General features: G+C 49.7%; 2 protein-coding genes across 6 annotated transcripts; one reads left to right on the top strand and one right to left on the bottom strand.

Moving 5' to 3' along the window:
* Positions 1 to 18545: 18545 nt before the first annotated feature.
* PALD1 (phosphatase domain containing paladin 1) lies at positions 18546 to 101590 on the top strand. Of its 5 annotated transcripts, none has more exons than XM_020877405.2 (20): positions 18546 to 18824; positions 60371 to 60584; positions 62842 to 62944; positions 64198 to 64377; positions 65407 to 65571; positions 66427 to 66587; positions 66789 to 66864; positions 67562 to 67713; positions 68058 to 68157; positions 68366 to 68458; positions 70373 to 70468; positions 70904 to 71032; positions 71509 to 71625; positions 71706 to 71861; positions 72171 to 72353; positions 73164 to 73304; positions 73544 to 73615; positions 78125 to 78265; positions 97801 to 97956; positions 99787 to 101590. In XM_020877405.2, the coding sequence occupies exons 2-20, from the start codon at positions 60400 to 60402 to the stop codon at positions 99937 to 99939; spliced, it is 2559 nt and encodes an 852-aa protein (XP_020733064.2). In that variant the 5' UTR covers positions 18546 to 18824; positions 60371 to 60399; the 3' UTR covers positions 99940 to 101590. The 5 variants fall into 5 exon arrangements, with proteins under 5 accessions (XP_020733064.2, XP_020733068.2, XP_020733066.2 ...); XM_020877409.2 differs by lacking the exon at positions 18546 to 18824 and adding an exon at positions 18891 to 19224; XM_020877407.2 differs by lacking the exon at positions 18546 to 18824 and adding an exon at positions 19333 to 19507.
* A 22947-nt stretch (positions 101591 to 124537) lies between these two features.
* On the bottom strand, positions 124538 to 129152 carry PRF1 (perforin 1). Its single transcript, XM_020877397.2, has 3 exons — positions 129020 to 129152; positions 126929 to 127468; positions 124538 to 126163 (listed from the first exon to the last, which is right to left on the bottom strand). Exons 2-3 carry the CDS (start codon positions 127462 to 127464, stop codon positions 125035 to 125037), a joined length of 1665 nt encoding a protein of 554 aa, XP_020733056.2. The 5' UTR covers positions 127465 to 127468; positions 129020 to 129152; the 3' UTR covers positions 124538 to 125034.
* Positions 129153 to 141539: the final 12387 nt, after the last annotated feature.

The raw sequence follows: 141539 nt of genomic DNA on the forward strand, positions 1-141539 counted from the left end.
GTCAGCTATGGTTACCCTTTCCTCGGGGGGCTCTTGGTTCCTGTCTGCCTCTCCCGGAAGACTGAAAGCGCCACCAAGGGTGTTGGGTTTAACATCTGAGTTATTCTGCATCCCTGCACTTAGCGTGGTGGTAGAACACCCGGGAAATAACTGTCGTGAAGAGACGAGGCCAGCCGCCGAGGCCGCCCTGCTGCCATTTGTCCAGCAGGTGGCGTTCCAGGGCCGAACTTCATCAGTCCCCTGCCTCCAGGAGCTCCCAACTCCATTCTCCAATCTCACTTGGCCCCGCCCGGCCAGAGCCCTCTGCGCTCTGCTCACTTCTTTGAGTCTTGGGGTTGCGCATTGTGGTTAGGTTTACCCTCCTGCAGGGAGCTAGTGGCAACTCTCCTGCTAGAGGCCTCTCCTACAGAGGCCAGATCAGACCCCTTTTCCCTTGATGCCTGCGCAGAACTCAGAAAACTGAATGACCAGTGGGAAAAGCAAATGACTCAATCCCAGGGAGCGAGGGTGCCCCGGCGGTGAACATTGCTGTTTGGAGCCTGATTGCCGTTCCAAGTTGCTTCGGTCGACCCTGTGGGCTGTATAACCTGCCAGGCTCCTCTGTCCGTGGGATTCTCCAGGCAAGAATAATGGGGTGGGTTGCCGTGCTTTCCTCCAGGGGATCTTCCCGACTTAGGAAACGAACCCACGTCTCTTATGCCCCCTGCATCGGCAGGCTGGTTCTTTACCACTAGTGCCACATAGGAAGTTAAGGTTTTGGCCCCTGATTTCTGGGTTCCAATGCTTGCTCTGCTGCTTACTAGTGTGAGACTTTGGGTGGATTACTTAACCACTTTGTGCCTTCTTTTCTTCCTCTGTAAAATGGGAATAGTTCCTGCTTCATAGGGTGTTTTGAGGCTAGAATGAGGAAATACATGGCAAGTATTTAGGATGGTACCTGTGTGTAGTAAATGCTCAGTGAGTGACAGTTTTTACTATTGAACAATTCTTTATCCACTGTGGAATCCCCATTCCAGATGTGGGAGAGACCGCCCGTGCTTGTGCATAGCGCACGTGCACGCGCGCACACACACACACACACACACACACACACACATGCAGGGAAAAACGCAGCAACAACGCACACCTCTTCCGGCTGTGGGCTCAGGCAGGCCATGGTGCCTCCTTTGCCTGGACAGGGGAGCCCAGCAGATGCCCTGTCGCCTTCCTGGCACTCTGCCTCCCTCATTCAGTGCCAGTGGATTGGCAGGACAGTTGCCATGGCAGCAGGTGACCAGGCCTGCAGGCAGGGACAGAGGCTGGGCTTTGGCTGAGCTCTCTGGCTCTTTAAGGGGGTGGCTTCCTGCCAAAGCACAGGCTCTCCTGCTGCTCAGACGTCCAGCTGGCATGAGCAGCCATGGCCACACCCAGAGCCCACCAGTCTCCTTGTCCTGGGAACTGGGAGGCTGAGCCAGCCGCTCACCCTGGGTCTTCCCTCAGAAGCCCTGGAGGGTCGTGCCGGCTCCTTGCTGGCTTCTCTCTGTTTGTGGGGTGAATGAAAACACACAAAAATGAATTCTCTCTCACCACCTTGAAGGGGAAATTTTTGAGACATAATCTGACCTTCTCTAAAAATGGCCTGGTCATCCCACAAATTTTCGTATCTACTGTGTGCCAGCCATTGCTCTGGATGGAACCAAGATTTGAACCCAGATAGACACGTTCTTGTTGTCAGGTGCTGCCATCCTAGTAGGGACAGAAAGCCAGTGAACAAACAGCCAGAAGAAGGAAAGTGTCAGTGATGGATACTGGGCTGAGAATTTTAACAGGAGGACAAAATAGCAAGAGAATGAGAGGCTGCTCTAGGTGCAGACAACAGGGGCGGCCTTTCCAAAGAGATGACAGGTGAGCAAAGACCTACGTGGAAGGAAGGAAGATCGGGACGAAGAGCATCCTAGCAAGAGGGATCAGTGAGTGCAAAGACCCGAAGGAGGGACCACAGCTGGCCAGTTTGAGGAACTGAAAGAAGTTAGGCTGGAACTTAGTGGATGAAGAGGATGATGAAACATAATGCATAAAGTGCACTGATTTGAAGTCATAACTGGATGAGTCTTCACAGATGTATACATCTGTGTAACCCCTATCCAGAGCAAGACATAGAACATTCCCAGCACCCCAGAAGGTGCCCGCAGGCCCCCGCCCAGTCACTGTTGACATTTACCCAGAGGTGGCCACCCTTCTGCCCTCGATCATCATAGGCTAGTTTTGCCTGTCTTAGGAGTTTGTCCAAACAATGGAATCTTATGCTACCTTTTTCATTTGATCTAGCTTTTTTAACTCTCAAGTCTGATGTTTGTCCACGGTACTGGTGTATCAGTCTGTAGGTCATTCATTTTATTTGTTAGGAAGTCTTCCTTATGCCATCACACCACAATTCATCCACTGTTCTCTTGATGGACATTGGAGTTGTTTACATATGAATATTTGGGGCTATCCTGAATAATGCTGCTAGGAACATTCTTGTGAATGGCATGCCCAACCAGGTATATACATCCTTTCGGGATGTTATATACACTGGTGAAGAGTCAGTGAGCTCTTTCATTTTGCAGGTGGAGAAACAGGCCCAGAGAAGGGAATGGACTCACCAGGCAATCAGTGGGAGGGTGGGTGAGTGGGGAATGCTGCTGACCACTTTTTTTTTTTTAAAGGGTAGCTTTGTTTATTTTTAAAATATTTATTTGGCTGCACTGGATCTTTTTTTTTTTTTTTTTTTGCACTGAATCTTAGTTGCAGCAAGTAAACTCTTAGTTGCAGCATGTGGAATCTAGTTCCTTAACCAGGGATTGAACTCAGGCTCCCTGCAGTGACAGCACAGAGTCTTAGCCACTGGACCACCAGGGAAGTCCTCCTGCTGACCACTCACCTCTCATGCTAGACAGAAGGCTCTGGACCCCCGGTGGGGAAGAGGACAGAAAAAATACTTTTAAAGCACCCACTATGTTTTAGGCCCTTCAAATGTATTATATCATCTATGCTAATCCTCAAAAGAATCTTACAAATTAGATGTTATTGTGCCCATTTTACAGATGAGGGGCCTAGTCTAGAAGCATATATATAGAGGCAGAATCAGGACTCAGGCAGGCTTGGCTGATGCTGAAGCCCTATTCCTCCATGGCATGCCACCACCCAGGGTGGTGAAAGCTCCATGTGCCAGGCAGGACTGCAAAGGCCAAGTGCAGAACCTACAGAAATGAGAAACTTGGGGAGCTCCTCGCATCAGCAGGATGTGCCAGGCAGGATGGGAAGCAGTGGGGAGAAATAGCCCAGGGCCTTCTGTTTTAAACCCCCTCCAGACCCCAAGTGGCCTGCACTTCCCTGCTGAGGACAGCTCAGGGTTAGGTCAGATCACCAGACCTCAAGCCCCAACTCCATGGTTATCTTCCCTGTGATTTTGGGCCAGTCACTGCCTCTTGGTGCTTCGGGTAACTTCCTACCCTGCCCAGGGATTGGGACTCAGGATTTCCAGGCTTTCACTGGCCTGACCGGTGCCCTTTTTCCCAGGGGTCTCTATCTCCCACACAGTGGTCTTCCTACTCAGATCATGACCTCGAGCTTCTTGGGAAGCCCTTTTGTGTGTGTGTGGTGGGGGGGAAGGGGTGGGATGGAGCAATTATTTTCCCCATTCTGTGTTTATTATTATTGTGGTAAAGTATACATAACATAAAATTAACCATTTTAGCCACTGTTTTTTTGGCCACGCTGCATGTGGGATCTTAGTTCCCTGACCAGGGATGGAACACAACATTTCTTTTATATTGATATGGCAGGAGAAATGTTCATTTCACAGAAGCATGGAGTCTGATGGGCTATAGTTCATGGAGTCGCAAAGAATCAGACATAACAGATCAACTAATACCTCACTTTCAAGTGAAATTCCATACTCGTTAAACACTAACATTTTGAATAGTGGTTTCTGGAGGGAAGTTGGGAGGTCGGCGTCTCTGAGTGACCAGGGAGAAGCTGTGAGAGGAAGAAAGAGAATGTGGAACAAACGAGTGAGGGAGGCAGGGATTTGTGGCAGAAACTGGGGCGCCTGAGCAGACCCTGCCCTGTCCTGATCCTGCTGTCCTGATCTCCTGCCCTGGGAGCAGGGAGGGTGGTGCTTTATTTCTTTCCCACCAGCCTCTAACTGCCTGCACCACCCCCATCCTGGCCTCTCCCTCCCTCTCTACAGATAGTGGGCATTTTTAACTGCTTCACTGCCTCCTGCTAGCAGCAGTTCAGGCTGCACCCCCTTCAGAGAGTTGAAGGAGGGGGCGGTCACAGGCTGGGAAGTGTGGGGAAGGGGAGGCTCCAGAAGGAGACTTGTTTGCAGGTTTCTGACCTCAGATATCAGCTAGGTGTGAAGTCAGAGCCAGGAGACCAGCTTGGGAGTGGGGGAGTGGGAGGTGCTGAGTGGGTTTCATTCTCTTCTGGACTCCCTTGGGAAAAAGCCCTGGGGTGGGGGTTGGAGGTAGAATAATAGTCAAGGCCTTTTTGGGTCTTGGAAGTTCCCACGGACCTTTGAAAGCCCTAGAGTTGTTTAGCTGGAGAAGTCTGTGGTCAGGGTCTGAGATGGCATTTCTCAAATATTTGAAAGGAAGAATACCTGTGTACTGGTGTCCCAGGGTTGGGGAGACAGGACCAGTTGGGGACTGGCTGGGAGGTGGAGGTCAGATTCATGTTAGGAGGAGGAGGAGGAGAAGGAGGAGGAGGGATGCTCTAAGGCCAGCATAGCTCTTCAGAGAAGTCTCCCTAGAGAATGAGCTCCCATTCCTGGGACAGTTAAGTCAGGCAGCACTTGGGAGGCTGAATTCAAGGGCTCTGGAGTCAGAGATGGCTGGGGGGACACTGGGCAAGTTCCTCAGCCTCTCTGTGCCTCAGTTGCTACACTCAAAAAATGAGGATGGTGGTGGAATATGCTTTTCCACAGTGAGGCCTGGGATTGTGGATCTGAAGTCCAATATAGTACCTAGCTCTTAGCACCCAGTGAAGGACTGGAGTATTGTGGGAGCACTTGTGGGTGAGGTGGGGAGTTGGGTTAATCCCTACGACGAGCCCATTAGCCCTGTTTTTCTGTGGAAGGAGAACCATGGGGTTCATTCTGTCAGCGCCCCAGAGCTGTCTGAAGTTTGTCACTTGCTAATAAATGGGCAATTTGTCTCACCACAGATGGGGTCTGAGAAGAGAACCTGTGTTTATGTGCAAGGAAGAATTATTTATCTCACTTTACAGATGAGGAGACTGAGGTCCAGAGAGGCCCCTTGACTTGCCCAGTATAGACATGGTACAGCAGTATCTCGATGAGGGCGTGAATCTCCAGAAGCCTGGTCAGGGGCCCTGTCCACCCCACCTGCCTGCTCACGGCCCTTACCAAGCCTGGCCTCTAGGCGTTCCGCTCAGTTGGAGGGAAAGAAGGTGGGGTGAGGGGTACCAGGCAAGGTTAAGGAACTTCTTTTCCCCAAGGCCCAAGTGTGGACCCCCCTCTTCCTGCTCTTGCCCACAGAGGGGTCCCTGCCCAGGGCGTCTTGTGGACTTGTTACAGGGGACGGGGCACAGCAGGCTTTGGGGTCAGGAGAGCCACCCTGGGAGGGCGTGACATCACCACTCTGAGCTTCAGTGCCTGGGGAGATGGGAGGGACACCTACCTCTCAGGGTGGCTGAAAATGGCCAGCACCATGATTCTGAGCATGCCGTTTGTAACCCAGAGCAGACTTGAGTCCAAGCGTAGTATGGTGCAGAGGACTGGACTTTCTTGCTTCCTCTGCAAGAAAGGAAGCACCTTTCTTGGTGGGACCACCTCTCACAGTAGAAGCAGCTGTCCTGAAGTGTTTGGAGGGTTGGCCTGGCCAATTATACAAGCACTTATTAAGCTCCCAGCATATGCCGTGCTCTGGGCTGGGACACAGTGATGAACAGTAGGAGTTCCTCTGCCTTCTGGAAGCTCACTGCCTAGTGGTGGAGGGGAGAGGCAGGCTGATGGTCCACGCAGGTGTGGCAGCCTCGAGGTGCGCCGCTCTGAGCTCCTTGCAGAGAACTTGCTGCGGGATGCAGTTAGCTGACTGCCCTCAGCTCACTCCCCGACCCCCACCCTTGGGATCCACTGCTGCACTCACACGGAGGCTGCCACCTCCTGGGCTCCTGGTCAGTGGCTGAACCCAGTGGGGTCCCGGAGCTTTTGTTGTAGAAAGGAAAGGGGAACTTCATTTTTAAAAATTTTTATGGGAGTGTATGTGTGTGTGTTAGTCACTCAGTCATGTCCAGCTCTTTGCAACCCCGTGGACTGTGTGACGCTAGTGGTAGAGAACTTGCCTGCCAGTGCAGGAGACACAGGAGATGCGGGTTCAGTCCCTGGGTCAGGAGATCTCCTGGAGGAGGAAATGACAACCCACCCCAGTATTCTTGCTTGGAGAATTCCATGGACAGAGGAGCCTAGCGGGCTACAGTCCATTGGATCACAAGGAGTTGGACACGACTGAAGGGGCTTAGCAATCGTTGATGTACAATGTTGCATTAGTTTCTGCTGCTGCTGCTGCTAAGTCGCTTCAGTCGTGTCCGACTCTGTGCGACCCCATAGATGGCAGCCCCCCAGGCTCCCCCGTCCCTGGGATTCTCCAAGCAAGAACACTGGAGTGGTTGCCATTTCCTTCTCCAGCGTTAGTTCCTGCTATACAGAAAAGTAGATCAGTTGGTCATAGACACATCTCCACTTGGAAAGGAGAGCTTTGAAGTCGGGTTGCCTGTTGTGAATCCCAGCTCGGTCCCTTACCGGCCATGTGCCCCGGGGGCAGATCATTGCCCCTCTCGAGCCTCCATTTCCTTACCTGCTAAGGAGGAGGTAAGGAAGGAGGAGGAGAAGACGCCTCCTGCCTCTTGGGCCGGGGTGAGGCTGCAGTGGGTTCGCGCATGTGAACTGTGGCACGAAGTGACACTCAGTGTCTCCCTTCCCCTGTAGGGGAAAGACCATGCAGGGACGGTGGCCAACTGCCATCTCTGAATCTGTGCTCCTGGATTCAGAAAACACCCTGGATTGGGGGGATTGTCTATGCCCCTCTGAGCCTTGGTCAGCACACTCTTGAGAATGGATGGCATCACCTGTTCCCCTGCCATATGCAGGTGGGAACACTACACCCTGGCTTGATCAGGGGGCAGGCCAGAACCTCAGTACAAAGGCAGGCTGCTAAGAGTTGGACTGGCCCATGGAAGTGGAAGAAGGCCTAGGAGTCATTTGCCCCAGTGGTTCCCAGACGCCAGACAGTTGACTGTTGCCTTAGAACCACCTGGGGGGCTTTCCCAGGCCCCAGGCCTGGACGCACTGGCTTAGGAGGGCGGGAGTGGTGCCTGGGAATCTGTGGTCAAGCCCCTCCCGCGGGTGTTTCAAACGCACACGTAGGCTGGCTGGGAACAAGTGCCTAGTTCTGGTCCCAGCTTTACCCCTGACTGCCCAGACAGTGAATGTCTGTCTCAGATGGCCTGGTGGGGGCGGTTGTGGAGGGCGGGGGTGTCTGGAGAGGCCTTCTAAACCAGCAGGTCTTCAGTGGCTCCAGTTAACGGGACTGTGTGTAGCGTGCCATTATGCTTCTGCGTTTGTTTTGGAAAGGAAGGGACTCTAATGAGCTGGGCTATTACTCTGTGGCTTCGAGTTGCTCCTGCTCATGGCCGGGTGCCTCCACGACAACAGAGGGAGTGTGGAGGGGGAGGTGTCTGCCACTTCTGAGAAGCCTAACTCTAGGCCATTAGGACAAAGAAGGAAACTGGGTCAGGAGTGAGCTCCTCTTCTCTGGGGACAGTCAAGCAGAGACAGGGACCACTAGCCCTCAGAGATCTTGTATGGGGCGGTGGGGGGGGGGGTCCCTCTAGGTCTGGTCTCAGAGACTTCATGTCTTTAAGATATATTTATTACATCCATCATATTCCGATGGAGGATGGAGTGAAATTATGTGATATCTGGGGGTTGCTTTAAAATACTCCAGAAGGAAAACCAAAAGAGAAAAAAAAAAAAAGATAATGGTAAATGAAGAAAGTGTGGCAAAATCTTGATAATTGTCATATGTGATAGTGGGTATATAGGGTCGATTGTGCTGTTTTCTACTTTTGTGCATATATAAAGTGTTCAAAATGAAAATTTTAAATGACATTTATGAGGAAATTCCCTGGTGATCTAATGGTTAGAACTCTGCACTCTCACTGCTAAGGTCCCAGGTTTGATCCCTGGTCTTGGAACTAAGATCCCACTAGCTGCATGGCACATACAAAAAAGATATATGAAATTGACAATTATTAGACTTTATCATAGATGCCCAGGGTTAAAAAAAAAAAACAACAACTGTACCAAAGGATAGTGAGTGGAGGGCAGGGCTGCATCTCCTACCCAAGACTCCTGCTTCCCTTTCCCAGGCCTCGACTATCCTACAAGGCCTGAGCCCTCTTCCCAGCATCTTTGGTAGCCTTCCAGAGATTAACCCCATGTACACAAGATTATCAGCTGAGAATGGTTGTCATTATTTAAAAGTAGGATAACACATCCATGTGGAACAAAATTCAAATGCACAAGAAGGTATGCAGTCAAAAGTTTCCCTCCAGCTACCCAGTTCCCTGGAAAGAAAGTGAAAGTTGCTCAGTTATGTCTGACTCTTTGCAACTCATGGACTACACAATCCATTAAATTCCCTAGGCCAAAATACTGCAGTGGGTAGCCTTTCCCTTCTTCAGGGGATCTTCCCAACCCAGGGATTGAACCCAGGTTTCCTGCACTGCAGGCAGATTCTTTACCAGCTGAGCCACAAGGGAAGCCCTGCAATACTGGAGTGGGTAGCCTATCCCTTCAGCGGATCTTCCCTACCCAGGAATTGAACTGGGGTCTCCTACATTGCAGGCTGATTCTTTACCAACTGAGCTATCTGGGAAGCCCCAGATCCCTGGAGGTGACTAAAATCACCAATTTCTTATCTGTCCTTCAGAGACATTTAATGTACAGTTGACTCTTGAACATTGCAGAGGTTAGGAGTGTCCACCTACATGCAGTCAAAAATCGTAGTGTCATTTAATTTATAGCTGGCCCCTAGTGGTATCCCCTATTCTCCATCTCCAGATTCAACCAACCATGAATCTTGTAGTATGTATTCATGGAAAAAAAATCTGCATATAAGTGGTGCCCTGCAGTTCAGACCCCTGTTTCAATGGTCAACTGTAGTTTATGTGTGTAGGTACATATAGGCTGCTGCTGCTAAGTCACTTCAGTCGTGTCCGACTCTGTGCGACCCCATAGACGGCAGCCCACCAGGCTCTCCCTTCCCTGAGATTCTCCAGGCAAGAATACTGGAGTGGGTTGCCATTTCCTTCTCCAATGCATGAAAGTGAAAAGTGACAGTGAAGTCGCTCAGTCGTGTCCAACTCTTAGCGACCCCATGGACTGCAGCCCACCAGGCTCATCCATCCATGGGATTTTCCAGGCAAGAGTACTGGAGTGGGTTGCCATTGCCTTCTCTGGTGTATATAGACAACCCTCCATATCCACATGAGCTGATACTACTGTATATACAGCTGATATGGCTGTTACTATATAAGGGACTTGAGCATCTGCAGATTTTGATACCCAGTGGGTCCTGGAACCAATCCCCTTGAAGGACCATATCTATGCAGCTCCTTAAGTGCTAGAATATGAGACTCTGTCCTGCAAGTTTCTCTCCTCCCTCACCCCGTCTCTCCTTCCTTCTCACCTCAGCTGCAGAGTTGAGTAAATAATTTTCCTTAAAATATCATCATCAGTACATGCAAGGCCTTTCTCTTACATTGTCCTCTTTGTTTCATTTCCCCTTCATCGCATTCCTTTATCTCATAGGCACCCGTGGTAGCATGTCTGATAAACGTTTTTGCATAACGCACACATTCTCATTTAAAAAAAACAAACTGTGGTGATTTTTCTGTGTATGACTGTGGTTACTTTACATCAATGGGTATTGCATGGCTAATCCAGCTCTATTATTTTATCACAGGATACTGTGTTTTCAAGCTCATTTCACATTTCTCTGGGTGCACCTGGATTGTTGGGTGTTTCTGTTGAACGGGATTCTGTGGTTGGAATCTGCGTGACTTATCTATTCCCCTAGAGATGGATGCCAGGGCTGGCTCCAGCACCTGTCCAGACCACAGCACCCCCACTGTCTCTGTCAGTGTCCACTCCTGAACTTTGCTCCCAGCTCTAAAGATTATTTTCTGTAAGCCCACATACATCTGCCTCGTGTTTTCAAATATCCGTATGGCATTTCCAGTTTCCTGGATGTTCTAGAGTTTTTCTAGCCTGTCATCTCTTTGTCCACAGACTTTTCCTTGTTTCCAATCTTGCAGCATCTCAAACGAGGAATAACCTCTGTGGTTGTTAATCTGCCAGTAGTGTGGGCACATCTCTAGGCTAAATTCCTAGAAATGGAATTGCTGAGGTGCAGAGTCTGTGCATGTGACATGTGGACAGACGCTATCAAAAAGTGAGCGCATCCCTTTCCTATCCTCTTTTGGCAGGAAGATTTCTTTGAGGCTCAGAGAGGGTGGGTGACCTGGTTGGAAAAACAGCCTGTGAATTTTGGCATCAAGACTAGATCTCAGAAGGCTGGTTCTGGGCCAATTATCTTGCCAAGGCCAATTATCTAACCAGACTTCACTGGTTCCCATGTGTCCCAGGCTTTGGGGAGACTGGGATCTTCCCTGTAAGTCTGGGAGGTCTTGGCCTCTTCTGGAATGTTTCTGGTAAGCAAGACACCTCCCTGCCCACCAATCTGGTGAGGGGTCAGCCCAGGAGCTCTGTTCCTGGGGACCAGGATCTCGTCACCATACGAAGGCCTTGGGAAGACGCTGTCTGGCCGCTGTGGCTCCCTTGACCCCTGCCCCTCCCGCCCTCCCCTGCAGCATCTTCATAAATGGTTCTGTCAGAGTGAGACATCCTTGGGAGCCTGAGTGGTGTTGCTTGGATACAACTGGGCAACAGATCTGGGTTATTTAAGGGAGAGGAAGAGTGGGAGGGAAGGGGTGACAGCCTGTTTATTCAGGGATGGATGGTCTTCCTGCTGCAAGGTTTGGCAGACCCCCTTGCGCCCCCCCCATCCCACCCCGCCTCATTAGTTTCAGTGTCCAGGGCCTGGGATTCTGCAGTGAGACCCAGCACAAGGCCACTGGGCACTTCTTACTGATAGCAGTGGGGGAGGGGCTTCTCCGCGTTTGGGAGGCTCTAGAAGCAGCAGCAGCATGCAAGTAGGGGAGGGGGAGAAGGGAGGAGGTGAAGGCAGAGGGAGACACCTCGGAGGGGTCTTCTCTCCCTCTCTTTTTTAATATTTATTTTTTATTTACTTGGCTACGCTAGGTTTTAGTTGCGGCATATGAGATCTAGTTTCCTGACCAGGGATCAAACCTGGGCTGCCTGCCTTGGGAGCTCGGAGTCTTAACCACTGGACCATCAGGGAAGTCCTTGGAGGGGATCTTCTGATGATGCTAGCAGCCAAAACTACTGTTATGTTACTGAGCTTCTTCTTGGACAGCTAGTAAGGGCTTTAAATTTGTTAGTTCACCTAATCTTCTCTCTCTCTCTACCTAATCTTCTCTCTCTCTCTTTTTTTTTTTTAGCTCTACCACTTTATTGCTACCAACCCATCTCCCTCCACCCTCATGCACACATGCTCAGTCATGTAACCCCATGGACTGCAGCCCCCCAGGCTCCTCTGTCCGTGGACTTTTCCAGGCAAGAATACTGGAGTGGGTTGCCATTTCCTTCTCCATAGTTCACCTAATCTTAAGTGAAGTTGCTTAGTTGTGTCTGACTCTTTGTGACCCCATGGACTGTAATCTACCAGAGGAAACTGGTGTGGGATTTTCCAGGCAAGAGTACTGGAGTGGGTTGCCATTTCCTTCTCTAGAGGATCTTCCTAACAGAGGGATCTAACCCGAGTCTCCTGTGGTGGATGTGCGGAGTCTCAACCATTGGACTGCCAGCGAAGTCCCAATCCTCATTTTCTAGATATGGAAACAGAGGTTCAGAAAAGCTCAGAAACTTTCCTGAGTTCATATAGCTCAGAAGTGGCAGAACTGGAATTCAAACTCAAGTCTGATGCCAAAGTCAAAACAGAGCTCTTTACATCACTGAGGTGGTAGGACATCCACTTCCACTCTGAACTAACCCAGTACCCCAGTTCCCACTCCACCCTGCAGGAAACACATCATTTTGAAATATCAGTTTACTGGTCTGCCTGCCCTACAGACCTGTGAGCACCTCTGGCAAAGTGGGGTCTTCTCCCTGAGCCCAGGTTCAGGCACATAGTAGGTACTCAACATTGCTGCTTGGAGCTCAGATGCTTGAGCAGCTCACCTGAGGCAAATCCTCACTCTCTCCCTGATAGCCTTTGGGGGACCAGAAGACAGTGTCCTGTCACTGAGCCTTCTCTACTCCCACTGAACAGACCCAGAGCCTTCAGCATTTCCTGGGGCTGGGCTCCAGATCTCTACTGTGTGGTCTTGCTGGGAGTCAGCACCCATGTTCCCCGGGCAGGTGTGACCTGATCAGCAGGCATCTACAGAGGTGTAGGGTAGGGTGGTGAAGGCTGCTAGGTATCTGTCCCTGTGTGACTTGGGAAGGAAAGAAGTTAACTCTTTCCAGTGCCCCAACTTTTCAAGGTTACAGCTTCAACTGGGCTGGGCTGAACTGTGCGGGGAGGTGGAAGTAGGGAGCTGTGGCTTGGGAAACGGGGAAAGACAAGCCAGCTGAGCTGTGCAGGGGGACAGGTCAACACATGCGTGGGTCCTGGGCTTGCGCTGTAGTCAGCACTGTCCCCTCATCCTCCTCTGAACCCCAGTGCAACCTTACACTTTGTGGAACATTATCACAGCCTGCCTTCAACCACGGTTATCCATCTAATAACGATGAGTACAAAAGCTACTCTGTACCAGGCCAGTGCTAAGTACTTTGAAGTTGTCATCCCATTTAGGTTCCTCAACCAACCACTAGCTCAGGTGATCGAGGAATACATCATGGGCTACCTGAGGGTTAGAGATTCCCATCATTTCCAAAGCGGCCCCACCAGTACACTTTTCTTTACTATTCTATTGTATTATCTTCTTCCTAGCTAAGTCACTTAGGAATGATCTTGCTTCTGTTGTTATTAATATTTGTTTCTTTATTGTATCCCCTATCCCCACTCTACTAAAATGTCAGCCTCATGAAGGCAGAACCTTGTCTGCCTCATTCACTGCTCAAGGCCGAGGTTTTGGAATATAGAAGGGGCTCTGTATATGTTTGTTGATTGACAGTGAATGAATGGGATATCTGTTGAATGGATGAACCAGGATTCTTTCTCCCTTTTCTCTCTTTTTCTTCTGATGGAGCACTCTCCTTGTAATACTTGAGAGGAATGTTCTGGAGATAGAATCACCCTCCTTCCACTTGTCCTGGGCTCTCTTTAGTCAGGCTCTGAGTGGTGCTGGGGTAGGCCTCCAGGTTCTCTTGCCCTTGGGACCTTATTGTTCTCTGAAGCGTTTTCGAACTGCAGGTCAGAGATAACATCTGTTTTGTACACTGTAATCAGTAAAAATGGAAAGAAATAGGATAGGATAGATTAGAAAGTATCAGCATGCATCACATATAGTAAAGCTAAGCATTTTTAATATATTTATGTCTCTGTGTAGCTGACTGTCCCAAAGTAAAAAAAAAAAAAAAATATATATATATATAGTACATAGATATGTGTATATATATTTGTATGTATATATATATGTATAATTGATTTACAATATTGTGTTGGTTATAGGCCATGATAATCTTGTGTTAATACAGCAAAGTGATTCAGCTATATATATGTTTTTTTTTTCAGATTCTATCCCACTATAGGTTATAAGATGTTGAATATAGTAGATCCTTGCTGCTCATTTATTGTATGTAGTTTGAATTTGTTAAGCCCATATTCTTAACTTGTCCCTCTCTCCCCACCACTCCCCACCATAGTTTGTTTTCAATGTCTGTGAGTCTGTTTCTGTTTTGTATATAGGTTCATTTGTATCATGTTTCAGATTCCATGTATAAATGGTTTGTCTTTTTCTGACCTAAGTATAACATTCCATCCACATGGCTGCAAGTGGCAATTGTTCATTCTGTTTTATGGCTGAATAATACTCCATTGTATAAGTGTACATCTTCTTAAGCCAAATGTTTTTTTTTTTTTTTAATTTTTTGAGTTTATATTATGATGGTGCTAGGTCTTTGTCGAGCTCCCCAGGTGGCTCGATGATAAAGAATCCGCCTACCCAAACAAGAAATGCAGGAGACTCTGGTTCAATCCCTGAGTCGGGAAGAGGGATTCCTCTAGAGGAGGAAATGGCAACCCACTCCAGGATTCTTGCCTGAAAAATTCCATGGACAGAGGAGACTCATGGGTTACAGTCTACGGGGTCGCAAAAAGTCAAGCACGACTGAGTGACAGCACGCACGTACGGGTCTTCATTGTTGTAGTGACCGGGACTTCTCTACTCGTGGTGCAAGGGTTTAGTTGCTCCACAAGTTGTGGGATCTTCCTGTACCAGGGATTGAACCCGTGTCCTCATACTGGCAGGAAGATTCTTAATCTCTGGACCATGAGGGAAGTCCCTAAGTGTGTGTTGATGGGCACTTGAGTTGTTTCCATGTCTTGGCTATTGTAAACTGTGCTGCTGTGGACACTGGGGTGTGTGTATCTCTTCAAATTAGAGTTTTCATTTTTCTGGATTTATACCCTAAAATGTATTTCTTACATTGAATCCCTGTCAAAAAAGTTTGAACCTAGTGTGTGAATTTGGGAGGTAGGCGATGCTATCCTTGGACCTAGACCCAAAGGAAAGCCAACCAATGAAATTAATAATCCTGCTGATAATTATTAATATAATGTCAATTATTGGCCATGTATCCTGTGCCAAGCAGGAGTGCTCAGGTCCCAGCTTCCTGCACGGAGGTGAGGGGGAAGGAGTCTGGAGCAAACCAAGATCCTGGGAACAAGGAAGGCTGTCTGGAGGAGGAAGAACCTGAACTCAGCCTCGAAGAACCCCTTGGTTCTGGCAGGTTTGGGACTGGGTCAGAGTGTGAGTTCAGGTGGCAATAATAATAATGATAACAATAGATTCAGTCAGTGAGCTCCGGCCGAGTGCGAGCTCCGCCTGAGTGCCAGGCACTCCTTTAATCTTCCAGACATTTTCTGGAGGCATGAATAGCTCTTCATACCATTTTACAAACAAGGAAAGGAAGACTTGGAGAAATATGGTGACTTTTACGGTAGGGGTCTCATGGTGGTAAAACTGCCAAGGTTAGGTCCAGGGCAAGTCAGCTCTCCTTAGAGCCTAGGTCTTTCAGCCTTGCACTGCAGAGGGAAGGGCCTGAACAACTGAGGACTGCTGGATGCTGGTGGTTAGACAGTGGGCCTGGAGGGGCAGCCAGGGCAAATGGGAATGGTTCTGTGTTGGGGCTCAGAGACTTCCTGGCTCTCAGGGAAGAATGCAGGTTCCAAGACACCTGTCCTGGACGGCCCATGTGGGTCCCAGTCTTGGCAACAAGGGGGAGCAGAGCCAGAACAGCACCGTCCCTGACTTTGTCCATTCCCTGGGCCGAGTGTACTCCAGCCTGTGGCGGGCTTGGCGCGCAGGGAGGAACAGAAAGAGCAGTAGGGCCTGTTTCTTATCTTTTGTCAAGTCTCATCTCTGTTGATTTGAACTCAGCTCCTCTGCTTTCCGGCGAATTGTTTCTGCCTGTCAGGAAATAATTCTTGGCTTGAGTGTTCCCACAAGGGAACTGGATGTTTGCACAGCTTATGGTTCTTTGCAGGGACTGAACTTGGGACTTGCTTGCTTGGGCAGAGGGGCTGTGGATGGCCACTGGTGATTCTCTTGGAAGCGTGAGTAATGGGGTGGCTTACTATCCTCTGCAGTTGCAGCTTGCCTGCTTTCGGATGGCGGTGAGTCTGTGTGTGTGCTACACTTGCCCACATACACACTCACGCTCACTTGGACATCCACACTCACGCCCACTAGACATACCCACACAAACATGCACATTCTCATTCACATCTCTGCAAACATACATGAGCAACACAAGTATGTATGTGTGGATACACGTGTTCACATGCAAGCACACAGTTATTGCAGGGCTACCACTTTAGATGATAAGGGGGTGTTCTGGGTGTTTGTGCATCTGGGGGTGGGTGGTGACAGTGATGGTGGGGGTGCCAGGTGAGTAAAGGTGGGTCTTGAGCCATCTAGTTTCTGAGATACTGTTCTGGGACCACTGATCCTTTATCAGGGGACATTTGGGCTTCTGCTCTGAGCGTCCAGACCACTCGGGGGGCTTCTGTGGCAGTTTGCACTGAGAGTGCTGGCTCAATTGATGCTTCCCTTCTGCCTGGGGTTGGAGAGCGAAGTCAGAGTGGCTCCTTGTGGGTATGCCTAGGGCTGCCATGTCCTTTTCCTTTTTCTCTTCTTCAACATTCAGTCCCCGTCCCCCTCCCAGGTGCCAGGGGTAGGAGGTGGGGAAGGAAGAAAGCCTGCAGACTCTCTTGTGGCTGGGGGGAACCCCTAGGATGCTGCTCTGAGCAGGGACTTGGCAGAACCTTAGAGGCTGAGGGTGGATTGGTGAGGCTGGACACTGTGGTCTGGACACCATCTGTACTTGACTCTGAGATAATCTCGAAACCCTCATCCTTTTACTTCTGGGGTCTATCAGCTGAGCCCGGAGGCTCTCTATAGGAGCCAGAAGGGCTATAGTTCTGGCTCTTCTGGGGACATCTCTGTCCTGGGCTTTTTGTTTGATTCAACAAGAACACCTACTGTGTGCATGGTGAACACGAATGAATGACCAATGTGCCAGGCACTGTGCTAGGGACCAAAAGACAGTTCAGAGATGGACTTTTATCCTCCAGGAGCCCAGTCTAGAGAGGCAGCCAGCCACAGATCCCAGCACCTGAGGGAGGAGGAGGGATGTGTGTGCATGTGTGTATGTGTATAGGTGTGCACTGAAGCACAGCCTTAGTACACAAGCGCACCCCTACCAAGGTCCTTGCTGCAAGGGGACATTATCCTGGAACTCAGCACCCTCCACCTGATGCAAAGTCTGGAAAAGATTTTGATGCTGAGAAAGACTGAAGGCAGGAGGAGAAGTGGGCAACAGAGGATGAGATAGTTGGATGGCATCACCTACTCAATGGACATGAGTTTGATCAAACTTCAGGAGACAGTGAAGGACAGGGAAGCCTGGCGTGCTGCAGTCCATGGGGTTGCAACATGGACTTACATGTTTAGTTGGTCGCAACAACTTTGTACATGACTTAGCGACTGAACAACAGCAGCAGCACCCTCAGAATGGCAGGGCATCAGCTGGGGAATCTGCGGGGGGGGGGGGGGGGTGGAGGCGGGGGTTGGGCAGAAGAGGAAGGAAGGGAGCAGTGCCTAAGGATGGAGTTATGGTGTGCCACGCGCCACACCAGGTTATCACACACGCCAGCTCCCTGACTTGTCAACACTTCTTTGAAGGAGGATGGGCTGTGTCCTCTGGCTGAGGAACTTGAAGACAGATTACGTCACAGACCACAGAGGCACTAAGGTATGTACCAGCCCGAGCCTTGCTCTACTGGTCTCTGAAGGTAGGTCTGCTTCCTAAGGCCACTCGTGGGCTTCCTCTGCTCCTCTCCACTTCACACACCTTGCATGGGACAGGAGGAAGCCTACGCATTAAAAGAGGGGTAATAAAAGTGGTCATCTCATAGAATCATCCAGTGAAGTGCTTGAGACCTAGGTGCTGGAGGCCTGGTAAGAGCACCATAAATAACAGCCATTCCTCGTGTCTTTGTTCTTAGGGCTCACAGGGGCTGCATGTCCCTCTCCTAGCCCGTGCCTTCTGGCCTGACTTTGGAGAGAGGGCAGGCCTGCACTGCCTTCATCACTGGGCAGACCTGGACTTCACTGACTCCCGCTCCATCCCTGATTGTGGGCCAGGCAGGTAGCGACAGGTGAGGAAGGCCCAGGTCCCCAGTGCAGGCCAGAAAGAAGGGGGAAGTGACTCACTAACCACAACAAATTTCGTCTCCCTCAGAAAAACAGCGGTGAGAGAGTGAACGCACGTGGGTGCCCTTGGGGGCGCGCACCAGCGGAGGGCTGGCAGGGACTGCTGGGGCGTTCGGATGGGCTGGGCTGGACTGCCTCCCCCTGTCAGCAGAGGCGGAGACAGGCCCTCCTGGGGGTTAGGATTGTGCCTGTCACTGCGGGGACAAAGGGACCTCTCCCCTTGCGAAGTTTCTGCCGGGTTCTTCCCTTTTTGTCTCCGGGTACTGAGGGTGTCCAAGGTTTGGGAGAAGCCCAGCCCTGAGCGGACAGTCTGCTCTTTAACGGCTCAGCCGTAGACTCCAGTGGCGGCGAGGTCCAGAGAGAGCAGTCGCCTAGCTCAGGTTGCACAGCACCGCGAGGATTCTTCCGGCGCCCGCCGAGGCTTGGCTCGGCTTTAAAAAGCAGAAAGCGGCGAGGGCCCGCCGATCTCCCGGGGAGCTGGAGTCTGGGCGGGGGTGTGGCGCCGAGAGCTTTTGCTTCTTTCTCCTGCCAGGGAGGCTGGATGGAGGGTTTGGGCTTCTTCCAGAAAGAGCCGAACTCTTGACAAGGGAAGCGGAACTGGTTTCCCAGGCAGTCTCCCCCGCCCCAAACTTTTCCTCCGAAGCGGAGGGTGGGCTGACGGAGGGAGGAAGCCGGGCCGAAAAAGGTGGGGCCAGCCGTTCCCTCTCCGCCAGGCAGCAGCGGCTCTGGAATGCCAATCCGGACGCTGCTTGGTGAGTGTGTCTTTAAATCCGAGACCCCCGCCCCCTCGGCGGCTGGGGCCGGGGCTCTGGCTGGCTGGGCGACGGCGGGCGCGGTGATTGGCGGCCCCGCCGGGTCCGCCCTCGGCGTGGGGGTCGCGGGGCACCCGGAGCCGAGCTGCGCGCTCCGGCTGGGGTGCGCGGCTGTCTACCGGGCGAGCGCGGCCTCCTGCGCTTGTGCCCTCGCCTCGTCGCGCCCGGCCTGCCGGCCTCCGGAGCCGCCTCTACCCACGGATGGGCTGGGGAAGTTGGGAGGAGCGAGCCGGAGCCAGTACCCGGCGCGAGCCGCCGCTGCCTAACTCGGCGCCCGCAGTTCGGGAGCCGCGCGCCTGCCGCAGGAGCGCGGATGCCCCCCGGAGCCACGGGCTGGCAGGTACCGACGCGTCCGGACCCGCGGCGGGCGAGGGAGGTCTGATGAGGGACTCTTCTGGGCACCCCCGGGCCAGGGCTGCTCCGACCACCCACTCCCCATTCCCTAGATCACAAGCCTCCCTGGGCTCTGTGGAGAGGAGAGATCCTGGCCCCTCCCACCGAAACCCGCACGGGATCGGTGCATGGGAGAGAAGCGGAACCACACATATCAAACAGGTTATTGAGTCGTTCTGTCTGTCCGGCTGGGCTACGCACTTTGTCCAGGAGCTTTCTCTCCGACTGCGGTTAGTGGGATGGCGACACCTCCACCCTTGATGGCTGGTCCTCGGGCGAGACCTGAAAGCTGGGCTTCCCGTGCAGCTGCGGCGAGGCGAGCCGTCTCATGTTCCACACCTGAGGTCCCTGGGCTCCTCTTTAGGCATTTGAGGTCTATGGAACCGGGAAGAGTCCAGAGATCCCAATGGGTGCAAGCTTTGATGTTGGGCCCCATCTAGTTCTTTCCTTCTGTAGGCCTGAGTCTCCCAGGGGAGCCCCTTTTTCATCTTCAAAGGTTTTTCTTGAAGGGGCAGGAGGCCTGTCAGAAAGCAGAGTGCAGTGTCAGGATGACTGCTGCCCTGGACTCTTAAAAGCAGCCAGGACGGTTGGAACATGTTATTACCTCTTAGGGAGTCAGAAATGGGAAGAAAAGCTCCCCTGACTTCAGGAAGCTTCCAGCTTCTTGCTCTCTCCACCAGAGTTCCAAGCAACAACTCCTTGGCTTCCTGCAGAGCAACCTGGACCCAGTGACTGAGCATCTCTTAAATGCCAGGCACTGGGCTCTGCCAAGAAGGATGGGGTGGTGGAGGGAGTTGGAGGGTTCTCCCCTTAGGTGGCTTTGCCCCACGGGTTTGGCCAGGTGGGGGGCGGTGAGGGAGGTGGGACACAAGGCATAAACACAGAGAAATTTCGTTACTATAGGGTTTCCATACCAGTCCTGGACTAATAGTAACAGTGGAAATACCAAGAGAATACACATGATTAATTGCTGAATGAGTGACACAGGCTGTAATTGCCAGGGAAGCTGGGATGCAATTCTCATGCAGCCATGCAAATATGTTAGAAATATTCTTGTTCTGCCTCCATACCCCTCCTTTCTGATTACCCTGCTGCTTAGGACCTCTCACCACCTCCAGGGACTGGGAGCAACAGGAGTGTGTCCCAGCCCCACTCCCAGTTTTTTTTTTTTTTTCTGCTGACTGAAGCTATTCCGGACTTCAGGAGAAGTATGTTTGGTTTCTGGAGTCAGGCTGACCATAGGACCTTCTTAGCTTCCTTGGGGCTTTTGAGGTTTGGGGTCTAGATCCAGTCTTACAGGAGGAAGTCCTCACTTCCTTTCTGAAGAGCCTCTGTCTCTGGGGGCTGGGATGAGCTTGGCAGGCTGGAGCCAGACACTGTTTCCTGTGAGTGCAGACGGACAGTCTTCCTCTCACTGGCCATTGGGGTTGGAATTGGGGTGTTGGAAGTGGACAGGCCCGGCAGAACTGGCTTGAGGTTAGTGGTACCTGGGGCATCTCTGACCTCACCTCTGAGGTTCTCCTGTGCCTTGGGCTCTGCTCCCTCCCCCATCATGCCTGGCGAGATGTCCTGGAACACTTTGCAGAGGTGGCAGTGAACTCGTGCCTGTGGCCTTGGACACTGTTCTGGGAGTGGGAGTTGCTGAGCTTACCCTTTAGCCCTTGGCCGGCACTGTGAGTACTTGGGTGAATACATACCCACCTGCCTCCAAACAGGTGGCGCCCACGGGGTCACCCAGGAACAGGTGGGGAATGCTGGCGTGGCAGAGATGTGTGTGAACATGCTCAGGTTTATAGCTACGTGGGCTGGGATGGTGAGGAACTGATACAGTGGACATGAGAGCAGACAAAGGAAGACAGTGGAGGTGGGCAAGCAACTCAGGGCACAGACACGTGCAGGGGCAGACAGTGTGAACACATAAGCGGGGACAACGAATGGGCTGCAGATACTGCATGGACAGATCTATGCCATCATGGAGACTTGCCTGGCACAAGTGGACAGATGTATTGGTGGGCTCAGAGGAGCACAGACAGGGATGTGAGCTGACATTCACTGACGAGAGACATGGAGCCACATGGATGTGACTTGCTCCCTGGGCACACATGGAGTTGGCTGTGAGCACTTGGAACTCAGACACTTAGACCTGCTGAGTCACCTGGCAGCAGAAGGCAGAACACAATTAGAGGTGGGTACCAAGAACTGTGGTGCTGGAGAAGACTCTTGAGGGTCTCTTGGACAGCAGGGAGATCAAACCAGCTAATCCTAAAAGAAATCAACTGATACTGAAGCTGAAACTCCACTACTTTGGCCCCCTGATTTGAAGAGCTGACTCATTGGAAAAGACCCTGATGTTGGAAAAGACTGAGGTCGGGGGGAGAAGGGAGTGACAGAGGATGAGATGGTTAATGGCATCGTCGATTCAATGGACATGAGTTAGAGCAAACTCCAGGAGATAGTGAAGGACAGGGAAGCCTGGCGTGCTGCAATCCATGGGGTCACAAAGAGTTGAACACAACTTAGTGACCAAACAGCAACAACCAAGGTGTAGTCCAAGGCAGGCACTGTTGAGTCATTCCTGTGATTCTGTGAAAGTTGACTTTGGGTTAGTGGCAGTGCAGGAGCTGAGTGGTGTGGCTTCATTTCTAGACTCCTGCTTTGGGGTTTGGAGATCCCAAAGGGCTCAGTATCCTCTGTTTAACCCTGAGAATTCTTTGACCTCCCTATTCCCTAAGTTGCGGGGCAGGGTGCATGCCTTAAGCACTGGCAAGGGCTCCTTGAACTTTGAGGTTCATCTCCTCTGGGTCTGCAGAACTTCTGAAGTTAGACCGTGCGGCCAGGGTAGGGGAGCAACCTGCTGGGGACTGTCCTTCTTGGCCCAAACCTGAGGGTTTCTTGCAGGGAAGGGACAGTCCCAGCAGGGGAGAGAAAGAGTAGACTTGCAGTTGGATCTTTGGTGAGACCTTTGCTACTAGTGTGGACTCCCCCTCCCCCAAACCCGGGACTTGTTCAGGGAAGGGCCCCGCCCCACCATTTGGCTATGGCCCAACCTGGAGATGGGAGATACAGCTGACACTAACTCACTGTGTTACCTGGGCGAGTTACTCAATGTCTTAACTAACTCATCTTTAAAGTGCAACCCCTCATCTTTAAATGGGGCCAGTAACCCCTCACCCTTGGGGTGCGGTGAGGATTCAGTGTGAGTGGAAAGTGTGTGGCCGAGGGTCTGGCACAGAGAGAGCACTGTTGGTGGAACTTTGGTGACTGGACTTGCTTTGTGGCCAGGACTCCCCAGGGCTGGTCAGCAGCCAGGTGGCCAAGCCCTGGGAGGGTGAGCAGACCAGCACCTCTGATTTGCTCCCAGCCCTGTGGGACCGCTCCACGCTTGCAGGAGGCAAGCTCTATGAAGCTTGGGCCTGGCCTGCTGGCCTCTGGGAGGGGAGCCAGTGGTTTGCTAAGAATAGCCCCAAATTATGCCTCCCAGTGGACAATTGTGTACCTCCTCAGTCTGGGCCAAGGGGCTGGCAGATGGGCCTTTTGTGTTTCTTGTAACTGGCACTCATCTCAGGGATGAGCCTGGGAGCAGCAGGCTGGATCTGGGCAGAGGCCTTGCTGTTCTTCCTGTCTTCTGCTGGGACCGGGGAAAGAGAAGGCCCAGGGAGAACTAGCTTTTAAAATCCCTGAGTTCCTCCTCCACTCAGAGCTTGTCCTGACAACTGACTGTCTTCATACCTCCAATACATCTTAGTGATTAAGATTACTAGGTCCGGAACCAGACCACTAGGGTCTGAATTTTGGCTTCCTCTCTCACTGGCTCTGTGGCATTGGGCAACTCACTTAACTTCCCTATGCCTGATTCCCTTGTGTAACAGGATTAATAATAGTAATGCCCTTAGAAGAATGCCACAAAGATGAAAGGAGGTAGCATATGGAGTGCCCTCGCGGTAATGTGTGGCTCATAGTAAGTGCTCCGTAAACATTCGGTGCTGCTATTACCATGATTACAGTGATCTCAGCAGAGCGACAGGCCTGTGAAGCCACAGAGGCCGGGCTGTTTGCACAGTGCCTCAAGGTGGGAGGGCGCTGGGATGCTATCTTGGTTCCAATTCCTGGCCTTTCATGCCCCAGGTTCAGTGTGAGGTGCAGGGGACCAAACTTGAGTGAGACTCGGTCCCTGCCAGATGAGAGAGGCACCTGGGTACCTTCTACCACTGGTACCTTCTGGGGCCCTGTCTGCTGTGGTTGGAGCTGGAGGGAGGGAAGGGCTTGCCTGGGTGCGAGGTAATGCTTCAGGTGGGCTTTGAAGGGTGGCCAAGGGTTTGCAAGGATGAGCAGGGCTTCCCAAACAGAATGAGCAGCCCCTGCAGAGATGTGGCATCGTGGCATTTTTAGGGAACTTGAGCAGATCCACAGACCTGGGGTGGGGCCCAGGCTCAGCATTCCTGGCCTGTGATCTGCTGTCCCTCCCACACTGGGCTCAGAGGCAGTCCTGGCCTCCCTTTTAGTACAAGAGAGGCCTCGAGGCCCCTCGTTTTACTTTAAGGAATTGCTTTTGCTGTCTGTCTCCCCATTCTCCAGGGGACCTCCCTGGCCTCTAATGAATGCCTGCCAGCCCTCCTTGTGTGTGCGTTGGTTGTTCAGTCATGTCCTACTCTTTGCGACCTCAGGGACTGTAGCCTGCCAGGCTCCTCGGTCCATGGGATTCTCCAGGTGAGAATACTGGCGTGTGTAGCCCTTCCCTTCTCCAGGAGATCTTCCCCACCCAGGGGTTGAACCCCAGTCTCCTGCATTGCAGGTGGATTCTTTACCATTTAAGCCACCTGGGAAGCCCTGCCAGCTCTCCCTGGGGCCCCTCATTTTTGAGCTGGGGGCTCCAGACTGCCCCCATTGCAGCATCAACATGCCTGTTTTTGCTCTTAGCTGAGATGCCTTTAGGTTAACAGATCCCCTTTCTCAGGAATAACTGAGGCCTTTGAAACCTCTCCTAAGGAGTGAATGTCTAATAGTGGAATTCCTGGACCTTGGAAGTTGTTTTATTTTCTGTACCTGACGTGTGTACTGGATTTTCAGCCCCTGCTTGGGCTGGAGCTGAAGCACGCTGATGAAGGAGAGACATGGGGCATCTGGGGTTACCTCCATGCCCATGGCAGGCAGTAGGGAGCATCTGGGAACTGGGTGTGCCGCTCCTGACCCTGTGGGCTCCCAGGGAGCAGGGCTTTTGGAAATTCCAAGCGGAGGGAGGGTGTGGTGCTAGGACGGCTGTGGGTCCATGGCTGGGCTTCCCGCCCTTGCCCATGAGAAACAGGCCCCACTGCCAAGAGGCTGGTGCAGGGGCATTTAGGGGGGAGAGAAGTGGGTGCCCTCAGACGACCCTGGGCTTTGCCGGCCTCTGCATGCTGCTGGGCCCTAGGCTCTGCATGTCTGCAGGCAGTGGCCTCTCTCCGGGCCCTCCCTAGAGTGGAGGACAGGACCTCTGGGTGTTTTTGAAGATTCTGTTTAGAAAGCATAGAGGGGAACCTCTCCTCCTCTTTTCTTTTCCTGCAGAGCTCAGGAAGGCGTGAATCCCTCTCCTGCCAGTCACAAAGAGGCTGGTGGATATGTCTGCTCTGACTGCTGTCCTGTAGTTGCTGAGTCCTTTTCCTGGGTCCCTGAGGTTGGTGCTGACCCCTCATCTCCCTAGGGCCCTGATTGGCAGGGCCCAGAAGACCTCATCCAGCCTGGATCTGATTGGGCCCATCCCCACCCCCATCCTGGCTTCAGCCTTGGTTTGACCACTTTCTTGCTGATGCTCGGTCCCTGCCATAGCTGCAGCCCTGTCTGTTGAAGTTCACAGCCTTTGAGAGTCCCTGCAGGTGCCCCTGGCTCACTCCGGGGCCTGTGGAGACGCTCTGGTTTTCAAATGCCCCAGAGAAAAAGACCCAGAGCCCTCCCTGGAGGTAGAGGCCCAGCATGGCCTTCTGGGGAAGTCCGGAGCAGCTCTCTCATCTCTCCTGGGCTCTCAATCAGGTCTGAGGTGCAGGCGGATAAACCCAGGACTAGCAGTTGACTGCTTCCTCTGAGCCCAGTTTTTCCATCTTCAAAATGGGCATAATAATTTTCCTTGTCTACTTAAAAATGGAAAAAAAAATTGAGGTATAATTCACTTGATGTACAATTAACCATTTTGAAGTACAGCTTACAGTGGCATTGAGTTTATTCACAATGTTGTGGCACCACCTCCATCAAGTTCCAGGACATTTTCATCACCCCAAGGGAGACCCCTTCCCCATTAAGTGCTGACTCCTTTCCTCCTGCCTCACTGAAGTTTTATTGAGGTGTGCATACCATACATTCACCCACCCTACAGGTGCAGCTGGCTTGAGTGTTGGTGAATGTCATGGGCATGCAGCCCCCACCCCAGTCAAGTGTGGGAATGCTTCCATCACCCAGAAGTTTTCTGGGGCTCCCCTGCAGCCAGTAGTTACTCCCATGCCTGGTCCCAGGCCACTTATCTCCTGTCACTCTGGTTTTGCTTTTTTCTAGATTTTCATGTAAGTGGACTCATCTAGTTAATAGATATTTTTAAAAATTCTGCCTATTTTATTCAACATGATTTTTTTTTTTTTCAATTTATTTTTGGCTGCACGGGGTCTCTGTGTGGGCTTTCTCTAGTTGCAGTAAGTGCGGCCTTCTCTGTATCATCTGTGGTGCCTGGGCTTCTCATCGCAGTGACTTCTTTTATTGTGGAACAGGGCCTCAAGGTTCGAGGGCTTCAGTAGTTGTGATGCTGGAGCCTAGGTGCCCCAAGGCATATGGGATCTTCCCAGACGGGGATTGAATCCTTATCCCTTACACTGGCAGGCAGATTCTTTTTGTTTTTAATTAATTTATTTTTTATTGAAGGATATTTGCTTTACAGAATTTTGTTGTTTTCTGTCAAACATCAACATGAATTAGCCGTAGGTATACATATATCCCCTCCCTTTTTTATCTCCCTCCCAATCCCACCTCTCTAGGTTGATACAGAGCCCCTGTTTGAGTTTCCTGAGCCATACAGCAAATTCCTGTGGGCTATCTATTTTACACATGGTAATGTAAGTTTCCATGTTACTCTTTCCACACATCTCACCCTCTCCTCCCCTCTCCCCATGTCCGTAAGTCTGTTCTCTATGGCAGGCAGATTCTTAATCAGTGGACCGCCAGAGAAGTCCTCAACGTGATGTTCTCAAGTGTCATGTCATGTGTTCTGGGAGTGTAGTCCTTTTTTCGCTGCTGGAGATGTATCCCAGTGTGTGTAGGGCCCATAGCTTGCTTACCGAGTTCCCGGCGGATGGATGTCTACCCTGCTTTTGAAAATGTTTTCGGTAAAAAAAAAAATTAAGTAGTTATCTTTACAAAGGATTCGGGCAGTAGCTTCCTAGAGAGAGGGAGTGAAATGTGAAAGCCCTTCCCTTCCTTCCTTCCTCTCTTGGCCCGAGGCATCTCTGTCAGCAGTTTGTGGGGATCCCCCAGTCATCTTTTCCGTGCCTCTGTGTGCATTTGTGTAGTTTTTATTTGGGGACACAGACAGAATTGCACTTGGTCCATGGCTCTGGGGCCCACTTCTTCACTTAGCGCTTTGTCTTGGGAGTGTTGCCAGCACAGTTATCCAAGTCCTACACCTTCCCTGGGAGCCATCCCTGAGCTGAGGGCCCAGAGCTGGGGGTCCTGGGCCAGGCAAACAGGTGTCTACTCCTCCCCCTCTTCTGGCTCCAAGCTGGGGCTCGATCAGCCTTTGGGGGAGACAGAATGAAGGCTTTGTGGAGGTGGTCGATTCCAGGCAGGTTTCTAGAGGAGGAAGGCATTGGGACAAAAGGGGTCAGCCTGTTATGGGTAGACGTGCACTCCCGCTGGCTTCACCAGGCCTCCTACGCAGCAGCTGCCAGCAGGGGCTTCCTCTTCCTTCTCTGTGAAGTGTCGCTGGAAGGGATAGGCCGAAGGAGAGGGAGGTTTGCCGGGTGGACAGAAGATGGACTGAGGCCTCTTCTTGTTGCAGCAGAGTCGCCCTTGCTGAGGCTGGCTGCAGGCAGCATGCTCGGACAGGGACGCTCTACTGCGCTGCTGGCTCTGCTGGGCGTGTGTGGGTGGAGGGCGGGGATGGCAGCTGCCTCCCCAGGAAGGGGGGCTGCCTGTGCTCCTGCCTCCGCCCAAATCCCAGCCAGTTGGGTCACTGAGGTGCTGAATCTTTATTCTCATGCATCCTCCCTTGACGCTGCCTTTGATGTATACAAGAATCACATTCCCTGCATACTTAGGGACTTTGGTTGTATTCATTGTTTTTCAGTTTTTCGCAGTTTAGTAATTCAAAACAGTGCCTTTAAACTGTTCAGGAGGTAGGAATCCTGAGTTTTGGTGTCCTAGGGCAGCCACCTGCTCACCCAGGGAGGGCTTAGCTTGTGACTTAGGGTTCCCTCTTAGCCTCTTCTGGCTCCAGAGCCCTTGGGGACAGTATAGGGGGAGGGAGATGTGGAGTGGGCCAGGCAAGGAAGCCATGAATAGGTGGATTTGTTCGTTTCTCTGTGATTTCTCCAGCTTAATGCTGTTCAAACCTGGGTAATAGGTCGACTCCCCTTCCCCCACTCTTAAAAATAGCTTTATGGAGATTTAACTCACATGCTATACAGTTCAGGCATTTAAGGTTTACAGTTCAGTAGCTTTGAATGTATTCACAGAGTTGTACATATGTCACTACAGTCTCATTTTACAATATTTTCATCAGCTCAGAAAGATACCTTGTACCCATTAGTCATCACTCCCCACCCTACAAGTTTACTTTTTCTGTCTATAGATTTGCTTATTCTGGACATTTCATATAAATGGAATCATAAGTATTTGTTTTTTTTGTGGCTTTTTAAAGGAAAAAAAGCCTCACTGTTTATTTGAATTTTCTTAGAATATAACTTAAAGGTATAAATATAAGACTAGGTGTAAGTGCCTTAGACATGTTTACATGGTTTTTACATAACTATAAAGCCAGCATGAAATAAAACCAGAGTGAAACTAATAAAACCAGAAAGCCAACCCATTTCAAATGAACATTGTTAATTTAATTGGAAGGATGTGAACTGAAACGAAATTGCCATTGTTGTGTTGATGGCAGAGAGCTGGCGCCTTCTGTTTCCCCTGCTTCTGTCTCTTGTGCCTGCTGTGCAGAGGGGCCTTAGAAAAGGGGCTGGCTGGCTGGTTTGGGGTAATTCTGATTACAGTTGTCCCTCCGCAGCATCTTAGGCAGTGGGATTGGTTTCAGGATCCCCACTGATTCCAAAGTTGGATTCTGAAGTCCAAGGAGCTGAAGTCCCTTATGTAAAATGGCATAGTATTTGCATATGACCTATACATATGCTCCCCTAGCTTTTAAATCATCTCTAGATTACTCATAATACCTACTATAATGTAAATGTTATGTAAATAGTTGTAAATACAATGTAAATACTATGTAAAAGTTGCCAGCACACAGCAAATTCAAGTTTTGTTTCTTGTAACTTTCAGGAGTTTTTTTTTCCCAAATATTTTCCGAGGATGGAGAACCCAAAGATGTGGCTGGCTGACTGTACTAACATCTGAGCCTGAACTGCCAATGAGTAATCCCCAACTGTCTGTTTTAGTAGAGCGTCACTTGATAACCTGGAATGCTGGCTCACTTGATCAAAGATAAGGCTGAAATAATGGTGTTATCGAAATCTACGCATTATGGCTCTTCAACCCACTTCTTGTGGGAATTTGGCACAGAGGTGGGCTTTGCTCTGTTCATGTGGATGAGCCTAGTCCTGACTGCTAAGAGACCAGGCTTTTGCACTGGGCATGTCCAGGCTGCTATGGGCTAGAGGTGGCTCGGTTCTCCACTCTACCCCCCTTCTCTTATTTGAACCACAACCTTTGTTTGTGCAGTGATGTCATTTGGCATTCACAAAGAAGGAACTGAATCGTGAACACTGGAGCAGGCTCGAGCCCTGCACCGAAGCACTTGCTTGGGAGAGATAGTCATTTGGATTCATGGACATTCTCTCAGTACTTTTTCTATGAGGTGAAATTCATATAACATAAAGTTAACTATTTCATAGTGTGCAGTTCAGTGGTATTTTATGTATTCACAAAATTGTGCAAATGTCACGTCTACCTAATTCCAAAACGTTGAAAAAATTTCTTACTTTATTGTGGTAAGAATACTTAACATGAGAACTACCCTCTTAACAAATTTTTCAGTGTATAATATCATTTTTGACTATAAAGACAGTGCTGTGTAGCAGATCTCTAGAGCTTATTCTCCTTGCTTAACCGGAACTTCGTGCCTGTTGATTACTGACTTCCCATTTCCGCCTCTGTCCAGCGCCTGGCAACCCCCATTCCACTCTGAATTCATGAGTTTGGCCATTTAAAAACAGTTTTATTTTATTTATTTATTTTTGGCGGGGCTGAGAGTTGGTTGCTGTGCGGGGCTTTCTCCAGTTGAGGTGAGCAGGGACTATTCTTTCTCTTGTTGTGGAGCACGGGCTCAGTAGTTGTGGCTCAAGGGCTTAGTTGCCCCACGGCATGTGGAATCTTCCCTGACCAGGGATCGAACCCATGTCCTCTGCATTGACAGGCAGGTTCTCATCCACTGTACCACCCCTGGAAGTCCCGAGTTTGACTATTTTAGATACCTCACATAAGTGAATTCATGTAGTGTTTGTCTTTCTATGACTCGCTCATTTTACTTAGCATAACAACCTCAAGTTTCATCCACGTAGCATACTGCAGAATCTCCTTCATTTTAAAGATTGAATAATATTCCCCTGGGAAGCACCAGCTGGCTTTGGTGGTAAAGCCAGTGGTAAAGAACTGGTGGTTTAGTGGTAAAGAATTCGCCTACCAATGCAGGAGACGTAAGAGATGCAGGTTCGATCCCAGGATCGGGAAGATCCCCTGGAGCAGGGCATGGCAATGCACCCCAGTATTCTAGCCTGGAGAATCCTATCGACAGAGGAGCCTTGAAGGCTACAGTCCATGGGGTCGCAAAGAGTCGGACACGACTGAAGTGACTTGGCACGCCCGCATGATATTCTCTTGTGTGTATGTACCACATTTTCTTTATCTGTTCCTACATCAATGGACATTTGGGTTGTTTCCACCTCTTGGCTGTTGTGTCTAGTGCTGAAGTGAGCATGGGTGTTGTGCTGATACCTCTTTTGAGATTCTGATTCAGTTCTTTTGGATAAATACCCAGAAGTGGGATTGCTGGATCGTCTGGAAGTTCCATTAATATTTTTAATTTTTAGGAACCTCTGTGCTATTTTCCATTCCCACCGACAGTGTGCAAGGGTTCCAATTTCTCCACATCCTTGCCAACATTTTGTTGTCTCTTTTTTTGATAATAGCCATCCTAACAGGTGTGAGGTGATATCTCATTGTGCTTTTGATCTGCATTTCCTGGATGATTAGTAATGTTCAACATCTGAAACATATTCATCACCTCAAAGGAAACTCTGTATCTATAAAGCAGTCACTCCTGATTACCCGCTTCCCCCAGCCCCTGGCACCACTAATCTGCATTCTCTATGGATTTACCTATTTTGGACTTTTCATACAAGTGGAATCATACAGTATGTGACTCTTTGTGTTTGGATTGTATTGTATGAATATGCCATGCTTTGTTTATCAGTTTATTATTCGATGGACTTTGGATTGCTCCTACCTTTCAGCTGTTGTACGTAGAACATTTGTGTACCAGTATTTGTTTGGATACCTGTTTTCAGTTCTTTTGGGTATGTGCCTAGGAATGGAATTACTGGATCATATGATAATTGTATGTTTAACTTGTTGGGTTTGATATTCCTGAATTGGGGCTTCCTTGCTTGCTCAGACGATAAAGAATCTGCCTGCAGTGCGGGAGACCTGGGTTCAATTCCTGGGTCAGGAAGGGACCCTGGAGAAGGGAATGGCAGTCCACTCCAGTATTCTTGCCTGGAGAATCCTGTAGACAGAAGAGCCTGGCAGGTCCGTGGGGTCATAAAGAGTCAGACACCACTGAGCGACTAACACTCACACTGTTCTGCGATTAGGTAGCTGTGATGGCTGCACAATAATGTGAATGTATTAAATACCACTGAGTGGTATAATTTGTTTGTTTTAATATTTTTATTTATTTATTTGGCTATGCCAGGGCTTCCCTGGTGGCTCAGTGGTAAAGAATCCGCCTGCAATGCTGGAGACCTGAGTTTGATCCCTGGGTTGGGAAGATCCCCTGGAGGAGGGCATGTCAATCCATTCCAGTATTCTTGCCTGGAGAATCCTGATGGACAGAGGAGCCAGGTGGGCTACAGTCCATGGGGTCTGAAAGAGCCCACGACTGAGCGGCTGAGCGCATGCTAGGTCTCAGCTGTGGCACGTGGGATCTTTGGTCATCATTGCAGCTTGTGGGATCTTTCAGTTGTGTCCTGTGAACTCTTAGCTGTGGTGTGTGGGATCTAGTTCCCGGATCAGGAACATAACCCCTGCATTGTGAGCAGAGTCTTAGCTACTACCACCGGGACACTTCCTGAGTTGTATATTTTATAAGGGTGAATTTTGGGGGGCATGAATTAAATTCCGATGAGGGAATGGGTGAAGAAGCGAAGAGCTCCTGGGTCCCAAAGCAGATATCCTTGGAATCTGGATTTGAGTCATAGTCTCAACTCTGAGAAACCCGGAGTCCTCATCACCTCTTGGGATCCTGCAGACTTCCTGGTTGGTGGGGACAGTGGTTTCAGCCCCCTGGTCCCTCATTGGAATGGTGGGTGTGAGCTGCCTACCACCCCACCTTACCTCATCCTGGTGCTTTCCAGCTTCTAAAAGAGAGGTGCTCACTGTGAAACTCAGTTCCCTCAGTTTCTCCACCTGTGAAATGGGTCTGTGAGCAGCCAGTCATGGCCGTGGCCTGGGCTCTATGGGCAGCAAGGCCTGTAGCGGGCCATACATGCTGCCGTGACTTCCCTCTGGCCCCCCTTCCCCTCTCTGGCTTTCACACTGCTTCCTAGAGGGAGCTACTCAGGCCTCTGGATCAGCTCTTCTTTCTTTTCAGGTCCCCAGGCCCTGTGGCTTCCATCTGAGATTGAAGTAGAGACTGCGGCCCCACACCCCTATCCGTCCGCTCACTCCTTGCTGCCCGTGGCTTCCCTGTGTCTCATCTCAGGGAGCGGCGGGCCCGTCCTCTAGTTGTTCAGGCCAAACCTGAAGTTGCCCATGGTTCCTCTGTTTCTGTCACACCTCAGTAAGTCCTCTTGGCTTCACCTTCAGAATGGATCCAGAGCCACACTCCAGGTCCGAGCCATCAGATCAGGATCACCTGTGTGGTTGTGGTGGACTCCTAACAGGCTGTTGGGTTCTGCCCTTCTCTTTTGCCCTGTCTGCTGAAAAGACTGTTTTAACACAACGGCAGGGTGACCTTGTTGGAATGTCAAAGTCAGATCAGGACAGTTCCCTGCCCCAGGAACCCCAGCAGTTCCTCATTTACCTGCAGTGAAGGCCAGTGTTCTTACTGTGGCCTCCATCTGGTACTCACCTGCTCGCTCCCACCTGGCTCCAGCCAGTGGCTGCCGCCTGGATCCTTCACCACAGTGGGAACCCCAACCGCGGGGCGTTTGCATGGCTGACCCTGAGCAGGGATGCTTGTCCTCCCCAGAGTCACAAAGCTTGCCTTGTCACTTCCTTCTCCTCTTTACTCAAATATGAAGCCTGCCCTAGATACACTAAAGTTTCATACCTCATCCCCAGAGCCTTTTTTTTAATCATTCATCACCCCCTGATATACCATATATTTTACTAACTTATAGTTTATTTCTGTGTGTCCAGCTAGCATGTATGAAGCAGAAATTTTATTCTGTGTTGTTAACTCCTAGAACAATGCCCTTTATATAGTAGTTGTTGTTGTTCAGTCAGTCCTGTCTGACTCTTTGAGACCCCATGGACTGCAGCGCGCCAGGCTTCCCTGTCCTTTACCTTCTTCTGGAGCTTGCTCAAACTCATGTCCATTGAGTTGGTTATACCCTCATCCTCTGTTGTCCCCTTCTCCTCCCGCCTTTGGTCTTTCCCAGCATCAGGGTCTTTTCCAGTGAGTCAGCTCTTTGCTTCAGCTGGCCAAAGTTTTGGATCTTCAGCTTCAGCCTCAATCCTTCAGTGAATATTCAGATTGATTTTCTTTAGGATTGACTGGTTTGATCTCCTTGCAGTTTAAGGGACTCTCAAGAGTCTTCTCCAGTATCACAGTTCAGAAGCATCAATTCTTCAGCATTCAGCCTTCTTTATGGTCCCCCTCTCACATCCATATATGACTACTGGAAAAACCATAGCTTTGACTATAATATGAACCTTTGTTGACAAAGTAATGTCTTTGCTTTTATAATATACTGTCTAGGTTTGTCATAGTTTTCTTTCTCGGAGCAAGCGTCTTTTAATTTCATGGCTGTAGTCACCATCTGCAGTGATTCTGGAGCCCAAGAAAATAAAGTCTCTCACTATTTCCATTATTTCCCCATTTATTTGCCATGAAGTGATGGGACTGGATGCCATGATCTTCGTTTTTTGAATGTTGAGTTTTAAGCCAGCTTTTTCACTCTCCTCTTTCAGTTTCATCAAGAGGCTCTTTAGTTCCACTTACCTTTCTGCCATTAGGGTGGTGTCGTCTGCATATCTCAGGTTATAGATATTTCTCCCAACAATCTTGATTCCAGCCTGTGATTCATCCAGTGTGGCATTTTGCATATTGTACTCTGCATATAAGTTAAATAAGCAGGGTGACAATATACAGCCTTGACATACTCCTTTCCCAGTTTTGAACCAGTCTGTTGTTCTGTGTCCATTTCTAACTGTTGCTTCTTGACCTGCATACAGGTTTCTCAGGAGGCAGGTAAGGTGGCCTGGTATTCCCACTTCTTCAAGAATTTTCCATAGTTCGTTGTGATCCACACAGTCAAAGGCTTATAGCGTAGTCAGTAAAGCAGAAGTAGATGTTTTTCTGGAACTCTCTTGCTTTTTCGATGATCCAGCAGATGCTGGCAGTTTGATCTCTGGTTCATCAGCCTTTTCTGAATCCAGCTTGAGCATCTGGAAGTTCTCCGTTCACATACTATTAAAGCCTAGCTTGGAGAATTTTAAGCATTACTTTGCTAGTGTGTGAGATGAGTGCAATTGTGTGGTAGTTTGAACATTCTTTGGCATCGCCTTTCTTTGGGATTGGAATGAAAACGGACCTTTTCTAGTCCTGTGGCCACCACTGAGTTTTCCAAATTTGCTGGCATATTGAGTGCAGCACTTTCACAGCATCATCTTTTAGGATTTGAAATAGCTCAGCTGGAATTCCAGCACCTCCACTAGCTTTGTTCATAGTGATGCTTCCTAAGGCTCCCTTGACTTCACATTCCAGGTTGTCTGTCTGGCTCTGGGTGAGTGATCACATCATGGTGGTTATCTGGGTCATGAAGATCTTTTTTGTACAGTTCTTCTGTGCATTCTTGCTACCTTTTCTTGACATCTTCTGCTTCTGTTAGGTCCCTACCATTTCTGTCCTTTATTGAGCCCATCTTTGCATGAAATGTTCCCTTGGTATCTCTAATTTTCTTGAAGAGATCTCTAGTCTTTCCCATTCTGTTGTTTTCCTCTATTTCTTTGCATTGATCACTTAGAAAGGCTTTCTTATCTCTCCTTGCCATTCTTTGGAACTCTGCATTTAGATGGGTATATCTTTCCTTTGCCTTTCGCTTCTCTTCTTTCCTCAGCTATTTATAAGGCCTCTTCAGACAACCATTTTGCCTTTCTTTTTCTTGGGGATGGTTTTGACCACCACCTCCTGTACAGTGTTACGAATCTCCGTCCATAGTTCTTCAGGCACTCTGTCTATCCTGTCTAATCCCTTGAATCTATTTGTCACTTCCACTGTAAAGGGTTTGATTTAGGTCATACCTGAATGGTCTAATGGTTTTCCCTACTTTCTTCAATTTAAGTCTGAATTTGGTAATAAGGATTTCATGATCTGAGCCACAGTCAGCTCCCAGTCTTGTTTTTGCTGACTGTATAGAACTTCTCCATCTTTGGCTGCAAAGAATATAATCAGCCTGATTTTGGTATTGACTGTCTGGTGATGTCCATGTGTAGAGTCATCTCTTGTAGATGCCCCAGAAACATTGGTAGAATGGGTGCATCAAGAGGGAGTGATAAGGCCCATTTTATAGATGAGGAAACTGAGTCTCAGAAAGGTTGACTTGAACCTAGTCTCTTAACTCCCAGCCCACTGCTCTGTTGCTGAGCCATAATTCCACCTCCTTCTCCCTGTAGCCCTATTTCCAGGGACAGCCATGCTAAGCCTCTTGGGTTTGAGGCTTCCAGGCTCTCCATAGAAGCTCCCTGTGTTAGCATGGTGACTGTGGAGTTGGCATTCGTGTAGGTGATGGAACAGCAGGCCCCATTTGTTGAGTACTCAGTCTGTGCTAGGCCCTGGGCTCAGCAGGTTGGATGGATTTATTTCTCAGTTAAACCTCACAGCATCCTGAGGAGGAGGATTTGTCATTTACCTTCTTGTGAGTTGGGCCTGGAGTTTTCCTGTGGAAGTAGAGAGCTTTCATGTGGCCAAAAATGAAGAGGATCTGTAACTTTCTGAACCAGTGAGGCAGTGGGGAAACTGGCCCTCTTAAATGATGCTGGTTGCTGTATGGATTCCTACAACCTTGTGGAAAAGTAATATGGCAGGATCTACTCTAGTTTTTAAAATGCACATGCCTTTTCATCAAAGGAGTCCAAATTTCAGTAGCCTATCCTAAAGAAGTAGAACTATCAGGATATAAGACTTTGCTCCAGAGACCACACTGTCTCCTTTCACTTCTGTGTCCTCACGGCACAACCCTGGCACGGGCTGCATCCTCTGCCTGGCCTGCTTTTCACGTGGCTTGAACCTCCCTGTTCTTTGGATGCCAGTGACCATCATATCTCTGTGACCATCATATCTCAAATATAGATGGTCCCCAACTACGGTGGCTTGACTTAGGTTTTTTTGACTTTCTAATGGCGTGAAAGCGATGCATCCATGGAGAACTGTATTTGGAATTTTGAGTTCGGATTGTTTTCCTGGGCCAGCGATGTGCCGTGCACTCTTCTCGTGATGTTGAGCAGCGGCAGGTCCATCAGCCACACTCTCAGGAGGGTGAATAATCAATACATATGTTACCTGCATGTAACAGCTGTTCTGCATCCACACAACCCTTTTGCTTTTCACATTCAGTGCCCTATTGAATAAATTACATGAGGGATTTGGGATTCGACACTGTTATAAAATATATAGGCTTTGTGTTAGATGATTTTGCCCAACTGTGGAAGTGAAGTGAAAGTAAAGTCGCTTAGTCATGTCCGACTCTTCGCGACCCCATGGACTGCAGCCCACCAGGCTCCTCTGCCCATGGGATTTTCCAGGCAAGAGTACTGGAGTGGGTTGCCATTGCCTTCTCCCAACTGTAGGCTGATGTAAGTGTTCTGAGTATATTTAAGGTAGGCTAGGCTGAGCTACAGTGTGTAGTGGCTAGGTATGTTAAGTGCATTTTTGATTTGTGATATTTTAAACTTTTGATGGGCTTATTGGGACATAATCCTGTTGTAAGTTGAAGCTCTATATGTCTTTTCCTGTCTTATTTTCTAGCTGAGCGTCTCAGCCTTCGGAGCCCTCATCATAGTATACACAGCGTGTCATAGTGTATTTATTTGTTGATTTCCTCCCTCCCATTCTTTTTCTCTGTTGTGGGAATGTCTGTTCTCAGATGCCTCTCTGGTTGACAGGGTCAATAGTTAGTAACTATCTGTTAAATGAGTAGTGATACAATGAAATGGCACGTCACCATTAAACAGACAGAGTTGGAGATCTGTGTAATTAACTGTAGGGGTTTTTGTGTTGTGATGTTAAGGGAAAAAGTCTTGTTATAGAAGGATGCTTAAGTGCTGGGCTTAGAGGGGGAGGGGAAGGGCATAGACTTTTTCTTTATGTGTTCTTGTTTGACTTGTGGCATTAATTACACATTTCATGATGAAAAGTTTAGTCACCAACAACAAAATCACAAAAGAAAAAAATCATATTCAGTCAGAGGGAGCTTCAGGACTTGAGCCCTGGTCTTTCTGACTCCCAGCCCATGTTCTTATGCACCACGCAACATGTCTATAACCTTTCCACATCTGGCTTCTCAGAGTCACCTCACTGCCGTTCTCAAGACAGAGTATGAGTTACTGGCTGTTTGTATTTTATGTAAATTGAGATATAATTTTCAGACAGTAAATCAGGGTGCAGTTTGATGAACTTTTGCAGGTGTATCACTTGTGCAAGATCCAGATCAAGATGCGGAACATTGTCAGTGGCCTGGAAGGTTCCTGGAGTCCTTTCCCAGCCAGTTCCTGGACCCTCCCATTCTATCAAATGGCCATGCTTCCGAGTGCCTTTCAAGGACTAGTCTTGTTTGTTCTTGAACTTTATGTGAATGGAATCAGACAGTATGAAGTATTTTTATCTGGCTTCTCCTGACTTCTTCCTTTCAACGTGAGCCCTGCGATTCATCAGTGATGCTGCAGCCTGTTCCTTTTCACTGCTGTGTGGTATTCCATTGTGTGGATGTATCACTATATATATATGTATATATTTTTTTTTTTTTTTTCTTCTGTAGCTGGGTTTTTGCCGTGTTTCCAGTTTCAGAGGGATTCTGAGAAAAACCGCTGAACACTCTTGCCATCTCTTGGTGGACACAAACACTCGCTTCTCTAGGATGTAGATTTAGGGGTGCTTGCTGGGTGATGGGGTAGAATCCTGGTTTTACAAGGAAGGCAATGAAGGAGGTTTCAGAAGATCCAGAAGGGGAAATGACTTGCTCAAGGTCACATGGTGACTCACGGGGGAAGTTTCAGTGTATCCACCCACCCCGCCAAGGCCTCTCTCCCATGGTCTTACCCACTTTCCACCCCTGGCCTGCTTCTTCCCAGCCTTGGTGGGTGTTGGTCAGACCCCAACTCATACGGAAGGAGCCCGGCTGAGGCTGCCTGCTCTCAGCCCTCCAGGCAGCCTTCTATCTTTTTGTTTAGCTTCCTCCGCTCAGGTCCATGCTACCAACTTCCTGGCAGGTGGTGCCTTTAGCTTTTCACGTACCTGTTCCAGCTCTCGATCCTGAGCTCGCCAAGGAATATGAACACTCACAAAAAATTTTCTTAATGGGTCTTAAATTTTTTATTGAGGTAAAATATACAGACCATAAAATGTACCCTTCTAACCATTTCAAAGTGTACAATTCACATTGTTGTGTAACGCTCATCACCATCCAGAACTTCTTAGGCTCCAGAACTTCTTAATTTTCCCAAACAGAAACTCTGTGCTTATTAAACACTAACTTCCCATCCCCTGCAGCTCCTTTCTGTTTTCTGTCTCAGCGAATTTGACTTCTCTAGGTACCTCATATAAGTGGAATCATATAAGTGGAATCTTTTGTGTCTGGCTTTTTACACACTTAGCGTGTCTTCAAGGTTCATCCAGGTTGGAGCATGTGTCAAAATTTCATTCCTTTTGAAGGCCTTAATTATTCTTTTGAGCACATTTTAAAGGCACCTTGGATCTTCAGGATTGAGTCAGGGGATCAACTTGACAGTGTGAGTGAGAAATAAATAACATTTATTCGTATCTACTAGGCGCCAGCCCTTCCCTTATGTTGTCTCATGTAATCCTCACCACATCCTTATGGAATAGGTACTAATATTATCCTCAATTTACAGATAAGGGTATCAGGCTCAGGGAAGCTCAGTAACTTGGCCAAGGTCACGCAGCAGGTCATTGGTTAGCTGGGATTGGATGCTGAGTCTGCCTTCCTGCACAGCCTGTGATCTGAGTCCCCATCACCACCCAGGGCAGTGCCCAGCCCAGGCTCAGAGTCCTTCCCTGAATCCTTCTCATCAGCTGGTGGGAGCTGAGTATGGAGCCGACGGGGGCCAGCCTGCGCTGAGGAGGCAGTGGCAGCGGCCCCTCCTCCCTGGCCTGGGTCCCCCTTCCTGGGCCCTGGCTTCTGCTGAAAGTCCCTTTGTGAAGCAGCGTTCTTGGGCCAGACAGGGAGCTGCAGGGGTGGGTGTGGGCCTCAGTGTCCCCTGCACTTCATCCGGCACAAGCCTGGCCGGGCAGTCACCAGCAGGATGTCTCTCTTGGCAGATCTTGCTCTGGACAAATAGCTACCAGGAGTTCTGGGTTTGAGAGGATAGATAAACAGGAAGAGGGAGAAGCTTAGAAATATTTTTCTTCCCCTTCTGTGCCTTGGTGTTTGCTCCCTGCTCTTTCCTTGGCCACTGGAAATTTGAGGTGGTGGAACTCTTCACCTCTCAGAAACCACACTGAGGCTGGGGAGCAGAGGCTGGCAAGCTTTAGGTCTTAGGGTTTCAGGTTTTGTTTGGCCTCATGGGCTGGGCTAAGCCTGGGTCTGGCCTGGGTTTGAATCTTGGCTCTGCTATGTCTTTGGCATGTGATCTAAGCTAACTCACTCCACCTCACTGTAGGTCAGAATGCAGAGATAACAAAGTGAATATGCATTGAACACGGGCTGTGGGTGCTCAAGTAGTGTGTACAAGGATTATCATCTCAGTTAATCCTCATAGTCCTCACAGTGGGGCAGGGGTTTGTCTTTATGTGACAGCTGTTGAAGCAGAGAGGTCAAGTGTTTCTGTCAAGGTCACACAGGTGGGGGTGGTGGAGCTCACAGGAACCTAAATGGCTATGTACATGAAAGGAAAGTGAAGTCGCTTAGTCGCGTCTGACTCTTTGCGACCCCCTGGACTGTAGCCTACTAGGCTCCTCTGTCCATGGGATTCTCCAGGCAAGAATATTGGAGTGGGTTGCCATTTCCCCTGCTATTTTATCAGTTTGGCATCTGGTGCAGACCCAGGCACACTGTACTATAGGTAGTATGAATACCTTTCCCTTCTCTTTTACAGAGAAATCAAGTTGAACTGGGTGTGATGGCATGGTGGAGTAAAGCCTGCTGAGTTCTTAGGCCCCAGACATCCCTTTGCTAAGTTGGCTCCCCTTAGGTTGCCTCCTCCATGCAGCCATCTTGGGTTGACACAGGGCATTGTCATGGCTCTCTCCTATTGCCTTGGCCTGGACAACTCATCTCACCCCACAGAACAATATTCTAACTCTCTGGTGTGGTCCCCAAGACACTGGGGACTTAAATCAACCTTACTCTATCCTGTATTCTGGCCTCACAAGGCCAGAATGATATTACTTCCTAGGAGGCTCTGCACAGTGCCAAGCATCTCTCTCTCTATGCTGTTCCCTCTGTGCTGAATGACTTTCTTATCTGTTATATGTTGCTCATCATTCAAGGCCCAGCTCAGTGGCCTCCTCTTCCAAGAAGTCTTCCCGGAGTTCCCAACTCTGAATTAGCGTCTCCCTCCTCTGTGCAGCTCAGAGCAATGGGAAAGGTCTCAGAGCCCCTCCTCTGTTGTCAGCCTCTCCGAGCCTCACTTTTCATCTGTAGGTTGGGGAGCAAAGGACAGAAGGAGAGGAGAAAGCCTTCATTCTCATGCCCTGGCCTGTGTAAAGGTGGCCGGGGTCAGTGAAGCTTGGCCGCCTCAGGGTTAACTCCCTGCCGAGCCAGGGGCGGAAGCGAGGAGGACTGAGTGTGACATGAAGTCACTTCCCCGCCTGGGGGTCTGCGTGTGCCTGGCCTTCCGCAGTAAATCCTGTTTCCTCCTGGGCTTCTGTGTGCCCACCCACTCCTGGCTCCCATGACCCTGAAGGTCATCAGCAGGTGGGGCTCCCCATGGAATGTTTGGCCTGTCATTCATCCGGCGAGGTCACTTCCTGTCTGGATAAGCCGGCCACTTTTCCTGCCACAGCTTTCCATGTGGGGGTTTCACAGGAATCATGAGTGTGGGGCCCAAGGGAGGCTACCTGAGGTCAAGTTCAGTGCCCAGCTGATGCCTTTTATTCTGGGGGCACTGAGACCCAGGGAGGGCAGGGCACTTCCTGAGGTCAGGACTCTGGACCACACTGCAATTGTAGGGCCTCTGTGGGTTTCCCCTGGGGTCGCAGGCCTACAGGGTAAAGGGAGGCCCAGCCTCCCTGGGCCTCCTTTTCTTCTGTGGAACCTGTGAGCCTGTTGTCAGATCTGCCTCGAGAACTGATCTGGTCAGCCCCAGACATCCTTGACCTCGTTTAGCCCTCACTTCGCTGCAGAGACCCTGAGTCTCATAGAGGTTCAGGAACTGACCTGGGTCTCTGTTGGGAATGGTGCTGAGGGTCTAGCCAGGTCTTTCTGACTCTAAAATCCTGGTTTCTCCCATCTTCCAGGGAAGGTATTTATCTTGTCCTCAGTGACAACTCAGGAACAACCTCATTCTTCTGACCTTTTCCTGTGGATCATGGTCTTCTTGGACTGTAGAGTTGACACAGAACCCTGGTTCCTGGTATCAGTTTGCGTACTGTGAATGTTCTTTTATCCCCCCTCTTTTTTTTTTTCTGTAAATAGTCTATGTTCACATAGGAAAATCAGAGAAATAAAAGATATGCAGAAAGGTTAGGAAAATCATCTGTGGTCCCACTTCCCAGTTGATAACCACAGTTGACCATTCATGTTTGGAGATTTGTTCTTCCAGACATTTTTCTTTGTGTATTGTGAGTGCGTGTGCTGTGTACAGGATCCCTCTCTCCTTTTCAATGGGACGAAGCTCTAAATTGCTGTTTAGTGTCTCCCCCCCCACCCCAAACTAAACATACAGTAGATATTTTCCTATCAGTAAATAAGGGGCTCCTTCTTTCTTTTGAAACTCTTAAGCTGGAGTTTAACAACACATCACAGATGGACAGCTTGATGGTCATATGAATTGAGCACAGCCTTCAGAGCTTTACCAGGTCAAAGAACATAATTCCTGCAACACCCTGGCCCCGAACCCCATCGCCACCCCCTCTTTCCTGCTCCAGACGTGACTTCCAGCACCATGCACCAGTTTGGCTTGATTTTGAGTTTTAGACAAATGGAATCATATAGTGTTTGCTTAGTTTGGCTTCTTTGGCTCCACAGTCTGTTAGCGATGGTCATCTGAGGCTCCATCTGTTTGAATGATGATGTGATGACGTCTGTGGTATGTTCAACTTCGACCACTGTTGATGTGAGAGATGTTTCCAGTCTTTGACTAATGTAAACAAAGCTGTACTGAACACCTTTGTGGCCATATCTTTGAGTATTTCCTGTGACTCAATTGAAAAATTGCTGAAGGGTTGTACATTTTTAAGGTACTTTAGCATTATTATTGCCAGTTTGTCCTCCAGGGAGCCATGCCAGTTTACACCTTGCCCCGTCCTTAGGAGGGCACCCATCCCTGGCACCCTTGCAGAGACCAGGTGTTTTCACCCTGCTGAACCTGTGAGGCCGTGAAAGGCAACATGTGGCAGCCACTCCCAGTTTTAAAATTACAGCTTAGTGTGAATATCTTTTCTCACATTTATCAGTCATTTGTATTTCTTCTTTGTTGTCTCTCTTTCTCTTTTTTTTTTGGTATGCTTTACTTTTAAGATATACTTGTCTCATTTAAAAAAATCCCTCTATATAAGATGATAAATAATAAAAGTATGTTGAAAATATTTTTATCCAATTTGTCAGCTGTCATATAACTCTGTGGTTTTTCTGTGTTAGATGGAGCCTGACCATTTTTTTAAAAATTTATTTTTAACTGGAGGATAATTGCTTTACAGTGTTGTGTAGTTTCTGCTTTGCAGCAGTGTAAATCAGTCAGTATACGTATATAATCCCTCCCCCTGAGTCTCCCTCCCTACCCCCAATCCCACCCCTGTGGGTCATCACAGAGCACCAGGCTGAGCTCCCCGTGTTACACAGCCACCTCCCACTAGTTACCTGTTTTACACTAGTAATATATCCCTCAAGTCGTCCCAGTCCCACCCTCTCCTCTGTTGTGTCCACAAGCCCCTTCTCTATGTCTCCGTTTCTATTCCTCCCCTGCAGATAGGTTCATCAGTACCATTTTTCTAGATTCCATATATATGCATTAACATATGATATTTGTTTTTCTCTTTCTGACTTACTTCACTCTGTATAACAGGCTCTAGGTTTGTCCACCTCAGTTCAACTGACTCAAATTTGTTAATAAGCTGACTATTTTATAATATAGTCTGCTCTGTCAATATTTTACGATATTTATCCCCTAGCATTTTGCATAGGAAGTTCTTTGCTGCCCCAAGATTATATAAATATTTACTTATGTTTTCTTTTTTCACTTCTTTGGTTCCCGTTGTAATGTGTCATTGTTCATCCTTCTCTGCTTACCTTGGGAGCGTGATGTTAGGTGACGGACAGCTGAGTGGTTAAGAGCATGCATGCGCTTGGAGGCTTTTGGCCACCCATGTACCCTTGAGCAGATTGCGCAGTCTCCCTGTGCCTCAGTGTCTGTACCTGCAAAAAATGGGATGCTAGGCCACAATAACCACTGGGTTACGGTGGAGGTGAAACCATGGCTATTTGGAAACTTTTTTGTTTCAATACTGCTTCCTTTATACTCTTTATACCCATCTTTTATACCCTTTTTATAACTCTTAAAAATTGAAGCCTCAAAGAGCTCTTGTTTATGTGGGTGATATATTTATAAATTGATATTGGCCATGTTAGGAATTAAAACAGTATATTTAAAGACATATTTATACACTCATTTCAAAATAACAATAGCAAACCCATTATATGTTACACATAAATTTTTTTTTTCTGAAAAATAACTATGTTTTAAATACAGTGGGATAAGTGGCATTGTTTGGCAATCTATAAATCTCTTTAATGTCTTATTGATTAGAAGACAGCTGGATTCTGATATCTGTTCCTGCATTTGGTCTGTCATGATATCTCGATCAGTTGAAGTATAGGAAGAAAATCTAGTTTCACACAGGTAAGTCATTGGAAAAGGCAGGAGTATTTTGTTAGCCTGAGGATATTTTCCTTTGATGCTACATAAAAGTAATAATTTCTTAAAGGGAATATAGAATCTGAAAACACATTGATGAACTTTTCATATTTTGTTACGTTGAAATTCATTGGACTCTCTGGTACTGTGAATGGCTCTTTGACCAGGTGTGGTTTGGTAACATATATCAGTGATTGGGAAAATACTGGTTCATTGAGTTGGATCTTCCAAATGTGGGACAGTTCATTTCATCATATCCCACAATTGCATGTGTTAGCATCATTGCAAAATCTTTTTGTTTTAGGAAGCTTTCAGATTTACAGTGACTGATTCAGGTTTTCCAGAATTCTAATTTTTCCTTAAATGTTCAAACTTATCACTGGCAACAAATGCTATCAGTTATTTTCCTTGAAGGGATAGGCTCACTTTGTTCGTTCTGGATAAAATGTCTACCAGATACCCAGTTCTGAATACATTTTTTTGTCTGTCAGCCTTCTTTTGCGTAAAAGGGATGCTCCACGGACAAAGGGGCTGCTTCAGCCGACAGTGCAGACCAGTTCATGAGGGTCTATCTTGCAGACAGCTGTCCTGTGCTGGTAACCAGCCCACGTGCTTCTTCCCAGGTCGTTACCAGCATTATTGAAAAGACACGTACTTCACTGCTCTATCAAGGACATCCTTAAGTGACACGCTGGTGTATTTTGTCATCACAATTGACAACCAGCCCAGTCTGGGGCCACTGCTGAGTCTCCTGCTGAGCGTCTAGCACTTTCACCCACTGTGGCCTTTGCTCCTCATGGTGAGACAGGCAATGATGTCTTAGTACCTGAGAACACTTTGACCTTGTGCTTCATTCATTGGAACAGAAGAGCTCTTCCTGGTCAGGGTCTTCCCTGCTCAGAAAAGTGAGGCAGATGCACAGGGAGGTGAGGGAGAAGGCTAGGAGGCCCCCGGTCCTGGCTCTTTCTTCCACTGTCTCCGTGACCGGGCAGGTCTCTGGACCTCAGCTGGCTCTTCTGTAAAATGAGAGGGACAGACTGGAGTCTCAGAGGTGGGTGTGACTCTAACTTAAGATACATGTTGGTGCTTAAGGGGAATTTAGACCCTGTCCCGTGTCTGCATGTGTGTGTGTGTGCTGGACGTTGGGGAATGAGACCCAGGGTTGGGGGTGGGCTGGTGTGAGCCCCTGCCCTGGGCCCAGGCTGAAAATCTGAAACCCCCCTCTCTCCCCTCCTCCCCAGTTCTCCCCTGGCCCCATAGTAGGGGAATCCTGGAGCATGGTGACTTCCTCTGTGTTTGTTCTGTGGCTGAGACAGATGTTTCCTGCAGCTGGCCACTCAGCCTCCTGCCCTATTTTTAGCTCCATTGTTACCCGCCCCAGGCATCTGGCTGCCAGGGGTCCGTGAGAGGCTGTGGCCCTGGAAGGGGCACTCTTCCCTGGGTCCAGCTTGTTCTCTGCCTGCTGCCAGGTCCCTGGGTTAAGCTTCCCAGTGTCTTTTGGGAAAGTGAGGCTGGCTTCAGGGGAAATGGGAGCGTGATGGGTGGACGGTGCAGCGGAAACGGCCCAGGCTGCGGAACCAGAGGCCTGGCTCTGTTATGTCATGTAGTGAACTCTCTGAGCCTCAGTTTTTCCATCTGTTAAATGGCACAAAAGCTTGTGTGTCTGCCTTTCTCATAGGGTTGTTCTGAAGCTGAAATGATAGTAGATGTGCAATTCGTTTAGCACAGTGACATTCGGAACCTACAACTATTGTGGATTCTACCCTGGGTGGGGGGTTGTGGGGGCGTGGCACGGAGGAGCATCAGATCCAGAGTGGGGAGATGAGGCTTGTACTTACCAAACACCAGTCCAATGGGTTCAAGGTCAGGGTCATTTGGGGTCCAGGCTGTGTGTTGAAAGGTTTGGAGGGGAAGAGGACATTTCCGCTGCATGGTCTTGGATGGCATTCCTGGTTGTAGGACCAGGAGGGCAGAGGCATGGAGGCAGGGAAGGGCCAGATGCATCCTGGGAGATTCCAGCAGTCAAGGGCCTTGAGCATCTCTGGCCATCAGCTCTGGTGGTGCTCCTCCCTAGGAGGGGCCCCACAGTGGGTCTGGGGACCAAAAGCTTGGCAGCCTTCTTCCTGGGCTGGCGGTCAGCACAACAGCTCTGCTTCTAGCTGTTTTATACATTGAACTTCTGTGAAAGATTGATTTTGCACAGAGGGTTGAGCTGCTAAAATCTCGTCCTGCCAATCTTGACAAGCCCTCCTACTTCCTAGGTGGACTTCAAGTGTAACCCACAGAGGGCTAGGTGGAACTTGAGGCTTCTCAGAGAACCTGTGCTGGAGGGGAACATCTCTTGCGGCTTGACCTGCTCCTTCCCATGGGGCAGCTGAGACCTTGGCTTTGCCTGGAGTGTCAGAGGTGTGGAGGGTAAATAGGGGATGGTGAGGGTGGGAACGGGAGGCTGGAAGGCCAGGCAAGGGAGTCTAGACTGGAGGCCACAGGGCTGGGACGGGTGGGGACAAACCCCAGAATTGGGTCATCATTCTTCCCAGCTCCTCAAAATGATGCTTCAGGTCCCTGTGGCATTGCTGGAGGTCAGAAATGGGGTTCAAGTGTAAGTTCCCATTGGCCCTTTGGAGCCCAGTCCCTGCAAGCAGCCAGGAGAGTGTTGGCAGGGTCAGGGCCCTCGGTGTGGTGTCAGGAGACTGTAGGTTCTGCTGACCTTGAAAAGCCCAAATGGCCAGCTTCTTGGAGCACCATTACTGAGCATGTGAGGGTATCCAGGTACTTCTAACTCTGCTCTCTCCAGGGCCCTCCCACTACTCCTAATCCTAGATGGAGAGGAGCTTCAGCCCTTTCAGGCACAGAAGGAATGTGCCTGAAGGAATGTCCTTCCCAGGGTTTACTGATGCCTCCCCGGGGATGTCTATACTCCCCTCCTACTCGAGAGAACCTATAGGCAGGGTCCGTCCCAGCCAGATAATACCTGCTTGTTTTCTGCAGAGTTCTCCTCATCAGAAAGGCCTCGAGAGGGACTCGGAGAGACTCCAGATGGGGACACTTATAGTCTCTGTCTTCCTTTTTGGAGGAGTGGAGCCCAAGCCTCTATCTATAGGATGGAACAAACATCTAGCAGCTTGGAACCTTCTAGATTTCTTCAGATGACTTGGAGAAGGCTTCTGCATCACATGGTCTGTCAGTCAATGGTGGCGTGACATTTGTGCATATCCTCAGCTACCCCATGGGCCCTGGTGGCCATGGACAGCGTCTTCTGTATTCTTTGAGCTGCTGTGGCCCCAACATGGGCTGGACTCATGGGATCCTGGTGTTGTTGACCTGCCTGAGCACGACCAGAGGGAACTTGATGTTCTCCTGAGAAAGGAGGAGGAAGGAAGTTGTGCCTTGCGGCTTGTGGTCATTGAGGGCCATCCCTAAAAATAACAGAGTGCATTAGTCAGGATTAGATTTGGCTGCGAGTAATAGGAAAAGCCAAATGACAGTGGTTTACACAAGATGGAAGTTTATTTCTGTGTCCTGTCTGAGCTCGGAGCTCTGCGCTCTGCGGTCCAGGCCATGATGTGGTGATTCTGCTACACAGATTCCCGGGGTGTGGCTTCATGTGCTCACAGCTCAAGACGGCTGCAAAATGTCAGCCATCGTGCCTGTGTTCCAGGCAGCAGGCTGGAGGAAAGGAGTAAATGGGGCTTATAGGGAAGGATCCGGAATTTGCCAAGGACACTGCCCCTCATGTTTCATTAGCTAGGATTAGTCACCTGGCCCAAGTAGCTGTGGGGGAGATTAGGAGTGTGGCCCTTGCTGTAGGCAGCCACACGCTCAGCTAGCTGCCCTGTCCCTCATCTGGTTTGTTTTAATACAGATGAAGGGAGGGAGAGGGGCTGAAGGCAGTGTGGGCATTCCTTTTTTTTTTTTTGGGCTGTGTATCTTGTGGGATCTTAGTTCCCCAACCTGGAATTGAACCTGTGTCCCTTGCAGTGAAAGCACAGAATCTTAACCACGGAACCACCGGGGAAAGTCCCCACTGTGGGCATTTACTGGAGGTTTTTCCCAGGCTGAGAAGCTGGGCCAGTGGTTCAAGGGTGGCAGAATATCCACCAGGGAGATTTCTTTGGAGGAGGCCAGTCCTGCCTTGGGACTAGAAAGCCACATACATGCTCCAGGACAGGAAGGGAAGCAGGGGCTGAGCCCAAGAGAGAAAGGCTTTCCAGGGGCTGGAGCCAGCCCCATGGAGTGGTCACAATGAGGGAGGTGGGCCACCCTGTTCTCAGAGGGTCGGTGCATGCTGAGACAATGTGGCCCTGTCTGGGCTGCTGGGGCCTGGGGGAAGAGGACACGCTTGGGAAAGATGGAAGACCCACAGGTGCAAGGACACAAGTGGACCGGATACGGCGCTTGTGGGGCTGACCCAGGACGAGGGCTCAACCTGGAGCACTGTCCCCACGTGGCCCACAGGCCTGGAGGGTAGCAGGGGCCCCTCCAGGGACATCGCGCAGCACCCTCCTGTTGGGCATACTTGGGTTCTCTGGAGATCTGCAGTTGGATTGGAAATTCCTTGACTTTCAGGTCCTATCAGCTAATGAGAATGGAAAGAAAGAAAACCATAGGGCTCAAGCACTTTGCATGTGCGGACTGAAGACTTTCTCCCTCCAGATGAGATGCCTTCTCTGAGGCTTCAGGGAGGGGAATGTGTGGAAAAGTAGCTTCTTATAAGGTAGCTAAATATTTAAACATGTTTTAATTTTAAAAATGCTTTAAATACCAATTTTTTATTTTGAAAAATTTCAAACCTACTGAAAAGTTGAAAGAAGAGAACGGAAGTCCCTCCTCACCAGTTGCTAGTATTTGTTCCCTCTCCCCCTACTTCTTAAACCATATGAAATTCATAGATGTCAGGATCTTGCACCTGTAAACCCTTCAGCTTGTGTCTCCTCAGAATGAGGACATCCTCCTCGTTTCCACATTTTTGACATCCAAGGAAGTGAGCTTATTTATCCAACAAAATATAATCTTTGTTCAGATTTTCTGACTTCTCCTCAGGATGCCCATTGTAGTCCCCTGCTCCATCTCCAATCTAAGGTCCCACCACATCGGCAGAGCATCCTCTCAGGACAGCTGGCCCACCATGGGGAACCCCTGAGGTAGGGGTTCCCTAAACCTGGAGGCAGACAACTGGGCTGCTGGAAAGGGCCCTTTTCCTTCCTGAGCGTCCCAGATTCCAGGAGCCTGCAGGCCCTACTGGAGCATCTGGTGATACGTGCCAGGGTCTTTGCTGGCCGCAGAGCAGGCAGGAGCCCCCTCTCTGTTCTCCACCTGTCAGGTGAGCTGAGAGGGAGGCTCGCTTGCCCCTCATTGAGAGTGGGGGCCTGCGGTTCACCTGCAGTTTCCCCCAACCCAGGGGTCCACCGGCAGGGTGATCCCCTTCCTCTGACCTTGGCCCCTACTCACTGCAGGTCCTCAGCTGGCTGCCCAGTTGCTCTGCCCCGCCTGCCCTTGTCCCACTTCGAGTTCCATCTCGGGGGGCTCCCCATCATTTGCAGGCAGAAGTCTGGAACTCAAGGCCCGCCTCGCAGAGGCAGCCCACTGCTGAACACATGGCATTATTTCCAAACATTCATTCACCTTCTGCTTTTAACTTTTAATCATTTTTTTCAGTTTAGAAAAAATGGAAACATGTCAGAAAGATATTCAGCTGGTGAAGGTCTCCTGTGATTTCAGATCCCAGATAGCTTCATTTAATTTTATTAAAATATTTATTTCTTTATTTGGCTGCACTGGGTCCTAGTTGCAGCAGTGGGATCTTTAGTTGGGGCATGCAGGAACTAGTTTCCTGATTAGGGATTGAATCCAGGCCCCTTGCATTGGGAGTGCGGAGTCTTAGTCACTGGATCAGGGAAGCCCCATTTAATTTTTTTAAATTGACCTCATCCTAGTTTTAAAGAGCCTAAGGAGCAGAGATTGTGTGAAGGGATGGGTCTGGGTGACCCGCGAAAGACATGAGGTGATGGGTCATGCAGCAGAAACTAGATTTCTGCCTCTGCTAAGCCATATGAAAGTGAAAGAAAAGAAAGTGAAGTCGCTCAGTCATGTCCAACTCTTTGCGACCCCATGGACTGTAGCCTACCCGGCTTCTCCGTCCATGGGACTTTCCAGGCAAGAATACTGGAGTGGGGTGCCATTTCTTTGTCCAGGAGATCTTCCCAACCCAGAGATTGAACCTGGGTCTCCCGCATTGTAGGCAGCCTGGGGAAGTTCACATAGCCTGCCCTGCTTAGCGGTTTTCTTTTGGCAAAGTGAGAGCCATAAACCCTGTCCACCTCCCTCGAGGGGTGTTGTCAGGAGCAAAGACAGAGAAACAACAAAGACACAGAAAACCCCGCCAGGCTGTAGGAATGGAGTGATTTTCATGGGAACATGAATGACCACAGGCAGAGGGCATGCAGGTGGCAAAGGCATCGAGCTGAGGGTGTGCAGGGGGACTAGGCGTGGGTGAGCTGGGAGCTACACTGGGTGGGGAGCTGTGACCTTTGTCCAGCTTTGAAACTACTGCAAGTAAACGTACTTAAAAACATTCCCAAAGTAATGATGTTTGTTGTAGGAGATTTAGAAGTGGTGAATAAGCAAAAAAGAAGATAGATAACTATATTCAGTCCCCCAGCTCAGAAATAAATACTATAATGTTTAGACATCTTTCCACCTTGTGTGCCTGCTTGTTGAGTACCATCCTTGGTCCCATCAACAAGGAGCTGGCCAGGGTGAGAGGGTGAAGTGATGAAGCTGATTTGTTCCCTTAGCAAGTATGTGTCTGGCTCTTCCCTGGAGCCAGGCAGTAGGACCCAGGACATAGGATAGCCACTGCTGGGAACAGCATGCCGTGGAAGAGAATGGAGAGTCCCATTTTGTGATGCTCACAATGGGCAGTGGGAGCTGAGAGATGGGGGTGGGTGTGTAGTCAGGGAGAGCTTCCTGGAGGAGCTGGCAGGTAGGATGTGGAAGGGTGGGGAGGAGGACCGTCCTGGTGAGAGTGCAGTGTGGGAGCATCTTTCCTCACACCCTCTTATGTGGGCTGAGACCTGGTCCTTGATGCCAGGCGCTCTTCTGTGGTCCTGAAACATGCCCCCAAGTTGTCACGTGTTCATCTCAGAAATGTTTCCTGAGCATCTGCTGGGACCCATGTGCAGTTTGGTGCTGGGGCCAAACCGTGGACACATCAGGCACCAACCAGCTCTTGGGAAGTTGGGGAGGCTGCTGCTGTAGACATAATCCCATCAGTGAGGCAACTGAGAAGTAAAGGTCATGAGCAGGAGAAGTGCTGAGGGGGTGGGGTGTGGACAGCCAGTATTGCCAGGACCCCAGAGAGGCTTCTGAGGCGGGGCATTGGAGCCAAGACCAGGGGAAGGGGCAGCCACGTGAACAAGCTAGAGAGTGTTCCAGGCAGAGGAGTGGTGGTTGCCATGAGGAGGAGGGCCTGTGGTGTTGGAAGGAGGAGGTGGACATGGCCTGCGGCTGGAGCATCAGAGCTGGGGGAGGGGGTGGGGGCCTGGCCGTGGGGGTGAGGGCTTTGCATGTCATTGCATGATGGACGGAAGTGACACGACCTCCGCCTGAGTGCCCTCTGCCTGTGGCCTTCCGTGTTCCCGTGGTAATCATTCCATTCCTGCAGCCTACTGGGGCCTTTCTGTGTCTTTGTGGCTTTTCTATCTGTGCTACTGACAACAACCCTTAAGGGAGGTGAGGCAGGGTTTATGACTCCCACTTTACAGAAGAGGAAGCAGCTAAGTAGGGCGGACGACATGATTTAGGGCTTTAAAGATCCTTCTGGCTGCTGCTCGGAGGATGGGTGGCAGGGGGACAGAGAGAAGGAGGAAGCCTTCTTTCCTGGAGGCTGCTATCGTTGGACTTGTCAGGGGCCAGTGACCAGCAGTGGCAGAGCAGTTGGACCGACTAAGGATGTGGGTGGGTTTTCAGAGCAAAGAGAGGACTTGCCCAAGCTTCCAGAGAAGAGCTAGACTCTCGGTTCTTTCCTTTTTTTAAAAATAATTTTATTTTAAAAAATTTAAAAATTTTATTGGTTGTGCTGGGTCCTCATTGCTGCACATGGGCTTTCTCTAGTTGCACTGAGTGAGGGCTGCTCTGTAGACGTGGTGTGCAGGCTTCTCGTTGCAGTAGCTTCTCTTGTTGCAGAGCACAGGCTCTCGGACGTGTGGGCTCAGTAGTTGCAGCGCCTGGGCTCTAGAATAATGGCTCAGGAGTTGTGGTGCACAGGCTTAGCTGCCCCACAGCGTGTGGAATATTCCTGCACCAGGGATCAAACCCGTGTCTCCTGTGTTGGCAGGCAGATTCTTAACAACGAAGCCACCAGGGAATCCCCTCTCTTGGTTTTTGATTAAGACCAGAAGCAGATTGAAGCTTTCCTAGGTGGCTTACCAAAACAGAGTGAAATGGGGAGACTTAACGATTGTGTGTTTCTACAGCAGGGCAGGTGCTGTGGCCCAACCCCGCTTGGCCCTGTTGTTTGCCCAGAATGAGAGCCAGGGTACTACTGAGCCCACTTATTCCCCCAGACTTTCCTATAATAGGCAGTGTCTGGATGGGGCCCTGGTCCTGGCTGGGGAGGTTTAGACCTGGTACCAGTCTGTGGTTACAGGGAGGGGACATGGAGAAGGTAGGGAGAGAGTGCAGGGAGCCTGGGGTCTGGGGTGATGTGAAGGGCAGCTAGTGAGCTGTGCCCTTGCTGTGTGTTGGGCTGGGTAGGTGTCACCTTAAACACATTCACTTACTTCATCCCCAGATCATCCAGTTAGGGAGGCAGAGTTATAGTTGGGGTTATAGAATAGTTTATGGTTGGGGAAACTGAGTCTCAGAGAAGTTAAGCCATGTGCCACATGACTAGTATGTGGTAGGGATGGGAATTTCGGCCCCAGAGTCCAGCTTTCACGTTAAGTTTTCTGTCTGTGTCTGTGCTTAGTTGCTCAGTTGTGTCCGACTCTTTGCGACCCCAAGGACCGTAGCCCGCCAGGCTCCTCTGTCCATGAAATTCTCCAGGCAAGAATACTGGAGTGGGTTGCCATGCCCTCCTCCAGGGGATCTTCCCAACCCAGGGAGCAAACCCAGGTCTCCCACCTTGCAAGTGGATTCTTTTTTTTTTTTAATATTTATTTATTTAATTTATTTATTTGGCTGTTCCCGGCCTTAGCTGCAGCATGTGGGATCAAGTTCCCTGACCAGGGATTGAACCCTGGCCCCCTGCATTGAGAGCACAGAGTCTTAGCCGCTGGACCACCAGGGAAGTCCTGCAAGCGGATTCTTTACTGTCTGAGCCGTCACACTGAGTTGAAATCACTGTGTCTCCAACTAGGTGTGAGGATATTGGGGAGTTCTCACTTTTCTGTCTGTTGAATGGAGATGCTAGCACTGCCTTCCTGGGGTTTCCTCATGCCCCACACAGAAGGTTATGAGTTCATACCTGCCGCAGTCACTGGGCTCAACTCTGAGGAATCTGAGCTGTCCGGGGGGGCCCCTCAGGGACCATGGAGGACTTGAGACTCAGCGGCATTGTCCAACAGGAGTATGGGTTTCCCTGCTATCCGAAAGTAGAGTGTTCCTTTGGAAGTTTTGTTAGCTGAAATGACGTTAAGCGGAGACAAAATTACCTTAGGACACCTCTTGCTAATGGATGCGCAAGATGAATGGATATAAAGCACAGATGCTCACCCTGTAGATCAGAGCTCTGGGGCTTGAGGCTGAGATGCAGAGAGTGGTGCCGGGAAGGAGTTTGGCGGGGTCACTCTTCCTGCATGGTGTGCACTGCCTCTGTTGTGTCTCCTGCAAGACAAGTGCTCAATGCTATTTTTATCTTCCACTTTTTTTGTGTGTGTGCGAAAGCAAAATCCTCTTTGGATTTCTTATGGTTAGTGAAAACAATTATTAATATAGGTCTTTGGGAAGAGCAAAGTGGCATAAAGCAAACTTTCAAAAAGATGGGGGATACCTGTATAAAGTCAGCCACATGTTTTTTCAATTAATGGTTTACAATGTTGTGATAGTTTCATCATATGTGTCATTTTTTTAAATTGATTAAGTTTTTGGCTGTGCCTTACATCATATGAGGGTCTTAGTTCCCTGACCAGGGATCAAACCCATGCCCCTTGCAGTGAAAGCACGGAGTTATAACCATTGAACCACCAGGGATATCCCACATGTCATTTTAAATAGCCACATAAAAAAGTAAAACTAAATAGATGAACTTAATTTTAGTAACATATGTTATTTAATCCCAATAATGTAAAACTACTATAATTTTGACATATAATCAACTGAACTAAACATATAATCAATAATACTAAATTGTTAATGAGATGTTTCACTTTTTTTGGTACTAAGTCTTTGAACTCTATATTTTACACGTGCAGTGCATCCCAGTTGGCAGTTACTGTATTGCACAGCGCAGCTCCAGAGTCTGATTGATGAGTGTTAGTCTGACCTGCATGCTAACAGCTGATTTTTATGGAGCACGCACTGACTAAGCCCTGTTCTGCAGGCTTGTCTAATTACACGGTGGACCCTTGAACCCCACAGGTTTGAACTGCGTGGGTTCACTTATGTGTGAGTTTTTTTCATAGATACCTGCTGTGCAGTCTGTGGTTGGTTGGATCCATATACTTGGAATGGTACATACCTTAGGTTGCATGGAGGGTCAGCGTCTCTAACCTTCATGTTGTTCAGGGATCAACTCTATTATTTATCCTCCATGGCAACCCCACAGCGGAGGAACTACTACTGTCCCCATTTCACAGATGTGGCAACTGAGGTCCAGAGAGGTAGCTTTGAGGTTTCATAGTGGGTGAGTTCTGAAGCTAAGGAGGAAGAGGTGATGGGAAGGAGTGAGCTCCTCTTGTTTTTAACAGATTTATTTAGATAAACTTCATACAACAGAATTCACCCATGTGAAGTGTACAGTTCAGCACTGGCTAATGTATGTAGTTTTATAACCACCACATTCAATATATGGAGCAATTCCATCTCCCAAAGGTGCCCTCAAGCCCCTGTGTATTAGACTCCCCTGTCCCTGACAACTATCCATCTGCTTTCTGCCCCTGGAGTTTTACCTTTGCTTGATGTGATACAAATGGAACTATGTAGTTTGAAGTCTCTGAGGCTTGGTGTGTTTCTCTTAGTGTGATGTTTTCAAGGTTCATCCCATGTCATGTGTATATCGATTACTTTTTCCTTTTTAAAAATTGCTGCGTAGTATTCCATTGTGGGCTTCCCTGGTGGCTCAGTGGTAAAGAATCTGCCTACCAATGCAGGAGATGTGGGTTCAGTCCATGGGTTGAGAAGATACCCTGGAGAAGGAAATGGCACCCCACTCAAGTATTCTTGCCTGGGAAATCCTGTGGACAGAGGAGCCTGGTGAGCTACAGTCTATGGGGTTACAAAAGTGTCACACACAACTTAACGACTAAACAACAACAATTTCATTCTATGGACGTGCACAGTTTTTTCATCTGTTCATCAGTTGATGGACTTGTGGGTTGATTTCTGTTGGGGCTGTAATGAATAATGCTGACATGGTTTCATTTCTCTTGGGTAGTTATCCACCTGAGAGTATAAGTGCTGAGTCACGTGGTAAGTGTCTGTTTAAATTTGTAAGAAACTACACAGCTGTCTTGCAAAGTGGCTGTGAGATGTTACACTTAAGCACCATGTCTCCAGTTCCTCCACAGCTTTACTAACCCGTGATGTTGTCAGTCTTTTCAGGTTTGTCATTCTAGTGCATTTTGCTAATGATGTAAGATGCTGAACAACGTATATATGTTTCTTTGGCATCCGTATAGACCTTCAGATCCTTTGCCATTTTACATTGGGTATTTTGTTGGCTTAACATTGAGCTGTAAGAGTCGACACCTCTTTTTTGTTGCCGCTGTTGTTCAGTTGCTAAGTCATGTCCGACTCTTTGCGACTCCATGGACTGCGGCATGTCAGGCCTCCCTGTCCTTCACTGTCACCTGGACTTTGCTAAAGCATCCAACCATCTCATCCTCTGTTGTCCCCTTCTTTCCCTGCTTTCAATCTTTCCCGGCATCAGGGTCTTTTCCAATGAGTTGGCTCTTCGTATCGGGTTGATATGTTAGATGCTTTGCCCTCAGAGGCCACCCATTGGTCCTCCTGGCATGCCCCTGGGTCAGTACTCAAGATCACTGGCTATCTCAGGTACCTGCTAAACCCTCCCCTTTCTGCTCACCGCAGGTAGGCTTGGGAATCACATACTTACCAACAACCCCTGACTTGGCCAGCAGTATAGTGTCTGCTCAGTACAGTCTCCCTGTGCTCACAACAAAGGCTCCCCTTTGCCTCAGGCTGGAGTCAGCACGCCCAGCCAGGGGACTTGGGATGGGGGCTGGGAGCCTTGGGTCCCCCTTCTGTCCTTATGACCTCTTCCTTTATGATTTGGAGCTCATCACTTTTCCTCTCTGGACCTCAGTTTCCTCATCTGTAGAAAGAGAAGGTTGGACTAGTTGACTCCAGGGATATAGATACTCTGAATCTCTGCTCTTGGTGGCTTTGGTAATGGCCATTTGTGGAGGTTCCTGTAGTCACTTAAGGCAGGACTTGGGATTTTGCAAGAGGGTCTGGTGGGCAGGAAATGCAAAGAAAGGAATGGGGCAGGATGATGCCTGGCTCAGGAGCAGATGTCCAGCTTTCTGCTTCAGTTGGAAGAGCCAGACTCTGCTTTGGAATAGCCACCATTCATCTTGTCCAAGCTCACAGGGTTTGACAAGCTGGAGATCATGGTTTCTGTATCATGTCCAGGACAAAGGATAGAGGGGAGGTGGTGGTTTGAATCAGAGATGGAGAGACTGAGACCAGAGTGGTCCCTGGTCTGATAATTATGTGGTGGTATGAAGGGAGTGATGAGTGCAAGCCACGTTTCTAGATACTTGCAGAGCCGCTGTGTGATGTGAAAACATCTCTGAGCTCAGTGGTGACCATGTCCTGGGCTCTGAGACATGACACGGGCAGTCTTCACTCGTGATTGAGGGAAATGCTTGCTTTTAGTCAGAAGTTAGGAAAATAAGGCATAAATGTTTGCAAACTGTCCAGGCTCATAGACCCTCCTATCTTACTGTCTAGTCTTATCCTAGTCTACCCCCGATTCTCCTTCTAGCAGAGAATTGAGCAGTAGGGACCTCCCCCACATCTGCCCTTGCTGGCTCCTGGTCCTGGCCGTGGACAGCAGTGGTGTCACTGCTAGGACTGCTAATCTTAGGAGCCAGACCCTTGTGGAAGCGGCCTTCAGACTATCTCATTCTTCACTGTCACTTTATGATGGGGACACTGAGGCCCAGAGGGGAGAAGTAAGTTGCTGAAGGTCCCAGAGCATGGGGCCTGCAGGGTGAAGGGCCCTGTACTGGCGAGGCTCACTCTAGCCCGAGTTGAAAGAGATTTTGGGGGAGAGTTGCAGAGTGATAAACCTGGGAAGCCCGGGGTTTCCCCCTCTTGTAGACATTTTGGAGACAGGTCAGCTTTCAGAGGCTGCGGTGTCCCCCACTCCTGCAGCCTACGGCTGTGCACACCTGTACTGTGTCTGGGCTGTCCTTTCAGGGACCGGCTGGGGCCTGTCGTCGCCTCTGAAGCCTGTGAGACACTAGAGCTGGAGCTGTGGGGGCGGCGAGGTGGGTGTCAGGCCCGGCCTCACCCGCGGGAGCAGGGCCCGCCTTTGGCCTGGCAGCTGAAGCCAGCTGTTGCCTCCTGCGGTTCTTTCCCATGTCCATCCGTCACTCCCTCCTTTGGGACAGCCACTGAGCCCATTCTTGGAGGCGGCTCTTCCCACCCCCCCGCCCAATGCCTCTTTGACCCAGGCTGCTGTGAGGGGTCTGGGGAAAGTTGGGGAGCCTTGGAGAGAAGGTTCTGGCTCTGCTGACAGTCAGCAGGGGATCCACTGTGGAGCCCCTCACCTTCTCTGAGACCCTGAGTTTCTGTTTGGAAATAGAGCCTTAGTCCTTCCACCTTCTACCAAGAAAAAAAGGAAAAGAGAGAAAAAAGAGAGAGAGAGATTGGCCCGGGTGTGGAGAGCTGTGACGAGGCTCTTATAAACACAAGGTGTGCATGTTAGCAGGGCTGTCACACGCCTGCTGGGAGTTGTCAAGGATGACACGGCTGGGCTGGAGAGAGAGGGGACCCTTTCCAAACTGGAGAAGGAGAGGTGGTGGTTTGGGGTGCTGGGAGGGACGGAATGACTAGTCATTCTGTCTGGGTGACTCTGGGAAGGGGGAGTCTGAGGGCATGGCCCTGGAAGGCTGGGGGAGCACTGCCTTGGAACCAGGAACTCTGACCCCTGGAGGAGTGAGGCTGTGGTGAGCTCAGCCTTCAGAGTGACCTGCTTCCCGGGCTTCGTGCTGACTCCTGACCCCACCATCCCCTTCCTGAGGTGCTGCTGCTGCTTATGAGGGGGCAGGACTGGGGGTGTGTGGATGGTGGGGAGCAGGTGGTCCCACTGATGGGGAGCAGCTCATGCCCAGATTAGGACAGCTTGGGGAGGGGAGCAGAGGGGAGCCATCAGGTTCTAAGGACTGTATTGTCCCTGTGCTTTCAGAATGGAGGGCTTCCTTAGAGGCTCAGATGGTAAAGAATTTGCCTGTCAATGCAGGAGACCCAGGCTCAATCTCTAGGTTGGGAAGATCCCCTAGAGAAGGGAATGGCTACCCACTCCAGTATTCTTGCCTGGAGAATCCCATGGACAGAGGAGCCTGGCGGGCTACAGTCCATGGGGTTGCAAAGAGTTGCACCCAACTGAGTGACTGGCACTCAGGGTGCAGGTGGGAGTGGGAACCAGCAGGGCAGGGAACTGCCTCCCCTCCCCGATCCTGGGCCATCAGTGCCATGGGGACCAGCTGCTGCTGGGCTCTGAGAAAGTTCTGTGAGCCTCTGTCTCCCGTGTCTGTCACCTTCTTCGTGAGTCTGTGTGGAATTGCCAGCCCCTTCCCTCCCAGCAGCCCTGGTTCTCAGATCCCTGAGCCAGTCTCCCCCACACCCTCTGCCAGCTGCTAGTGGCTCTCCTGGCCTGCTTCTCCAGCCTTTCTTTTGTTTTAAGTAGGTTTTACTACCCAGTGTTCAGAAAATGCAGATAAGGAAAAAGGAGAAAGTAAAAACTGTCTATAATGTCATCACCAGCTGATGCCCTAGGTTAGCGTCTTGGTGTGTGCCCTCCCAGACTTTTCTCCTGATCTGTGCTCACATATTAAAATGGATTATATCCTGTGCTTGCTTTGCAGCCTGTTCCTCTTCCCTTCTGGTTGCCTAGCTATATTTCCACATCAGTCAATATATTTTTAAGGCTGTTTAACATTCCACCTTAGAGATGCCCCATAATTTATTTGACAAATCCCCTGTTGCAGGCCGTTTCCAGTGTTTTGTTACTATAAATAACATTGCGATCAACAAAACACCCTTGTAGCCCACTCTTTGCACACATCCTTCACTACTTCCCTAGGAGAGAGCCCTGCAGTGGGAATTGTCAGACCACAAGGATGGCCCGGCATGCCGGATGTTGGGCAAAAGCTTTGGCTGTTGGGATGTTGTTGGTGATGTAGACGTTGTTGATGCTGAGGTTGTTGATGTTGAGGTTGTTGATGTAGAGTTCAGGGGCCTTGATCTGCTGAGAACTCACCCAGTCTGGACTTCCCTGGCCTCTTTTGTGGCATTCACAGCTATGTTCTGTTCCCATCCAAACCCTTCAAAGCCATCTCCAGGCTTCCCTCTGGCTCTGGTGACAGCCTTCCCTGTCTCCCGGTCTGGAAGGCCTGGTCTCCATGTGGCCTGACCCAGGTACTTGGAGCCTTGGGTCCTGACTTGGTGGGGATGGTTAACTCCTTTCTAACTGTCTTATCTTCACTAGGGAGGGGTAAACTATAAGGGGTCAGGGCTGTGTCTTCTTGTCTATCCATGTCCATAACTCTCCCCAAAGCAGTAGCAGAGGGCCAGGCACAATGGTAGGCCTCAGCCAACACGTGCTTTGCTGAGTGACAGCTGCGGGGTGAGTGGGCCCTCTGGGCCTCAGACTTTGTTCACAGGGCAGAGGTGAGGGGTGGGCTGGGTCCCTTCCTGCTGTGACTTTTCCCATCCCCTCCTTGATCACACCTCCTCTTACCCCACAGGTCTTGGGTCCTGAGGCTGCCAGCAGACTATGGGTACAACGGCCAGCACAGCCCAGCAGACGGTCTCGGCAAGCGCCCCCTTTGAGGGCCTCCAGGACGGTGGCTCGATGGATGGTCGGCACTCACTCAGCGTCCACTCCTTCCAGACCGCGGGCTTGCACAACAGTAAGGCCAAGTCCATCATCCCCAACAAGGTGGCCCCCGTCGTGATCACGTGAGTGGCAGGACAAGTATGACCCTGTTCCCAGAAGACCTGGCCGGGGGGAGCTGCCTGGAGGGGTGGTGGCATACAGCACTTAACGTCTCCAATCTGCTTCCACTGAGGAAGGCACTGAGGCCCAGAGAGGTTAAGCGGTTTGTCTGGAGTCACACAGCAAGTGGGTGGCAGAGCTGCTGTCCTTTGGGGTTCTCTTAGCCCGTATTACTTATCGTGTCGTGGTTGCCAAGGAATGTAGGAAAGGGAAGAGTGGCTGGCTGGGGTGAGGTTGGGATGCTTTTTTGAGAGTAATTTTTCACTGAACTTTTTAAAAGGAAGTTTATGTACTTAGATGCATAAAATTTAGATATTTTCCCCCCCACAGTCTGTAATTATGGTTCAAACTGAGGTTGACACCAGGCTGTTAAAGGGCCTTGGGCTGAAAAAGCTGGAAGCTGTTGTTGGTCAACTTTCCTAACTAGGCCTTTTAGGGACGTTCCCGGAGGCGACTGAGGGTTTGTTCTGGCCCCATACTTTGGGAGACCTGGACACCCTGCGTATGTCCTGTGGGCCCAGAGAAGGCGCGGGTGCCGAGAGCCTGAGGCCAGGGAGCCGGAGGGACATTGGCTCTGTCTCCTGGTGAGTTGGGAAGCCTTGTCTTTCCTCGCATCCTCCCACTGAGCGCCCTGCCTTTGGACCCCTCCAGGATGGAGGAAGGTAGACATGATTAGCTAAGAACTGGATGTGTTCCATGTAGTGACGTTTGGTGGAGGCCTAGCAGATGGGGCCTTCTGTGTAAGGAAACCTGAAGGAGTGATAAATCCGGCCTGCTGGCTTTGGGGCCTGACAGGAAAGCTGTAATCATAATACGTTACTTTGCTCATGATAAGGGGAGGAAGGAGATGTTAAATAAAAGGGACTTGATATGGAGTCTTTTGACTAGCACAGGGCATAACTTGGTTTGGGTCTTGAGCACATGTGTTGGAAATCCTGGGCCCAGCTCTGCCTCTCTCCTGCTCTGTGACCTTGGGCAAATCCTTTTCCTTCTCATAAAGGCTTAGTTTCCTTATCAGGATATGTGGGGATGACATTCAAAAATTTAAGCATGGTATGGCTCAACATTCTCTGGCCTGCTGTAAAAACCCACTTCAGTGGTATTGTGCATGCCTCCTAGAGCCAACTGTGACCTAGTGATCCTTGCGTTGTAGCTTGTTTGTGGTAGAAGGGACCTTAGAAGATCATCCAAAACTGGGGCTGTCAAACTATATCCTTCAGCCAAATCAGGTCACTGCTCATTTTGATAAATAAGTCTTTGTTGGGACACAGCCATGCCCACTTATTTGCATATCATCAAAGGATGCTTAAGGCTGCAGTGGTAGAGTTGAGTAGTTGTAGCAGACTGCGGGGGACCCACAAAGCCTAAAGTGTTTACTATCTGGCCCTTAATAGAAAAGGTTTTCTGACTCCTGATCTAATCAACAGCTTTTTTAGATCAGATATGAAAACTGACCTAGATATGGAAACTGAGTTTTGGGAAGGCAGGATTTGCCCGCCATGGGTCGTGTGTGAGAGGGAGACAGAGCTGGCTGAGGGAACCCAGGTCTCACGACTCCTGTCTACTGCTCCCCACCCCACTCATTCCATCACCCTGCCTATCCTTTTGTAAAGAGATGTCAGACCCCAGATCATGAGCCCTGGGAGGCTGTGTCTGATTCGTTGTTATAATCAGCACAGAAGCTTTTTTGGGTCTGGAATGCACAGCCCTCCCTCAGTGTTAGCATCTTCAGAAATCTGTATATTTTGTTTGAAATGGCCCTGGCTGGAGGTAGAACTCTTGCTTGTAATAGTAATTAGATTACTAGATGATTAGAGTCCCTGAGGCACTTACTTCATTAGTGCTTTGTCTTCTCACAGCAGCCCTTAGGAGGTGGGAATTACTGGAGCTGCTACAGACCTAGTAACTTCAAAGCCGTGGAGCTGAAGTCATACCCAGGCCCCAAGGCCTCTGTCCTGAACCACTGCACTGTGCTGTGGGATTGTCAGTGTGGGGTCTCTTCTCAGAGACAATCTGATGGAGGGACCATCTGGGGCCAAAGTAAGCCTTGTTTAAGGAGGCTTTAACCAAGACGGAAAGGGTGGATATTGAGGGACAGTAGACAGCATCTGTCATAAATGCGTGTGTGGGACGGGGTGGTCCTGCTGTGGGCCTGGTGAGGGTGGAGTGTATTCTGGCCACCGTGCTTGCCTGACACCGTCTGCATCCTGCCCCTGACAGGTACAACTGCAAGGAGGAGTTCCAGATCCACGATGAGCTACTCAAAGCCCATTACACACTGGGCCGGCTCTCAGATGCCACTCCCGAGCACTACCTGGTACAGGTGAGGTCAGGCCTGCCCCTCTCTCTCCCTTCCTGCCTCCCACCTCTCCAGCCCTCCTTCCTCACAGGCTCCCTCCCTAATCTCCCCCTGCTTTCCCCATGGCCTCCTTCTCTGCCTCACCCCATCCTCTGGGACCCTGATCCCACTTGATCTCACTCTCTGATACCCTAGGGCCTGTTCTTGCTGCCCCGTGGAGACCCTGCTCTTCTGTCCCCATGTGTCCCCTGCCTGGCCCCAGCCTGGCCACACCCCTCCCTCTGAGGACCAAGGAAGACACACATGGAAACCTGAAGGGCTTGGGGCCCCAGACTGCTCTTCTCAGGCTGAGAATCGTCATCCCATTGTCTTTTGAAGTTTTAGGACTTCTTTGGTGCATAGATAGAGATGTAGACATAGATGTACATCTATCTAGATCTATCTTTTTTTTTTTTTTAACCTGGAAAGTAAAGTCTCCAAGGGCAGATGAGTTTTCATGTGTCTTGTTGACTGCTGTAGTCCCAGGTTCTAGAACAGTGCTTGGGTAATCATGTAGGTGCTCAAAAACAGTCAGGGAATGAATTAATGGTAGTCATGATGATTAGACTGTATTTGTTGAGAGAGGGTCTGGTTGGGAGGTAGTGGTGGATGGGTAGGTGGGTGAACGGGTGGATGAGATGACTTCACGGTTGCTTTTTGCCCGGGAATGAATCTCCTGATTCCTCCTGCTCTCACCTGATCGCTTTTTTCTCTGTGGTCTCTGTCCCCAGCTGGGGAAGGGAGAGACCTGCCCATACTCAGAACGGCAGGCCCCTGGGAAGTGGCTCCCACCTTTCTCCTAGTTGGTTACTGGTGCCCCAGCTGTGTGGTTCCCTACTTTGACCCCTTTTCCATGAGCTTCCTCTTTGGGTGAGAGATGGCTGTTTTCTGCCCTGGGAGCTGCGGGCACACCCTACAGGCAGCTTTGGTCTTCGTTTCCTGTCCCTGCAAGTGCTTCTCCCTGCTCTCCTTCAAGTCCTGACTCAGATGCCACCTCCTGCATGAAGGCTTCTTTGATTCTCCTTCAGGAAGACTTGTCTTCTCTGTTCCCACACTATATGACACCCTTCCTGGCATCACAAGTATTTTGTCTACTTTTCCCACGAGTCTGCAGACAACCTGAGGACCATGTCCCCCACCCCGTTTCCCTGCTCCCCATCCTCTGGGGCCTGGGATAGAGCCTTGTCTGTAGCTGTCCCTGCGTCATCTGAGTGACCCCTGTGGCTCTCCCCCGCCAGGGCCGCTACTTCCTGGTGCGGGATGTGACTGAGAAGATGGACATGCTGGGCACCCTGCAGAGCTGTGGGGCCCCCAACTTCCGGCAGGTGCGGGGCGGGCTCGCTGTGTTCGGCATGGGACAGCCCAGCCTCTCGGGGTTCAGGCAGGTCCTCCAGAAACTCCAGAAGGATGGACACCGGGTAAGCATGGCCATTTCCCAGGCAGGAACCAGTCCCCAAATCTGGGGAAATGGGTTTCCCGGAGGGGCAACTGCAGAGGCTCCGGAGGGCCCTGGCCATATTATGGGGGAGGTGGTGAATGGTGACCAGGGCCAGGCCCTGCCAGGCCCTGAAAGTCGATGGTCATTGTGCTCAGCATGACTGTAAAATTCTGGGCAAATGTTTATTGCATTGTCCTGTATGGACATGGGAGCCCCGAGGTCAGAAGCCCCTCTGTACACCCACAGAATGATGATTACAGTCAAGACTTACATCCTCATGTTGACCTACATGGGTGGGGAGCTATTGTCCCATTTTACAGAGGAGAAAACTGAGGCCAGAGAGGATAAGAAACACAGCCCCTGAGTGGTGTCCCAAGACCCAAACCCAGACCTCTGGACTCCACGTGTCTGCTTTACATGACTCCTTTCTCTGCCTGCTGTAGAGACGGGGTTTTGAGTGTCTCCAGGACAGAGGTGGAGGGTCCACTGGCATTGCAGGCTCGTAATGGGCAGTCTGATTTAACGTGGGTGAAGGTGGAGAGGCTCTAGTGAACCAGAGTGAAGAGGGGGTGTTAGCTGAGCGTGGATCCCATTCCATCATCCCAGCAAGTTCTCTAGGGTGGAGCCTGCCCACCTAGCTCCCCCCGTCTGTATGGTGCTCAGTGGCTGAGCGATCGCATGCTGCTGGTGGGCATTCATGTCTTCAGCTGATGTTTATCAGCACCTGATTTACTCAGGGCTCTATGCTAGGCTTTGTGGGGACATGAAAATCACCAGGACATGATTCTACCTGCAAGGGCCCTGTAGTCCACAAAGGGAGAAAGATGTAGAGAGGAGGGAGGGTCAGGAGCAGGTGGCATTTGGCCTGAGTTTTGTTTCTGGGGTAAGATTCAGGTTGCAGGGGCAGAGTGGGGTGATGGGCCCTCGAGGAGGTCCGGGGAAGGGGCGGTGGAGCGGGTGTCCACGCCGGATAGTGGTGATGGCTCCTTCCTCCTTGGGCGCCCGGCAGGAGTGCGTCATCTTCTGTGTGCGGGAGGAGCCCGTGCTGTTTCTGCGAGCTGCTGAGGACTTCGTACCCTACACGCCTCGAGACAAGCAGAATCTTCACGAGAACCTCCAGGGCCTTGGACCCGGGGTCCCGGCGGAGCGCTTGGAGCTGGCCATCCGGAAGGAGGTGAGGGCCACCTGTGTGGGTGGGAGGCCGCCCTCCTGGTGGCCTTGACACCTGAGCTGAGCCCCAGCCTGCCTGCTCTTACTGGCTCGTGCTCGCCCCCTCGGCTGGCCCACTTGGGCCAGTGGCTGCTGCAAGGCCAGCTCACGGGGCACCAGGGTAAGAGCTCCTCTTCTCAGCTCTGTTTGCCTCCGCTCTTTCCCCACCCCACTTTTCTCCTCCAAACTCAGCGTTCTTATTTAGAAAAGGGTCTGGTGGAGGGTAGAGAGCACTAGACTGGAAGTCCCAAGACAGGTTCAGCCTTCCGTGAGCTGTGAGGCCTGGGCGGGGCCGCCTCTCTCCCTGGGCCTCTGTTTCTGAGGTTCCTCTGACCTCCTCCTTCACAGTGTGGGGACTTGTCCAGGTCTCTGAGGCTGTTCACACGCCACAGAGCTGTGTAAATAGTGTGTCGGGGTCATGTGTCGCCCCTTCTCCGAGACCTCCCCAGTCAGGCGCAGAGGTCGCGCTGGCTGTGGTCGTCTCCCCATCTCCTTCTCAGGCCTCGTCCCCTTCAGCTCCCAGCTGACCAGCGTCCTCCTGTCCTTCAGTCTGGTGGTTTGGCCTATTCCTGCTGCCCACTGGGCAGAGCCCTTCCAGCCTGACTGCGGTGTGGGACGCATCAGCTGAGGCGTAGGTGGCTGCCCTCGGGCCAGCGGTCACCCTGGTCCCTCCAGCGCTGCCAGGGCACAGAAAGCACCTCTGGCTGTAGTTCTCCCTGGAGGGCAAGCAGCCTGTCCATGGCCTCCGTGTGGCTTAGGTGCCTCCAGAGCTGAGCCAGCAAGGTCCATCATGGCCCTCTGGCCCCTGGCCTCCATCTAGATCCACGACTTTGCCCAGCTGAGTGAGAACAAGTACTACGTGTATCACAACACCGGGGACCTGCGGGGGGAGCCCCACGCCGTGGCCATCCGGGGCGAGGACGATGTGCATGTGACTGAGGAGGTGTTTAAGAGGCCCCTCTTCCTGCAGCCCTCCTACAGGTACTGGGGGCCAGGCCTGCGTGGAGGCCCCAGCGTGCTGGGCGTGGGTGCTTGCTGGGCCTGCTCTCCTGGTGCGGCCTCAGTCTCACCGTCTGCAGGTTGGGCTGAGTCCGCCATGCCTGTGTCTCCCCCGGGAATGGTGGATGTCCGGGGTGTGGGGTGTGTGGCTTACCTGATGGGCTGTTCCCTGTCACCCGGCAGGTACCACCGTCTGCCCCTGCCAGAGCAAGGGGCCCCCCTGGAAGCCCAGTTCGATGCCTTTGTCGGTGTCCTCCGGGTAAGTGGGGGCTGGAGGAGTGGTGGGAGCTTGGTGGGGTGCGCAGGTGCTTGGAGAGGGGGTCTGTGTCAAGGCCCTGTCTCCTTGGAGATGCTTGGGTAGCCGTGTCTCCTGGAGGAAGGCCGAGGGGGTTGTGTGTGTCTGTGTGGGTGTGCACTTGTGTGCTGTCTAATGGCAGAGCCCAGCACGGAGTATCTGGAGGACTGGGCGCTCTGGCTGTGGCTCGGCTCCTCCCTTTGTTGTGTGATCCTGGATGACTCTCCTAACTTTTCTAGGTCTCAGGTTCCTCATTTCTTTATTAGAACTAAAATTTTTTACCCTCAGGTCTTCAGCTGATATTTCCTGAGTACCAGTGTTTCGGTCTGTACTCCCCTGGGAGGTGGCCTTATTGAATTTGCAGTGTAAACTGCATAGCAGTGTAGCTGTGGCCCTGTGTCCCCTCTGAGTAGGTCTCACCTCCAGGGCCTCGCTGAGCCCCCTGGAGCCTGGAAAGGGGGCAGAGTCTGCGCTCCTGGGGCAGGTGGAGCAGACCGAGCTGTGGGATTTGGCAGAAGTGGCTGCTGGTCTGTCCCCATCTTGCCACAGACTAGGGGAGAGGCATTGATGTCATGATGCCCCTCCACCTGCATCCCAGCTTCGCCCTCAGCTGAGGGATTTCCGGTCACACCGTTCCCTGCTCTTCGTGGTCCTTTCCCAGGAGACTCCCAGCTTGCTGCTGCTCCAAGATGCCCACGGGCCTCCTCCTGCTCTCCTCTTCAGCTGCCAGACGGGCGTGGGCAGGGCCAGCCTGGGCATGGTTCTGGGCACACTCCTCCTGTTTCACCGTGGTGGGACCGCCTTGAGGCCAGAGTGAGTGGCGTGGGAGCCAGTGCCCCAAGGGGCTGCGGGGATGGGGGGAGGTGGGGGCGGGCCGCCGCAGGATGCTGGGGACACATCAGAAACCCAGAGCTACAGCTGGATATTGGGCATCGGCAGCTCCTTTCCTGGTTCGCATAGACTTCCCTGGGTGACCTGGAGAAAGTCACTTGACCTTTCTGGGCCTCAGTTTCCCCAGTGGGGCAAAGGCCTGTTGTTTCCCCTACCTGATTTGGAAGGGAAACTTGAGCGTGTAGTCCAGTGCAGTCCCGGTGAATGGGAGGGTGTTGACGGCAGCCTTCGGGACTGCTGATTATGCTGTTGTCCCTGCCTGTCAGGGCTGCCCCTGTGAAGACCAAGCCGCTGTCCATGGAGCAGCTCGAGGTGGTCCAGAACTTTCTCCACACAGTGCCCGAAGGGAGGAGGATGGTGGAGGAGGTGAGCGAGGGGACTGGATGAAGAGCTGGGGGTGGGGTGGTGGGGGAGCACTCACTGCCCTTGCTGGCGATCGCTCCCCCTCAGCCCTCCCTTCCTGACCGGTCATTCTCTTTGCCCCTCTGTTCTTTTCTGCCTCCTGCCGTCTTTCCTTGGCTCTGCTCCCTCCCTGCCTCTGTCCCCTCTCCCCTGCCCCGGTCCCTGGCACCAGGTGGACAGAGCCATCGCCGCCTGTGCAGAGCTGCACGACCTGAAGGAAGTAGTCCTGGGAAACCAGAGGGAGCTGGAAGGCAGCCGGGCCCAGGTGAGGTGCGGAGAGCTGCTGCTTTCGCTGAAGCTCGGCAGCCTCGTTGGGTGAGGCCTGTTGACCGGACCCTTTCAGCCTGGCTTTTCCTGATTGCTGCTGCTGCTTCCACGAGTAGAGAGCAGTTTTCAGAGGAAGGGGAGATGGGGAGCTGGGCCTGCAGGAAGAGAGGAAGTTTACTTTTCCTGATTGGGACCCCTCGCTGCAGAATAAACAGGATGGAGGAAGGGGCTGCTGGCGAGGTGCTGGAGACTTCTGACTGCAGATGCTTTCCAGGCTGCTCCAGGCCCCCTCTGCAGATGAAACGCTTGCTGTTTCGTTGGGAAGACTGGGGTTAGGTCTAGCCCATCTTCTAGAAGAGCGATGCGCTCTGGGCTGTCTCAGCAGGCCTGTCCTGGTACTATAGAGAGAGGAGGCTGGCTTGACAGTGTTTGCACACAGCTCATGGAAAGAAACTAAAACCCACAGAGCCTTTTTCTTCTTTCATGCTTAAAGAAATATCTTTTAAAAGCAATACAATGGAGAATTGAGAAATTAGAGAAGAAGTAAAACTGCCCATCATCCAAGCACAGCTACTCTGAGCGTTTTGAGCTGGCTTCCTTCAGTTTTCATATTTCTGATGTTCTTTTGTAGCTTGTCTAGGGCACGTTTGCATCGTCTTTGTTTCATGTAGCCCTGTCTTTTCCATGTCATACCTGCTTGTCGTCGTTGAGATTTATTGCTGCGGAACCAAAGCCATTGCGAGGCCCAGCCTTCCTTGGCCTGGAGGTTAGGAGAAGGGCTCTGGCCTGATTACCGGGCTTCTGTTTCCGGCTTGGCCACCTGCAGGCACGTGGGCCTGGCCAACCTCCTTCACTGCTCTGTGCCTCAGTTTCCCCACACATAAAGTGGGGCCACGAACAATAACTGCTGCATAGGGTTGTTGTGAGTTAGGTGAGCTCAGGCCATAAAGTCTCAGAAGGGAGCCCGACAGAGCAGCTGTTCCTGGGCATTCCCCTGCTGTGATGTGCAGGCCCCTTCCCGTTGCACAGTGGGGTCACCAATGTACCTACTTTGCATTGAACTGCTTCATGCAAATGAGGCTTTTTTGTATTTAGGATTTTTCCCCTTATAAGGTCTGGATTAGGGCTTGACAGACTATGGCCCACAGGCCAAATCCAGCCCACCACCTGTTTTGATAAATGAGTTTGGTTGACATGAGGTCTCGCCAATCCATTTATGTACAGTCTGCGGTGGTCGTGTGCTGCCTTGGCAGCATCGAGCTGTCGCAACACGGATCTGGTGGCCTGCAAGCCTAGAATATTTACTGTCTGGCCTTTTATAGAAATAAAAGTTTGCTGAACTCAGGCCTAGATTCCCAGAGGTGGGATTAATCTTCATCCAAGGGCATGGCCTCTTTTTTCGGGCCTATACGAATCTCACTTGCCCTCCAGAAGGTGGTGCCGACCCAGCAGGAGAAGCCTGAGATCCACAGGTGGAGAGAAGGACCCTTGGAATTCGCCGTGACAGCCCCCCTGCCCAGTAAATGCTGGGGCGGGGAGGGTCACAGTTCTTAGGCGGGGCCTTTGGCTCAGGGAAGGGTGCTTATACACTTGATGCTTCAGCACGGATTGTGTGGGTGGTGCTGGGACCATGCAGCGAGGCCCAGCCTCTCTGGGCACAGCCTCATCAAGAACTGGAATGCTTGGTCCTGCAGCAGCTGTGGTCACCAGCAGCTCTCTCTGAACACGGATAAACCACAGCAAATGGGCTAGAGTTAGATGCTTGCAGGAACTTCCAGCCTGGCAAAAGTGTCATGAAGGGCAGGATAGATTGCCCTCTAGGGATTTCTGAGGCTTAACTTCCAGAGATGGGGTTGGATGGCCTGAGCCGCCCCATCTTTACCGCTGGCCCTTCCGGGTCCCTCCCTCTCAGGGAAGCAGCAGCCAGCACGGTGTCCAGCAGAGGGCGCTTCAGAGCCTGGAGCGGTACTTCTACCTGATCCTGTTTAACTACTATCTCCATGAGCAGGTGGGGCTGGGGGATGAGCGGACACAAGCCCCCTTCTCCTGGGGCCCCTCCAGTCTCCCCACTCGGTGACTGGCACGGGGTCGGTGGGGAGCTCTGTGGGGCTGGGGAGGGGAGTGGGGACGTTCGTTGCTTTCAGAGAAAGGTGGGAATGGGGGAAGCAAAGAGGGACCCAGATAAAGGGACAATCCCTGAGTAGGTCAGCCCAGGAGAGGCCCCATCTCTCTTTTCTCTGGGTCCATCTCTGTGTCCTTAGCCAGGGCATCAGGGCCTGGAGGGCTCTCACTCCGGACATCCTGTTCCTCTCTCCCCATCCCCTTGCCCCTGCTCTGGGCCGTGATGGTTGTCTCCTGGGTTCCCCCACCACGGGGTAGGCAGGAAGAGTTTGGGATGGCCCCGTGCCCCTGAACTCCCATCTCTCTCCGCCTCGGGCTGCAGTACCCGCTGGCTTTTTCCCTCAGTTTCAGCCGCTGGCTGTGTGTCCATCCTGAACTGTACCGCCTGCCTGTGACGCTAAGCTCAGTGGGGCCTGTGGCCCCCAGGGATCTCATTGCCTTGGGCTCCTTGGTGAGTGTACCTGACCGCTGGGGAAGTGGGAGTGGTGTGGGCTGGCCCTGGGGCTGGTTACACCCCTGATTCCTGTGGGGTCAGGCTAAGCATTGCCCTCAATGATGATGGGTGATGGGATCTGCCTGGGAACAAAACGGGACCATTCTCAGGCCTTAAGAAGTGCTTGCAGCTCTGGTTACTGTTCAGTACCTGCTCTTCATTCTCAAACCCAAGTGCTCTGGGCAGGGAGTGAGGAGAGCTGATTCTGGTAGCTTTGCCGCCAGTGTCGCATTTTTGAGTCTCAGCTTCCTTATCCGGAGAGTGGGCACCATCGTTCTTGTCCATGCCGGGGTGGTCATAAGGCTCCAAGCGTGCAAAAGTGCTTTGTAAACTGTCAAGTGCTGATCTTATCCCCCCTGCCCCACTCCCACCTGGGGCCAGGCTCTGAGCCTCAGTGGCTGCTGTGGGTCCCAGGCTTGCTGCTGTTCCGACAGGGGGCAGATGACCTCGTCTCCCCGGATGCACTCAGCACCGTCAGAGAGATGGACGTGGCCAACTTCCGTCGGGTGCCCCGTTTGCCCATCTACGGCACGGCCCAGCCCAGTGCCAAGGTGACTGCCCTGGGGGGCACACTTGTGGGGATGGGGGAAGGTGATTGAGCCCTTTCACTGATGGCCCCCCTGTCCCCCAGGCCCTGGGGAGTATCCTGGCCTACCTGACTGACTCCAAGAGGAAGCTGCAACAGGTTGTGTGGGTCAACCTGAGGGAGGAGGCCGTGCTGGAGTGTGACGGGCGAACCCACAGTCTGCGGTGGCCTGGGCCCCCCATGGCCCCCGAACAGCTGGAGGTGGGGCTCTCCTGCCTTCTACCACCCCTCCGTTGGAGGCCTTCTAGGGAGCTGGCCTGAAAGGGTCTTCAGAAGCTTGTATGCTTCTATTGTACAGTTGGAGAAAACGCCCCGAGAGAAGTGTCTCAGGGAGTGACTGACTCAAGACTGTCATGCTAGCCCTGGGTCTGGTTATGAACCTGGAGGCTTGAGAAGGGGCAGTGATAGGCCCAAAAGCCAGGACTGACCTGGCTGTAGCCGGCTCTGGTCTTTCAGGGCTGGCCTGGGGATTGCCTTGTGGCCTGAGCCCGTTGTCCCACCCTCCCCTAGAACCTGGAGACCCAGCTGAAGGCCCACCTGACCAGGCCTCCTGCAGATGCTGAGGGCCCGCGGACCCACAGGTTCCAGACGTGCCTTACGATGCAGGAGGTCTTCAGCCAGCACCGCGGGGCCTGCCCCGGCCTCACCTACCACCGCATCCCCGTGCCAGACTTTTGCGCCCCTCGCGAGGAGGTGAGAGGTCCAAGCGGCTGAGGCCTCTGGGGCGGGGAGGACACCCTCGCAGTCTCCCTCTGGGCTGGGTGTTGGCTGTGGGCACAGCTCCCTGGAGGGGCGAAGAGCTTGATCTGCACGGTTTCAGAGCGGCCTCCGTGGTTTATTCATGCCTTCCAGGCTTTGCGTTTATGTGTGTGCGCACACATGTTTGTGTGTGTTTTCTGTGATATAAATAAGTGTTGTGGGGTGGGTGAGCATGTCTGTGCTGTTGGTGGAGTCTGTGTGTGTTCAGAGTGGTTGTGAGTGTGGTTGTGGGCTGTGTATGTATGTGTGTGTGGTGGGTCTGTGTCTATGATGGGCTTGTGTTTCCCCCTCGCTGGGCTCTGTGGTCTGGTTGCCTGTAGTTTGTTGCCCCCTAGTGGTCATGTGCTGCAGTGCTTGGCTGAGGTCCAAACTGCCCTGAAGCTGGGACCTGGGTTGGGTCCACCTCCGGTGGGCAGTAGGGCTGGGGGTCCACATGTAGGCTGGGGGCACAGCACTTGGGAATATGTACGTCCTCCCTGGCGGGTGGTAGCACCTGGAGCCTCAGGTGTGTGCTTGTGTGCGCTCACCTGTCCAGTGCCAGGTCACATGGGGGTGTGGCTGTTTACACGCACAAGGTGCTTCAGTGAGCTGAGTGTGTGCATACCAGGTTATGAGCCTGACACGACCAGGCACTGGACGGGCACTCCCAGGGCAGCTGCCGGGGTTGCCATTGGGAGGGACAGGCCACCTTGGGAATCTGCAGCAGGAGCACCCACTGACTCCAACCTCGGTTTCCCTGTGCAGGGTTTTGACCGGCTGCTGGGGGCCCTGCAGGCTGCCCTTGCCAAGGACCCGGGTACTGGCTTCGTGTTCAGCTGCCTCAGCGGCCAGGGCCGGACCACGACCGCCATGGTGGTGGCTGTGCTTGCCTTCTGGCACATCAGAGTATGTGAGGACAGGGGTCTGCTCCGGCAGCAGGGGCCAGTTGGTCCCTGGGGACCTCGGCGAGGGCAGGGGGGTCTGGGGCTGAGCTGGTGCCTGGTGTGGTCCCAGAGGCCCCTCCCGTTAGCCCTGGGCAGACGACATGTGGGCTGGCAGACCCCCAGCGTGGGCTCTGGGCACGGGGCTGTGGGAGGGTGCAGTCTGGTAGCTGGCTCCCAGTCCCAGCGGCTGTTCTCTCTCAGGGCTTCCCCGAGGTGGGCGAGGAAGAGCTCGTGAGCGTGCCTGATGCCAAGTTCACCAAGGGCGAGTTTGAGGTGAGTGTGCCCCCTAGGGTCCCCGGGGGACACCTGCAGAAGGAGAGAGGGTGAGTCTCTCTGGCAGGTCTGGAGGGATGTTCAAAGCTCCTCCCGAGGCCATCACCTTCTTCCACCTCCTCGTGTCTGTACTTTCCTGTCTCCATTTCACAGATGAGCAAACCAGGGCACAGGGTAGCTTGGCTCTGGGCCCTGGCAGATGGCTGTGCGAAGTGGGGGCTGGCCCCCTTCCCTTTCTTCCTGGCCCTGCTGCTGGGTGGCTGTGTGCGCTGGGGAGGCCACTGGCCACTATCTTGTCTGGGTAACATTGACAACTGCCTCACAGGCATCTGGGGCCCGTCTGTGGCTGGTGACCTTGTGCACGGCCATACTCCACCCCGCCCCGTTTCAGTTTGGGGTCCTGGGTAGACGCACTGACCTTGCACATTTAGCCACCCGGGTACTTACCCCTGCCACGTGTCGTCCCTCCTGACACCCTGCAGGCAGGTGGCAATGTCCCTCCCTCCTTGCAGATGGGGCATATGGGACTCAGGTGGGCACGGGGCCGCCCAGTGTCAGCGTGGTGCTCAGCGCCTGCCTGCCTGGCCAGCCTCGCCAGTGCCCCCTCCCGCCCTGCCCCGCCCTGCGTTCTGACGCCCGGGCCTCCGTGCAGCTCCTCAAACTCACCAGGGGCTGTCAGCCTCTGGGCCTTTGCATATGCTTTTCTCTTGCCCTGGACCACTTCTCTCTTCTTCTGGCTGATTCACAGATTCTTTTCCTTTTATTTTTTTATTGTGGTAAAATATGCATAACATAGAATCTGTCTTCTTAACTGTTTTTCAGTATACGGTTCTCTGGCATTGAGTACATTCACGTTATTGTATGGCCTTCACCACCATCTCCAGAACTTTTTTTTTTCCATTTATTTTTATTAGTTGGAGGCTAGTTACTTTACAATATTGTAGTGGTTTTTTGTCATACATTGACATGACTCAGCCATGGATTTACAAGAACTTTTTCCTCAGGCCAGATTCACCATATCCCCTAACTCCCCATCATCCCTCCCCTAGCCCCTGGGAGCCACCATTCTACTTTCTCTCTCCATGAATTTGACTATTTTATGTACTTTCTATAAGGAGAATCATGCAGCTTTTGTTCTTTTGTGACTGGCTTATCTCACTCTACATAATACCTGCGAAGTTCATTCACGTTGTAGCATGTGTCACGATTTCCTTTTTTAAAATGCTGCCTAACATTCCATTGTAAGTACTGACCGCATTTCATTTATACATTTATCTGTCTCTGGAGACCTAGGTTGTCTTCTCCTTTTGGTTATTGTGAGTAATGCTGCCATGAACATGGGTGTACACTTATCTGTTTGAGTCTCTGCTTTCAATTCCAGAAGAGGAACGGCTGAGTCAGTTGGTAACTCACTGCTTAAGTTTTGGGGATATTATTTTCCACAGCAACTGCACCGTGTACATCCCCACCAGCAAAGTAGAAGGGTTCCAATTTGCTTCTCCACATTCTTCCCAACACTTGTTGTTTTCTGTGTTTTTTTTTAATAGCCTTCCAAGGAGGTGTGAAGTGATACTTCGCTGTCCTGTTGATTTGTATTTCCCCAATGACTAGTGATGTTGAACATTGTTTCATTTGTCTTAAGGCCATTTGTTTATCTTCTTCAGAGAAATGTCTGTTCTGCTCATTTTTTATTTAAGTTGTTTTGTTGTTGTTGAGTTGTAGGAATTCTTTATATATTCTGGATATCGATTCCTTATTAGATATGTGATAGTTTGCTGGGTTGCCTTTTTACTCTGTTGATAGTGTCCTTTCATGCAAAAGTTTTCAATTTTTTTTTTTTTAACTACACCATGCAGCATGAGGCATCCTAGTTCCCCAACCAGGGATCAAATCTGCACCCTCCTGCAGTGGAAGTGTAGAGCCTTAACCACTGGACCGCCAAGGAAGTCCCAAAAGTCAAATTAGATTTTTTTTCTTGCTTTCTGTGCTTTTGATGTCACGTCCAAAAAGTCATTGCTAAGTGCAGTATTATGAAGCTTTTCTTCTAAGAATTTTATGGCTTTAGCTCTTAAGTTTAGGCCTTTGATCTATTTTGAATTAATTTTTGTATATAGTATAAGGTTAAGGGTCCAAGTTTATTCTTTTGCATGTGGATATCCAGTATTTTCAGCACCATTTGTTGAATAGAATGTCCTTTCCCCATCTAATGGTTTGGCAAAAATCTTTTGACTATATACATGACGGTTAATTTCCAAGTCTGCCAGTCCTTCAGATGTGATAGTTAGAACTCTCTCCATTCACATCCAGTCCTGTGCCAGGAGCTGTTTGTGCTTCCTTCTCCACCCTTCACAGCCCCCAAGGGTTAGGTGCCCTGACTACTCCCAGTTGATGCAGGGAGCCAAGCTCATCACCCTAGAACCACATCAGAGATGGGATGGGACCAGAGCATAGCCAGGAAGTCAGCCTCTGAATCTGTGTTCTAAAGTTACATCCTGTGATCCAAGGATACTCTGTCCCCACCCTCATCCATCTCTAGCATCCTCATGTCTAGACTGCTTCCTCTGTGATTAATTCAGGTCTGTCAAGCCCACAGTCCAATGGGGAGCATTTAATAGAGTGTGAAGAGGGCTGAAATAGACATTGGTGCTGAGGACTGAGGGTATAGCTTGGGGGAGTCCAGGAGGGCTTGTGGAGAAGGTGCTATTTGAGTGCATTTTAGAAGGACGCATGAGTCTGCCTGGGGCTATGGGGAGGGATAGTATGCAGAGAGGATCAAGTGTGCAGAGGAGGGCGTCTGAAAAGGGCAGGACTATGGGAGGCTGCGGTTGGGCAGAATGGCAGGGTTTGAGGTGGGAGCCACTGATTGTGAGGACCTTGGAAGGCCATAATGTGTGTTTTATCTTAACCTTGAGGCCGACAGGGAAGTAGGGGAGGTCGGGATCAGAGTCTTATGCTGGAGGGCGTGTGTGTGGAGGAAGGCACGGGGAGGGGAAGCTGGGGCCTAAGTGAGGATGGGCCTGCCCAGTGAAACAGGAGCCCCGTTCCCACTGGTCGGTCTTGGGGACCAGTAGTGATGGGGCAAAGAGGGCGGCAGCAGGATGACCTTGGGTTTCCGGCTGGAGCTGGTGACAGCCAAGGAGAGGAAGGGGAGGAACGATTTACCAGGAGAGGCTAAGAGTTTGGTGCCTTGCATTTGAAAAAGCTGCAGCCCTCTGCTGGGGAGCTGCCCCTGGGTCATGCTGGGGGCCTGCCTGTGGTCCATACTCGTCTCCAGTGAGGTGTCCCACCCAGAGCTCAGAATCCAGGCATGGATTAACCCAGGGTCCTCCCAGGTGATGAGTCCTCTCCTCCCACTGGGCTGTAGCTTCATCCCCCCTGGTGTGCCAGCTCAGGGCCAGTCCCTCTGAGAAACACAGGGGTGAGGGAGATCTACCCCCACATCCCAGCCCAACCACCACCGTGATCCCAGTAGGATGCAGCTGTGGAGATGAGTCAGATTAAGAGAAGAGCTGAAGAGCTGAGTTAGTTGGGTTTTGGTCTTTTGTTCATTTAGCATCATCCACGGAACACCTCCTAGGTGGAAAATCTCTTGTTCTTGGGGGTCAGGGAGCTTCTCGTCTCTGGGGGAGTGGATGTGAGCAAGTGAGCACGTGGGTGCATGAGATGGATGAGTAGGTGGCGGTCGACTTCGGGGCTGTGAAAGGACTATGTGGGCTTTTGGGGTGGGTAGACTCAGAGGGCTCCAGGAAGGCATTGGGCCCATAGGAGGAGTTCTGAGTGAGGCTGGGAGGCAGGTGGGGTCAGACACTGGTGGACCTTGTAAGATGTGGGGAAGCTTTCAGTTTTTATGTTTAGTGTAAGGGATCCAGGAAGAGATTGAAGGTACCCAAATAGGAAGCGCTCACATTTATACTTTTGTAAGGCCTCTCTGGCTACCAGTGAGGGGGAGGAGGCGGGGCTCCTGCAGTGGGTTGGGGGTGCTGGAGGCCTGGATCGCTGCTGGCGCAGGGTATGGGGGTGCAGGGTAGACAGAGCAAGATCCACAGCAAGTGACTGGGAGGGTAGCTGGGAGGAGCCCTGTACCGCAGAGCGTCCTTAACTGGCCTCAGTCTCCCCAGGTAAAGGGAACGCTGTCCACACTGGGTTTCCCAGAGCTGGGTGTCCCCAGAGTGCCTGCAGGGTGGAGGAGAGCCAGTGGGGCCCCACCTGAGGCTTATCGTACACCCACTGCTCACCCCGCCAGCCCCAGTTACATGAGAGTTATCCGTTTTATGGATTAGAGTCCTGGATAAGGCTCCATTTGAAGCAAGGTTCCTAACGCTTGAAAAAATAAGCCCCTTGGGAGCTCTGGCCTCCGAGATACCTGGAAACGCCCTTGGGCCCCATCCCTGTCTGAGAAGTGAGGGGCCGTTAGGGCCAGCACGGCCCTTAGTGTGGGCGAGCCAGTTGCTGGCGCTGGAGGCCCCCGACTTGGTTTTCTTTCGACTCATCCTTTGCCTCTGGCCCCAGGTGGTGATGAAGGTGGTGCAGCTGCTGCCCGATGGGCACCAGGTGAAGAGGGAGGTGGACGCGGCGCTGGACACGGTCAGCGAGACCATGACGCCCATGCACTACCACCTGCGGGAGATCATCATTTGCACCTACCGCCAGGTGAGCCTCGGCCCACCTGCCGTCCCCGTGTGCACAGCCCAGGAGGGGGCTGACCTGCCTGCGAGGTGGCTAGGGCACCCCACAGGGCCCTCAGGGGCTCTCAGTCCCTTCTCCGCCTCCTGGAAGTCAAGGTGACCCCTGACATGGAAGCATGCCCAGCCCTGACTTTCCCCACTGGATTCTGCAGTGCTTGGTGGGGTGTGTGCAGGGGTGAGGTTCAGAGGATTCGGCAGCTGCTGTGGCCCTGGGACCTGTCAAGGATGTGACTGCTCAGAAGGAGCACTCTGTCCTCATCCCTGTAGTGCCAGGCATTCACCCTCCAGTTTCTGGGCCACGGGAGCCCCTGGGGGTCCTAGGGAGGAGGCAGGTGGGTGGATGGGGTCCTGGGGAGCTGCTGTTTAATATCCGGCAGGAAAGCCATCCAGTGTTTTCACAGCTGATGCTGCCTGAGGGACTAAACATTCAATTATACAAATCAGAAGTTTTCTATAAAAGTCCAGATTTCATATAAAAATTCAGAGTTTTAGCCAATTTAGAAAAAAACAAGCCTTCTCGGCAGCCATGGTCCCAGGCACTCTGTCGCACGTGGCCTGGCTGGTGCAGTTACCCAGCCCACGGGGGCTGCTCTAGCCATCAGACTCGGGGGCCTCTGGTCTCTGTGTGGAGCATACTGACCTGTCTAATTCTGTTTCTCTCTGACCCAGTGAATGTGATTGTCTGCTGGGCAGAGGAGGGTGCTGGCGTGGGAGGGGACAACTGTGAAGGGAGTGGGAGCTTTGAGAAGACTGTGCCCCAAGTGAGTGAGCACCCCCCTGGGTGCTGACCTGCGGTGGGACAGCGGTCCCCAAGAAGGGGCGGCTCTGAGCCAGCCCCACGCTCGGCCCTCACTGGGCACGCGTTGTGAATGGCTGATCCAGGCCAACCTTTGCTCAGGGTCGCAGATCAGACCACGTTTGGGGGAAAAGGGTGTTTGTCTGGAGGCAGGCCATCTGGGATCAGGTTATGCCCAGGGTCAGCGGTCAGTTGGAAGGGATACCAAATTTGGGGTGGGGAAAGTGGTTAAGGAGTTTCAGCCTTTGCTGAGCTTTGAAAGGTGGACTCGTTTCACCCACGGCCAGCAGCGCCCTTTGGAGTCGCCTGTGGGTCTCCCTCATGGTGGTCTGGTACTCTGCCACCAGGTGGCGGCAGTGAACTGGGAGCCCGAGTTCCTGCTCCGGAGACGTTGAGAGCAGAGAACCACGCTTCCACTTCTGTCTGTAGCCAGAGGCCTGAGTCGTAGGAAGGGAATGCCTAGCTCTGCTTCAAAGTACCGTAGGTCCCCTTCCGATGCTGACCACACTCAGTCAGAGTACCCCTCTTCGCAGCCTCTTCCTTCTGGCCCTGCTAGCTCTTCGCTGCCTTCGGGCAATCCAGGGGTCCCCCCACCCCACCTCCCCTCCTCTGAGCTCTGCAGTCATGGATGTTCACTGTGGGGCGCACAGAGGGTGCAGCAGGGGGGATCGGGGGGCATGAGCCTCAGGGAGAGAGGAGAGGTCCCACAGAGCAGGCCTGGAACCGTCCTGATGTAATGAGAGCCAGGGGAAGTTGCTTCAGATGGGAGGGACCGCATGGGCAAAGACCAGGAGCTGGAAAAGTGCAGAGAGAGATCAGAGGTGGTGAAGCTGCTTTGGTGCCCACGAACACAGTTGTGTTGGAAATTGTCAGAGATGGGATTGGATGGGTAAGCTGGCTCTGCTCTGTCGGCAGTGGGAGGGAAGGGTGGTGTGGCTGGGACTAGGTATTGTAGATGCTCTGGCTGCCTTTGGAGTTTGGGGTGTTTTAATGCAAACAGAACCAGCGGAGGACTCTCATTCCCTCCCCATCAGATCTGGCCACTTATCCCTATTCCAAAGGCCAGGATGGTGCCAACCTCTGCTGTGGGAAGAGGGGAACCCCTGAACCCCATCCCTGGTGTTGGTGATTGGAGGATAAGGCTCTGGGACAGAAGCACGGTACAGAGTCACTCCCCAATGTGGCCACCAGGTGGCCCCAGTGAGCCACACTTGGGCTAAACTCTGAAAAGCGCTGACGAGCTGAGGGGCCTGCTGCTGCTGCTAAAGCGCTTCAGTCGTGTCCGACTCTGTGCAACCCCATAGACGGCAGCCCACCAGGCTCCCCCGTTCCTGGGATTCTCCAGGAAAGAACACTGGAGTGGGCTGCCATTTCCTTCTCCAATGCATGAAAGTGAAAAGTGAAAGTGAAGTTGCTCAGTTGTGTCCAACTCTTAGTGACCCCATGGACTGCAGCCCACCATGCTCCTCCATCTGTGGGATTTTCTAGGCAAGAGTACTGGAGTGGGGTGTCATTGCCTTCTCCTTGAGGGGCCTGACACCCTCCAATTCAATTCTTCTCACCCTGACTGTACAATAGATTCACCTGGGAGCTTTATTTTTTTTTATTTTTTATTTTTTCATTTATTTTTATTAGTTGGAGGCTAATTACTTTACAATATTGTAGTGGTTTTTGTCATACATTGACATGAATCAGCCATGGATTTACATGTATTCCCCATCCTGATCCCCCCTTCCCACCTCCCTCTCCACACCTGGGAGCTTTAAAACAGGCCCATGCCTGAGTTCCATCCCCAGAGATTCTGACTCAGTTGGTCTACTAGGGATGGGGTGGCCAGGGCATGTGTCTTTTCCTAAAGTAACTTAGATAGTTCTGAAGAGCAGTTAGATTTGAGCACTGCATACTCTAAGCCAGGGCCCCCAACTTTAGGAGTTTCCGGAGTACCTGGAGGCTGTTAGATGCACGTTGCTGGGCCCAGCCTGACCTTTTGCTTCTGTAGGTCTGGGTGTCTAGCAAGCTCCTAGATGCTGTTGCTACTTCTGGACGGGGGCCACACGGGGGGGCGGGGGGTCTGACATGTCGTGTCTTGCCCTCTTGCTCTCTCCTTTGCTCTTTTAAAAAAAATATATATTTTATTGACGTATAGTTCACTTAAAACGTTTCAGGTGCATAGCAGGGTGATTCAGTTATACATGTACATATATATTATTTTTCAGATTATTTTCCATTACAGGTTATTATAAGATATTGACTATAGTTTCCTTGCTCTCTCCTTTTCATAACAGTTATTTTGAGCTATGACTCATACACCACACAAATCACTTTTTTTTTTTTTTTTTTTTTTTTTTTTTTATGGTGTAGCACATACCAGTATTTTATTCCATTTTATTGCTGAATAATATCCCATTGTATGATTATACAGTTTGCCTCAAGAACATTTGTTTGAACTGGTCAGGTCCGCTTATACTTGGTTATTTTTTCAATATAGTTACCTGTATTTTCATTTTATGGATCTTTTAAGAATGAGGATAAAGTTTGTGTTCATAATATATGGAATCAAAAGATCTAGAGTTTGAGTCCTCATTCTATCCAAACTTTCAGTTTCCTGCCCTTGGGTGGATCATTTATCACTTCCTTTGTTTTTGAGGCAAAGATAGCATTACTTGAATTTTCAGCTCTAAGGGGAAGTCAGCACCCCTAACCTTTATGTTGTTCAGAGGTCAACTGTATACTGTGGTGTTTAATCAACAAATCACTTTTTTAAAGTGTGCAAGTCAATGGTTTTTAGTGTATTCACAGGGTTGTATAATCATCATCACCATAATCAGGTCTCGAGTATCTTCATCACCCTAAAAAGAAACTTTCCGTACCCATTAGTTATCATTCCCTCATTTCCTCCCTTCTCCTAGCCCTAGGCAACCACCAGTTTGCTTTCTATCTCTGGGCATTTGCCTATTCTGGACATTTCATGTACTTGGAGTTATACAATATTTAGTCCTTTGTGACTGGCTTCTTTCACTTAGTATAGTATTTTTGAGGTTTATTCAAACTGTAGCATGTATCAATATTTCACTCCTTTTTATGACTAAACCTTCTTGTATAGATAGATCCCATTTTGTCTATCTCTTCATCAGTTGATGGACATTGACTGTTTCTGCTTTCTGGCTATTATGAATATAAAGCTGCTATGACATGTATTTGTGTGGACGTCTTTTGTTTAGGTTTAATCTTTTGGGGAAACTGCCAGACTGTTTTCCAAAGTGTCTGTGCCATTTTATATTCCTATCAGCAGTGTGTGAAGTTTCCAATGTACTGCATCCTCACTATTACTGGTGATTGGCCTTATTTTAAAATTAAAAAAAATTATTTGGCCATATTGGCATATTTTATTTGCATGACTTGTGGGATCTTAGGTCCCTGATCAGGGGCTGAACCCACCTGTTTTGCAGTAAAAACATGAAGTCCTAACCACTGGACTACCAGGAAATTCCCTGGAAATTGTCCTTTTTGAGTCTAGCCACCCATGATAGTTGTGGTCCAGACGATTAGGTGGCTTCTTACCTGGTCACTGAGGACTTTTGTGGGTGAAATAGGACCTGAAGTCCTTGCCTCCTGTATGGGAGACTGTCCGTCTCTCTGCCCCTCTAGGAGGCAGTGACTGGGCGCTCTGGCAGTGTGGAGTGATGGGTTTCCCTAAGGTCCCTGAGTGGGGGTCAAGCAGATCCAAGAGGAAGGGGAAGTGGGGTCCTCTTGCTGACAGAGTCAGCTGGGAAGAGGCAGGGAATCAGTTTGGGGAGTATTGCCATCTTGACAATAGTCACTCTTCTAACCCATGAAAATGAGGTATCTTTCCATTTACTTAGGTCTTCTTTAATTTCTTACACGATGTCTTGCAGTTTCCAGAGTGTAAGCTTTGTACTTCCTTTGCTAATTTTATTCCTAAGTGTGTTATTTTTATGCTATTATAAATGGAATTGGTTTCTTAATTTTATTTTTTAGTTTGCTATAAAAATTTTGTGTTTAGTTGCCACTGTATAGAAATATAACTGGTATTTATATATGTATATATATATGGATCTTTTATTTTGCAATCTTGTAGAACTCATTTATTAGTTTTAATACTTTTTATTAGTGAATTTCTTTGAATTTTATGTATACAAGATCATGTCATCAGCAAACAGAGATATATACTTTTGTCTTTTCAATCTACATGCCTTTTATTTAATTTTCCCTGGTAAGGTCTTCGTGTACAATGTTGACTAGAAGTGGCAAGAACAGACATCTTTGTCTTGTTTCAGATCTAAAGAGGAAAGCTTTCTGTCTTTCACCATTAGATATGATGTCAGCTATGGGTTTTTCACAGATATCCTTTGTTATACTGAAGAAGTTCCTCTACATTCTTAGTTTATTGAGTGTGTTTTTTAATGAAGATATGTTAAATTTTATCAAATGCCTTTTCTCTTTCCATTGAGATGATTCCTTGGCTTTTGCCCTTATTCTTTTGGTGGAGTGTATTATTGGAATTGATTTTTGGTTGTTAAACCAAGCTTGCATCTGTGGGATAGTCCTTCTTGGTCACGGTGTATGATCTTCTTTATGTATCGCTGCATTTGGTTTGTTGAGGATTTTTGCATAAAATTCATAAAAACTACTGATCTGTAGTTTTCTTTTTCTATGATGTGTTTGTGTGGTTTGGCATCAGGGTGATGCTGGCCTCATACAATGTTGTGTATGTGTGTGTGTTAGGTGCTTAGTCATGTCTGACTCTTTGTGACTTCACGGGCTGTAGCCTGCCAGTCTCCTCAGTCTGTGGAATTCTCCAGACAAGAACATTGGAGTGGGTTGCCATTTCCTTCTCCAGGGGATCTTCCTGACCCAGGGATCGGACCCAGGTCTCCCTTATTGCAGGCAGATTCTTTACCGTCTGAGCCACCAGGCAAGACACCCATACAATGCTACCCTCTAACTTTTACAGATGGGGATACAGTAGCCTAGAGAGGGAGAGAGGGTATCCCAAGTGTGTTAGTCAGCTTGGGCTGGCATACCAGAATCCCACAGACTGCATGGCGTAACCAAGAGAAATTTCCTGTCTCACGGTTCTGGCGGCTGGCAAGCTTAAGACCAAGATTCTGGCTGATTGAGTTTCTAGTGAGGGCTCTCATCCTGGTTTCCATACAGCTGCCTTCTCACTGTGTCCTCACATGGCCTGCGTGTGTCTGTGTGTGTGCAGAGACGGAGGGAGGCAGGAGGCTCTCTGGTCTCCTTTCTTATAAGGACACTAATCTCAGAGGCCATCTAATCATAGACTCCCAGAAGTGCTGTTATAGAACAAAGACAGGACCGGAAGACCTTACTCCTTATTTCACACACCAGTTTAAACAAAGGGAAGGACCTTTCAAGGGTTTCCAATATGTGATGCTGTTAAATGTGTTCATTTTAAAGGAAGAAAGGAAGGAAAGGAGCAAAAATGAAAAAACCCAACTACTATCTAACATGGTTGGTGTTTTATAAAAGAAAGGTTATTTTAATACCAGAAAAGTAGAGTGAGTGTTCTCAGAATAGAGGACAGGCCTTGAAGAGGTTTGTATGTCTAAATGCCTGTGGACTTGGGGAACTGGTCACAAACCTAGATTTGGGACTTGCAGCTTTTGGCAACGAGGCCGCTGTTTACTTCGAAAGGCAGCATGCCTCCTCCAGGGTCACCCTGCACCTGCCCTGGCCGTACTGGACCAGAATCCCTGTCCTGCCTGGGGGCAGGGTGACCTGAGCTGTCCCAGTGACTTCCAGACTTGAAGGAGCATCTGGCCTCCTGCTCGTGTGTGTGTGTGTGTGTGTGTGTGTGTGTGTGTGTGCGCGCGCGCACGCACGCATGCGCATGCATGCACCCTGGAATGGACTTACTTATGATTGTCAGTCCCTGTGTGGATGGGAAAGAAGCAAGTGAGATTGTCCTGGGTCGACTGGCGGAAGGAATGAGGATGTGGGAGCTGGCGGGAGCTGGGTTCTGACAGGGCCGCCTTCATCCTCTCTGGCTGCCTGTGTCCCCCACCTGCCAGGCTGGACTGTTGCTGCTTCCTGGTAGGGCTGTGTGTGGGAGTGGCAAGGGGACTGGAAGCACAGGGCTTGGCTGGTACAAAGTAAATGCTCCAGAAAGGGAGCCCCAAGGATCTTTGTGGGGCAGTGTATCCTGTGATGTTCTTCCTAGCTTTAACCCCCTGAACAGACTCTCAGATTTTGGTGCCAAGGGGACTTAGAGAGCATCTGACCCCTTTGTTTACAGATGAATAGAGGAACGGGATGCCCAGGGTCCCACATGAGTTCTCATAGGCAGAGCAGAGGTGAGAGGCAAAACCCCTCATTCCTAGCCCTGAGCCCCTCCCCTGATGCCCTTGACCTCCAGTCTTGGTCCTTGTTGCCCTGGTGGGCTGTGGGGGCTTGCAGGCTCCAGAAGGCAGCTGCTCCCTCTCCCCTTCCCCCTGATGGTCTGACTCCTCTGGAATTTGGCGGCTGTGTCTCACTTCTGGTACGTGGCTCTGTATTTAGATCCCTGCCCTCCGGTTTTAAGCTGGAAGCCCTGAGGTGTGCTCCAATGGAGACCGCAGTTGTCTGCTCAGAGCAGGCCGTGGTGCTGCATGTATATGCTTGTTTGCCCGGTTAGGCCCCATAACCTCTGCCTGGCAGTGGGTGTACCACCTACATCAGCTTTCCACTTGCCTGGGAACATTCCAGGTCCATTCCATACTCTGCTCACCTCAAGGTTTCCTCCCAGGAGCCCACCGCCTTGGGATTCTGAGACCCTCTGCAGCACATGGCTCCTCGGCTTCCTGCCCTGCGCCCCAGAACCCCCAAACAGTGCATTTCCCTTCCCTGCCAGGTCCAACAGTTGGCTTACACCCTAATCCTAAGCAAGTAAGAAAACAACTCCTGGAACTTGGCGAGTGCACTTCTGCTGGCAGTAAAACCATTTCAGGGCCCTCGTTGGAGACAAGCAGGAGGATGTGGAGGTCGCTGCTCTGTTGAGGATCAGGAGGGAGGGCTTGGAGCGTGTGTGAGTCTCTGCTCAGTGAGGTCACACAACAGTGATGAGGACTGTTTGTTGCTTTTTTTGTGGTTATGGGAATGATATCAGACCATTACCCAGTCTCCCAGGAATGGTTTCAGTTTGCCTTCCCTTTCTAGTCTTTGTGCCTGTGCACATATTTCCTCTAACAGGGGGATCGTGATATGTGCCCACGGCGGTCCTGTGTGTTCACCTGGATGATGTTCTTGAATTGAAATGTGCACTCAGTTAGCACATGCTTGCTGAGTGCCTGTCCTGTATCTGGGGATGGAATAGTGAGTGAAGTTTCACTGAGATTACCTTATAGTAGAATGAGGAGAGGCTTATTAATAAATAGTTGGGGGCTAATGGACTTTTTAGCCTGTCTGTTGAATAGCCATTACATCCCCATATGTGATGTCGGCACGATAACGTGGTGGAGTGGACATGTCCCAGCCTCCCCGGCTCTTCCTGTGGAGGTGGCCCATGAGATTGCTTCCTGTTGTTCTCTGAGCAGGTGATGGTACCGTGGATCTCATAGCATGTGCTGCTCTTTCATCCACGTGGCTTGTTTCTGTAGGCTCATTCTTAGAAGTAGGATTATTGACTGAATTGAAAAGTAGGAACTTATTTTTTGTAATTCTTTTCGAAAATTTCAAAGTAGGGAGAATAATTCCATGAACCCTTGTGTTCCCAGCTTCAGGAATCAAGACCAGTCTTATCTCATCTGAGGCCCCGCCAATGCCACCTACTACACTCTCTGGATTATTTTGAAGCAAGTCCTAGACTGAATATTACTTTCTCTGAAATATTTCAGGATATACATCAGAGAAGGGATCAGACCATCATAATGTCATTATCACACCTAAAACAACAGTTATTTCTCAGCCTGCAATACCTAGTTGGTGTTAGATTTTCTTACTGGTCTCCCAAGGTCTTTCTGCAGTTGTATCAGGACCCAGAAGATCCACAGGTGACATTTATCTGATGAGACCTTAAGTCTCAATGAATACAGAACATTTCCCCTCCTTTCCTCCCCTGAAGTGAATGTGATGAGGTAACCGGTTATCTTCCCGGGCGTCCCATAGTCTAGATCTTGTTGATTGCACCACAGGGTTTGGTTGAGCCTGTGCTGCAGTCTCTGTGCTTCCTGTAAACCTAGAGCATTGGCTCCATCAGATTTGCTTGGTGTTTGGCTGGCACAGTTGTGGGTGATGCTGTGTGCTGCCGCTGCCCTGGAAGGCCCTGTGGTCTCTCTTGTGAGCTGGCAGCCTCTGGCCCTCATCTTCTGGATTCCTTATTTTATTGAGGGTTTACAAAATGGTGATATCTTGGCTCTCATTCCCTCTGCATTAATTGATTGCAGTACTTCCAGAAAGGGACTCCCCGCAAGTGCTGTGAGGGCAGGAAGGCAGGGCCAGTGCTTGCTTTTCCCTAGATTTGCCATTCCCAGAGGAGCTTTGGGAGATGCTTCTCAAAGGGAGGGACTTAGTGAGCCCTAATGTTCCTGCAGACTCGGATGGCCCTGGAGTCTGTGTTGAGGGTCTGGGGCTGACTAGGTGGGGGTGGTCTGAGAGAGGGGAGGTGGATGGGAGGCTGGGAGTTGCTGGAGGTGGGAGGACCCAGGCCCCATGTGTCCTTGGCCAACTGGGAGGTACCCTTGCCAAGCTGACTGTACATTTTCACATCCATGGTCTGGCTCAGGCTTCACTGTGTGGCTGTGCCTGACCAAGGCAGCCTGTAACATTACCTCTGTTTGAGGAGCGGAGGCACTGGGCTCGCCTAAGAACACACAGCTGGTAGATGACGGCGGGAGGAGGGCGAGACCCCAGCCCCTGACTCCCAGGTCAGGCCCTGTCCACTGTGCCCCACTGCTACCCAAGGAGGAGAAGGCACCATTTCCCCTCCCTTGCCCAGCTCCAGCCCCACTGGGAAAATAGTACGACCTGGAAACCATGGCCCTGGCCCTTGTAATCCTGAGTAGGGGAAGGAGGCCAGAAGAGAAGAACCCATCTCAGACTCAGGTCATGGCTATAGAAGGGCATGGGACCAAACCTGCACACACATTTTCCATAGAGACAGACCTTCCCTGATTATAGCAGCCGGGGCAACTCTCTCCACTGAGGCCTGCTTCAGGCTGCCGGGCCTCTGGGCTGCAGCTCATGATGCCTCCTCCATTCCAGAGCATCAGTGCGATTGGGTCAGGGCCTGATCACCCCACGTATGTGAAGGGGCCAGAATGCTCAGGGTGTTTCAAAAAAAGTACCTCAAATGGAAAAATTAAAGAGAAAATCCTTTGAACTAAGCCACTTCATGAAGTTGGGGTCGAGGTGAGAAGGCTGGGCCCCTGACTGAGGAGAATCCAAGATGGCCACCAGCCCATAGTGGTGACACCATCTGGTGAATGAGTTGTTTCCTGCTGGGCCTGGAAAGGGAAAATATTTGTGACAGAAACCAAGGTCAGGGCTCCTGCAGGAAGTCCTGTTAGAATCATTAATGCCAGGGGTACTTTTCCTTAGCCTTGGTTAGTGATGTTAATTCTGTATTAGTTCTGTGTTTAAAGCAGTATGGTGTGTCTCTCTTCTGTCCCTTCAGAAAGAGGTTGAGGAAAATCTGAGGTGAAGGTAGCCACAGAGGGAGATATAAAATGTCCCTTGGTCTCAAATTGAGGTTTCTTTTATAGACTGATGCTTTAACTTTGAGCTGTTCTTTTGAGTTTTCTGAGAACTTCCCTCTCTTTCCTTGGGTCCACAGAACAGCTGGTGAGGAGGTGAGGGTGGGTTTTATTAGACCTATTTTCCTGAGGAAGACACTGAGGCCTATTGAAGTTTTGTGACCAGCTGAAGGCAGGATCAGAACCTGTCTCCCAACTCCTCAGCCCAGCTTCCTTTCCCTCACTGCCACAACCCAGGGAATGGTTCTCTTGTGGCAGAATAAAAGGGTTGGCAAGGAAGCCACCAGCCCTTCTTGAATGCACCACCCTGGGTTGCTAAGAGGTCAGAGAGGTCTAGCTCAGCACCCCAAGGACTAAGATTATTTCTTAAGAAAAATGTAGAGAGAGACAGCTCTGGCCCTGACTCCCACATGGGGTTTCTCTCAGTCTCTCCAAGACTCTGGCATGGCCAAAATTGTTCCTTGGAGACCTCATTCCGGTAGGTAAAGTGTCTCAGGTCATGCAGTTAGAGCAGTCCTGGAGTGCTGTGAGCTGTCACGTGAAACGTGACAGAAGGATTGTTCCTGAGACTGTTTAACATCAGCCCAAAATAGAGCCAATGGATTGGTGAGCAGCTTTCAGATGGAGTGGGTGTTTGTAGTCTGTGTGTAAGCGTGAATGTATGAATGAGTGTGAGTAGGCTCATGTTCTCAGTCTGAGACCTCCTTTGCTTTTCCTTCTTTCCCATCATATGGCTGAGCTGGAACTGCTTCCATCCTCTAGGTGTACTTTCCTGGTTTCTTCAACAGCGTCCATCCAGTGAGCACTGATGGTGTGCGAGGCATGGTTTTCGAGCAGGCACCATCAGACTTGGGGTTTTCAGCAGTTTAGAAGGGGTTCACATCTCAACCCCAGGGAATTCCCCCCTCTCCTGATAACTAGCCTGTGTGCTTACAGCTGCTGATGTCAAGTCTGTGATTGTTACTAGAGTTGACTCTTTCTGCTGATTGTCTCTGTTCCATGCACAAGGGCTCATCTCTGAAACCCTGACTCAGACCCTGCCTGGCTCAAGCAGGACTCCATGAATGTCTACCCGTGAGTGGATGGAAGGGGGAAGAAGGAATAGTCACTGTGTGATTAAATAGGAAACTGGCCCCCATCATCCCTGTACCTTTGGTTCTTTGTCCACGTTGTTGGTTTCCAGGAGAGGGCGCTCTTCTGCAGAGACTGAAAGAGCCCTAGTGGGGGTTGGTAACCTGGGTGTTGGCCCAGGCTCTGCTGGTAACTTCCGGTGCAACCTTGGGCCCATCGCTTTGCCCTGCCTGGATCTCTGTTTTTCCATCTGTCACTTGGGTTCACTATTGCTGCCCAGCCTGCTTTAAGGGGTGGTGGTGAGCCCCAGCCTGGGCACGGGTGATGTGGGGGTGGGCTGTAGGGTAGCTGGGACACCAGGCAGACTCCGGGTCGTGTGCAGGGACAGTGGGCTCCTGAGGCTGGCACCGTATCTGGTCAGCCCTGAATCCCAGAACCTGGCCTATGGGTGACAGTGTTTGTTGAATGAATAGCACACAGAGAAGCCCATGGTGCCAAGTTTAGCTCCTTCATGCTTTGAAAGTGCTGATCAAAATATGACATCTTCAGAAAGCCAGTTACCCACATCTGGGCTGAGGGCCTAATCCCTCTTGGGGATTAGGTGTGGAAAGCTTCCTTGGGCTTGAGGCCTGTCTTCTCCACAGGCCTGAGGATGGAGTCTGTAGGGACTCATGTGGAGCCCCCAAGGAGAGGGTAGCATTGAACTTGGAGAAGAAGGGTGGGGTATGAACTCGGGAACCCTGCCCTTAGGAATTGCCATCTTTCTTTCTTTCTTTTTTTTTTAATATTCTGGCCGCATATTTCAGCATGTGGGATCTTAGTTCCCTGACTAGGGATTGAACCCATGCTCCCTGCTTTGGAAGCTTGGAGTTTTAGCCACTGGCCCACCAGGGAAGTCCAGAAACTGACCATCTTTGAAGGCTGTCAGTCACCTGATCGACCTGGACCCTGCTTCAACTGGAGAGCAGTGGTTACCAAAGGAGGGCTTGTTCTTGGGGAGCAGGCCGGGAGAGGGCAGCAGGGGGCTCCGGTAGTGACTCCATGTTCTTGCAGGCTCACTCTGCTGCAGTGGGGAGAAGAGACGGCAGGGATGGGGGTGAGGGCAGCGGCAGGGAGGCCAGCAGGAGCTCTCCCTGAGATGTGGTGGCTTTACTGGAGCATGAGAGGTGGGCTGCTTCTGGGGGTGTGTTGATGGAGAGTCGGTGGGATTCTCTGATTGGTTGGATGTGGGGCTGAGACCTGCCGACTCATTGGAAAAGACCCCGATGCTGGGAAAGATTGAGGGCGGAAGGAGAAGAGGGTGACAGAGGATGAGGTGGTTGGATGGCATCACCGACTCAATGGACATGAACTTGGGCAAACTCTGGGAGATGGTGAGGGACCAGGAAGCTTTGTGTACTGTAGTCCACGGGGTCTTGAAGAGTTGGACATGACTTGGTGACTGAACTGAACGAAACTGGGGCTGAGAAAGGGAGAGTTTGAGGAGGAATGTCAAGTTTGGGCCTGAGCAGTAGGAAGGATGGAGTTTCCTTTAAGAGGACAAGTTATGGGCGGGTCAGGTTTGGGGAGGGTTCCCAAGGTCTGTTTGGGGTGTGGGTGGAATTGTGGAGTCTGAACTGTATCCATGTGGAGCTCATGAGCAGCGGTTGCACATCTGAGTCTCCCAATGCAGGTGTGTGTGTGTGAGTCTCCAGGGTCCTACCTGCGCTCTTGGTCCTAGGTGACACTGAAAGGGTGACATGACCAGGAAGTGAGTGTCCATTGACTAGTCAGGCACCCTCTGCACACCAAGTCCCGTTCAGAAACTTGGTGCTGTGGTGGGGAGGCAGAGATGGAAACCTGGTTATAATCTGACGTCTGCCCCGGCTTATCATTGTCTTGAGGAGACCAGTCATGCCTTGGGGAAACAGTCAGAAACCCTCATGATGGGACTTCACTGGCAACCCAGTGGTTAAGACTCTGAGTTCCCAATGAAGAGGCATGGGTTCGATTGATCCCTGGTCTGAGAACTAAGATCCTGCATGTCGTATGACATGGCCTATGGGAAAAAAAAAAAAGAGAAACCCTCATGATGGAATGTATTGTAGTAGTTAATGAATTGGTGCAGAGAATGAGAGCCAAGAAGGGAAGGTTGTAGGACTGGATGGTTCAGAGCCTTGGGAGAACAGGGGCTTGTCCAGGGCCTGGAGGGACAAGATGAACATCACCTGGCCAGGTGAAGGGAGAGCATTCCAGACAGAGGAAGAAAGAGGGTAAAAGTACAGCTGCAAGAGTGAGGCAGGGAGTGGTTGAACTTGACTGTGGTGAAGGGGGCTAGGGTGCTGGTAGGAAAGCTGGAGTTTTGGAATTCAAGTCCCAGCTTAGAATGCTGCCACCTTGCTGAGCCCCATGTGCAGCATGAGATGTCCCTCTTCCCTCAGGGGATCGCTGCAGGGCATATCAGAATCTCATCATCACATCTGCATGAAGGTGCTCAACCCAGTACCTGCACTCAGGGGCCCTGAACACACCTGGGGAGGTTTTCCGGCCCTGCCTCTGTGGGGCTCTCCCAGGTGGTCCAGCGAGCAGCAGAACTTCAGGGGAGCCACTGCAGGCGCCCCTGGGCCCGTGCTGATGCTGGGTAGAACGGAGGCGAGAGAACCTGACCTACCCAGCGCCTGGGCCACCTTTCCTGGGCCCCGTCTATTTAAGTGCTCAGTCCCCAGTGGATGAGGAAACCTTGTCTGCTCCACCACAGCTAATGACAGCCTGGCCTGCCAGGCCACGTAAAAACAGCCACTATTTTTATCTACTGGAGGCGGCTGGCCTGTCTTCCTCCCCAGACAGTGCCGACATGGGATGATTTTGAGGAAACCAGGGCTTTGCTAGGAAGGTGAGTCATTGTCTCAAATCATGGACTACGGTCTGGCAGGATGCACCTAAGGAACCTTCCGGCGGGTATCAGGCGTCACCTTGACCCAGTGGTCTGAATTTAGAGATAATTCTACCCTACTTTCCCAGTAGGACTCAGAAGGAATCACTTGACCTCTCCACCCCTGATGGTCCTCAGAATCCTTGCTGGAGTTTCAGGGCACAGCAGGATTGTGTTCCCTCCAGCCGCAGAGGGTACCAAGAGGATAAGGGCTGGTGCGGCTGTGCCCCTGGGCAGAGCCCCTTCCTCTCCCAGGCACCCGTCTTGCCTCGATCTCGCCATCCAGCTGCTCTGGGTGTTTGCTGATTGTTCTCTGCCTCCCCCAGACCACAGGATCTTTGCAGGTAGGGCCTGTGTGTGCCCCACCTTTGTGCCAGGCCCCCACCCCTGTTCCATGAATGGTTGGACCCATGTGGCTCCCCAGAGCTTATAGGTGTTTCCTCGTACCATACCTTACTGAGCTATCTGACCCCTGGTGATGTGGGGCTGAGAGTTTAAATGGCAGAACTGGGACCAGAACCCAGTCCCATCTCCTAGGGAGTCAAGGCATTGGCTGTGGTCCCCTCGCCCCAGTGGGGCCCCATTCACTGTCTGCCTTCCACCCCTGCTCCGTTCCCAAGGCTCCAGAGCTGCTTCTGGAAGGTAATGGGAGGGGCCAGCTGTGCAAGTAACCATCCACTCCCGACCCCGGGAGCAATGAGGACAGAGGCCCCAAAGGCTGAATCACCTGAGGCACAAGTGGGAAGGGCCACAGGCCCTGAGAGCAGGTCTGCTCCGGCTCACTGTTCAGGGTGCTGTGGGTGTGTCACATCTTGGGTAAGGGCCCGCCTGGGAGCCTTTCCGAAGGAGATGCATGAGACTGCCATTGTGTGCCTGCTTGGGAACACTTCCAGCCGTGGCCCAGCTGTTAGGAGACCGCCCTTCCTGGTTCCTGGGGGCTGGGAGTCATCTGTGCCCTCCCCTGGGTACTCCTGGTGCCTAAAGGTACAGCCACTATGCTGCACCCTCTTCCTGGAGCAGAGAGGGCTGCTGTGGGCCCTGGATGGTGGCCAGGCCTGGAACGGTGGTGCGGTGGTGAGAAGAGGGAGGGTGCGAGGTGAGGTGTGGCGTTCAGTCCTCAGGGCTCCCCCTGGGTGGCGATCCATCTGTGGTGGGCTGAAGGGGCACACTCAGGTGTTGGGGTGGACACCCTCCAGGGAGGGAGCTGGCCCTGTATGTCCTGGGCCTGTGGCCCAGCAGCCCGCCAACCCCCATGCTGAGGAGAACCTGGAGAGGCCCCCGAGTAAGCCTCCTTCCTCCTGAGCATCAGTATTCTGGGAGTCCTCCATTAATAGGTCACCCCTACTCTCAGACCTTCAGTGGCTACCCAGTGCGGAAGCCACAGAGCTCAACCCTAGCTCTGTAGAACTGCCCAGGGAACTTTTCACAATCCAAAGCCCAGGCCCAGCCTATGGAGATGCTCATCTGGTCTGGGGTGGGGCCCAGGCATCTGCATGCAGGGTAGCTAATTAGAGGGCGGCTGTCTCAGCCCAGGGCGGCTTCCAGTGGGTGCCAACCCATCCCTTCGCACCTTCCTTCTGGCCAAGCTGGCCCCTTCCTGATGCCCACCTGCCTCACACCACCTTCACCTCTGTCTTCCCCTTCTGGTGCTTACTGTCCATCCAAGTCCATGGAAGCCCTCATGGTCCAGCTGCATCCACGCTTTCTGGGAAACTATCTTTAATCCTTTGGCTGTCTCTTTTCTCTTTAGCAGGGGCCTCATGCTCTTCTCCTAGAATGTGCTTGGGGGTCACTCTTTAAAAGAGTCTGTGTCCCATCCCAGCCTCTTCCTTCCCTGAAGCACTGCACCTGTTGCTAATTCTGTTTCTGTGGTCTTTCTATGACCTGTCCCCAGCCTTGGGGAGAGTGTGTGTGTGCAGTGTGTATGTGAGAGAGAGACTGTGTGTGTGACTCTGGTTGTGTGGGGTGTGTGAGTGAGGGTGTGTGGTATGTGAGTGAGGGTTTGTGGTATGTGTGGTTGTGTGTGGGGTGTGTGAGGGTGTGTGGTAAGTCAGTGTATACATATATATGTATGGGTGTGGCTGTGGTGTGTACAATTGTGAGTCTGTGTGTGTGGGATGTGTGTATGTGTGTTGAGTGTGTGGGGTATGTGATTATGAGAGTCTGAGTGTGTGTGGGGTTATGTGTGTAGTGTGTTTGTATATATGTAGAATGTGTATAATGTATATGCAGAGTGTATATATGATTGTGAGAGTCTGTGAGTGTGTGTGGTATGTGTGACTGGGTGCATGTGGTGTGTGAGGGGTGTGTATGAGTGTATGTGTGTTGTGTGTGATTGTGAGGATCTGAGTGTGGTGTGTATATGAGAATGTGGTGTGTAAGTGGTATGTGTGTATGAGTGTATGTGTAGCGTGTGTGATTGTGAGAGTCTGTGTGTGTGGAGTGTGTGAGTGCTGTGTTTGTATATGTGTAGAGTGTGTGGAGTGTATGGTGTAAATGACTGAGAGTCTGTGAGTGTGTGTGGGGTGTGTGTGTATGTGGGGTGTGTGTGACTGAGGCTCTGTGAGTGTGTGGTGTGTGTGAGAGTAGGATGTGTGTACATGTGTAGAGTGTGTGGTGTGTGTGTGAGAATGGGGCATGTGTACATGTAGTAGAGTGAACGTGTGTGTGTGAGGATAGGGCATGTGTACATGTGTATGGTATGCGTGGTGGGGCATATGTACATGTGAAGAGCATGTGTTTGTGTGAGTATGGGACGTGTGTACATGTGTAGAACGTATGGTGTGAGTGTGGGGTGTGTGTGCATGTGTAGAGCATGTGTGGTGTGGGTGTGAGCATGTGGCATGTGTACATGTATAGAACGTGTGTGGTGTGTGTGTGTGTGAGTGTGGGGTGTGTGTACATGTTTAGAGTGTGTGTGGTGTGTGTGTGAGAATGGGGCATGTGTACATCTGTAGAGTGTGTGTGGTGTGTGTGTGAGTGTGGGGTGTGTGTACATGTGTAGAGTGTGTGTGGTGTGTGTGTGAGAACGGGGCATGTGTACATCTGTAGAGTGTGTGTGGTGTGTGTGTGAGTGTGGGGTGTGTGTACATGTTTAGAGTGTGTGTGGTGTGTGTGTGAGAATGGGGCATGTGTACATCTGTAGAGTGTGTGTGGTGTGTGTGTGAGGATGGGGCGTGTGTACATGTGTAGAGCGTGTGTGGTATGTGTGTGAGTGTGGGGTGTGTGTACATGTGTAGAGTGTGTGTGGTGTGTGTGTGAGGATGTGGCATGTGTACATGTATAGAACGTGTATGGTGTGTGAGTGTGGGGTGTGTATACATGTGTAGAGCATGTGTGGTGTGTGTGGTGTGTAAGTGTGGGGCGTGTGTGCATGTGTAGAGCGTGTGTGATGTGAGTGTGAGTGTGGAGTGTGTGTGGTGTGAGGATGGGGCGTGTGTACATGTGTAGAGCATGTGTGGTATGTGTGTGAGTGTGGGGTGTGTGTATATATGCAGAGTATGTGTGGTGTGTGTGGTGTGAGGATGGGGTGTGTGTACATGTGTAGAGCGTGTGTGGTGTGAGGATGGGGCATGTGTACATGTGTAGAGCGTGTGTGGTGTATGTGTGAGTGTGGGGTGTGTGTGGTGTGAGGATGTGGCATGTGTACCTGTGCAGAGCATGTGTGGTGTGTGTAGTGTGAGGTTGGGGCATGTGTACATGTGTAGAGCATGTGTGTTGTGTGAGTGAGTGTGGGGCATGTGTGGTGTGAGGATGTGGCGTGTGTACATGTGTAGAGCGTGTGTGGTGTGTGTGGTGTGAGGATGTGGCGTGTGTACCTGTGCAGAGCATGTGTGGTGTGTGTGGTGTGAGGATGTGGCGTGTGTACCTGTGCAGAGCGTGTGTGTTGTGAGGATGTGGCGTGTGTACCTGTGTGTTGTGTGTGTGGTGTGAGGATGTGGCGTGTGTACCTGTGTGGAGTGTGTGTGGTGTGAGGATGTGGCGTGTGTACCTGTGCAGAGCGTGTGTGTTGTGAGGATGTGGCGTGTGTACCTGTGCAGAGCGTGTGTGTTGTGAGGATGTGGCGTGTGTACCTGTGTAGAGCGTGTGTGGTGTGTGTGGTGTGAGGATGTGGCGTGTGTACCTGTGCAGAGCGTGTGTGGTGTGTGTGGTGTGAGGATGTGGCGTGTGTACCTGTGCAGAGCGTGTGTGGTGTGAGGATGTGGCGTGTGTACCTGTGTAGAGCGTGTGTGGTGTGTGTGTTGTGAGGATGTGGCGTGTGTACCTGTGTAGAGCGTGTGTGGTGTGTGTGGTGTGAGGATGTGGCGTGTGTACCTGTGCAGAGCGTGTGTGGTGTGTGTGGTGTGAGGATGTGGCGTGTGTACCTGTGTGGAGTGTGTGTGGTGTGAGGATGTGGCGTGTGTACCTGTGCAGAGCGTGTGTGTTGTGAGGATGTGGCGTGTGTACCTGTGTGGAGTGTGTGTGGTGTGAGGATGTGGCGTGTGTACCTGTGTGGAGTGTGTGTGGTGTGAGGATGTGGCGTGTGTACCTGTGTGGAGTGTGTGTGGTGTGAGGATGTGGCGTGTGTACCTGTGCAGAGTGTGTGTGGTGTGAGGATGTGGCGTGTGTACCTGTGCAGAGCGTGTGTGGTGTGTGTGGTGTGAGGATGTGGCGTGTGTACCTGTGCAGAGCGTGTGTGGTGTGTGTGGTGTGAGGATGTGGCGTGTGTACCTGTGTGGAGTGTGTGTGGTGTGAGGATGTGGCGTGTGTACCTGTGCAGAGCGTGTGTGTTGTGAGGATGTGGCGTGTGTACCTGTGTGTTGTGTGTGTGGTGTGAGGATGTGGCGTGTGTACCTGTGTAGAGCATGTGTGGTGTGTGTGGTGTGAGGATGTGGCGTGTGTACCTGTGTGGAGCGTGTGTGGTGTGAGGATGTGGCGTTTGTACCTGTGCAGAGCGTGTGGGTGTGCAGTGTGCTGGGGTGGGGATGAGCCCCCACTCTGACCCCCGTCCCGTGCCGTCCTTCCTGCAGGCGAAAGCGGCCAAGTCGGAGCAGGAGGCCCGGAGGCTGCGGCTGCGGAGCCTGCAGTACCTGGAGCGCTACGTCTACCTGGTGCTCTTCAGCGCGTACCTGCACCTGGAGAAGGCCGGCTCCTGGCAGAGGCCCTTCAGCGCCTGGATGCGGGAGGTGAGGGCGGGGAGCCGGGGACAGGCTCCCTGGCGAGCGGGCACGGCTCCCATGTCACTCCTCCCCGCGGCCGAGGTTGTGTCCCGTTCAGCTCTGGGCCCGCACACAGCGTCTGCGCTCAGCAGGCGTGAGCGAGGGATGAGGAGGAGGAGACAGCGGGTGGGGGCTGGGCTGGGCCCCTGCTCCCTGCGTCCCTGAGGCCATGTCACCTGGGTGCTTCACGCCCACCTCTGTGTCCATCCTTCACCTGTGCCCTCGCTTCCCGCTCCCCGCCGCCTTCCAGCCATGGCCGTGGACAAGGCACTGAGCCCCTCTGAGCCGCTGTCCTCAGCGTTACCACGCAAGTACTGTTGGCGCAGTGGGCACCACCTCAGGAGGCCGTGGCGGGGACTGAGATACTGCCTCTGCCACAGCTCGTGTCAGCAGGCCTGCCTCACGTGGCCACTGTACGCTCCCGCTCTGCACAGGAGTCTGGGCGCAGAGGGGTTCAGTGCCGTGTTCATAGCATTAGAGCCGTTGGTTGGCTCCAGGGCCCACCATGTCCAGCCTGGGACAGACATGTCTCGGGCCACCTCCTCCCTCCCCTCCACTTGGCTCTTCCCGGCCTGGCTGGTTTTAGAGGCAGAGCTGCAGCCTCGGCACCTCTAGGGTAAGAGAAAGGTCTCCCTTCCTGCTTGGCAGAGTGGCCTGTAATTACCCCTCTGCTGGGACGCTGGCCCCTGCTGACCTCACCGGCCTGTCCTGGTGGTTGACATCTGGAATCCAGGCTGGAATTAGCTCCCGTGGGCAGGGTGGACGGGAAGGCAGGAGTGACAGCCGTAGGAAGGGTGTGGGGCTTCGGGAGCTGTGCAGGTGGGGTTGGAGCTGCGAGGGGACAGAGGCTGGGAGGCCCCCCAGGGCCCAGTGCCCGGACGGGTGGCTGCTCTGTGTTTGTGGCGGTCCTGCTATGGGGGTAGGTCACACCAAGGTCACAGTGGGGCCACCCTCTTGAGCAGGCCTGGGCTCAGCTTCCTCTTGGCGGTAGTAGGGGACCTAAGACACTTCTGCCTGGAGAGCTGAAATAGGGGGGTGGGACAGGGGCTGGGAAGGAGCTTGATCCCCTCCCCAGCTGAACCTGGGTGGTAGGTCGTGGGAGATGTCGAGGTTCTAGCCTCGGGGGATGAGCGGAGGGGCAGGGGGTAAGGCTTGCCTGGGGATGTTAGTTTGGAGTGGAGCATGCATCCTCGCCATCCCCAGGATGGTGGGGAGAGAAGAAGGCTGGTCGTTGAGTGGTTTGAGTCTAGGGCCAGGGCCTGGGCACTACGGCTATATGGAGAGTGTCTAGGGAGGCCTCAGTGAACCGGCCTGAGCCGAGGCCCTTGGTGGGCCTGCCGAGTCCACAGTCAGAGCTCATAGCAAAAGGGCTCTTGCCGGCTGCTGCTTCCACGCTGGCTTCCCCAGCGCTCTCCGCGGGCCCAGCTGTAACACTAGGAGCAGCCGGGCTTGTGCTCCTGAGTGTGCCCATGGGAGCACCGGGGCTGAAGGCACGGGGCGTGCTTGGCTTCCCCCTCTGCTGTCCGCTTCCTACCTGCCTTTACTGCCTGCTGAGCGCTTTCTGTGCAGCCCTCCACGCTGTGCTCTGCCATCACAAGGGAACGGGAGCTCAGAGTAAATAGGAATCGAGATGCAAACTCGTGTAGGTGGCTGAGCTGGTGGGAGGCAGCGCTGGGCCCCAGACTCACACGTGTGTCAGCGGAGCCCAGTGAGGGGTGTGACAGAGGAGGGCACGGGACACGGATGACACCCTCCCTCCCCTCGAGCACTGCCCCAAACTCTCCTGTCCTCCCCCAGGTGGCAGCAAAGGCCGGCGTCTACGAGATCCTCAACCAGCTGGGCTTCCCCGAGCTTGAGAGTGTGGAGGACCAGCCCTTCTCAAGGCTGCGCTGCCGGTGGCAGGAGCAGAACCGTGGCCCCGAGCTCTCCGCCACAGGGGACTTCCTGTAGGAAGGGGGCTTCCTGTGGGATGCACTCCCCCTGCCCCTGTTGTCACCGCCTCCCGCAGGGCCACCTCCCTCCCCACGTGGCCTGGGGGTACCCGATGCTCTTTGCTGGCAGTGGCCCTGACAAACGACTCCTCGGCTTCCCAGAGACCAGGGTGGGTGGGGATCCCCTTTTTGAAAGAGTTGTTACAGGATAGTTGGCGCACAGTGATGCCTTGTGGATGGCCGCTCCAGGGGGGGGCCTGCAGGAAGGCCTGGTGTGGCATCAGCTCTCCAAGGCGCTCACTCCCCAAGTTGCCAAGCCAAACCTCTCGCCACTTCTGTCCTCCCCTCTGCCCTGAGCAGTTCCGATGGCCCCTGGCCTAGAGCAGCCCCGGCCAGTGCTCTCCCACGTGGCTTTTCCCCTTTTGCTGCCTGAGCATTGCCTGGTGGCCCTGGGCTCCCTGGGAGGTGGACGTCACTCTGGCTAGATGTGTTACCTTAAACGCAGTTTTCCCAGGGTTCTTGCCTCTCATTCCTTGTCTCAACCCCAAGCCATGAAGAAGGACAACCACATTCCCTATGGGTTCAGTGGAGGCCTCTGCCCCTCCTGCCTTTGTCCCCTCCCCTCCCCTGGGCTGGCAAGACTGTAGAGGTTTCCATGGAGCTGAAAACAAAAGGGAATCCCTCTTGGGGTTGGAGGGGGCAAGAAAGAGCTCCCAGAAGGTGAATGCTGCCCTGTGGGAGAGGCCTGCTCCATTTCCCTGGGAGCATGGTGGGGAGGTCTGGGGATGCACCTCCTCCCTGCCCTGCCTGGCCCCCCAACAGTGGTCTGAGACCCCACCTGGTGTGGCAGAAGCCATGGGGACTCCTGGGTGACCCTGAGTGAGCAGTGGGGTGTGTGAGAGTGGGCCAGGGATGGCACGAGAGGGCACTTGGATTGCAGGCCATCCTCGCTGAGCACCCTCGAGTTGCCTTGTGATGGGAACAGAAGAGGCCAAGGCCTGCCACTTTGGCAGCTGCTGGGACCAACTCTGTGTGGATGGTGGGAGGGTTGCTCGGAGAGGCAGGTGGGTGTTGAGCTGAGCCTGTGGCTCTCCCTCTGGGGACTGGTCCCCCCCTAAAATGCAGGGGCTGAACGGTGTGGACGCTGTCCCCCTGGCAAGGCTCACTGGGTCCAGGCAGGCCTCTCTTGGTTGGACACCAGCACTTGGGCAGAGAAACAGATGATGTATCACTGGTTGTGGTATTTTGAAAAGGTGGATGAGGCCAAAGTTGTTCACGTCTACCTAGTATTGGAAAATTTATGACCATTTTGGCTGAATTCTTTTGCAAATCTACTGTATGTCTTTTCACTACCTTTTTAGATTTGTTGTTTTTGGTTTTATTTTTGCATGTAGTAAAAAGTGTTAATTTCTCTGCGGACAAGGTCTAGATGAGGGGTCAGAGATCAGGGCTGAACTGGGAGGGATCCTTTGTGTTCTCATGGTTGGCCCTGACCTTCAGCTGTGCTGGGACTACTGGCCGGTCACATCACCTCTCTGCCTCAGTTTCCCCATCTGTAAAATGGGAGAATAATACTTGCCTACCTACCTCACAGGGGTGTTGTGAGGATTCATTCGTGATTTTTTTTTTTAAACAGATCTTTTGAGCATTAAAAATGGCTAAATGTGAAATGCGCATGGCTGCCAATGTTCTTTTGTGTGGGGCAGATATTACAGAACTGATGCAAGATGCGGTCCCTGTTCCCTCAGAGTAAGGGTGGGAGGGCAGGGTGAGCCAAGAGCACCTGCCCTTTGTACCCCTGATTCTCAGAGAAGGTGGGTTTTCATGGATATCATTCTCTTTCCTTCACATCCCCAATCATGTATGCCCATCTCATTCTGGATTCCCAGGGCTGACGTGCTGAGGAGCCCCTCCTTGAAGAAAGTAGTGTAACAGACTAATTCACACTAAAGTGTGAAGGACTGTTATAGTTAGGGAGATGGAGCAGAGTGGAAGCAGGGTGGTCCTCAGCCTCTACTTCCTTTTCGCATCTCTGCAGGCTCTTCTTGGTCCCTTTAGGCCCCCAAAGCCTCAAACACATTTGTGTTGAGAAATGAATGTGTGAAGAGGCAGGAGGGAGAGTGAGGGAGGCAGAGTGCAGACCCAGGCTTCTCCCTAGGCTCTTCCAGGATTAGGGGGAATCAGACCCTCTGGGCTGTGATTCTGAGGTCAGCTGGAATGGAAGTTCCAAGGTCAGAATGGAATCCGGAGCCCCTACTGCATTAGGGTTGGTTTTCTCCCCAGCCTGGGTGAAGGGAGGCCTCCTGGGGTTACTTCCCAGCGCTCTGAGTCCAAGGATGCTCTGTGTGGCTTCTGAATGTGAGTACAGTGGTGTGTATACCCATGTGTGTGTGTGTAAGTGTGAGGGGTGGTTCTGCACTTCTCTGCCTGGGATGAAGGGATTATAAAAATATGATCAGTACAAAGATCTGGGATTCTTGATAGAGATGCAACAGGCTCTTGGGACGACCTGGACTGGGAACTGGAAAGCTGCCCAGGGAGTCCCAAAAGCCCTCTGCAGCATCCACGGGGTACACTGCTCTGGTCCCCCCTCAGGAGGACCAGCTGCAAGAGCAGTCGGCACAACCTCCAGCCATTGCAGCTTCGATCCAGCGCTTGCCAAGGCTGCGTTCCACGTACAGCACTCTCCCCACTCGGGCTCTCCCAGACAATGACTGAGCCACTAGCCACACTGTTTCTGCCTTGGCAGCCTTGCCTGGAGCCTCCCCACTGGTCTGGCTGGGTGTTTCTCAGACCACCCCGCTATGTGGGGCCATTCCTTGCCCCTCTCTTTTCATGGGTGTCAGACCTGCTTCGTGGTTCTGTAGGCTCTTCCTGCCTTCTTCTGCTTCCTCCTTCATCCTCCACAGGGGTTTCCACAAATAAATCTCTTGCAAGTCTAATCCCACCCTAGTGTCTGCTGCTCTAGGATCTGAGTGATGCACCCTCACCCTCATCTTTGTCTCTCTGGGCAGCTGCTTTGTCTTTCTTTCTGGTGAAGGCGGCCTTCTCTGGCACTGCTTAGGGAAGCCACCAGCCCAGTTTCCAACTTCATATGTTTTAGTTCCAGCCAGAATCAGTTGTCTTTCTCTCTCTTTGTACCACCCTGCCCTTCCATCTCAAGTGTGGGGCCACTGAGCCTGTGGACTGTGGCTGGAAGGGCAGGAAGTGATTGTTCATCTTCCCTATAGATGAGGGTGGGGTGGGGAAGGCAGGACAGGTGCTCAGTGTGATCTGGTGGATCACCCCCAAATCTGCATATGGCAGTGCCAACCGCTGATTATTTTCTAAATAAAGGGAATGCCCACTATGAAGGTTTTTCAAGATGCACCTCATTTGTCCTCCAGAAATGTCCCCTTTGATGGTCTCAAATAGCAGTTAATGAGCTTAGTGTTTCTCCCGCCTGGCCAGCACTGCTATTACTTTTTTTTTTAACTCTATTTTATTTTGGAGTATAGCCAGTTAACAATGTTGTGATAGTTTCAGGTGGACAAAAGGGGCTCAGCCATACGTGAATATGCATGTATTCATTCTCCCCCAAGCTCCCCTCCCATCCAGGTCTATTACATTTATTTTAAAAGTTCTTGATAGTTTTGTGGCTCAAAATAGAATTTCATACGTGTTTAATTTTATATTTTGTTTATTATTTTAAAAACTGAAGTATAGTTGCTGTACAGTATTATACACTTAAGATATACAGGGATTCATAATTTTTAAAATTAATTTTTACTGAAGTATAGTTGCTTCACAATGTTATATTAGTTTTCATAATTTTTAAAGCTTGTACTTCACTTAGAGTTCTTGTAAAATATTGGCCATATTCTCTGTCTTGTACAGTGTATGTTTGTAGCTTTTTCTATACCTAGTAGTTGGTACCTCTTACTCTCCTACCCTTGTATTACCCCTCCTCACTTCCCTCTCCTCACTGGAAACCATTTGTTTGTTCTCTATGTCCATGAGTCAGCTTTTGTTTTTTTGTTACATTCACTGGCTTGTCGTCATTTTTTAGTCTGCGTATAAATGGTATCGCACTCTATTTGTCTTTCTTTATCTGATTTATTTCACAAAGCATAATATTCTCTAGGTCCATCTATGTTTCTGAAAATGACAGAATTTCATTCTTTTTATGGTTGAGTAACATTCCATTGTGTGTGTGTGTGTATGTGTGTGTGTGTGTAGACACACACAGACTGCATCTTCTCTGTCCAGTTGTCTGTTGGTGAGCACTTGGATTGCCTCCATGTGTTGGCTGTTGTAAACAGTGCTGCAGTGAACATTGGGGTATATTTGTTTGAATTAGTGTCTTTGTTCTTTTTCTGGATGTATATTCAGGGGTGAAATTGCTGGATCATATGGTAGTTCTATTTTTAGTAACCCTCCATACTGTTATCAAAGAGACTGTCTTTTCTCCATTGGATAGTTTTGCCTCCTTTGTTGAAGACTGATCGGTCGTAATTGCCTGAGTTTATCTCTAGTTTCTCTGTTCTGTCCCACTCATCTGTGTGCCCAGAGAGTATCTGACTCCAAGCCTGCCCTCATTTTAGAGATGGATACTGGTGCCAGCTCTGTACTGGAATCCTCTGACATTCTCAGTGACAGGAGAGAAATGTCAGTCCTGCTGGAAGTGTGCCTTTGCTGGGGCGGGTTAGGAGGGGGATGAAGGGAAAGAATGATTTCTTTGAAAACCCTCCCATGAGGTCTTGTGGTTCTCAGACTCGATGCTTTTCAAACCCTTGTGTCCTTTCAAGAGGTTCCCCTCAACACCCACAAGAAGGGCTTGTTTCCTATGAGTCACTCTGATAGATTATCTGTTACAGGGGCTTTTGAGTTTCATTTTGTGCCTCCCTTTAGGGTATTTTTTCCCCTACCATCTGCCCACCTCACCCATTGACATGCCGTACATGACAGAGTGGCCATGCTCTCCAAAAGTAATTTTCGTTCTTTCTTTGAACTAAATGAGACAGTCTTCTGGGCTGAATTAGACACCAATTTATGAAAACACCCATTTCTCCGTTCCCACCCTAACATTTGAGGTCACCAGTCTTTTTAATTTTTGCCCATCCGATAAGGGAGAAAACTGTCTTATTTTTATCTTAATATGATTTTCCCAATTACGAATGAGATGGAACATCTTTTTATTCCTTTGTTGGCCATTTGGATTTGGTCTGTTATATGTTTGCTTATTTTTCTACTGGGTTTTTAAAAAATTAATAGGCGTAAGATATTAACATAATCTGTTTCATTTGTAAGTAGATAGATCTACAGCCAGTTCTTTCTCCTAGTTTATCTGGTCTCGTAATTCTTTTGGAGTGTCTTTTGTCAAATTTTTGTATTTTGTGTCTTGTGTCAGCAGACCTTCTCTACCCAGGATTATTGATCTAATTTCTGTTTTTCTTTGATCACTTGTACAGTATTGTCCTTTATGTTTCATTCTTTAATTGATCTGGAATAAGTGTTTGTGAGTGACATGAGGTACAGAATATAATTTATTTTTTTTAAAAATGGGTATCCAGTTGGCCCATGTTAATTTATTGAGTAGCCAAGGTTCTCTACTCCTTGAACTTCAGTCCTCGTCATTTGATGGGTCCGTATGATAGACATGTGGTTGCCATATCCTGTAGCATTCGTTCATCATCCAGCCACCATTTCTGACTTTCCGTCCTAATTTAAAAAAATCTTGACTGGATTTTTAATTTTTTAAGTCTTTATTACTATTTTCTGGCCTTTTACTTTTTCTTGGGTCAATTTTGGTAAAACACCAACATTTTCCCAGAATAACATATGGACATCTGTCAAGAATTTCAAATTTATTAATGTAAAGTCATATGTAATATTCTCTTAAATATTTAAAAGCCTCTTCTGTATCTGTGGGGCTTCTCCAGTGGCTCAGATGGTAAAGAATCTGCCTGCAATGCAAGAGACCTGGGTTCAGTCCCTGAGCTGGGAAGATATCCTGGAGAAGGAAATGGCAACCCACTGCAGCATTCTTGCCTGCAGAATTCCATGGATGGATGAGCCTGGCGGGCTGCAGTCCATGGGGTCACAGAGAGTCTCATCTGTGACTCTCTTCTTTCTCAATTTTAATATTTGTGAATATCTTACATATTTTTCTTGGTTACATTTGCAGGTTTTTCTATTCAGTTGTTGCTTTCAAATAAGCTATTTTGATTCTTATAAATGTGAACACTGAGAATTTGTGATCACATAAAGTAATAGAGGTGAATTTTTGCTATAGTAATGCTGCTTGATTCTGTGAACCTCTTCTGAGTAATATGCCAAAAATCACATCATGATATCTCTTTGAAACATTAAAAAAAATTTTGTATTAGCTGTCAATCAAGGGAGTACACCTATAATTATTTTATTTTTTTAATTAGTTAATTTATTTATTTTACTTTACAACATTGTATTGGTTTTGCCATACATTGAGTTGAATCTGCCATGGATGTACATGTGTTCCCCATCCTGAACTCCGCTCCCACCTCCCTCCCCATCCCATCCCTCTGGGTCATCCCAGTGCACCAGCCCCGAGTACCCTGTCTCATGCATTGAACCTGGACTGGTGATTTGTTTCACATATGATAATATACATATTTCAATGCCATTCTCCCATATCATCCAATTCTCGCCCTCTCCCACAGAGTCCAAAAGACTGTTCAATACATATGTGTCTCTTTTGCTGTCTCGCATACAGGGTTATTGTTACCATCTTTCTAAATTCCATATATATGTGTTAGTATACTGTATTGCTGTTTTTCTTTCTGGCTTACTTCACTCTGTATAATAGGCTCCAGTTTCATCCACCTCATTAGAACTGATTCAGATGTATTCTTTTTAATGGCTGAGTAATATTCCATTGTGTATAAGTACCACAGCTTTCTTATCCATTCGTCTGCTGATGGGCATCTAGGTTGCTTCCATGTCCTAGCTATTATAAACAGTGCTGCGATGAACATTGGGGCACACGTGTCTCTTTCAGATCTTGTTTCCTCGGGGTGTATGCCCAGAAGTGGGATTGCTGGGTCATATGGCAGTTCTATTTCCAGATTTTTAAGGAATCTCCATACTGTTCTCCATAGTGGCTGTACTAGTTTGCATTCCCACCAACAGTGTAAGAGGGTTCCCTTTTCTCCACACCCTCTCCAGCATTTATTGCTTGTGGACTTTTGGATAGCAGCCATTCTGACTGGCATGAAATGGTACCTCATTGTGGTTTTGATTTGCATTTCTCTGATCATGAGTGATGTTGAGCATCTTTTCATGTGTTTGTTAGCCATTTATTTTTGGCTATGCTGGACCTTCATTGTTGCATGGGCTTTTCTCTAGTTGCAGTGAGCGGGGGCTACTCTCTAGTTGCACTGTGCGGGCTTTCTCATTGCAGTGGCTTCTCTTGTTGCAAAGCAGAGGCCATAGAGCTCTTGGCTTCAGTAGTTAGGCATGTGGGCTCAGAAGCTGCAGCTCCTGGGCTCTGGAGCATGGGCTCAATAGTTGTGGTGCACAGGCTTTGTTGTTCCATGGCAGGTGGGATCTTCCTGGATTAGGGATCAAACTCCTGCCTCCTGCATTGACAGGCAGATCCTTTACCACTGAGCCACCAGGGAAGCCTTCCTATAATTTTTTTTTATAAGCGGAGAATTGGAAAACACCTAAATTGCAAAAGGATCTATTGCCTGGGTATTGGAGTCATTAACTCTCTCATTTTCTGGAAAATATGCTTGGAAAAGTTTAAGATTTGTCAGTGACTACTAATTACATCTCTAACTCTGAGGTACCCTACCCCCTATATAAATTAACATACACAAAATAGATGAGAAGAATATTGTTCATTTATTTTTTTTTTCCATTTATTTTTATTAGTTGGAGGCTAATTACTTTACATCATTACAGTAGTTTTTGTTATACATTGAAATGAATTAGCCATGGATTTACATGTATTGTTCATTTAAAAACTCTTTTACAGATACTCCAATCTTTCTTTTTTCACATTTCCATTAAGTTTTAAAAACGACTTTATGGAGGTATAATTGACATACACTAAACCACAAAGTATATAATTTTTTAAGTGTTGACATATATACACACCTGTGAAATGATCCTCAAGTTAATGAAGTCAAGTTATTGAACAATGTCCATCACCTCCAAAAGTTTGCTCAGGTCCAATTTGTTATTCCTCCTTTCCCCCTTCCCCATCCCTCTCACCAGGCACACTTTGATCTGCTTTTTGAAATCATAGATTTGTTTGCCTTTTCCAGGGTTTCATATAAATGGAATCATCAATTTGTACTCTATTATCTGGCTTCTTTCACTCAGCATGATTATTTTGAAATCATCCGTGTTTAATATATGTCAATCGGTCATTCTTTTTGCTGCTGCATGGTATTCCATCATATGGCCATACCTTCAGTTGGTTGATCCAAATTGTTGCTGGGTACTTGTTTTAGCTAGTACAAGTAAAGCTATTATGAACATGTGGAGGTCTTTGTATGGACATATGTCTTCATTTCTCTTGGATAAATACTTAGAGAATGAATGATGTGGCGTATGTATGTTTAAATTTTTAAGAAACTGCCAAACTATTTCCCAGATGGTTTCATCCTCACCAGCAGCACTTCGGAGTTCCAGTGCCTCCACACCTTCACCAACCTTGGGATTGTCAGTCTCTTTAACTTTAGTCATTCTAATAGGTGTGTAATGGGTATGTTTCCTACCTTGTGGCTCCGCTGGTAAAGAATGCGCCTGCAATGCGGGAGACCTGGGTTTGACCCCTGGGTTGGGAAGATCCCCTGGAGAAGGGAAAGGCTACCCACTCCAGTATTCTGGCCTAGAGAATTCCATGGACTGTATAGTCCATCGGGTTGCAAAGAGTTGGATATGACTGAACGACTTTCACGTCACTTCACTTCACTTCCTACCACCACCCTCCCAGGTCACATTTTTAATTTTTAAGATTTTCAATTCATTTCTTAGGGAAGCCTAAAAGCATTCTAAGCCTCATCTCTTTGAAGATATTAGCATGGTGTGGTATGCATGCTCAGTTGTGTCCGACTCATTGTGACCCTATGGCCTGTCAGGCTCCTCTGACCATGGAATTTTTTTTTCCAGGCAAGAATACTAGATTGGGTTGCCACTTTTTACTCCAGGGGATCTTCCCAACACAAGGATCGAACCCACATCTCCTGTACTGGCAGGCAGATTCTTTATCACTGTACCAGCTGGGAATCCCCTTGAAGACATTAGTTATTTGTATTTGAAGGCTTACTCTGTTAGCCCTGTTTTATTGGATGTTACTTCTTCTCTTTGTTGAGTTTGGTGTTTGTTTTTCATGTTTTTGGTTTTCCTTAGTGGTTGCTGAATTTGGTTGTGCGCTTATCTTTGTCTTTTTTTTTTTTTCTTTCTTCTTTTTTTTTTTTTTTTCCATTTATTTTTATTAGTTGGAGGCTAATTACTTTACATCATTACAGTAGTTTTTGTCATACATTGAAATGAATTAGCCATGGATTTACATGTATTCCCCATCCCGGTCCCCCCTCCCACCTCCCTCTCCACCCGATCCCTCTGGGTCTTCCCAGTGCACCAGGCCCGAGCACTTGTCTCATGCACCCAACCTGGGCTGGTGATCTGTTTCACCCTAGATAATATACATGTTTCAATGCTGTTCTCTTGAAACATCCCACCCTCACCTTCTCCCAGAGTCCACAAGTCTGTTCTATACATCTGAGTCTCTTTTTCTGTTTTGCATATAGGGTTATCGTTACCATCTTTCTAAATTCTATATATATGTGTTAGTATACTGTAACGGTCTTTATCTTTCTGGCTTACTTCGCTCTGTATAATGGGCTCCAGTTTCATCCATCTCATTAGAACTGATTCAAATGAATTCTTTTTAATGGCTGAGTAATATTCCATGGTGTATATGTACCACAGCTTCCTCATCCATTCGTCTGCTGATGGGCATCTAGGTTGCTTCCATGTCCTGGCTATTATAAACAGTGCTGCGATCTTTGTCTTGAGATTTGAGGTTATCCTGTTTGTGAGACCTGTGACTCTTTAGCATATCAACAGACGACTGACTACTGGGCAGGGATGAGTGGTGCTGGTGACAGTGTGTGCTGGTGGCTGTCCTGGACAAAGGTGTATATTAGCCCTGGGCTGCTGCCCAAGTTCCCCACTCACTGCTGCTACCTGATGTCACACTACCCTGACCTGACCTGGGCTCCTCAGGGGGCACAAGGAGAGCCAAGTTCTCCAGCCACTTCTGCTGAAATGCTCCAGCCTATGTCCTGATGGGTGTTCAGGCTTCCTCCTGCCTCCTAGCTTGGCATCTCTGAGCTGAAATCTTCCTCAAAGCTGGTTCCTCCTCTCCCAGAGGCTTTCGCCTGCATGACTCGTGGGCTGTCATCTCCCCTGCCCATCCAGTTCTGTCAACCTCTGTCTCTCAGGGATTCCTCACCATTTCTTATCCCTTCTTACTCGAGCACTGGCATAGAATTTAACAAATAAATACTTTAAATGATATTTTGACGACTGTGGGTTGGGAGGGGGAAATGAGAACATATGCTCAATCATAATTTATGTATAAAAATAACTTACACTATGTAGCTATTGCCCTGTAACAATTAGGATTCTGGCAACAAACTTTAGATCCGACTATGAAGAGAGTTTGATGAAAGGACCATTTGCAGAGGTGTGGGCAGGATTAAGGGAGCCAGTGGTGAGGTGCTCAGGAACTAGTTACAAGGGGAAGCTGTAACTGTCCCTAGACCTAAGGGGGCAAATGGGTGGCACTGTGTTACCTGCCCCTGCCACAGGCATCTTCAGTGGACTCGGGACCATCCAACAAACTGAGTTGAGGAGCGGGTAACCACGGCCAGAGCAGCATCATTGAACATGCGACTGATGGAAGAGGGGCAGATACTTTGCCTTGCTCTCCTCTCCTGTCCTCTGATCTCCCATCAGTACCTTCCTTTGATTGCAGGGGGCACCAGTGACATGGTTCACAGGGTGGGTCAGCCTCTGGAGAAAGGGAGTGGAGAGAGACAAACAGGAGGACCAGTGCCGCCTCTTCCAAGTGCTTCTTGTATATCATCACCTCCAGTAGTTCTACGACAGCCCAAGGAAGTAGGCACATTCCTTATTTTACAAAGGAGGAAGCTCAGGCACCATGATCCAGTGCCTGATCTGGAGGTATTTTCCTTCTGCTCTTCCCTTTGCTTTTCTTCCTTTCTCTAACCCACTGCTCCTTACGGTTCAAGTTCAGTTTGATTCAGGTCTGCTCACCCCTGCCATCTAAGTGCCCTTAAGATACCTAGAGAAAGGATTCTGACTTCTCAAGGTGTTGTGCCCACAGTACCTCCAGCGTTTCATTACAAAAATTTCATAAGTACAGTCAGGTTGGAAGTATTATATGGAGAACAGTCTGTAACTCTGTGCCCATTTCTCAAAAACACTTTCACGGGTGAAACGGATAACCAGCTCAGGTTGGGTACATGAGACCAGTGCTTGGGGCTGGTGCATTGGGAAGACCCAGAGGGATCGGGTGGAGAGGGAGGTGGGAGGGGGGACTGGGATGGGGAATACATGTAAATCCAGGGCTAATTCATATCAATGTATAACAAAAACTACTGTAATGATGTAAAGTAATTAGCCTCCAACTAATAAAAATTTAAAAAAAAACAAAAACAAAAACAAAACAAAAAAAAAACACTTTCACACTATTGTCCATCAACTTGTCTAAACCTCCTCTAACTTGTCAATTCCTTAAAGCTGTGATCCCCAACCTTTTGGGCACCAGGGACAGGTTTCACAGAAGACAGTTTTTTCATGGATTAGGTGTGGAGGGAATGGTTTCAGGATGATTCAAGCACGTTACACTGACTGCACTTTATTTCTATTATTATTACATCAGCTCTACCTCAGGTCATCAGGCATTAAATCCCGGAGGTTGGGGACTCTTTGTATCTCAGGGTCTGTGATGGCCTGGTACACGAAATGTGGTCAGTGTATATTTGATGAATTGATAATTCACAAGGCATTTTGTGTTTCTCAGGAAAAGGGAAGGCAAGTTTTATTTATTGAATGCCTATGGGTGGTTTGCATACATCATGTTGGGGCACTGAATTCATTATTTCACCAGAGCCTCCCAAATCAGACGAGGCTGGGATTATGATCTCTGTTTTATGAGACCAAGAGAGGTTCTGTAATTTACTCAAGGCTCAGGTCATATCCCTAAGGGATCTGGGATTCAGGACACCAAGATTCGCTTGAACCCATGCTGGTGACTCAGTGCCTTCTCGGTAGCCTAGAGGCTGCCTGGGGCTGGGGGCTGTGTTTGTACATTGCTGAATGTCCCAGGACCTGGCAACTAGCAAGTACACTCATTGTTTTTGGAAAGAATGAATGAATGAACCTTTGATGAGTATTTTCATACTGCTGGAATATGTCATTTGCTGTTGGAAATTCATTCGCCATGGGACTGTGACACCTAAAGGGAGCTCGTGCACCTCTTCACTTAGCAAAGGAGGGATCTGAGGCTGGAAAGGCAATGACAGCCGAAGTCATGCCGGGACCAGTGTGCTGACTCCCTGCAGTGCTTTTTCTTTTCCCTTCCTCTCCAGATCTATCTGAGCATCTGGGTTGGTACCACTCACTAACCCAGGGCCTGGAGACCCACAGAAGCCACCTTTCCTAAGGCTTCCCAGGCCCTAGCTCATAGTGCCTGTCTTTCTTCTTCTTCACTGAAGATCCCCATGGGCTTCAGATGCTTGAAGTTGTGTGTGAAATTCTGTTTATATACTTAGCTCAGGAGGGGATCCAGTGTTTGTAGCAGGCTTTCAAAGCAAATACAAAAACTGTGATTCCCCAAAAGTGGGTGGGGGCTCCTTTATGTGTTTCTCCAATGGTTCCCCAACTTCTTTATTTTTTTCCCCCCAACTTCTTGATTGCAGAGACAAATAGAATTTTTCAAAGAATGTTAGGTTGTAAAATTTTTCAAAGTTGCCCCACTAAAAAGGAATGTACCCCTCTTACAACACTGTCATATCGTAAAAGGGTATTTTTAACCCCTCCAAACAAGGACAGATTCTCTGGGGAATAAAAATCATGGGCCTTCCAATTAGATGCAATAGCTGTAACACCCTACGTGGCCCTTATTTTGCTCACGTTGCTCTTGACTGAAGAAGTCAGTGTGGGCCAGCCTTTGGGAATCTTGCCCTCCCCTGTGAAGCAGCTGCTTAGAGCTTGTGTACTGGTGGCTGTGTAGAATTCTCCTGAAAGGCACCCCCTATAGGTGGCTGGGCGTGGGTTCTGTTGGATCCCTGGGTGGCATTTCCACCAGTTTGACTGCCAATTGGCATGAACTCTGGTCACATGGGGAGGTTATATTATTGTCTGTTGGCAAGTTTTCTCACAAGAGTTTGGGGTGAAATTCTGAAGAATATATGCTCTAAGTGACAAAAGTAATCTCCTGTTCCCAGTTCCCTGGGAAAGGAAGCCCTGGGTGGGAGTGGGGGGCTGTGGCCATGTGAGATGACCCTGCTCTCAGGGTTGCCTGGGTCCCTGTGTCCATCTTCTGCTGATGCAGGAGCCAGGCCTTTGTCCCTCCTGCCTCAGATTCCCCTATCGGAGCATTGGGTGGTGCTCTCTCTGGCGAGGTGCACCCTCTCCTTGGCCGGACGGGCAGGCTTGTGGCTTCATGAAGAGGTTTTCCAGGGAAGGTGTACTGAGGAGGGACTTGGCCGCAAGCAGGAGCGTCTCGGGGCAGAGGTGGGAGCAGCACAGGCTGCTGCAGTTGGTGGCGGCTCTGTGGTTCCTGTGGTACCACACTCGGTAGCATCTCTGTGAGTGTTTCTTGAGTGACAGGTGCTATTGAGCATCTCCTGTGTATCTGACAAATCGCTGCAGCCCCATTTCTGCGTCTCTGAAAGGAGCTGACAGTGCTCTCCTGCTCCACACCCTGACTTGCTGCGCCAGCAGGATTCCCTAGCTGCCCGTGGGATCTGGGGCAGGACAGGCATCCACCTGTAACTCGGGCCCCTTCCCGATACTGCTGCTGCACCCGACGTGTTTGTAAGGTGCTTCTACATCCGGTCCTCTCCCTCACAGGAGCCCACGTGTGATCTTAGACCCTGCCCGAGCTGTCAGTGTGTCCAGGCAACGTGAGGAACAGCAGACCCAGGGGGGAACCTGCTTGCTCAAGGTCACGTAGCAAGCAAGGGTGTAGTCTGCCACACACGTCTGGTCTGGGAGGGCTGTGAAAATGCGCTTCACTCCAGGTGGTACCAATAAAGGCCCTTCTGCCCAGTTTGTTGATGCAACGAAACAGTAAACAAATGCTTTTTGGAAGCAGTTGGGAGACGTAATTAGGGAAGAATGGACCAGAGCATCTAAATCATTGAACTTTTTCAAGGAAAGCCCTAGTGTTATTTTCAAATACACTTTAGATGAGAACCAAGAATAAACTACCGTCTGGACCCAGCCAGGGCCCTGCAGCACCTGCTTAAACACCAGATAAGAATCATGCGGGATTACTCGTGGTTTGTAAGCTGATTTGCACGGTTTGCTTAATAAGCACGCTTACATGGTTTTAAATGGTTTCCAAAGGACTTGAAAGCAGTTTGCGTTCTTAATAAAGTTAAAGAATCCCCCGCCATGTCATTCGCCCTGCAAATTGATTCAGCAAACTGTATTTTTGTTTTGTTTTTGAAATCATAAACAGATGCTTATGTTTAGACTGCTGGCTCCAGCTTAAACACAGGCTTTCTGTTTCTTCTCTGCCCAGCTTGCTTTTAAGGGGCAGGGAGGGGGATTTTAGCTGGGTCGGAGTCCTGTCCCTGGGCCCTTCCTGTCAGCTGCCTTCAGCAACTGGTTGCTCCCTTAGCAGTTGGCCTCCTGGGAGAGGGAAGGGTCATAGGAACTGAAGGGAGCAGCTGATGAGGACTGAGGCCTTCTAGGTCAGTGTATGTGACCTGGAGCAAGTCCCACTCCTGCCCTGTCTGTGGGGTCTTTGCCTGGCAGCCGAGGGGGTTAGAGTGACGGAGAAGCATGGTGCCTGACACAAGGATGCCCAGGAAATTCGTGCCCCCTGCTTTCCCTCCAGGCTCCCTGGAACCCCCAGCCAGCCTTCCCCACCCTCTTCTGGTCCAGAGGGTGGGCATGGGAGCTGGGGGTCTTCATTGAGTGCCCCAGAGAGGGGAACCAAGTGCACCGCTCGTTCTAGCCCCTGGAGAAGTGATGTACAAAACTGCAGGTGTCATTTCCAAATGCCAAGGAAGACAGTGGGGGACACCAGGGTGGGCTAGGAGGCTCCATGTAATGTGGACCAGAGTGGAGGAGCGAGGAGCCAGAGGGGAGGGGTCCTGGTGAGAGCCCTGTGCCCTGGCCAGGACAGGAGCAGTGACTGAGAGCACCTGGGCACTGCTCCAGGCCTGCAGTAGCGAGGGGTGGATGCCCGGGGAGGACAGATGGGGAGGTGGGGAAATGGGAGCGGAAGCAGGACATACCTAGCGCCATCGGCAGCAGAACCCCTGGTTCGAATCTCTCCATTCCCAGCATAAGCAACTGGGAGACTTTGGACAAGTTCTCAAATCTTGGTTAACCTCGATTTCCTCACTTATAAAGTAGGGCTCTTAGAAAAAATATATTATGCATGTTTACACAGGACGTGTCTCATAGTAGGCACTTTAAGAAGTGGTCGATAAAGGTAAAACCAAACTAGAAACCTTGAAGTCTCATCCTTACCTTGGTGTTTGTCATAAGCTTGTGCATGAGAGTGGGGTTGGCTCTGGTCGGAAGTCCCTTCCTCTCAAATATTGGCTCCCCACAATGGGGGTCTCAAATTGTTTCAAGGTGAAGGGAGGAAGAGTAGAGGTGGAGTTGGCCTTTTGGGGGGTCAGGGCCATGGGGGGCGGTGGGAAGGGAGGAGCAGAAGCCTTCTCTCCAGCCCACCCTCATCTTTTCCAGGAGCAAGGCTCCAGTGCTCTCTCTCCCACCCTCCCCGGTCTCTTTGTCTCCCCCTCACCCCACAAGCTCACAGTTACATGAAGCAGAGGGTAATATATGCCAACGTTCATTCATTCAGCAGTATCTGGGAGTACTTGGTAAGTGCCAGGTCCTATTAGAGACATGGAGGCAGTGATGATCAAGACAGTACCATGCAAAAGAATCTCAAAGCCTAGTGACAGCCCCACCCATTTGGCGTTCTTCACTGCGCCCCCACCCCCACCCCGGGGAGGAGCCTTGCTCTAACAGGGAGTTCAGGGAGGGGTGGCGGAGCAGTGAGTGGGGCTAGGTCCTTGGTGCTTGGAAGGCTTGGAGTCTCATGACCCTACCATGAGCGTGAGGTTGGTCTCCCGAATGGTGGAGAGCTGAGTTGGATCTTGTTTTAGGTCCTGACCTGACAGATGGGAAGGTAGACACAGGAAGGTCAAGGCAGAGGCCAGCTGAGAAGCCAGTGGCGGGCTGCAGGAAACAGAGTGGTGGTTTCTCAAGAGGTTAAACACAGAAATACCATATGACCCAGCAATTCCACTCCTTGTTGTTTGTCTAAAAGAAGTGCAAGCAGGGACTCAAACAGAAACTTGTACCCCAGTGTTTGTCATAGCATTATTCACAATAGCCGAAAGGTAGAAACAACCCAAATGTCCATTCATGGAAGAATGGATAAACAAAGTGAAATATCCATACAGTGGAATATTACTCAGCCATAAAAGAATAAAGGCCTGACACAGCTGACGATATGAATGGACCTTGGAAACATTATGTGGAATGAAAGAAGCCAGAAGTGATAGACAAATACTGTATGATTCCGATCATATGAGGTACCTAGAGTAGGCAAACTCATAGAGACAGAAAATAGAATAGAGGTTACTAGAGGCTGAGGGAGGGGGAGTTATTGTTAATGGGAACAGAGTTTTTGTTGGAGATAATGAACAAGTTTCAGGTATAGATGGGCTTCCCTGGTGACTCAGAGGGTAAAGCGTCTGACTGCAATGCAGGAGACCCGGGTTCGATCTCTGGGTCGGGAAGATCCCCTGGAGAAGAAAATGACAAACCACTCCAGTATTCTTGCCTTGAGAACCCACGGATGGAGGAGCCTGATAGGCTACAGTCCACGGGGTTGCAAAGAGTCGGACATGACTGAACAACTTCATTTTCACTTTTCTTTCTTTCAGGTATAGATAGACTCATTGGGAAGAACCCTGATGCTGGAAAAATCAAAGGCAAAAGGAGAAGGGGGCAGCAGAGGATGAGATGGTGAGATAGCATCACTGACTCAATGGACATGAATTTGAGCAAGCTCTGGGAGATAGTGAAGAACAGGGAAACCTGGTGTGCTGCATGCAGTCCGTGGGGTTGCAGAGTCGGACATGACTTAGCAACTGAACAACAAAAAATAGAGGTGATGCTTACACGACATTGAGAATGTAATTAATGCTACTGAACTGTATGCTTTCAGATGGTTAAAATGATAAATATTATGCTCTGTACGTGCGTGCTTAGTTGCTCAGTCATGTCCAACTCTTTGGGACCCCATGGACTATAGCCCACCAGGCTTCTCTGTCCAGGGGATTCTCCAGGCAAGAATACTGCAGTGGGTTGCCACTTCCTTTTTCAGGAGATCTTCCCAACCCAGGGATAGAATCCGGGTCTCCTATATTGTAGGCAGCTTCTTTACTGTCTGAGCTACCAGGGAAGCCCTACTGTGCTCTGTATGTTGTCTTATCATATTAAATTTTAAAAGTGAATGGCCAGTGGCATCAGGGAATTGCTCTTCCTGAGAGCATCCCCCTAAAGTGAGTCTTCTTCACATGAGGGCTTTGTGTGGTGATGGTTGGGAAGACTATGAGGACAAGACGTTAGGGGAGATGGTACAGAATACACTCTGGACATCTCAGGAGTCATACAGTGGGACAGCCAGAGATGCATGCTCCTCAGCTTTCTGGGAGACCTCATTTATAAAACAGGGATGAATACATCCATTTCTAGGGCTGCTGGGAAGATTAAATGTGCTAATGCACGTATAGCCATCAAAATTCTACCATAAGCACTCAAGCACTTATTAGTATTTTACTTGTAGTGTTAGTAAGAGAAAAATAAGGGTAGTGTAGAGGCAAGGAGAGGCAGTAGGGGGTCTCCCAATTACTGCAACTTGGAAAAATGCCTCACAAAATGAAGTTTCATGAAGCCCCACATTCCCGTGGGAGAAGGATTGGCAGAGGTGGGAGTGACATCCTTAGTGATGGCCTCCGTGGAGGAGGGACCTTGGGGGAAGGTCCCCCGTCTACCAGGTGGTGATTCCTCTGAATAGAGAGGAGAGGGAGACAAATATGTTTTCCTGGGGGGCCAGCCTTCTTTCATGGCAGTGGGTCTCATGGGGAGTTTGGGTCTCCCGGGGGAAAGTCAGTGTCCTGCCAGTAAGCTGACATCATGGGCCTCTTAAGAAGAAACAGGGAACCGGCTATTGTGGAGATTAACTGTGAGCTCCAGATGTGCAGTCAAGCCCTGCAGTAAACAGATTGCCATTATAGCCTGCAAAACAATAGCAGCTGTTCTGGTTTGGCCAGCCAGGGTTGCAAATCTGGCTTTGTGAAGAGAAGCGCCTGTGGAGCAGTACTTCTGAGAATTGGCTGGGGCGGGGGGCGGGGGTGGTGCCTGTGGGGGTTGCCCACCCAGCAAATTTGGGGTAACAGGGCTGTTGGGTTCTTCAGCCACACCCACTGAGTGTCAGGGACCAGCCAACTTGAGGACTTAGGGTCAAGTCCCTCCTAGCTGGAAAACCACGCAGAAATCATTGTTCTAGCACCTTGTTCTACAGCTGGGACCTGGGGGCCTGAAAGGAGTTTTATGTGATTATGAGGTACAAAAGAGAACTGGTTGGGGTTGGGGCTCAGCGTTGGATCAAAGCCAAGGTTCATATGGTTGAATCTCTACGGCCAGTCTGGGGTGAACCTGTGACTGGAGTCATCTCACTGCCACCTGGATTGGCTGTCAGTCCTTGGCTGCTCTTGAGGATCCTGTCTGTGATGGAGGTTGGTCTCTTTCTGTGCAACACTAACCCTCATCACCCAGTGAGAATCTCACCGGTGTCCCTGGCCTCATCTGTGCCACACCCACCTGCCACCCTGTCACCCCCTCCCTAACAGTGAGAAGCCAGGCAGATGCCCACTCTGCCCCTGTCTGTGTCTGTGGCTGCCTGGGCTGTGGGAGTCTTGGCTGGAAAGGACCTCTTTAGGCAGGGGCGGATGGGGGAAGGAGAACTCCATGAGCAGATTAAGGTGGTGGGCCTGGCCCTTCTGGGATCACAGCTTGCCTAGACCAAGTGGGTACCAGCTGTGCCCAGAGAAAGTGCTGCCCCAACTGGGACTTTCTCAGTTGGTGACTGAGCCCGTTGAGAAATAAAAGGTCTGGGTAGCTAACAATCGAGACCCATCCCTCACCTTCCACGAAAGGTTCTTGCTTTCACTGTCGGTATCAGAGAGGAGGATGACTGACCCAGTCCCCTGTGCACCTTGACCTGGGCAGTGTGTGGCCCTTCTGTGGCTCCTTCATACAAAGAGGGGTGAGGGACAGCCATTGCCTGGACTGGAGTCAGCTTAGTGGTCCTTCTGCCCAACCAAGTGAGAGATGGGACTGTATACTTAGACACAGCATCCCTGATCCATGACCACGGCAGGCTTCTGTGTCACATGATGGTTCATGGTTAGAGCTTTCCATATGTAGAACAACTTCTTCTGGAGGTAATGAGTTCTATCTCTGGGAGAATTCAAGTGAGGCTAGAAGATTCTTTGGTAGAATTTATTCATTCATCTGATCATCCAATGTTTTTCAAGAGTCAAACTGATGTCAGGTGCCAGACAAATTGATTCAACTGTGAATGAGATAGAAATGGCCCTTGGCCTCACAGTGCTGTGATGGGGAGATAATGAGGTCTATGGGAGCAGGGTATGGGGGGCCATGACCCAGACCTGCAAGCCAGGCTTCCTGCAAGCAAGGCTTCCTGGAGGAAGCTGCCTTTGAAAGCTGAAGCCCGAGGCTGAGGAGGACTTAATCTGGGTGTAGGGTAAAGATTCCAGAAAGAGGAGGCAGCACACGTGAAGGGCTGGAGACAGTGTAGCCATCCTAAGGATCAACTTGCTCAGCGAGGAAGGGCTTGATGGGGGACGGGGTGGGGGCAGAGTTGATCAGGGCAGAATGTGGGTCACACTAGGGGCTTTGAACTTTATCCCAAGAGCCACAAGGAACCAATGAAGAGTTTTAAGTGAGGCAGTAGTGTGGTTTGCTTAGCTGGGTTTCCCCAGAGACAAGCCTTGAGACAGGGATTTGCCCATGAGCTGTTTGTGTAGGAAGTGATCCCAGAAAATACCCCATAGGGGAGTGGAGAATTGAGCCAGGGAAGGGAGACAGCCAAGCAGGTCACCATTGTGGATACTGGAGCTTAACCCTGTTGGGAAACTCTGGGAGTCGCTGAATTTGAGTATATTCCTTGGAGTTATCCCCACCTCCGCTCCAGCCCTGAGATGGAGGGAGCTGGGTTATTTATATACCGCCTCCCATCAGGCATTGGTTGAGAGCTATTCTGGGCTGAGTGGGGCATGGCATGATTCCCCAGCACTTCTGGCCTCCCCCTGGAGTCCTCAGGCAGAGAGGCAGGGCCAGCCTGCAGTGGGGCTCGGGGGATCCGGCAGGGTGCGGGCACCACTGTGGCTGTCAGCTGGAGGGACAGTGAGGGGTAGACAGGAGCCTGGAGATCAGTGAGAAGGTCACAGGAAGACTTGTCCAGGCAAGAGATGTGGATGGCCTGGGCTGGAGAGGCTGTGACTGTGAGCAGAAGGGGGCGCGTGTCAGGAGGCTGAGTTGGCTGACTCTGGTGACAGATGTTGGGGAATGACCCCTGGAGAGAGGGTTCACAGCCTCTCAGCTGCAAGGGGCCCTTGTGCCTCCGCTCGGGCTCTCTCCACCCCCGAAGTGGCTGCTCTCCATCAGATTCTCCCCTGCTCACACGTGTCAGAGACGCTGACATAGTCGCCGCACCAGCTGGGGCCACACCTCAGAGACCACGAAGTGTGTCTGCAGGGAGATCAGTGTGCTGTGGTAACTGCTTAGAAAACAAAACCTCGGCTGTTGTCAACCCGAGCCCCGGGTCGTGGAAGAGATCACTTGGGCCCAGGTGGCGGGGACAGGGGGGAAGGCCTCCAGTGCCACCAGCAGAGTGCCGCCTTGCTCCACAAATCACTTCCACGCTCGCATCATCTCCCCATCAGACACAGGCCACGAGAAGACAGACGCTCCGCATGGCTTGTTCACTGGCCCTAGGACCCGGTTGACAGAAAGTGCTCAGCAACCGTGGGTGAATGCTGGAATCTGTGAATAGTCCCTGCTCTTCTGTGCCCCATGCCCTGGGGAAGGGAGTGTTGGGAGCAGTTGAGTGTGGCTCTAAGGACAAGGGCCTACCAGAGTGGAGTGGGAGGAGGGCTGGGAAAGAGGATGGCGTGTTGAAGCAGCAAGGGAGAAGATGGAATGGTGTCATCACCAGGGTTTTTAGTTGCCAGAAATAGAAGCCAAGTCTGGATGAAATAAGTAGGGAAATAATTCAGCCCTAACCAGTGATGGGTGGGAGGTGATGTATGGATAGCCCAGCTCCCTCCCTCCCAGCCGGGATAACTCTTCGTTGGCTCTGGTTGCCCACATAGTAACTTGCTGCATCATGCCTCTTTTATGGCCACCATCCCTCCCCTGGCCTACTACCCCTCTCCCCTACTGGGCTCCCTGGGGTCACTGCCCATGTAATTGCCTGGTCTCAGCATCAGTTTCTGTAGGAATCCCATACCAGAGCCAGTTGCATCCAACTGGTAAACCAGTCACATGTCTTCTCCTAGTTGCAGGGGAGCTTAGAGAAGAAAGAATAGGGCATTTTCAGCTTCTGGGGCGAAGTGGTCCTTCTTCCTACCAGACTCACTGGTATGTCATCAGCACCCCTATAGGAAGCTGTCCTAGTCTGTTCTGGCTGCTATAACAAAATACCACAAGCAGGTGGCTTATAAACAACAGAAATTTATTTTTCACAGTTCTGGAAGTCCAAGATCAAGGTGCTAGCAGATTCAGTGGGCTTGCTTTCTGGTCACAGAAGGTATTCTCTCACTGTGTCCTCACATAGGGGAAGGGGCCAGGGATCTTTCTGGGGCCTCTTTTATAAGGGCACTAACCCGCATTAAGAGGGCTCCACCCTCATGACTAATTGCCTCCAAAGGCCCCACCTTCTAATATCATCACCATGAGGATTGCTATTTCAATACATGATTTGTGGGGAGACATAAACATTTAGACCATATCCTGGGCATATTCAAATTATAATTTGAGGAGGGTTTATAACGGGGTCTTCCCAGGTATCCCTAGTGGTAAAAAGAACCTGCCTGCCAATGCAGAAGCGTGTGAGACAAGGATTCGATCCCTGGGTCAGGAAGATCCCCTGAAGGAGGGCATGTCAACCCACTCCAGTATTCTTGCCTGGAGAATCCCGTGGACAGAGGAGCCTGGTGGGCTACAGTCCATAGGGTCACGCAGTCAGACATGACTGAAGCAACTAAGCATGTGCATGTGCATGTGTATAAAGGGCCTCTTGACAAAGGTGTAGGGGGCTGTCGAGAAGCCGAAGGGACAGTGTAATAAGTCGATTGGTAGTGGTGGAGCAGTCACCATCCCTACGTCTGAAGGGATGAGGGGAGGGAGCAATGTCTGGAACATAGAAGGAGACATGCAGAGACCTCCCAGAGAGGAGTGGTGACATAGGGACAGTTAGCCCAAGGCCACCTCATTTGTCTCTGAGACCTCACTCTCTCCCATCTCCTGCCCACTGACAGGCTCAGATAGGCCAGCCTCCGGACCAGAGCAGGATGGAGCAGGGTGAGGATGAGATGTGGAGGGCGGATGGGAGACATCAGGCACAGCAAGGAATTTCCTGAACAAGGCGAGGGGCCCCAAGTGTGACAAAGTGTCAGTGGAATGTCAATTAAAGTGTTGCATTGGAGCTGAGGGCTTCTTGGCTGCCCCGCAACAGCATCAACCATTCCTTTTCCTTGGTAACACCACCCCTTTCCCTGTGGGCCCTCCTGTCCGAGTCCCGCTGGTTTCTCCAGAGCTGTACTCCAAGTGGAGTGCTCACGACTCACAGAGGCCTGGCTTGGCCACTGACATCTGCAGCCCCGGCCCAGACGCTTCTTCTGAGCCTCTGTTTCCTTAAATGCAAAACCAGGAGGGTTAATCAGATGACCTCCCAGGATCGCTTCTGTAGCACTGACCTTCTGGGAAGGCTCACGATCCCCTTCCAAACAGTTCTGGGAAGCGAGTAAAACGCAGATCGTCCTTTCAGGGAAACCAAGGCTCGGGGGAACTTTCTGGAGGGCACTGACCACGTGGGGCCTAGACCCAGACTGCCAATCTCTGGTCAGAGCTGTTTCCGGAGCCAGACCTGCCCTGGCCCCACTCTCTTCAAGGGTATGGCCCATAGCCATGTTTATTTTCAACAGCTACAGCAGCCAGAGTGAAGCTGCATGATTTCTCTTGTGCTTTTGTGTGTGTGTGTGTGTGTGTGTGTGTGTGTGTGTGGTTGTGAAGGGAAAGGTGTAAGAACAGCAGTTTCAACCTGGCTTCTAGAGCTTGCCAATCCCCCTGCCCCACTTGGGGTTTCAGGGTCAGTGTAATGTCACTGCTGGGCTTTTGAGCCTGTGGGTTCACAGACCTCAAAGGGCTTAATTTGTAGGGAGTTTCAAAGAGATCCAGGAGGCCTGTGCCAGCAACTCTGATCCCCACTGATAGCGGCCCTGCACAGCCAAATCCTACCAGGTCTAGGAGGCCGCCCACCCCATTGGGCCTGTGTTTTGAGGCCTGTGTTTCAGGCACATGAAACTAAGACCAGGTCATGTTACATCACAGCCTGAGGCTCTGAAGGTTTCTTCATGCCAAGGCCGGGAGCCCTTGAAACCACTGCCTTCTCCCCTAGAATTGTAGGAAGCAGAGAGCTGTTAAGTCAGCCAGGTTCTGAAATTAGAATTTTTAAATGATTGCTCTGGAACAATCATGACCTGCGTACATGTCCCCTGGCTTGTACTGTGCTTGCCCATGTTGGTTTATTTTTACAAAGTGAAGTGAATTGCCAACACTTAGAAGTCAAGCTGGGATTTCTGGTTACTTTAAGGAATTAGAAAACTTGGCATCACCGGGCTCACATTCCTGCCTGGGAACCTTTGGTTGTTGCAGAGATGCCTCTCCCCTTCCCTGACCCTGGATAAGACATGCCCTTCAGCTCATTCTAGTCTTCACCATTCCCTCTTATCTCCCTGCTAGAGCTGAACATCCACTTATGTTTATTACTGTTTATGCTACTCTTTCTCGAATCAGAGAGTTATGAGGAGACAGATATTTTGGGTCCTCCCCATTTCCAACAAAATTGGAAAACAGTTATATTACTTGCCTGCCCCTGGGGTCAACCACCTGTTCTGTTGGGTCAGGTTGCTAAGGTCGAAATTCATCTCCAAGGCCGTGTCTGGTCTCTGTCATTCCCTCTGCTACCACCACCACCATCATGGTCACCATCACATCGCCTTTATTGGTCAGACTGTGTACACAACGAGACAAGTCAAGACAGACTTGGATTTTGGCTAAGAGGCAAAGCTCGGTGGGCCAAGAAAACAGAGTAAACGGAGCAGCTGGGGCCAAAGAGGTTAGGTCTAATATGATGAAGAATTCACCACGCTAGAAGAGGGGCTGCAAGGGAATGGTGCAAACGACGCCAGGCAGCCTGGCGGGAACAGCCTCCTGGCTTTCCGCCCTGTTCCTGACCTGTAGGGAAGTGTAGCAGTGGCCGTAGGGCCTAACTCAGCTCCACCTCCTTTCCTGGGCTTGAGAATATTGAAGACCTAAGGCAGTTTGGACAGGCCTGAGGGCTGGCCTGTAAATTCAGCCACCTCATTGGGAAAAAAAAAAGAAGGTCTCAGTTTTCTATCTGTCTAATGGAGAAATGGAGATACAGGTTCCTGCATGGAACCTTTCCAGTTTGCACACTGGTCCTCTCAGGACCCGCTTCTCACCACACTGGCCCACTCCGGTTTCCTGGAGGGTCCCCCAGAAGCCCTTGGGGGGCATACTGAAGGCACCTCTCCCCCGTCAGGTGAGGCAAGCATTTGGCCTGGTAGGAGAATTTCAGGTGACCGTGGTTCATAGGGCACGACACCTCATGTGAGCCAGACTGTGGGGTGCGGTCACATGTGCCAAGCAGGTCATCGTCCCAGCCATTGTCTGCGTCCCAGACCTGCACCCTCAGGGGGCCCCCAGTGACCAGGAGCACATTCCCGAAGTCCAGCCGCGTCATCCACGTGGGGTTGTTATTGTTCCATACTGTGGCGGTCCTCTGCTCCTGGCCGCCGAAGAAGACCTTCACATAGGCGTCCGTGGCAGTGATCCAGTCTCCCCACAGACCTGATGCCTTGAAGTTCATGACCTGCAGGTGGGCCAGGCCCCTCTGCCGGGGACAGCAGTCCTGGGTGGTGGCTGCTGAACCAGGGCACATGCACTGGCATGGGTTCTTTGGGTTCTTGTGCTCCCCCGGGGGGCACGGGCGGTTGCAGTCCCTCCAGCGTGCCCTGTCAGTCACGTACTTGCTCACGGCCTGCCTGAGGGCCTCCCGCCGTGGGTTCTGGCTCTCCACAAGCATGTGCAGAGGCTCCAGCGTGTAGTCCACCAGGCCAGGGCTGTCCTGCAATGAGGCCACCCAGGCTGAGAACTTCTCGGGCCCAGCCTGGTTCCCGAAGAGCAGGTCATGCATGGTTGAGTGGTGGCCACCATCAACACTGGAATGACGTTCCCGGTAGGCCTGGTGGAAGGAGGTCCCCAACTTGTGCTGCTTCTTCTTCTCCTCACATTCCTTGAATGATGACGAGGCACTGGCGTGGCTGCTTATGCTGACCTCAGCCTCGACAGCCAGGCAGTCCTCGACCTCGTTGGCCGTGAGCCCCTCCAGGGTCAGCTCGCAGGTGCGCAGGGCAGTGAGGGCTGAGGTGCGGCCGCCCAGCTCCATGGACCGGATGAAGTGGGTTCCGTAGCTGGAGATAAGCCTCCGGTAGTCGGGCTCGGTGGAGGTGTTGAAGTGGGGGGGCAGTGTCTTGAGGGCCCTCTTGAACTCAGGGTGTACTGGGGGAGTGTGCACCAGGTGGAAACTGAGAGGTGAGGAAAACAGCAGGTGAGCCCAGTGGTGGGCCCCTTTCAGTAACCCCCTTGAGATTGCCCAAGGTCGTATTAAGTGTCAGAGCTAGGATTTGAACCCAGGTGGCCTGGCTCCAAAGCCCAAACTCTGAATCACCAATCCCGCAGGGAAACCCACTCTGCCCATTGCTCCTTGGTAACCTAGATAGTTTGTATAGGTATTTCTGTTTTTCTTACTCAGAAAAGTTTGTTTTTTCTCTTTATTTTCTAATTTTAAAAGCAATGATACCTTACTGTTGGTAAGTCTGTGGACTTTGTCTGTCTTTCTCTTGGACTGGATCCTGTGTGCCCAGGCTCCTGACAGCTCTGGCCATGCAGTCAGGAGGTGCCCTCTCTCACTATGTGGGAAACATGGCCTTCCATGAGAGAAATCAGGGTCAGTGACTCTAGGTCCCATGGAGACATGCATTTCTCAGGGTGACGAGGTCCCTGAGGACTTGGGGCATGTCTACTTTTGTTCAACTTGTAGTCCTAATTCCCAGCACAGAGCCTAAGAAGGCAGAAATGAAGAGTGCTAGAGTGGATGAAACAGGCCCAGAGAAGAGGAGGACTGAGCTGGGTCTCCTGCCCACTGGAAGGTGATGATGCCCATGAAAGAGGGGGTTGGGCATCTCCTCCTGGTGGAAGCAGCCTCCGGTCCCCACCTTACCTCCAGGACTCCCAGATCACCCTGAGTTTCTCATGCCTTTTCTCAAGTCCCCTCCACCCCCAGTGCTCACCTGTAAAAACGACACTCCACTAAGTCCAGGCTGAAGAGGTACTTGTCCTGGTGAATCTTATGGGCGGCAAAGTTGGCAGCCTGGGAGTGGGAGCCTGCCACGGTCACACGCACATTAGTGCTTGTCTTGGGAGACACATCTAGCCCCATCTTCCAGTCATTGCGGATGCTGTTGGCCGCCTCCCCCGCCACATCCTCGGTGGAGCGGCCCTCATACTTGACGACGTTGCGCTTGCAGCCCGATCCGTGGGCACGCCAGCCAGTGATTGCCAGGGGCAGGCGCTGGGGGACATCCTTCTGCAGGGCATTGCGGCAGAGGGTGCAAGTGCCGTCGGGCCGCAGGAAGTGCTGTGTGTCCACTGGGAACGAGCCTGAGCGCTGGAGCGTGGTCACGTCCACGCCCTCCCCTGCCAGCCAGGAGCCTGGCACAAACTTGTGGGCGCGCTGGCATTCAGAGCGCGCGGCCGTGTAGCAGGGGGCAGGGGCGGGCGCGGGCAGAAGCAGGAGGATGCCAAGGAGGAGCCCTCGGGCGGCCATGGAGCTGTGGAGACAGGGGGCATTTGGTCTCCCAGAAGCTGTGGGCAGGGGCATGGAGGGTGGCCAATGCTTCCTCCAACTGTAGGTTATCAGGACATAGGCAGTAGAGAGGGATGGAGATACATCTCTCAAGTCACTGAATGTCAGAGCTGGTATGGCCTTTACAAGTCTGGTCCACCCCCTGCATTGTCCAGCTGGACCCAGAGAGGGGAAGGGACTTGCCCAAGGTCACACAGCCAGGCGGAGACCCTTACTAGGATTTCGAATAGGAATCCAGATGGATGGTTTTGTCCCCAGGATTGCAGCTACTGTTGGTGGAAAGGGGTTTTGCGTGCAGAGGAAGGGGGCAGAGATTAGTTGGAGCAGATTTGAGGAGGAATCTGGGGAGTCTAGGGAAGCCTGGATTCTGGAGAGGGATCATTTTGGATTCAAGAACAAGCCATGCTTTCTTTACCCACCCAACCTTTCTCACTGCCCCTCATCCCACTCACCCATTAAGCCCTCAGTAGTATTGGGAAAGAAATGAGGTTGCACATCACTACCTTCCTCCCCGTTGCGCAGTGGGGTCCTCTCTCTGAGCTCATGGAAGAGCATCAGCCTGAATTCTAGGATAAAAGCTGCCCGAGCACTTGCGTCCCTAGATCCAGTGTGGGGAGGAGTCATTCAGTTTGCTCTCCTCCTGATGCTCGTCTCGTCTTTGGCCTTCCCTGCCCCTCTCTGCAGAATTCTGCTCATATCTTTGAGCTGCCTATCACTAAATGCTTAGCTAAAAGGTTCTTCCTCAATTGGAGGTGGCTCAGGAGCCTCACTGGGGCTGCTATGAACTGGAATTTCCACTCTATCCCTGTCCAAACCGAGCTCCTCAGAGGCCGCTCCCCTCTAGCACCTACCAGGGACAGCAGCTTGTCGGAGGCCCAGGGGATTATGGCGGGCAGGAATCTGCCCTGCATTCTAGCTTGGAGCCTCCCATGCCTTCCCCAAAGGAGTGGCAAAATTCCAGGCAACACAGCAGGCTCCGGGGAGGTAAACAGAAGAAGGGGAGTTTTTGGAATGCCCTCAGATCATCTCACTTAGGGAGCCAGCATGGTTTGTAACTTTAAAAATCAGAGTCTTGGGACCTTCCCGGTGGTTCGGCAGATAAAGCTCTGTGCTTCCACTGCAGGGGGTGCAAGTTCCATCCCTGGCTGGGGAGCTAAAATCCCACATGTTGTGTGACGTGGCAAAAAAAAAAAAATTATTACTTATTTCCACCCTGACCCTCGTCATATTATCTCCCAGGGAGCCTGTTTCTGGGCTTTTTTAGTTTTAACAAGCATTTGAAGGGGCCTTAAAAACATACTCTAACCTCTTCATTTTGTATAACAGAAAACTGAAGCCCTGGGAGGGCGTGAGGCTGCCTAGTGAGTCAGTGGTCGAGCGCGGTCTAGACACAGGCCTCTTGTCTATGGGTCACAGCACTTCCTGCTACATCGGGCTCTTCCCCAGACAGGCTCTTGTGCCCCTCTGTCTCCACCCAGGGGCTCCCAGCCTCCCTGGCCCCCTGCTTCCTCCCTACCTGGAGTCCTGTGCCGAGATGCTCCTATGCGGACACCTTCTTTCCCCACGGACAGCTCCTGAAATGGTGGTGCAGCCCCCCAGACAGGCTCACCACACAGCTCATCACCCAGGCCACAGCTCACATCATTTCTGCTTCCTGCCCCGCCCCGCCACCAGCTCTAGTCACGGGTCCCCTGTGCTCTCCCCCCCGCCCACCGGCACCCACCCTGTCCTCACCTCCTCATCCGGCCTGCTGACAGCCCTCAGGAAACGAGCGGTGAGGGCCAGAGGCTCATCTGCCAAGCAGCGCTGCCTGGGGCATGGGGACCGGGGGCAAACAGGTGGGGTTTCGTGGGTGGAGCAAGAGCACAGGGATCTGAGAGCTTTGAGATTCAACTCTGGAGTTGATGACAGGCCAGCAGGAACAGTTTCCCTGCTTCTCCCCGCAGCATCGCATGTGTGAGCTATAAGAGGCAGTATAAAGTAGGAGCTTGGGAACCAGGCCACCTCGGCTTGGGCCAGCTCAGTTGCCCGGTAGCTGTGCAGCCTGGTCAGTGTCTTTAGCCTCTCTGTGTCTCAGTTTCCTCATCCCAAAATGGGGGTACTCTTAGTGTAGACCCCATGGGTTATGAAGATTTGAAGGGTTACTATGTGTGAAGTGCTCAGACCAGGGCCTGGCCCTCCGTGAATATTAAAGCATGTGACCATTCCTTCCTCCTGAGGCAGTGGGGAGAAAATAAATTCTTGTTCAGACCTCTTTGCCCATTTCCTGCCCACACCTGAAGCCCAGCCCCAGGGCCAGGTTCTGGACCTCAAACACATGTGCCAGGACAGCGTCTCCTGCTCCTGTCTGTGAGGAGAACCAGTGGCCTCGCTGGTCTCCGGCCTCCACGCTAGCCCTGGTCTGGTATAGTACCCATGGCGTGGATGGGTGGACGGCTGTGTGACCCTGCTGGGGAGAGCGATGTGGGGGGGACCAGGGGCCCGGGGTCTTCTCCAGCTTCTGTCTTTACCTGAGGTTTCCATGGGTTGAGTGACTCACAGAGCAACTTCTGGGGGTGGGGGGCAACATCATAGTTGTCTGAGGTGGAGATAGCTCGGTAAGTGGGGGGCCGTTCTTGTGAGTTCACCCTCCAACCGCATCAGTAACAGGAAAAAATAGCCACAGGCCCCAGACCACGTGTGACACCACGGGATGGCTCATTCCTCTGAGTTTATGCCCCCTGCTGCGTCCCCTCTTTTACAGGAACTAGGGCTTAAGCTGTCTTCTCGAAACCCAACCCTATCTCCTCCCCAAAATGTCCCCCTTTCTCTCCTAGAATTTGCAGCCTCCTGACCCCCTTCTAGCTCCTGCCCGCAGCCAAGATCAGATATCCAGGTTGTGGAGTTTAGTTTTGCCTGTGTTCAGAAGACCAGCTTAAAGAGCGTGGAGCCCTGTAGAAAATCTGTAGGAAGACAAAGGGGAGATGGGGAGACTGGTTCCAATCCCAACTTCAGTGTAGGCTTGCTGTGTGACTTTTGACAGAGCTTTCACATCTTTCTAGGTTAGTTTCCTCATCTATAAAATCAAAGGGAGGACTTTGAAGTTTCTAGGGATCCTTAGGCTCCTAATGATGAAATGTGCATTTAGCAGTTTTCATCTGGTGTATAAAGTAGCTAATGTCCAAGAGATGCTGGTGAGGGGCAGTCCATGAAAGAGCAGTGATGACATTGACATTTGCAACTTCTGATGACAGTTGTCCTCTCCAACTGAAACTTCTCACTTGAAATGTGTTTTAATCACAGTTTGTCCCGAGAGACATAAGTTGCAATTTTCAGAAACCGTCTGTATGGTTTATTGTTAACAACTTTGTTGAAATATAATTCACATACCATACAATGCACCCATTTAAAGTATATAATTCAGTGCATTTTAGTATTCACAGAGTTGTGCAGCCATCACCACCATCAATTTTAGAACATTTTCATCATTGTCAGAAAAACCACGTACCCATTAGCAGTCACTGCTCGTTTTCCCGGATACCACTCTACTTTCTGGCTCTGTGGATTTTCCTTTTAACTGAATCATACAAGGTATGACTTTTTGTATCTGTAGTATTATTCTACATAATATTTCCAAGGTTCATCCAAGTTGTAGTATGTGTCAAAACTGCCTATGTATCAAAACTGCTTGCCTTCTGTGGCTGAATAATATTCCGTTGTATAGACATACCACATTTGTTTATCCATTTATCATTTGATGGATGTTTTGGTTGTTTTCACTTTCTGGTTATTGTGAATAATGCTGCTATGAACATTTGCATACAAATTTTTTGTGTGAGCATATGTTTTCATATGTCTTGGATCTACCTGCAGGAGTGGAATTGATGGGTCTGTAGTAACTCTTTAGGAATGATTTTCCTATGTGCACCATTTTACATTCCCACTAGCAGCGAATGAGGTTCCAGTTTCTCCACATTCCTGTTATTATCTGACTTTGTGACTACAGCCATTCTTGTGTATATGAAGTGTTGTCTCATTGTGGTTTCAATTTGGATTTCCCCAACGGCTAATGATGTTGAGCATCTTTTCATTTGTTTATTGGTCACTTGTGTGTCTTCTTTGGAGAAATGTCTGTTTGAGTCCTTTGCTGATTTTTGAATTGGGTTATTTGCCTTTTTATTATTGATTTATAATAGTTCTTTTTCTACTTCAGTGTCTAGACCCTTTTCAGGAATGTGATTTGCAAATATAGTCTCCTATTTTATGAGTTGTTTTTTCACTCACTTGATGGTATCTTTTGAAGCATGAATGTTTTTAATTTTGATGAAGTTCAACTTACCTATTTTTTCTTTTGTTGTTTATACTTTTAATGTTGTATCTAAAAATCTTTGCTTAACCAAGGTCATGAAGATTTAATCATGTTTTCTTCTAAGAGTCTTATAGTTAACATTTAGGCCCATGATCTACTTGGAGTATTGTCCAAGTTCATTCTTTTGCATGTGGATATGGATTTATATGGGCTCCCCTCATGGCTCAGTTGGTAGAGAATCTGCCTGCAATGCAGGAGATCCATGTTTGATTCCTGGGTTGGGAAGATCCCCTTGAGAAGGAAATGGCAACCCACTCCAGTATTCTTGCCTGGAGAATCCCATGGACTGAAGAGCCTGGCAGGCTACAGTCCATGGGGTTGCAAGAGTCGGACACAACTTAATGACTATCATCTCATCTCTCTCATGGAATTATGTATTTATTTATATATATTTATATTTATCTATATTATATATATGTGTGTGTGTGTGTGTGTGTGTGTATGTATACATATATATATTAAGGTTACAAAATGTTTACTCTTGACAGAAAAACTTCATGGATACTCTAGTAGAATGCATGAGAAAGATATTGATCTTGATGGTATCTACCTGCATAAACTATACCTACAGTAGACATGAACCATAATCAAATATGGAGATCCTTGAACAAATCCAGTGTTTAGACTACTTACTGTGCTTATTTTAGAGATCCAAAATATAGTCCCAGATATTGTTCACTTTATCCTGTCGTCATTCTTTGTTCCCTTTTCTTTACAGATTTGTGAAACTTTGGGATTCTTCCTCAAATGAGTTATCCATAGTTGTGCTCCAGTTACCACCTTTAGTTTCATAAAATAAATTCGAGTTTTTCCCACTTTCTCCACGCTGTGGCAGAGTTTGTAGAAGGCTCAGTCTTTGTAGTTGGGTAGATTTGTAGATTTGTAACTGTAGGGTCCATGTCTTCAATAGCTCTATCTGGTTTTCTGGCCTTTTTTTTTTTTTTTTTAAATCTGGTATTGGTTTTGGCAAGTAACATTTTTTTTAGGAAACCTCGTCCTGTAAAGTTTCACACTTGTTGACATGAAGTTGTTTACAATTGTCTCTCTCTTAAAACCTTTTTTTGAATCAGTGGCGATACCCCTTTAAAAGATTATAATTTTTATTATGGTTTTTCTCTTTTTTCTAGATGAGTTTTGTTAAAGATTTTTGTTACTTTTCTCAAAGAATCTGCTCTTGGCTTTATTCATCTTCTTTATTGTATCATTATTTTCCATTTTGTTCATTTTATTCTTATCTTTTTATTTGCTTCCTTCTTCCTGTATTCTTTGGACTTTTGTTGTTCTTTTTCTAACTTCTTGAGTTGAATCCTTAGCTCATTAGTTTTCAGTCTTTTTTTTAACTGGTGTATAATTGACATGTAAACATTAGTTTCAGGTGTATAACATAACAATTTGATGTGTATATATTGTGAAATCATTACTACATTAAGTCTAGTTAACATCTGTCACCCTGCTTAGTTACAAAATCTTTTTTTACTTGTGATGAGAACTTTAAAGATCTATTGTTTTTAACTTTCAAATACACAGCATAGTACAATTAACAGTAGTCACCATGCTGTAAATTATATCCCCATGACTTACTTATTTTATAACTGGAAAGTTTGTACCTTTTAACTTCCTTCGCTCATCTCACTGACCCTCCAACGCCTACCAATTTATTCTCTGAATATATGAATTCGACTTTTTTTTTTAAAAGGAGTTAATTTATAAATAAGATCATATGGTATTTGTCTTTTTCTCTGACTTATTTCACATATCATAATGTCCTTAAGATCCATCCATGCTGTTGCAAATGGCAAAATTTCCTTCTTCATTATGGCTAAATAATAATTATATATGTATATAAAATTATATCTATATATATGATTTTCTTTATCTACTCATCCATTAGTGGACGCTTATGTTGTTTCCATATCTTGACTATTGTAAAGAATGCTGCAATGAACATGGGCATGCAGATGACTTCTCAAGTTGGTATTTTTGTTTTCTTTGAACATATACCCAGAAGTGGAATTACTGGATTAGACTTTCTTCTTTTTTAATGTAAGCACTTAAGCTTCTATGAATCTTTCTAACTGCATCTCTAAAGTTTTGAAATATTTTCATTATTGCCTAGTTTTTTCATATTTTTTAAATTTCCTTATGATTTTTCTTTGACCTATGATTTTTTTTTTTAAGTGTGCTTTTTGCATTTTCAGGAAAATGGAGTTTTAAATGCTTTCTTTTGGTTATTGGTTTCTAACATAGTTGCATTGTAGTTGGAAACATGTTGTCTATATGACAACCATTCTTTAATGGTTGTTGAAATCTTCTCTGTGGTCTACTAAATGTGCAGTTTTTGTAAATGTTTCTGTGTACTTGAGAAGAATATCTATTTGCTAATTTTTGGATATAGGGTTCTATATTCAAATCTTTGGTTTTGTTGATAACACTAATTATTGAGAGAAGCATGTTAAAATCTCCCATTGTGAAGACAGTCTGTAACTTTCTCCCTGCATCTAGAGTTCTGTCAATTTTAGCTTTATGTTTTGAGGCTGTTTTATGAAACAAGTGTAGTGTCATTTCATCTTCTCAGTGAATTTAATTCTTTGTTTAATTGCCCTTTTAATGCCAAATAATGTTTTTGCCACAGTATCCATTTTGTCTCATATTAATAAAACTATCCCAACTTTTAAAAAGTTATATTTTTAAACTGTGCTAGATTACATGTAACATAAAATTTACCCTCTTAATCATTTTTAACTGTATCAACTTTCTTTTGATTAGTACTCACTATGGAGATTGGGTTTCTCTGGTGGCTCAGTGATAAAGAATCCTCCTGCAGTGCAGGAGATATAGAAGATGTGGGCTCGATCCCTGGGTTGGGAAGATCTCCTGGAGGAGGGAATGTCAACCCACTCCAGTATTCTCGCCTGGTGAATCCTGTGGACAGAGAAACCTGGCGGGCTACAGTTCATGGGGTCACAAAGAGTGGGACACCATTGAAACAACCACGCACTCACACACTGAGATCCTCTATCTTAACTTTCAAACTCCCTGTATTCTTATGGGACACCATTGAAACAACCACGCACTCACACACTGAGATCCTCTATCTTAACTTTCAAACTCCCTGTATTCTTATGTTTTAGGTGGGTCTCTGCTAAACATAATTAGATTTTGTTTTGTCATCCAATTTGAGTAACTACATAACTGCATTAAGTCCATTTATATTTATTGTGATTATTGTTCTGTTAAGAGTTGATTTCTACCATCATGGGTTATATTTCTTTTCCTTGTACTGCTTTTTTCTTTGCTTCCCTTTCCCCACTCCTTTCCTGCCAATCAATTCTTTTAGATTGACTAAACTTTAAAAGAAAAAGTACATTCTTTTTTTTCTCTAGTGGTTTAGCTCTTAAAATCTTCCTGAATTTTTGTGGTTACCAATAAAAATGCTAATAACATCCATTCTTTGCAAGTTCTAACATTCTTTACCGTTATTCTTCTTTCTAGGGATACTTAGTATGCTATTACCTAAAATCACCCTTTCTCATTCTGAGGGTTATTTTTTTTCCAGTATTTTAGTTCTAGCTTACTTTTTCTCTACTAAATTAATCACTATTAATACACTCAAAGTTTGTTTCAATTTCCCTACACATTTACCAATTTCTTTGCTCATTATTCTCTGGGCTTCCTTTGAGGATAATTCTGCTTTTTCTTAAAGTGCGCCCATTAGAAGGGTTTTCAATGGGTGTCTCTGGTGGTACACACTCTCAGTTTCTATTTACCCAAGATGTCTTTGTTTCACCCTCGTTTTTGCATCACGATTTCGGCTGACTGATGCTTTGAAGTTATTGCTGGTTGGCAACTCTCAGCTCTTTGAAGTTGTTTTTTTTTTTTTTTTCACTGTTTCTGGCTTCCATTGTTGATATAGTTTAATTGTCATTCCTTTTATAGAGAATTTGTCTTTTTTTGTGTATAGGGGAGAGACTGTTTTTAAGAGCTTTTCATTTTTGATTTTCTGAAATTGCACAGCAAAGTATGTATCCAGATATGAATTGATTTTAATTGATCTTGTTTCGGATTTATTCTTCCTGCACCTGAGGATTCACATCTTTTATCATTCTAAAAATCATCTTGGCTGTTATACCATATATCCCATCTCCCTCATTCTCTCTATTTTTGACTTTTAGAATGCCAATTAGCAACAGAATAGGCCTTTTCATTCTCTATTCTTTCTTATTGTCAACTTTTTGTCTCTCTGTACTGTGTTCTCATTATTTTTCTCCAGTTCTTTGTTTCAGCTCACTGATTCTTACTTTAGCTTTGTCTAATTTGCTATTTAATTCATCCATCGAGTTTTTGTTTTGAGGTATGGCTAAATTTATTTATTTTTATTAGGTTTTTCTTTTTTCATTTTTCAGAAGGCAGTTTGGACAAGTTTCATATTTTCTTAAAGGACCACAGGTATACTGAACGGATAAATCGTATGGGTTTTAGAGTTGGTTTGGAGCTCAGATCCCAGCTCTGTGATTCAACTTTAGCAAGTGAATTAATTTCTTTAAGCTTTTTAGTTTCCGCATTTTTAAAAAAAGATAAAATTGATGTATTAGTGTTATTTCATCATTAAATACCAGTGTCTTAGGGTGTAATCTATAGTTTTGAGTAAAAGGACTACTCTACTGGTTTATGAGGTATGTTTAAGGATTAGAAGCCTGATACAGTCACATCAGCAAAACTGCTAGAGACTGTGGCAGGTGAGGAAGAATTCTAGTTTGGAGAGCTGTGGAGATCTGAAAAAAAAAAAGAAAAGGAAAAAACCTACCAGAGCAAAAGTTAGATATGAATATACATTTTTTTCTTCAGTAAACATTTTACTTTTTCCTATTATTATGACTTGCTTAAATTAACATTTTTAAAGTGAAATTTATTTCTTATTTCAAGATTTAAAAAAATATTATTGGAGTAAAGTCAATTTTAGTTTCCTCATCTTAAAAATGGGGTAACAGTAGCACGTAGCTGACAGAGTTATTTTAGGGACCAAATAACACATGAAAAACACATAACATAATACCAGGTATAACATACAAAATATCAGCTACTATCTAAAATCCCTGATAAGTCCCCACTGCCTGTGGGGATATCTAGAACTGAGATTTTAGCCTAGGTAATACATTCACCATGATGCAAAAATCAAAACAATAAAAAGATACACAGTAAATAAACTTCCTGATCCTTTCCCCACCTGCCCGACCCTCTAATTTATGTTCACAGGTGCCACTTTTTTATTTTCTGAGTTTTTTTGGTATCTTCTCAGATTTTTTTCCACATTAATATAAGCAAATACTTGTAAAGTTTTTTATTTTCTCTCTCCTTCTCACACAAAAGAAAACATGTTATACATCTTGCTTTGCAGTTTGATTTTGTTATTAAATAATTTTCTTTGAAGATATTTACACATCAGCATATAGAGAGTTTCCTCATTCTTTTATTTTTCAAACACCTGCATAGTATTTTATTATGTAGATGAACCATAATTTGGCCAGCCTCCTGTTGATGGACATTTGAGTTTATAGTCTTTTGCTCTTACGAACAATGCTGCAGTGAATAATCTTATATATATCTCATTTTGGATATTTGTAGATGTATCTGTGTATAAATTTCCAGAGGTTGAATTGTTAGATCAGAACCTCATATATGTTCATTTTATGTTTACATGCACACAAGCATATACATATACATGCATATATTACACATATACATATAGAGTATATATATGTATATATATAGACGCACATGACTGCAGTCCATGGGGTCTCAAAGACTGAATGACTAAACAACAACAATATATACACATACATATATATATATATATATATATATATACTTATATATACCCTCCAGAGGTTTGACATCAATTTTTGTTCTTACAGCAATGCATATGTAGGCCTGTTTTCCTTAGTATTATCTATAGAATATGTGCTCAAACTTCCTGATTTTTGTTCAGTTCATTTTTACTTTCTTTTTTGGTCGTGTCACATGGCATGTGGGATCTTAGTTCCATGACCAGGGATTGAACCTGTTTCCCCTGCAGGAGAAGTATGGAGTCTTAACAGCTGGACTGCCAGGTCCCTCATTTTTCACTTTCAATGATTTATTTTTTACTTATAAACTCTGTTTCATTCTGTTCCAGCTTTTGTGATAATATTTTCCATTACTTTACAAAAATTTTAAAACATTCACACATACTCATTTAAAATTTTATGTCAAGTCATGCCAATACCTGTCACCCTTGGTGCATCAACTTTTTTATGTTGTTGTGTCAGCTGAATCTCACCTCTTGGTGGCTTTTATTTTTGAGTGTTTTGTTTGTAAGTTGAGATTGTGGGCTCATGCTCGACTGTCTTCACCTGGGTTGAAAAATTCCTCCAGATTAGGTTTGCATTTGGTTTTGTGAGGCACTTCCCAGTTTGACCAACCCAACTATTTGTATTTATTTTTTGGCCTTGGCATATTCTGATCCATACATGTGGCACAAATGTGGACCTCAAATGAAGGGAGAGTAGATCTGTGGTTATGATGTTTTAGGAGAGTGAAACAAACAAGTGTCTTTCTTGGCTCCCTTTCCCAGTAAATAAATTTCTTTTTCTAGTCTACCCTTTCATTTACATTATTAGCCCTTTGAGCTTATGTGAGATGATTTCAGCTTCTCTACCTCCACACCGTACCCCGCCCCCCCCAAAAAACATGGTTGCCTTTTACAGCTCTGGTCATTGTAACTTAAGCTCTGATTTTCCTGGATAGACATATGCCCTCAGGGCATCCACTGCTGGTCTGCCTGCTTTCTCCCTAATTATTACTTCTTTGGTTTTTGGCACCTTGGGATTTCTCTTACTTATTTTCAATTTCATCTTTGTTTTCTGATACATGTTACTATATTTACTCTGGCCTTTCTGGTGTTTTGCAGAAGGGGAAATTTTAAGGATAATTATTCTATAATATTTGATCTCACAAATATTCATTTAATAAGTATTTATTCAAATGTTCGTATTATTCAAATAAAATAGCACCTACCATGTGCTAGGCTATTCTATTTTTTAAATTTAATTCCAAAAGATTCAAAAGATTGTGTTTATTAGTATAGCAACCACCAGCTAATTCACACACTATTAAATTAATGGGAAATTCTTTCCTATTTTAACAAAGAGATCTAAGCATGGTGGATGCCGACATTTTCATGTGAAGTCAACCCAACTTGGATAGCACTAAGAGGGCATTTGTAACACTCTTGTTTGAGGGTCACCCACCACACTAATCTCTACTAATAAATCTCTATTAATAAAACATTCTAGGAATCTAGAATGCTAACGTGTATATCATACAAATGAGTAGTAAAAGTAGAATCTCCTCTAAAAATTCTTTTTTATTTTTTGGCTCTACCATGTGGCATGTGAGATCTTAGTTCCCTATCCAGAGATTGAACCCCCACCCCCTGCATAGGAAGTGCAGTCTTAACCACTGGATTGCTAGGAAAGTCCCTTAAAAAAAATCATTGAAGATAATGAAGGTTGCTCTAAAGATGTGTCACTGTGGCAATCTCTCAGAATGTTGAAACTACGAAGACTGGTCAGGCTCTTCCCCTCTCCTGTCCTTTCTGTATTTCTCTTCCAGACTCTGCACCGCTTTCATCTCCTCTTGTTTCTCTGCTCCGCCCTTCACTTTCATTAGGTGCCTTTTTGGCTCACTTGGCTGCTTCAGTGGTTCCGTCATGGCTGTTTAAACATGGCAGCCCTGGGAGGCCTGGTGGGTCAGCCGGCAAACATGGCAGCCCAGCCTTCCCAGCTGGCTCCCAGGGCTTTTGATCATATAGCATGGATTTTACGCTTACAAAGACTGTCACATACATTATTGAATCTATACCTAACAGTGTTGTGATGTAAGCAGAATCTTGTTCTCCTAATTACTTTATTAAATGAAAAACTGAAACCCAACAAGTAGTACTTGCCCACCATTACACAGCCAACAATTGGCAGAGCAAGGACCAAACCCAGATTTTCTGGCTCAAGACCGAGTCTTTCTCAGGAGCCCAGCTCATATACAGCTGCCTGGTAAGTCCACATCCAAATGAAATTCCAGTGTCTGGAAAAATTGAATTTCTAACTCATCAGGAAGCTCCCAATTTTCTGAGATTTCTGTTAAAGGACAGAAGTCTTGGATTTCTTTGTGAGAATGGTGGCCTCAGATTATAGAGTTTAGAAAACCAATGTGGGTTTAGTGAATGTCTTGAGGGCTATGCTTGGCTGTATTGGGAGTTTTGCAGTGGGTTACTGGTGGCCAAGGGCTTGTGAAAATATACACGTCTCACTGAGCTTAAACCTGAATGGAAAAAAAAAAAAAAGAATTTCTGAGTAAGAGTCTGACTAATGGCTCTGTGGAAGAAATTGAGCAGTGTCTGAGATTTTTCCACGTGCCTTTCAGCAAGAAAAATTTCATCTCAAAACTCTGTACTGTGCACAGTCATCTATTGTAACTCAATGATGAAGTCTTTACTGAACACCTACTATAAACTAGGTGCTGGCAGTAATAGAACCATACAAGATAAGACTCTATCTTTAATGGAGACTATAGTCCAGGGAAGTTTTAGCACCCTAGTTGACTTTATAGTCTTGTGAACTGCCTGGTCGAAAACCACTGCTTGATCCCAATTGACAGTCAGCCTTGGATAAGTAATCTCTTTCAGCCTCAGTGTCCTCATGTGTAAAATAAGGCCAATGATTGTTCCTATTCAGCTGTGCCTGTAACTCAGAGTATTGCCATGGAGATTAAAAGGTAATGTATGTAAAGGGCTTGGCACAGAGTGAAATATCTAAATAAAAGGTAGGTTGTTGGCATAAAATCTTAAAGAGGGTTTTGGATGTATGGCTTAGAAATGAGGAGCTAGAATAGTCCAGAGTGGTGGCTTTAGATTCAGTTATCCCACTGATGTCACTAGACTAACATGCTCTTGAAGGATTGGCAGGTGACAGACATTGTGCAGCGGTTTTCAGGGAGTGGAATAGCAGGAGCAATGTCAGAAAAGAGACTCACATCCAGGAAATAGCTTGTGTTTATGAGTAGGCCTAGTATGTAGGGGAAAGATAGGTAGGTATTAATGATTATAAATATTATAAATATCACACATTTAATACTCACTATCTGCCAGGCACCTTGAGAAGTGCTTTAAAATTATGATGTAAATTAATCTTCCCAATACAACATAAAGTATCCCCATGAAATGCTGAAACTTGCCAGCCAAATACCTCTTTTAGGACAAAGTGCTATACTGAAGAGAAACGGTTAGGAGTGGAATCTGAATCAAATGGAACAGTGAAGAGTCAAGTGCTTTGGCCACCTGATGCGAAGAGCCAACACTGGAAAAGACCCTGATGCTGGGAAAGACTGAAGGCAGGAGAAGTGGGTGACAGAGGATGAGATGGTTGGATGACATCACTGACTCGATGGGCATGAGTTTGAGCAAACTCCAGTAGATAGTGAAGGACAGGGAAGCCTGGTGTGCTGCAGTCCATGGGGTGGCAAAGAGTCGGACACGACTGAGCGACTGAACAACAGGAAGCAGTTCTTAAATTCCTCTCATGTTTTAAAGACATTTTCCAGTACAACAGAAGGGGGAGCCCTAGAGACATGAATCTTGGCCAAGAAATCTGCCCAT

This window comes from Odocoileus virginianus, chromosome 7 (genome assembly GCF_023699985.2).
Source record: "Odocoileus virginianus isolate 20LAN1187 ecotype Illinois chromosome 7, Ovbor_1.2, whole genome shotgun sequence".
Lineage (NCBI taxonomy): Eukaryota > Metazoa > Chordata > Mammalia > Artiodactyla > Cervidae > Odocoileus > Odocoileus virginianus.

Excerpts from the sequence above, each read along its gene's own strand:
- PRF1 (XM_020877397.2), bottom strand. The coding sequence starts at position 127,464 with ATGGCCGCCCGAGGGCTCCTCCTTGGCATCCTCCTGCTTCTGCCCGCG. Across the intron at positions 126,164-126,928 it reads GTGGAGTGTCGTTTTTACAG|TTTCCACCTGGTGCACACTC; the intron begins GTGAGCACTGGG and ends CTCACCTCTCAG.
- PALD1 (XM_020877405.2), top strand. The coding sequence starts at position 60,400 with ATGGGTACAACGGCCAGCACAGCCCAGCAGACGGTCTCGGCAAGCGCC. Across the intron at positions 72,354-73,163 it reads TTTGCGCCCCTCGCGAGGAG|GGTTTTGACCGGCTGCTGGG; the intron begins GTGAGAGGTCCA and ends TTCCCTGTGCAG. Across the intron at positions 97,957-99,786 it reads TCAGCGCCTGGATGCGGGAG|GTGGCAGCAAAGGCCGGCGT; the intron begins GTGAGGGCGGGG and ends GTCCTCCCCCAG.